This window comes from Malus sylvestris, chromosome 9, assembly GCF_916048215.2.
Source record: "Malus sylvestris chromosome 9, drMalSylv7.2, whole genome shotgun sequence".
NCBI lineage: Eukaryota > Viridiplantae > Streptophyta > Magnoliopsida > Rosales > Rosaceae > Malus > Malus sylvestris.
In genome coordinates, this window is record NC_062268.1 from 15,539,563 (window position 1) to 15,663,322 (window position 123,760).

Below are 123,760 nucleotides of genomic sequence, written 5' to 3' on the forward strand. Positions count from 1 at the left end.
ATAAAAATATTTGTTTTGTTTTTATTTTTTATTTTTTGTCAAAATAAATTAATCTTTGTTAATTTGTTGAGGATTAGAGTATTTATGATAAAATACTTAGTTGTTGACTGCAACGCCTCTTGACTTTGTATCGCATGATAAATGCTTGAGTATTTTATGAATTTACATGCCTTAATCTTTACCACGATCCATTTTTTTATTAAAATCACATGTTATCATTTATATAATTATGTTAAATTTAATCAAGTCAGTAACTTCTCTCTGCTACAAAAACTAGTGATTTCCTTGGTCTAATTTATAATCATTTCCATGGCTTACCAAAAGTTGTGGAATGCTTTCTTCTTCTACCTCTCAACCGCATCAACAATTTTCCACACCCTCTTATCTTTTTTCCTCAAAACCAACTGGGATCTAGTGTTCTTCAAACTCCTAGATACTCTTGTAGCTTTATATTTCAGGCTATGTGGTCTCTCTCCTTGTACAATCGACGTTGACGACCAAACCACCGTGCACTTCTGGACTGCCAACCACCGGCGCTTCGATAAACCCGGTCTCGTTCTGGTTCATGGCTACGGAGGCAATTCTCTGTGGCAGTTTGTGTGTCATGTGGGTGCCTTGTCCAGGAACTTCAACTTGTACGTGCCGGATTTGCTGTTCTTTGGGAAGTCTTACACGAACCGGTTGGACCGGAGCGAGGTATTCCAAGCGAAAAGTGTTGTGGACGGGTTGAAGAGATTGGGTGTGGACCGGTTCTCGGTTTACGGTCTGAGCTACGGTGGGTTTGTGGCGTATCGGATGGCTGAGATGTATCCGGAGACGGTGGAGAAGGTTGTGATTGTGAGTAGTGGGGTAGTGTGGACGGATGAACAGAAGGATGAGCTGTTGAAGGTGGAATCAGATACTTTGGAGATTCTTTTGCCAAGAAGTCCACATGATCTACGGTTGTTAATGAACCGGTCTTTGTACAAGCATGATGTTTTCAAGTGGGTTCCTGACTTTGTCCTCGGCAGACTCATCAAAGTATAGTTTTTCTATCAAACATTGTTAGAAGTGTTTTAATTTATTTACAAAACGCTTTCAGTTTTTGTTATTGGAATTAAATTTCCCAATCTTATAGAGCGTTCAACATTTTTTTAGGCTAACAATGAACACCGAAAGGAGAGAATGGAGCTACTTGAACACTTGGTGGCCAAGAAACAAGATTCAAACCTTCCTATCCTAAATCAGGTAACAAAAGTTTATATGTTTAATCTTTTTTTTTTTAATCCATGCATCCAAAAATTTAAGGTTTGAATTTTCTCAAAAGCAACTTCTGGCTTCCAAATTGTAATTAGGGTTTTATTTAATTGTGTGAAGGAAACGCTAATAATTTGGGGTGACAAAGATAAAGTCTTCCCATTGTTCTTGGCCCATCAGTTGCAAAGGTACATAATTTGATTGTTTATTATTTTATATTTTGAGGTAGGTACATAATTTATAAGTCGTTGATGTTCTAAGAAGGGGTTTAAACAAGGATTTATTTTCCTAATTATCTTGTATAATTACGGATTTATTTGCTTTAGTTTCAATATATATGGTACTTACAAAGCTTCTTTTATACATGCTTTTTCCAGGCATTTGGGTCCCAAATCAAAATTAGAAATAATCAAGGACACGGGTCATGCAGCAAACTTTGATTCACCAGACACAGTCAATGCATTGATAAAATCATTTGTTTTGGATGGTTATCCCTCCAATATTATTGGAATTCCGATGGAGGTCAAATGAAAAAATCTCATCAAAACATGGTTTATTGGTCACAGACTATTCGGTTTAGAATATTCTAAATCGAATACGGTGTTTATAAAGTTGTCATTGGATTGATTACGCCATACTCGGAGATATATTTCCGTTTCAGTATCTCAATCATCCCGCTTTGTAAAATTTCATGAATTGATTGTGTGTGGCTTGAGCTTAGGATTTGGAACAAGGCAGAAGAAGCATGAATTTGCTGTTATCCATAATTTCGGGAAAGTGTCATAAGGTTTGGTATTATAAAGTATTAAATATTAATTGTTGGAGTGAGCAATTTTCTATATAAACAATGGAATGAAATGGACATTCTACTTAACTAAATATTATATTTAAAAAAATAAAATAAAATAAAATAAAAAACTGAGTATTATCTTAATGTTGGAATATCACATAGTGGATATAAATTCAGAAGTTCAAAAAATTGAACTCATAATTTTATTAAACCCTAGAGAAGTGCAAGTGGTGTTACCACACATGGCTTTCCATTTTTTTTTCCTCTCAACATATCATATCATATATTAACAACCAGATTAATTACATTAACACTTTTTGAAGTTTATCAAGTTTTATACAAATCTCTCGTGTTTGAGACAAACACCCTCAAAGATATATGTTGACCCTAAAAACTACCAAACCTACGTGACACGCAAGCCGAGTAATTAATAAGCTAACTACATCATTCGGTTGTGTGCGGGGCATGCCAACTCGTCAACCAAGCTTGACCGGGGAGTAAAATGTGTTGTGTGGCATTGGGCGCGTTGCTGACTTCTTAATCTTGCAACTGTGGTCGATGAAGGAACACGTCTCGACCTTCAGGTTCTAGAGCCTGAAGAGAAGGCTGCTAGTTATGTGAAGTTCACAAATCGACGGCACCGAATTCGGTCACAGTGATTATATTTGTAAGAGTATAAGCACGTCGAATCAACACCAAACTATATGAGCACAAGTACTCAAAGCAAATGTACGTCTTAATCGTAAACGTAGTTCGGCCGTCAGAATGTCGAACTCTAAATCCCACTTGTGAGTATCCAATCATAAAATAACTTGGCGTTCAATGTGCCGAGCCCAGTAATCTGTAAAACCCTACTTCGCTGAGAAGGCTGATGAGATGACCTCTACCAACAAAGATTCAAAAACCCTTTGTCGATCGAGACTTGGATAAGTAATCAGTCGGCCGAGATGCAGTGCTGTTTATCCAAATTGAAGGTGTTTCATGATCGGCTGATTCTACGACAACAGTGATGTTTATCCAAACTGAAGATGCCACCGGTTGCCTTTACAGTGCTGTTTATTTAAACTGAAGATGTGTCGGTGAAAAGAAAATAAAAATCCCAAGGTTGTTGAGAGGTTTTGCGTAGAGCGAGAGTTTGCGCAAGGCAGTTTGTGTGTTGAATTGGAGAGGCTTAGAATGATGCACCTCCTTCTTATTTATAGCAACCAATCTCATCATGGCCGAACCATAACTATACTCGAATTAGGATTCTTTATCCTAATCTAACCAAGTCTCGGCCAATCCTACCTCCATTCGGATCTTGAACCAAACTCTTTATCTAACCACATTCACTTCTCAAATCTCAGCATCCTTATTCCATTAAGACTCCTTATCATACTAGGACTCGGCCCATTTGCACTTATCCAGATCAATTATTCTTGCAATAGGACTAGGCCGACCTGACTGGGCGGCTCATGACCACTGGACGACCAATAGTATTTTTAGAAGAGCTTTAGACCGAACATAAAACTACACTCGGCCCAATAGTCTTATTTTGGGCCCAAACAATATCAAAACAATAATAAAAAAATAAAAAATCCCTACCAACCAACCATCTCCAAGCACCCATCCCCTTACTGCTTTGCCATGGCTTTCGGCAAACCACATTCTAAAGCACATCCTAAAGGGGCGTATGGTATGGGTTTCTCATAAAAATTTGAAAAGTGCTTCTTTTAGGAATTAGAAAATAATTCTGCTTACAAGTGGTTCTGCTATTGACACTTTTATTCAAATCACAGCAATTACAAATAGTGTGCTTCCTAAACAAACACTGAAAAGTTCTTCTCTAAAAAGCTTTGAAAAGCGCTTTTATAACATGTAAGCACTTCTACGTAAGTCTAACAAAAATGCTTTTGATTAGTTGAGAGCTTTTTAGTCATTTCAAAGACTACGTACAAGTTTGGACATTTCAATTAGCAAGCATCAAAGTTCTAAATTAGCCTTGACATAGCATGTGACGACCCATCCCTAATTTTCTATGTAATTCTATCCCCGAGTGTGTAAGTTGACATTTATGCCCTTGTTGGCAAAGTGACGTGGACGTACTCATTTGGTTTTTAATTATTTTTATCGTTATCGTAATTAAATAGTACTCGTTGTTACGAACGCGTGAGCTCAAGTTAGACCCGAAACAGACTTGTAACGAAAAGGTTACGTTTATTTAAAGTGTGTTAACAATAGGTAGAATTGTACACACGTGTGCAAATTATCCAGTGTTTGAAACATTGTTTTAGATAGGGTCAGTCATATTTTATAGATTTCTTGTAGTTTTTTTTATTAAATGAAATATGATCCCTTATCTCTTTAAAATTGGACCCGTGACCTGTTTTCACCCACCAATCAGTCACTATCCTCAATTCTCTCACCCAATCAGATTTCTTCTTCTCTTCAGCCAATCAGAAAGTTTTCTCTCTCTATCTCGAGACCCTCTCCTCTCTGCAACACACATACACCACCACCAAACTTCACGAATCGAGCATAAAATTACCACCATCATTTTCCTCTTGTTCCCACGAACACATCCATACCAACCAGTCACAAAATGGACAAGTTTTAAGTATTCAACTCGAAGCAACTCGGAAGCTCTGACTCGGGGGTGATTTTCTCCACGATTTTCCATTCGAGTTGCACATTTTTAGAAGGTTTGGAAGCATCTAACGAGGCCACTAGCCTAGTTTTGAAGTGAAGCCAACGAGGAAAACCATGGGTTTGAAACAACAAAAGTAAGGTCGAGAGTCTCGAGTCCATTTTGATCCATTTCCCATCCATTTTTGGACTTTTGGAAGGTACAACCTTATTCTCCTCTTCCTGAGCTTCATTTCCGTATAAAGTTTGTCAAAAAAGGTTAAGAAATGAAGAAGATATGAAGGTTTGAAATTTTTCCAGAATTCGGCCAAATTCTCCAGTTTCCGACAAACTAGACAGAGGCATCAGCATAGACGGACGGGGTGACAATGGTAAAGGTCCACCGAAGAAAAATACGGAATATTCCGTCAGACTTAACAAAATATTCTGATGCCGTTAGGGTTAACGAAATATTCTGTCAAATCTGATAGAATATTCCTCTGTTAATCTGTCAAACGTGTCAGGTGTGTGGCCTGCGTGTGTGGCCATGACCTGGCGGCGCGTTACGACGTGTCCGACCACCGGCCGACGAGTGGTTGACATGTACGGGTCCACGTCATCGAGTAGAATGTTTTTGTATATTTAAACCCTCTATTTGAGTAAACTATGAGGGTTTTTCCTAACCTTTTTGTTTATGTCCTTATTAATTAATTAGTTTAGTTATTTCCCACATAGGTGAGACTTATCCCGATGATGTACGAGGACAAGCGAGGCTAAGAGGCTACGATCCATTGACGTGTCAGTGAGTGGGCATTTGTTTTTATATATATGATATATAACGTTTTATAGTATCCACAAAAGCTTTTGAATTGACTTATGCCTATTATGCCATGATTAAATAATGTTATAAGAAATGTTGTACTATTGTGAAATACTAAAATAATACTACAGGATACCTAGGTAAGTTTATTATGTTGACTAGAATTATTGAATCATTATGGCATGCTTGTATTTATGTAGTCTACTTATCATTGTTGCACCCCGGTGTTAGTGCTCACCCAAGGCCAGGGCCAGTCTTTCACGTGTATGTTCACTTCTGCACCGCATGCTCGCCTTGAATCCAAGCAGGTGCCAGTCATGTTGTACAGGTTACAATAGGCAAGTCTGACATCCTGTCGCACATGTTGCAATAGACAACTCTGACTTATATGTGACCGCGAATAGCGCCAGTTTTCACGTGATTGTAGCATTAGAGTGTATATTATGATTACACCCTGCCCTGTCGTACATGTTGCATTAGGCAACTTTGGCTTGTGTACTAGCATAGATTGATGAGCATCAGTCCAGTCGTATAGGTTGCATTAGGCAACTCCGACTTGTGTGCTAGCATAGATCAATGAGCATCTGATTTTATTATGCTATCGTTAGGATATTGTGATTGGCATATTTCTGGAATTATTGTTGATTTGCATTTGATTTTATACTTATACGTAGTATGATTTTCTGGAAAATATACATGTTTTACGGCGAGGGGTTAGTATGTTCAGAAAATAAATGGATTTTATAAACTTTTGTTTTTGCCCACTCACCCTTCTATTTTTCGCCCCTCCAGGTCCTAGTTAGCTGATTTACTCTCATGTATGAGGAATATCCGGTGGTTCTGACATATCCATAAATAATGTAGGGACTTTTCCCGGTTTTGTCTTAAGTACTTAACTAGTTTCGAATGCACTACTTTATCATCTAGGCTCTGAACATTTGTATTCTATGGGTTCTACCCATTACTGCACACTCACTTTATTAGTTTAAACAAGTTCTAGTTTCGGTTTTAATTTATTCACATTTTTACATCACTTACACTTTTGGTTATGTCACCTTCTGGTGACACCTAGCATGCCTCGACTTAGGTCGGGGTGTGTCAGTTTGGTATCAGAGCATAGGTTTTGGCAGTCTTGCATTCCTCATATGTGTCATAGGTCCTAATAATTTTTTATCTCTTATGTCTGAATCATGCCACCTCGTAGAACGCCACATGTCATTTCTAAGACTGAGTTTCCCGATTTTAGGCAACTTGGTGAGGCTATCGCCAGCGCCGTTCAGTCCACACTTCGTCCTCCCTAGATGACTACCCTAGAGACCGTATCCCATCTTCAGATAAATAATTTCTTTGGTAATGAGAGACCTGAGAAATCTTTGGTTTGGATCGACCATGTTAAGAAGACTTTCCAAGTTATGTAGCGACAGGTGAATCTTCCAAATGAGTGATGGGTCGAGACAGCAACTTGGTTTTTCCTTTGGGAGCTGGATCATGGTGGGCTCAAGAGTCACGCCCGTTGTCTGCTCAAGATGCCATAAGTTGGGATGTTTTCAGGCGTCTATTTGAGGTTAGATTCACACATTCGGAGTACAAGGATCGAAAGAGAGAAGAATTCATAGAGTTGAAGCAAGGTAAAATGTTAGTCACATAGTACCACCGAAAGTTCACTGACTTATCCCGTTGTTGTCCCGAAATCATTGGGAATCCCAGAAAAATGCTCCATTAAAAAGAGGACTCATAAATGACTGCGTTCATTGGTGACTTTTACTCCATGTTCTACCTGCCAAGAATTCTTTGAGGTTCTGCTTCGTGTTGAAGATTCTAAGAATGCTCCTAATGATGACGATGATGAGGAGGACAATAATAATGCTTAAAGAAATAATAATAATAAGGGCAGTCATCCTTTGACCGATGAAAAACTCAGAGTTTCAAGATAAGCAGTAATATTACTGGATCGTCAATCGGTGGTTCAAGTTTCAATACACCGCTAATGGGCGGCAAGTCCACAAGCAGTTCCCGCTTTCAGAATCAAATGAACTCTAATAATTCTGGTGCTTCGCTCTGTCGCAGATGCAATAATCGTCATTATGGTGAATGTAAAAGGGTAAATAGTGGGTGCTGCGGTCAGATGGGACACAGAGCTACTCAATGTCCTATGCATCAAAAACCTCAACCTCTTACTCTACCATCTACAGTTCCACTCTAGCAGATTCAATGACTTGGTACCAAACATCAGATAGGTTATGAGGTTGTTTTTCATTATCAGGGTGACATACCCCAGTACTAATGAGGAGCATATTAGTACCCGCATGAAGTTCCCTATTACCAAGGTGGCTATCCACAGTATTAGGGGGTTATACGCCGTATCAGGATGGTGGAGTACAGTGGTACACTGGAGGATAGTCCCAGAATCTTAATGTAGCCTTTAGTAGTGGCGGTTCAACCAGGTAGACAAATTAGACCAATTAGGGTCGAGACAATTAGGGACAGGACAACGAGGGAAATAGGGTTATGGAGGCCGACAACAGGCACAGACCCGTGTCAATCACATTACCTTGCAGGATGCTCAGGCTAACCCCGACTTGATTATAGGTACATTAAATGTTCTTGGCCATTTTGCTAGAATTTTAATTGATTCAGGTGCTACTCGTTCAGTCATTTCTCATACGTTTGCTCAAAAGACTCAACCTCACCCCACTCCCTTCGATTATGAGTTGGAGTTCTCGATGCCTAGAAGGTGAAGTTTGCTATGTTAGTTGGGAGTATCGAGGATGTCGTAATGCCGGCTAATCTTGTTTCCTTGAACATCGTTGATTTCGATGTTATCTTGGGCATGGATTGGTTAGATTATAATCGTGCCATGTTGAAATGTCACCAGAAGATTGTTACTTTCCATCGACCGGGCATGCCGATTGTAACTTTTATCGGTAAAGTGGTCTGAAAGATGGAGTTATCTCTGCCATGAGAGCGAAACGGATGTTGAGGAAAGGTTATCAATGCTACTTAACTCATGTAGTTATGACTGAGGAAACTCCTGCTCGTATGGAAGACGTTTGGGTAGTTAGACAATTTCCTGATGTTTTTCCCAATGACTTACTTGGCCTACCATCATATCATAAAGTGAAGTTCACCATCGACCTAATTCCAGGTACCGACCTTATTTCTTTAACTCCTTATCGTATGGCTCATACGGAGTTAAGGGAATTAAAAACCCAATTGCAAGAACTTGTTGAAAAAGGGTTTATTCAACCGAGCACTTCCCCTTGGGGAGCTCCAGTCTTGTTTATGAGGAAGAATGACGGAACGCTGAGGCTATGTATTGATTACAGATAGCTAAATTGGGTGACGATTAAAAACTGTTATCTGTTACCTCGCATCAATGATCATTTTTATCAGCTTTGTGGTGCTTATGTTTTCTCAAAAATTGATCAAAGGTCTGGCTATTATCAGTTGAAGATTAGAAGTGATGATGTTCCATAAATAGCCTTCCGAACTCAATATGTCATTATGCGTTTCTCGTGATGCCATTCGGGTTAACTAATGCTCCAACAACTTTTTGGACTTGATGAATTGGGTATTCCGTCCATACCTTAACAGGTTCGTAATTGTTTTCATCGATGCCATTATGGTGTATTCTAATAGCGAGGCTAACTATGCTAGACATCTACGTCTGGTTTTGAAGAAGTTAAGGGAGAATCAGTTGTACGCTAAATTCAATAAATGTCAGTTCTGGCTGGATCAAGTGTCATTCTTGGTACACGTGATATCAGCTCAAAGTGTTCCCGTGGATCCTCAAAAAGTAGTAGCAATGGAAAATTGGGAGCAACCTCAGATGATCACTGAAGTTCGGAGTTTTCTTGGTCTTGCAGGCTACTATCGACGCTTTGTGAAATATTTCTCAACAATAGCCTTGCCTCTGACAAGGTTGACCAGGAAATGAGTTAATTTTGAATGGAATGATGAATGTGAATGGAGTTTTCAACAGTTGAAGTATTGTCTCATTTATGCGCCTGTTTTGGTACTTCCCGATGACAGTGGGAATTTCGAGATCTATAGTGACGCCTCTCTGAATAGTCTGGGCTGCATGTTGATGCATCATGGAAAGGTGATCATGTATGCTTCACAACAATTAAAGCCTCATGAAATGAATGCCCTATTCATGATCTCGAATTGGCAGCTATTGTTTTTCGCTTTGAAATTTTGGCAGCACTATATTTATGGGAAAACATGTCAAATCTTCACTTACCATAAAAGCCTCAAGTATATCTTTACTCAAAAAGAACTTAATCTCCGACAGCGTAGATAGATGGAATTGATCAGCGATTATGACTTCACTATCGAGTATCACCCTAGTAGTGAAAATATTATAGCAGATGCTTTCAGCATGAAGTTTCACAGTCGACTCAATACTCTTTATGTATGTCGTGTTCCTCTTCTCACCGACCTAAGATTTACTAGAACCACTTTGGGAGTGGATCACCAGGGAGCTCTACTTACCAACTTTCAAGTTAGACCAGTTTTATTGGATCGTGTTCTTGAGGCTCAGATGAATGACTCAGAATCCCAGGAGTTAAAGCAAGCGATGTTAAACAGCAATAGGGGAGATCTCAGGATTTGAAGGCCCGATGGTATGCTTATGCAAGGAGATCAAATGTATGTACCGAATGTAGAAAAACTGAAGAAAGAAATACTCGATGAGGTGCATATCTCAGCTTATGCAATGCATCCGAGGAGTACTAAAATGTATCATACTATTTGACCTTTCTATTACTAGCTAGGAATGAAAAGAGAAATTGCGAAGTACATGAGTCATTGTTCGGTCTGTCAGCAGGTCAAAGCAAAAAGAAAGAAACCATTCTGGTTGCTACAGCCATTTCCCATACCCCAGTGGAAATGGGAAGATCACAATGGATTTCGTGTACACATAATGGCTACGACGTTATTTGGGTGATTGTAGATCGACTTACCAAGTCAGCGCATTTCCTACTTGTTCGTGAGAACTATCAATTAAATCGGTTGGCTGAACTTTTCATCTCTGAAATTATCAAGTATCATGGTGTTCCAGTTAGTATTATTTTTTATCGAGACCCCAGATTTACTTCGAAATTCTAGGTACCTTTTCAAGAAGCTTTAGGTTCGAAGTTACTCAACAGCATCGCCTATCACCCACAGACAAGCGCTTACATTTGATATAATTCGCCTACAACAATAGCTTTCACTCCAACATTGGTATGTCATCATTTAAGGTGCTTTATGGGAAACCATGTCGTACATCGTTGTATTGGTCTGAGGTCGGTGAAAGAGTTTTGGTTGGTCTTGAAATCATAGGTGAGACGACACAGAACATTCAAGTGATAAAAGCTAACCCGAAAGCAGCCCAAGATCGGCAAAAGAGTATAGTAAACAGACATTCGATCGACAGAGTATATAAGGTTGGAGATTGGGTATTCTTAAAGCTGTCGCCGTGGAAAGGCGTTGTATGATTCGGGAAGAAATGAAAGCTAAGGCCTCATTACATCGGGCCATACCAGATCATTAAGCGAATAGGTGAAGTTGCTTATCGACTGGATCTACCTCCAAAGTTGTCGAGAGTGCATAATGTGTTCCACGTGTCTATGCTACGGAGATATGCCTCTGATCCGTCACATGTGATTCATCTGCAGGTATTAGAGATTAATCCAGATTTGACTTATGAGGTTCCAATGATGATTCTTGATTGGAAAGTCAAAGTTCTAAGGAACAAAACCATTCGTATGAGGAAAGTTATCGTTATCGTAATTAAATAGTACTCGTTGTTACGAACTCGTGAGCGCGAGTTAAACCCGAAACGGACTTATAACGAAAAAGTTACGTTTATTTAAAGTGCGTTAACAACGGATAAAATTGTACACACGTGTGTAAATTATCTGGTGTTGGAAACACTGTTTTAGATAGGGTGAGTCAGATTTTATAGATTTCTTGTATTTTTTTAATTGCATGAAATCTAATCCTTTCCCTCTTTAAAATTGGACCTGTGACCAGTTTTCACCCACCAATCAGTCACTTTCCTTAATTCTCTCACCCAATCAAATTTTTTATTCTCCTCAATCAATCAGAAGGTTTTTTTTTTTCTCTTGCTCTATCTCTTCTTCTTCTTCTTCTTCTTCTTCTTCTTCTTCTTATTCTTCTTCTTCTTCTCTTTCTCTCTTTATCCCGAGACCCTCCCCTCTCTGCAACACACATACACCACCACCAAACTTCACAAATCTAGCATAAAATTACCACCACCGTGTTCCTCTCGTTCCCACGAACACATCCGTACCAACCGATCACGAAATGGACAAGTTTTGAGTGTTCAACTCGGAAGATCCTACTCGGGGGTGATTTTCTCCATGATTTTTTGTTCAAGTTGCACATTTTTAGAAGGTTTGGAAGCATCTAGGCAACTCCCCGAGGCCACTAGCCTAGTTTTGAAGTGAAGCCGATGAGGAAAACCATAAGTTTGAAACAACAAAAGTAAGGCCAAGATTCTCGAGTCCATTTTGATCCATGTCCCGTCCATTTTGGACTTTTGGAAGGTACAACCTTATTCTCCTCTTCTTGAGCTTCATTTCCATATAAAGTTTGTCAAAAATGGTTGAGAAATGAAGAAGATATGAAGGTTTGATTTTTTTTTTCCAGAATCCGACCAAATTCTCCAGTTTCCAATGAATCGGACGGCGACAGAGGTCCATTGGAAAAGAAGACAGAATATTCTGTCAGACTTAACAGAATATTCTGACAATGTTAGGGTTAACAAAATATTCCGTCAAATCTGACGGAATATTCCTCTGTCAGTCTATCAAATGTGTCAGGTGCATGGCTCGCGCATGTGGCCTTAACCTAGCGGTGCGTCCGGTTACCGGCCAGTGAGTGGTTGACATGTACGGGTCCGCGTCGTTAAGTAGAATGTTTTCGTATATTTAAACTCTCTGTTTGAGCAAACTATGAGGGTTTTTCCTAGCCTTTTTGTTTATGTCCTTATTAATTAATTAGTTTAGTTATTTCCCACATAGGTGATACTTATCCCGAGGACGTATAAAGACAATCGATGCTAGAAGGCTACGATCCATCGACGTATCAGTGAGTGGGCATTTGTTTTTATATATATGATATATAAAGTTGGGTCAATTACACTTTATCACCTCAAGTTTGAGGTCTATTGCAACATCATACAACGTCTTCAAAACATTTAATTTTCATACATCAAGTACTATTTTATTTCAATATAATACATCTATTACATTTTCCATCCATTGATCTGTTAAGAGCTAACATGGATGCCACATTTTTGCCACGTGGCTGCCAAATTTGTGCCACGTGGCAAATTTTTATTTAAAAAAACTAAATACCCATTTTCTTCCATTGCTTCTGCCATAGGAATCCAACAACCCCTCCCCCTCTAAACTATCCTCCGTCCACCCCACCAAATATCCCTGAAACTCCCATCTTCCTCTCAATCCAGTTCAACGAACTGGCAAGACTGTAAAGAGAAATACAACCCTGCAAACTCACGAAATTGCAGAAAGCAACCCTACTCCACCAGCGGACACCCCTTCCCAAAACCATAACCAAAATTTATAATTTGAGTTGGGGGTCCCTGAATTTGTGCAATGCCAGCCCACATCTTCTTCTCCATTTTTCTTCTCCCTAGCTTCTTCTCCAATAACTCCACAACGTTTGCAAGCTTCCCAATGCGAATTTAAAAAACTCCCGCACCAAAATAAAACCCAGATCTCAAAACCAATAAAATGACCAAATAATTACTAACAAGGAAGGGGAAAACCCTCAACCAATTCGAGCTTTGCACATGATCTTAGGTTTTCGAGCAGCTTCTCCAAATAAACAATTTGAGCTTAGCGACGGTAGGAAAGCCGGATGGCGACCAGACGAGGCTTTTTTTATCTCTCTCGCTCCATCCCTGCTCCCTCTGATTAGATGATGAAGCCGACACCAGTTCCTCATGCTTTTCGATTCTCAAAATCCACAACTCGCCTCCAACTTTGGCCTCGCCGTCGTGCACTGCGTTTCGTCGATCCCCTCTACCCATTCGTTTAAGTGGAACGAGCCGGTGTCGTGCCCAAAGGTCGGCGATGGCCACAAACCACCGTGGACGAAGACTCTAAGCCCTCAATTCCTATCCATTGATACTTCTTCTCCACCGGATTTAGTTTGGCTGCTGGGAGAAAGATCTCCACCAGATCTTCTTCTTCTTTTTTATTTTTTTATTTTATTTCTTTTTTTCCATATTAACATTTAAAATAATTATTTTTATTTTCTTATGTGGCATATTATTGACTGCCACATCATCAAAATAGAGGAACCCACTTGCCACAACATCACTTAACAGTCAAAATTAACGGTTTGACTAACGAATGTACGAAATTGAACAAAAATATAAGTTTGTGTATGAAATTGAAATGTTTTAAAGATGTTGTATCAAGTTGTAATAACATCCAAACTTGAAGGGGTAAAATGTAATTTATCCTATAAAGTTTTATAGTTTCTACAAATGCTTTTGAATTGATTTATGCCTATTATGCTACGATTAAATAATGTTATAAGAAATGTTGTATTGTTGTGAAATGCTAAAATAATATTACGGGATGCGCATGTATGTTTATTATGTTGACTAGAATTATTGAATCGTTATGGCATGCTTGTATTTATGTAGTCTGCTCATCATTGCTGCACCCTGATGTTAGTGCTCGCCTAGGGCCAGGGCCAGTCTTTCACGTGGATGTTCACATCTGCACCGCACGCTCACCTTAGATCCAAGTAGGTGCTAATCATGTCGTACAAGTTGCAATAGGCAAGTCTGACATCTTGTCGTATAGGTTGCAATAGGCAACTCCAGCTCGTATGTGACCACAAATAGCGCCAGTCTTCACATGAATGTAGCACTAAAGCGTATATTATGTTACACCTAGTCCTGTCGTACATATTGCATTAGGCAACTTCGACTTATGTGCTAGCATAGATTGATGAGCATCAGTCCAATCGTACAGGTTGTATTAGGCAACTCCGACTTATGTGCTAGCATAGATCAATGAGCATCTGATTTTATTATGCCACTGTTGGGATATTGTGATTGGCATATTTTTGGAATTATTTTTTATTTGCATTTGATTTCATACTTATACATAGTATGATTTTCTGGAAACTATACATGTTTTAAGGTGAGGGGTTAGTATGTTTAGAAAATAAATGGATTTTATAAACTTTTGTTTTTGCCCACTCACCTTTATGTTTTCCCCCCTCCAGGTCCTAGTTAGCTGATTTACTCTGTGGATTCCGAGGAATATCCGGTGATTCTAACATATCCATAAATAATGTAAGGACTTTTCCCGGTTGTGTATTAAGTACTTAATTAGTTTCAACTGCACTACTTTGTCATTTATGCTCTGAACATTTGTATTCTATGGGTTCTACCTACTATTGCGCACTTACTTTATTAGTTTAAATAAGTTCTAGTTTCGGTTTTAATTTATTCACATATTTACATCACTTACACTTTTGGTTACATCACATTCGGGTGATGCCCAGTATGCCTCGACTCTAGTCGGGGTGTGTCATAGCACTTATTTTTGTGCTTTTGGCTGAAACAATCCACTTTTAATACTTAGTTGCTGAAATTTCAGCAATAAAATGTCAAAGTTGGATCATTTTAGCTAGAATACAATTTCACCGGGTTTGTTTTTTGTTATTTTTTAAATATGGGCCTTGTTTTGACAAAAAAAAATATGGGCTTTGCTTATTGAGACGTATGGCTCCTTCAGGCCCAAAATAAAAAATAAAAATTTGCCACCTGTCCCGTAAAAGTCGTCAATGTGTGCTAAATTACTAAACGATCCACGGTCTTTGAATTAATCTACTAACCGCCAAAGTTCCAAACCACCACCCCACCACGTTCTCTTTCATCACTCACTTTCGAATGTAAAACCAAACGACAACCACCGTGATGTCGTCGCCAGTGCCAGACAATGTCTTCGTCTCCCAACTCTCCCGATTCGTCCTCTCCTGGGACGGCGCCGTTCTGGGCGTCTCCCTAGCTTGCGCTGCCGTGCACTCCGTCCTCAATTTCACCTCCACCTCCTCATCCCTAAGCAAGCTCCGTGATGCCCCCGCCGTCAAAGTCTCCGATCTCCGCTCAATCCTCCCCCTCGATCAATCCGACAAGCTCGTCGTTGTACGCGGCACCGTCGAAGCCAAGTCCGCCGTCGACGGCACGTGGACGGGCCTCCAGTCCGGCGTACTCGTCTCTAAAGAAACAAATCACAGAGCCGTCATCGTTGACAGTACCAAAACGGTACGTTTGCTTTCTTTCATGGCTCAGAAAATTCAGTTTCTGTTATTTCTTGCGGTGTGTTTGGATGAAAAATTGAATTCAGAATTGTTTTTGTGCAGTGTATAGTTCAGGAGTGGAAGGGCTTAATCGGATGGTCGTCTGATTTGAGAGCGATAATTTGGAGGTATTGGAGAGAGCACGAATCGAATTTGGTCAGAAAGGTACTCGAATGCCTTAATTTTTCTGTATTTTCTGTGAATTTTGATGGCAATTTAGTTTACTTGAATGCATGAAATTATGAAAAGAAATGGTAATTTTGATTTCATATTTGTGTAGGTTCCTTTCGTTCTTGTTGATGGTGATCAATGGCCGATTCGGGATATTGTGGTTGTGAATGTGGAACGATCAAGGCATCCTTTACCTCTTACGATAGCTTATCATCATTTGCAACCTGTACATGCTTCTCCCTATTCTTTCTTGGAAGCACTTTTTGGCACTAATTACCCTGTGAGTTTTGCAAGTTTTTGCTCTCAATGTGCTTTTTAGTATCTGAGTTATTTGCTTTGGCGTTCTTTAGCTTATCAATTTTTGTTTCCGATTTGAAGGTTGCTTTCCTCAATGTTGAGAAGATTCTTCCGGTGGGAAAGGAGATTAGTGCTGTAGGTCTCTGCAGTTTGAGAAATGGAGTCCTGGAAATCAAGTCCTGCAAGGATCTTCCCTATTTTCTGTAAGTGGGTTTATTCTTCAACATGTTCTTTTCTTTTTTCGGGGTTAATATGTGTAGGATTTGTGATGAGGATGATTGACGTCAACATTGCTACCATTCCAGTTTAATGGTTGTTGAATAATATGATATACTAGCTATGATATTAGATACTTAGATTCCGTAACTAGTCAGTGGTAACTTAATTTGAACAGTCTGGTATAATCTTCTCTCTCTCAGGAGTGTTTCCATCTTTGAAATAGCTAACGCCACTACGAAAAGCTTCTCTCTCTCTCTCAGGATCAGTTGCCACTTTTTTCACGAAGTATGACGTGCATCCTAAGATGGATTAGATTAACAATAATTATTGTTTTATTGGGTAAGTAAAGGAAGATTTTGATTCTGCCAATGTGTGAGGATGAAGAGAAGGCACAGCAAGGGGGTGATACAGAGAAGAGAAAGAAATAGAAAGAAAAGCGTAAAAGCTTCCAGTAACTTCTTGTTTATTCTATCATAATGTATCCGTTTAGCAGTGCTCTCATCCGTTATAAAATCTGGTTCCGGAACTAAGTTTCAGTCTTGTCATCTAGAGGAGAGAAATATTATAGCTTTTTATAAACTTTATTAGTTTGTTTTGAAGATTCCAGGTTTTTTTTGTTGATAATATGTGGCCGTAGGAAGGTCCATTTCGTCCGAGGGCCCTATCTTATCTATACTTCTTTTTTTTTAATTTTCAGTCAGAAGCGTATTTATACTGTATTTTATCTGATATTGTATCTTTTGAAGCTCTGAGATGTCTAAGGACGAGATGGTTGCAGATCTTGCATCACGTGCAAGAATGCTGTTCTGGGTTGGGATTGTTCTTGGTTCAATGTCAATTGGAGTCCTTGGCTATGCTGTTGTGAGGTAAATATTTTCCTTGAAATGTTAAATTCCTTTACCCTATTCTGCTTGCATCTTCCTGTTCAATCTTGATAGCTAGTAAATGTCTCTAGGGTGGTAACAAGGAGAAAATTTTGCAACGTTACTGAATTTCCTCGGGTGCCATTTAACCATGTTGACTTCTGAATGTTCAGTTTCTTTTAATATCTCTCTCGTATGTCTTGCATGGCTAGAGATATCCTTTAAATGGTGTTTAACTTAACTTTCATTGTCAAGGAGCGGTGGAGAAAGGAAATTATGTTCAGTGAAATACAGGAATGCACGACATGCATCATGAATAATTTTTTATTTTTTCTTTCAAGATTTGATATTACAACTTCAGTAATTACAAAACTGTCGCGTACTTGATGTTTGAATTTAAGAGACGAAATGGAAATGGTTAACCAATGATGATCACAGCGATCTGAAATGAGTTTCAAGAAACTGATTTACAAATTGTTTCAGGAATTGGAATAGATGGAAAGTGGAGAGGCAACAACGGCAGTTACAGCAATCAAGCCGGGATGCTGACAGCAATGCGGAAGCTCAAATTGAAGACGAGGATGCAGGAGATGTTCCAGAGGGGCAGTTTTGTGTCATATGTCTGACGAGGAGAAGGCGGTCAGCATTCATTCCTTGCGGCCATCGAGTTTGTTGCCACCCCTGCGGCATATCAATCGAACGGGACATAGCACCGAAGTGTCCTGTTTGTCGGCAGGAGATCCGCACTTCACTGCGAATATATGATTCTTAACATGTCTAGTATTTAGGAGAAACTGTGGCATGTTCGGTGTATATAAAAGTTGGAAGTAGATTCATCTCGCATGTACTTGTGAAGCCTTGTGCGAAGCGTAAGCCAATTTCGTTATTGGTAATTTCGGGCCACATAGCAAACATCATTTTCTTGAGGGTTGCAGTACTTGACACGAACGCAAATGCAACACGATTCACAAAATGTGAATAGTAATAGGTCGGGTTGGTGTCATGTCACTCGTAACTAGATTGTGAGCGGGGGAGAGTTTGACTTTGGAACATGAAGAAAACTTATCCCATCCAATCCTCTATATCAATCAACTGCGTTTGTAACCGGTTTGGTAAAAGTGAAATTTACTTACATTGGTGTTGCAAAATTAACCGCCAAATTCCAAACCACCCTACACGCATCACCCACATATCCGAGTGTAAGAAACCAAACGACAACTACCACAATGTCGTCGGACAGCAATGCCATCATCTCCCTACTCTCGCAACTCGTCCTCTCCTGGGACGGCGCCGTTTTGGGCGTCGCCCTCGCTTGCGCCGCCATGCGCTCCGTCCTCAACTTCACCGCCTCCTCCTCAGCTCTAAGAAATCTCCGTCAGGCGCCAGCCGTCAAAGTCTCCGATCTCCGCTCAATCCTCCCCCTTGATCACTCGGACAAGCTCGTCGTTGTACGCGGCACCGTCGAAGCGAAGTCCCTCGTCGACGGCACATGGACGGCCTTCAAGTCCGGCGTACTCGTCTCCAAAGATAGAAATGACAGAGCCGTCATCCTTCAGAGTACTAAGACGGTGCGTCTTTCTTTCTTGGCTCAGAAAATTCAATTTCCGTGATTTCTTGTGGTGTGTTTGGATGAAAATTTGAATTCCAAATTTGTTCTCCCAGTATATAATTCACAAGTGGAAGGGTTTTATTGGATTCTTTAATTTGAGATCGATAGTATGGAGGTATTGGAGACACTGGAAAGACTCGGAAGAACACGAATCGAATTTGGTTAGAAAGGTACTCGATTGCCTTAATTTTTCAGTATTTCTGTGAATTTTGACGATGATCAAGCTTATTTTGCGTTAAACTATGAAAAGAAATGGTAATTTTGTTTTACATTTATGTAGGTTCCTTTCGTTCTTGTTGATGGTGATCAATGGCCGATTCGGGATATGGTGGTTGTGAATGTGGATGGATCAAGCCATCCCATACCTCTTACGATAGCTTATCATCATTTACAACCTGTAAATCCTTCTCCATTTTCATTCTTGAAGGCACTTTTCGGCACTAACTACCCTGTGAGTTTTGCTAGCTTTCGCTCTCATTGTGCTATTTGCTTTGGCGTTCTTTATCTTATCGTTTTTCTTTCCGAATTTGAAGATTGGTGTCCTCACTGTTGACAAGATTCTTCCGGTGGGAAAGGAGATTAGTGCTGTGGGTCTTTGCAGTTTGAAAAATGGAGTCTCGGAAATCAAGTTCTGCAACGATCTTCCCTATTTTCTGTAAGTGGGTTTGTTCTCCATCATGTTCTCTTCAGTATTGTGGTCGGGTATGAAGAAATCATTATTTTTAATCTGCCAAACACTTTCTGGTGTTGTGTCTAGGACTCTCCTTTTTCGGGGTTATCTGTCTTGGATTTGTTAAATGGTTGATTGCTTCAATGCTGCTACCCTTCCATTTTAATGGTTGTCAAACTGTATGGTTTACTAGCAATCAATCCTAGTGTTTTCATCTTTGAAATATCTAACGCCACGCTAGCAATCCTCCTAGCACTACAAAGCTTGGTCTTAATGCTCCTATTACTGCTTTGCAATATATACGGTCAGGATCAGGGACACTTTTTACACAAAGTACGACACAGCTAGTGAGAAGTTTTTAATTTTGTTCACACTGAGAAGAGAGAAATTTTCTTTTATAATGTACCCGTGCAGTAGTACTGTCACCCTTTATAGTAGCCGGTGCTGGATTTAAGTTCAATCCTTCTCTTTTCTTTTCCTTTTCTTTCCGTGATTGATAATATGTGGCAGTAGGAAGGTCATTTTACGCTTGAGAGCCCTAAAGATTTTTTTTTTCTGTTTTTAATTTTCTGTCAGAAGCGTATTTATACTGTATATTATCTGATATTGTATCACTTGCAGCTCTGAGATGTCTAAGGATGAGATGGTTGGAGATCTTGCATCAAGCACAAGAATGCTGTTCTGGACCGCATTTGTTCTTGGTTCAATGTCAATTGGAGTCCTTAGCTATGCAGTTGTGAGGTAAAACTTTTCCGTGAGATGTTAAGTTCTTTTACCCTATTCTGCTTGCAAATCTTGATAGTTGTTAAATGTCTCTAGGCTGGTATAACAGGCAGCCTTTTATAGTGCTCTGAATTACCATGATGTGTAATATCCTATTGATCCTTCATCGGGTTGTTAACAGTTTCTTTTAACATTTCTCTCGCATGTCTTGCATGGATAAAGCTGTGCCTCCTTTGAAGGGTTTTTTTATCACAAGCAATATTCTACGCTATTCTAAACTAAGGGGAGGGGGGAAGGCCCTAACCACTAGGAATTTGATAATTTATTTTCTCCACCGGGCCTGGACAATGAAAATGGTTTTTAACTTAACTTTCATCGCCAAGGAGCGGTGGAGAAAAGTCATTAAATTCCTAAATTTCCACTCTCTTGTTTCAGGAATTGGAATAAATGGAAAGTGTGGAGGCAACAAAGGCAGTTACAGCAATCAAGCCAGGCTGCTGACAGCGACGCTGAAGCTCAAATTGAAGAAGAGGATGTTCCAGAGGGACAGTTGTGTGTCATATGTCTAATGAGGAGAAGACGATCAGCATTCATTCCTTGTGGGCATCGAGTCTGTTGCCACCCCTGTAGCATATCAATCGAACGGGACATAGCACCAAAGTGTCCTGTTTGTCGGCAGGAGATCCGCACTTCATTGCGTGTATATGATTCTTAACATGGTATCCTAGTATTAGGAGAAACGATGTGTGGGAATTTTGCTTCTGGGGTCAAGTGGTAAGAGTTGGAAGGATTATAGTTTAGGTATGTTTTGGTGTACGTAAAAGTTGAAGTAGATTCATCTTGTACGTAATTGTGAAGCTTTGTGCTACACGAATGTTTTAATTGGTACTGACTACTCTGAGTAAGAAGCTTTAACCATTGGAAGTGTATAGATAGATGACTCTCCAAGGGGTGTAAGTTTTTACCAAATTACCGTATCAACCAAATTACGACTTAGAATCGTACATTTTTAGTATGATAATTGTATAAATAATATAATTTATTTATTATATTTGTACAATTATATGTATTGTAATTACTATTAGTTAAATTGTACAGAAAAATAAACTTATAAAGATGGACGATGAATATTGATATCATGACACCTTTAGGGCTACTACAAAGTATGGGGGCTAAAGGCATAAAAATTGACAAAATATGGGTGTTACTGGGATAGCAACAATGTGATTTAAATTCGTTTTTGGTGAAAGAATCGAATTTAAGATTTCTTATTTATAAGTGAAGAGGATTACTATGAAACCGTAGTATCAAGTGGTATCGTAAATATATTATTCTGTCAAAATTTCCTAATTAATTAGGACTTCACAATGTCCTTAAATGAGCATAAATTAAAGTTGAACCGCCTCAAATGCGCACCAAAATGGTGAATCGCTAAATCACCCATGTCTCCGATTAAATCTACTAAAAGACCACCACTTCCCGAAAACTCTCACCGTCTCTCCTCCAGCCCGCCACTCCACCAGTCGCGGCGCCAAACCACCACCTTCCCTTCTCACACCGCTTCCCCTCTGATACATGTAGAACCCAAACGACAATCATCGCAATGTCGTTGCACGAGCGAGCCGTAATCAACCTAGTCTCCCAACTCGCCCTCTCCTGCGACGGCGCCGTTTTGGGCGTAGTCCTAGCGTGCGCTGCCGTGCGTACAGTCATCAAGTTCGCCTACACTTCCTCAGCCCTGCGCAAGCTCCGTAACGCTCCCTACGTCAAAGTCTCCGACCTCCGCGCAATCCTCGCCCCCGACGAATCTCAGCCCTCAGATGCAAAGCTCGTCGTCTTACGCGGCACCGTCGAAGCCAAGTCTGCCGTCGACGGCAAGTCGAATAGCCCCAAATCCGGCGTATTCGTCTCTCGGGGAACAAAGAACAGTGCCGTCGTCGTTCAGAGAACTCAAACGGTGATTTTTGATTTCTTTCGTTGCTCAGTAAATTTAATCTTCGTTTTTGTTTGGAGGAAACTGAACTGGAAATTTCAATTTTTGTAAAGTGTGTTTATAAGGATCGGAAGAACTTCATCGGATTTCCGTTTGATTTGAGAAGTTTAATTTTGAAGCCTTGGAGAGAGCAAGAGTCGAAGGATTTAAGAACGGTACTGGAATTGGTTAATTATTTTCAATATTTTCTGTGAATTTCTATGGTTATTTTAAATTTATTTGAATGCATAAAATTTAGAAATTAAAGGGTAAATTTTGATTTATATTGGTGTAGGTTCCTTTTGTTCTTGTTGAAGGTAGTCGAAGGAGGGTTTCGGAATTTGTTGTTGTGAATGTAGATGAATCAAGACATCCCTTACCTCTTACTACAGTTTATCTTAATTTTCATCCTGTTAATGCTTCTCCCTACAAATATAAACTCGTTGATGCACTCTTCCGGCATGAATACCCGGTGAGTTTTGCTAGTTTTGCCTCCCATTGTGTGCTTCTTAGGATCTCAGCTATTTGCTCCAGTGCTCCTTAGCTTCTCCTTTTTATGATGTCGTTTTTCGTTTCTGGTTTGGAAGATTGGTTTTCTCGATGAAGAGAAGATTCTTCCTTTGGGAAAGGAAATTAGCGCTGTCGGTCTCTGCAGTTTAAAAAATGGAGTGCCGGATATCAAGTCGTGCAAAGATCTTCCCTATTTTCTGTAAGTGAGCTTGTTCTTGAACATGGCCTCTTTAATCTCTATATTTCAGTATTGCCGTCGGATATGAAAAGTTTATTAATTACTCTGGAAAATGCCTTCTCTATCCTGTTAATGGTTGTCAAATAGTATGGTATATTAGCTAGGACATCAGTAACTTGTAGTTTATTCTATCATAATATACCTGTGCAGCAGTGCTCTCATCCGTTGGATTTATTTTGTGGCTAAAACCTTGAACTCGGATTTAAGTTTCAGTTCGGTCATCCAGGGGACAAATATTCTGTTGTCAAATAATATATATTGCTTTACCTTCTTTATTTTTGTGTTGAAGATTCCAATTCTCTGCTGTTCTTTTTTGTTATACGTCACTGTTTGATAGTATGTTGCTGTAAGAACGTGAGTTTATTTATTGCTCGACTTCCCTGAATGATCTTGTGTCTTTTACAGCTCTGAGATGTCTAAGGATGAGATGGTTGTGGAACTTACTTCACGCACAAGAGTGCTATTCTGGAGTGGGATTGTTCTTGTTTCAATGTCAATTGGAATCCTTGGCTATGCTGTTTCGAGGTGCACATTTCTTTCCAAATGTGACATTCTTTCACTCCATTCTACTTGCGAGTTCTTGTTCAATATCGATAGGGCTATTTGATGTTTCTAGGCCGATGTAAAGGACAACTTTTTACAGTCCACGGACATGAGTTGTAGATCTCTCATACTCACCCACTATAATTTAAGAGATGAAATTGAAATGGTTAAACACTGATGATCACATTGATCGGAAATGTGAGTTTCGTTAAACTGATTTACATGTATTATTTCAGGAATTGGGATAAATTGAAAGCGTGGAAGCAAGGAAGGCAGTCACAGCAATCAATCCCTGCTGCTGACGGCAATACTGAAACTCAAATTGAAGAAGAGGAGGAAGTAGGAGAGGTTCCAGATGGACAGTTGTGTGTTATATGTCTGATGAGGAGAAGGCGATCGGCATTCATTCCTTGCGGGCATCGTGTTTGCTGCCACCCGTGTAGCATATCAATCCAACGGAATGTAACACCATGCTGTCCTGTTTGCCGGCAGGATATCCGCGCTTCAGTGCGAATATATGATTCTTAACGTCGGTATTCTAGTATTAGGAGAAACTATGTGAGGGACTGTTCCTGTCGGGTTAGGCATGTTTTGTGTATTTAACAAAGATACTAATTTATGTATTTTGTAGTTTTGAAAAGGAAAATTACACTAATTTCTGAAAATTGCTAGTTTGTTTTTTTTCTGCTGGATTGAAGACTCTAACCATTGAAATTATGGGAGTCCCACATCCATTGAATTCTGAAAGTCTGGAGAAATGAAGAGAGAGAATAATCCTATTGGGTCTTGAATTATGTTTTGGGCTTAAATTAAGTTAAACATTTTAATCGGGCTATAAATGCACATAAATTGGGTTTCATAATTAAATGTCCAACATAAATAAATAAATATTTATTTAATTTGGTCCGGTTTGATTTCTGAACTAAGAAAACTGAAACCGAACGAGCCATTTTAGTTCGGTTTGGTTTTCTACATTTGGGTTGATTTCGGTTTTCGATTTTTTTTAACCCTTATACGTTATATTCAACTAAGTTTTTTTTGTTACATTGAATTTTTTTTTTATAAAAATTGACATTTTTGAAACTAGAGATTAAAATATAGTTATCAATGATAAATACTTGGATCAGTGTCACTCATAACTCAATTTTGACACATTAAACACGCTCAGCTAATGTGATATACATTTTTACGGGTTAGAACAATAGAATAATTATACTAAATTAATTTTATCTCAACTAAGGATATGTATAGGTGATATGCTTGAGTTTGAAAATTAAAGCAAAAATTAAACCACCTCAGAGCATTTCCAAAAGAGATGTCAAAATGTTTAAATCAGCAGTAACGATAATAAAAGATAGCAATAATGTTTTCCAACCGAAAAACCAAAATTGATGTAACATGACATGAAAAGACATCTCTCCTCGTTGCTGCCAAATTTGATAGCACCTTCAAAAGAAATTTGATTAATTTTTAAATGCTTTTTATTATTTTTTTATTGATTTAAAGCATTGCTTTTTTGTTTCTTCCCATTACCAATGCAATATTTAATACTTTAATACTTTTTAATTCATTTTCTTTTATTCTCCTCCATCCCGCCACTCCACCAGTCGCGGCGCCAAACGACCACCTTCTCTTCTCACACCGCTTCCCCCCTAATACATGTAGAACCCAAACGACAATGCAATGTCGTTGCACGAGCGAGCCGTAATAAACCTATTCTCCCAACTCGCCCTCTCCTACAACGGCGCCGCTTTGGGCGTAGTCCTAGCGTGCGCCGCCGCGCGTACCGTCATCAAGTTCGCCTACACCTCCTCAGCGCTGCTCAAGCTCCGTAACGCTCCCTACGTCAAGGTCTCCGGACTCCGCGCAATCCTCGCCCCTGACGAATCTCAGCCCTCCGATGCAAAGCTCGTCGTCTTACGCGGCACCGTCGAAGCCAAGTCCGCCGTCGTCGGCAAGTGGAATAGCCTCAAATCCGGCGTATTCGTCTCCCGGGGAAACAAAGAACAGTGCCGTCGTCGTTCAAAGAACCAAACCGCGCGTTTTGGTTTCTTTCGTTTCTCAGTAAACTGAATCGGAAATTACAATTTTTGTAAAGTGTGTTTATTAGAGGCACGTATAGTAAGCTTTGTTGGGAATCCCACATCGCTCACGCAAGGGTTCTTTGTGCTGTTTATAAAGCTTGTTGGAGAACCTACCGGTGACACCACTGGACGAGGCGATTGGGTCATATTTCTGTAAAAAGAATTAGACCCAGGAAAGTCCCCGGGCCCCCTATCTGCAGAGATGCAGGCCTGGAAACAGGTACCCTCCGTAGGCTTGGAGTCTTATCGCCCCGTGCGATGGGCTGAGACACGTGTGGAGCCTTTAGGCTTCAAGCCCGGAGTAATCTTGGCCGACTTAACAGTTATTCGCTTGGTCCATTGGACTAACTAAACGGGGCTTACGTTTCAGTGGTGTCATTTTTTTTTATATTATTTTTCGATTGAAAATGATAAAATACACATTGTTTTTTACTTATTCAACATAATAGTGAGAAAGAAAAGAATTGTGTGAGAAATTAAGAGCATATTTGGTACTTTACTTGAATCCAAATTTTTAAACTCAAAAGTAATTTTCAAGTTTTAGGCCTTAAAAACTTATTTGGTAGGACTATTTTCAAAAACTGAATTCAAGACTAACTAAAAAATATAGTCTATTCTCTAAAAACATAAAAAGTCAGTTTTTAGAGATTTTAAATTTAAACTCATTCATTTCTTTCTCCCTTCTCCCCTCTCACTCCAAATCTATCTCTCTTTTATTCTTTCTCTCCTTTTTTTTTTTTCCTATTTCGTCTCTCCTCAAATCCGTTCTCTTCATTCTTTCGGTTATTTCTCACACATCTTCCTCTCTATCTCGTCTGATCTTCTCTTCTTTCTCTTTCCTTCAATCATTTTTTACTTTCTTTCCTTCTCTCTCCTTTCTCTATCTTTCCTGCGACCCCTCTTTTTAGATCTCTTTGTCTAGTTTAAGTCGTAAGATTTAAAATTTTTAAATCACAAACCAATCAAGTTTTTTAATCTTAAAAAAAATTGTTTTCAAAAAATGTTCTTAAGAAATGTTTTGAGAAATGATAAAAATTTTCAAATAGGAAACCAAACAAGCTCTAAAATATGTGGAAATCACTTATTGATTAGTTTGGATGTGTTTTTAAAATGACAGAAAACGTTTTTGGTGAAAATGTTTTCTCTAAAAAGCACATAACTGGTGCTTCTTATAGAAAACGCTTCCAGTGTTTTTGAAACCCAAAAATATTTTTTCTAAAAAGTTTTCAATCGTTTTAAAAGCACATCCAAATAAGCTTATGTTTTATATTTTGCAATTGTTCCCGTAACGTGCAATCCGATTTTCAATCGATTGAATAGCAGGCTTGTAGTTGAATCGAGATTGGCGATTAGTACAAGATTGAAAATCTCTCTCTTAATCATGACTTTTCACCCTTGCACATGACATACATACATAGGTAAAGCTAGAGAAAATTAAACTGGAAACTTTGAGGTGGACCGAAATTGGGTATATTATGGCGAGGAATTGAAAACTATTTCATTTTTAGTTAGTTTGGTAAAGATAAAGGAAAAATATGTGGAAGAAATTAACAATGAAAAAAGATAAAGGGATGGATGAGAAAGAAATGAAGGAGATTAAACGAATTTGGAAGAAAATAGCTTCAAATTAGTTTTCGACTTCATTTTGTGTTTCACTCAACTCATTTCATCCACGTTCATTTCATATTTCTTCCACCATCCTCGTATACTACTTGAACCCAAAATAAGAATGAAAAAAAGTTCAGAATTTGTGGACCACTCCACAGATGGAGAAGTTAAAGGAGAAGGAGAAATCAAGTAGATATAAAGCTAGAACACTAAACTGCAAACCCAATCTTAAATTTGAAAAATAATAAATACACTCGTATCTAATTATGTCGGTTGTTTTCATTTAATTAAATACGATAATCAGGAATAAAAACCGTAAAGTTCAAAATAAAAATAAAAATATAACCACCTATTTTAATTGTTGCCTTCTCTCTCATGAGGCTTCCACAATGAACAAAAAGAAACAGGCTGCCCCTTCCACCACAACCCTACACACCCATCCTTCTCATCCACTTTCATCTCCCAATTACTATCATACTTCCTCAGCAAGGCTCTTCCTCCATCAATGGCATCCTCCCCAAACACCTCCCCCACAAACCCTACCCTTCTCATCCTCTCACCCCACTTCTCCTTCCCCTCATTCATCTCCCCCCGGTTCGTCAGTGCCTTCGCTGCCTCCCCTTCCATCACCCTCCTCTCCTCGCTCTCCCGCCCTTTGAACGCCGCGCTGGTCGAGTCCAAGAACCTCCACAAGTACTCCACCTGCCTCGAAAACCCCGTCGCAAAATCCCCGCAGTTGTTGCAGCTGCACTCCATGTTGTTCTCGCTTAGGATCACCCCCTTTGGCTCCATGCTCCTCAGGGACTTCAAGAACTCGGTTCTCTCATCCGGGGCGTTGTGGTTCAGTTGGTGTAGCCTGAATTGCACGCAAACGATCAGTGTTTCGTCATTGGAGGCATCGATCAGTTGAGCATTCAGAGTTTTCAATGGCTGATCGTCGAGGCGCTTAATTTGCAAATTGATGTTCATGTACTTGGCGAAACTGAGGAGTCTATTGGAGAAATTTTCACCGGGAGGACCTACTGCAAATGGGATCCCTCTGTTTTGGTTGTTTTCAGCGCCGGCAATAACTGTGATCTTGACCAATGGCGGAGGGCCGCCTGGCCGGTGAGTCAGGGCCTCGAGCAGAGTAGGCCATTGCATACCATGAGACACACCGACATCGACAATGTGAAGGGTTCGAGTTCGATCAAATTCTTCCGCAATAAGTTGGAGAATTGAAGAGTTCGCAATGTTATTTGGAAATGCAAACCATGGACTCACCTCATAGAATTTCATCAGAGATTTTTGGAAAAATCTTGGTTCTGTGGAAGTGAAAGTAACCGGCGCCGCTGAGGCAGAGCCGTTAGGGGCAGAGGAGGAGGAGGAGGACAGGTGCTGATTCAGCGCATGGAGCCCGTGAGCTGCCAAGCGGTGGTTGGCGTCGCCGGTGACTGAGGCAAGCTCGTGGAGAACGAAGAGGAGGTGCTGGACACGTGTCGAATTCCCACCTGTGATGGCTGAGGCACAAGGGTTTAGCAACTGCTCTGCCCACCTCCCTTCCTTGCTATTACCGTTATTACAGTTATTCCCCGTACCCTTGGCTGTCCCTTTTTTGTTCCCATTTGATTTCTTAACTGGCACCACTACTACCTCTTCACCTGATTGGTTCCCCGGGACGGCAGGATTGATCGGACGGCCGTGGTGGTTCTTCCGATCAATGTGTTGCTCTTCCGGGGACGCCTTTCGCTTCTTAGATGAATCGGTAGGTGACGGATGATTCAAATTGGCGGGATTTGGGGGCCCTGTGGTGGTTGTTGGGATTGAAATGCCAGTTGGGTTGTTGAGACAAGTAGGATTGGTGGTGGGATGAACAAGATCATGGCTCTCATCCCACCATTGAAGTCCTCCATCGATGTCATTTGAATGGTAAGGATCATCCCAGAAAGATGGGAAGAAAGTGACTGAATCTTCAAGCCAATCCAAGATATGATCTGAGGTGGAGTTTGGCTCTGGTTGTTCAGTGGTCATTGTGCTTGAGAATTTCAGAAAGGGAAGAGGAAGTGAAGATGATGAAGAGAGAAAAGGGGTTTCTTAAGGTAGGTGACAAATTTTTTTTTTTTGTTTTTGTCAAAAGGTGACAAAGTTTGATCATTGACCAAAATGGATGGAGGTATTTTATGGGATACCCTCCAAGTTCTGAATGATTTTCAAAGTGATTCACAAAGTTTCAATTTTTCCGTATTGCACCATAATGTTTTGAAGTAATATCAATTTATGCTTTTGATGTAATTGATTATTTGATATTTCATTAAATTGATGTTACGGTGAGAGTGGAATCACGAGTATGAGCTGATGTGACTCACATTTGTACCACATTGATAGAAGAAAAAAACACCTAAAAATCCTAAAAAACTCGACATAGAGCTGCGTCTTCTCTTAAATCGATGCTTTGTTTTTCAAAATGACAATCAATCGGATCAAATCGTGCAAGGTATGTCACATCTCATATTCGGACTCCACATATGGCGCCTTGTCAATTTAATGAAGGGTTAGATGTTCAAATAGACGAAATATTTGAATTAATACAATTTCAAAACTTCAGGGTGCAATGCAAGAAATTTAAACTTGATGACACATTTAAAAAAAAAAATTATAGGATCAAACGTTAAATGTGTTAAATGTTAAATTAATGGATTAAGGCAATGGGGGTGCATGAATGAGACAAGGGAAGGCATATTGTAATGTGGGGTGTGCTGTTAATTTGGACGATGTGATGTTTCATTAGGGATAATCAACTCTAATTAAGTAATTAACCCTTGTGTGTCTTGAAAGGTTAACTTATTCCTTGGCATGTCATGCCAATTGAGATCCACTAATTACGATTAGATATAGAGATGAAGCTGCTGTGAAAATGTGATTAGCGTTGAATTTAAATAGTCTGCAGACGGCCGATACTGGTTCAAAAGAATTAAAAATTGTAAACACTTTGTTTGCTACTGGTTTGTGTTTTTGGAAAGACTCTTAAACATGTTTGGTTTTGAAGGTGGACCTTTTCTATTTCATTTGTCAATATTTATGTTCTTCTCTTTGCCCCTTAATGTTTTAATTAAATCTAATGGTGATGTTGTGTGGTATTTCTTCTTGACACAAGAGGACCAATTAGCTAGAGAGTTTGAGTGGCTGTGCCTCCCTTTTTTGCCTACTCAAATTCAATCCTCTTTCTTGGCAGTTACCACCTCTTTTTCTGAGAAAATGTAAAATAAGGACGGAATGTGACAACTTTAAATAAAGAATGTAAGAAAGGGAACTGGATTGGATTAACTAGCCCCCCAGTTGATATGATTCTTGTTTTTAGAGTTTGATTACTAAGTTCTTCTTCATTGTATCCCTGCATCACCGTCGTCGGGCTATCTCATCGTTGGTGGCCATCTTCGACGTTGGGTAGAGTCCGCCGCCTACACTCGGGGTTCTCTCTCTCATGTTGGATTAGAAGATGTGATTTTTTTTTCATGAATATATTGAGTGGTTGTTGCCGTCTTTGATGACATATTGATTGAATATTGACGACATATCAACTGAACACACTTTCATGAATGTAAGTTGTAACTATTCGTACTAAATAACCGTGATTGTTGCCCTCTTTGATGACATATTGATTGAATATTGACGACATATTAACGCACTTTTGTATTTGTAAGTTGTAACTATTCGTACTAAATAATTTTAAACCAATTGTAAAATAAATAAATAAAATCATAATTAACAGTCCAATTTATCGGACGACCCTTAAACATTTCACATTATATTACTTAATAAGGATTTCAGTGAATGAAACTATATTACTTAAAACACATTAGTTTCAGAAACTAAAAAAAATAAAAAATACGAGAAGGATTCTAAACAACATATTATTAGCACTGCCTTTTTTTTTTGGATGAAAATACAGCAAAATTAGGCGAGATTAGCTATTTGTTAATAGTTGCGTACGAGACACCTACTCTTCCCAAAGGAAAATTGACATTGCACCTTGAAACCCTCGCCCCTCCACTCTCTACCAAATTTTTTTAATATCTAAATTATATATTAATAAAATCATGTTTGTCAACCAAAACCTCAATAAATTACCATTCTAATCCTCTCACCAGAACTCAACAAAAATAAAAAATGTGGACAATTTAGTATACGCATAACACAAATTTTATTGTTTTTTATAATAACATCACAACCATGTAAATTACCACTCTACATTCCCCATGTTCTCCTACCTTTTCTTTTCCCACTTTTTTTATTTGTCTTTTTTTATTTTTGAGTTGTCATCCATGCTCATTCAGAATAAGTCGTACTAAAATAAAAAAAAAACATATTTAGTTGCGCCCTTAGAGCGTGTGTGCCGATTGCTAGTAAGAATTATAAAAAGGTACATGTAAGGAGACTAGGCCAACACCATCAAACAGTCAACAAAAACGATGAGTAGGAAAAAAAGGCAAATTGCGTGTATGAACAGTGACTGCAAATGATAGGATAATTGACCACCAACGTCAAGCGTAAGCTGCAGCCTTATAAGAGTCTAGCAAGTAGGCGACCTGGTTGCCGTCCCGATAGATATGTGTAGGAACAAAACTCATCTGACGAAACCATGAAACTGTTGACAAAGCCTTATATAAGTAATGTTGAACCAAAGTGGAATCAGTTTTAATCCAAAGGTGTTTCCAGTCACAAACCCATGCGACACGAACTGCCTCAATAAAAGCTAAATTAAACTTTCGCTGTCACCGAACTCACAAATTCTGTCCAAGAAGCAAATAGCGCCAAGGACTTGGCCTTCACTGGTATGGAAATCGCCTCCAAAACTCGCACACTCATTAGAATAAGAGCCATATATATTCACCTTAATCCACCCCAACTGCGAAGGATGCTAGTGAACAGGGGGCCGAAGCCAAGAGCGGCGAAATACCTAGCAATGAGAAAATAGGCAAAGAAGTAGAAGGAAGGTGCCGGCTAGAAAAACATGTTGAAGACGATTCCCGAAAACAGTCCGTAAACCAATGCTTAGCATATTCCGAAGGAACCAAATGCCCCAAATAAAAGTACAAAGTAAAATGATCTAAAGCTTACGAGTTGATCTAGAGAAGCCAGCAAGGTAAGGCTATGAGAAGATAAATCTTTTAAACCTAAGTGACACTCCCTGATCCCGATATCCCACAGACATCAGGATGGTCACGTGCTGGTTGACACCCGAAGGTGACGCAAGCCATTTATGAATGCAAATGTTGAGAACATGTGAAGCATGCACTTCAATTGTAGCAAGATAATATAATGTGACTATTCATGCAGTAGTAGAGTATCATCACAATAATAATATTCAACTGCCAACAATGAATTTTTATGATAATATAGGACATGTTTAGAGCATACAACTAATACAGAGTACAAGCGGAAGGTAAGATAGAGAAGTGCTATTACAATAGATGCCAAAGCAGAGAGAATATAGCACGATGTCACTGGTAGGGGAATGCCTCGTAGTTCGTGTCGTATTCCTCGTACCTAGGTCTTGAGGGGACGCAAAACAAATATGAGTGGACCAAGTTGATATATATATATATATATATATATATATATATATATATAATACTGAAACAGTTATCAACATACTAACCACCAAAGTTTTATGAAAACTAATAGTCTAATATGTAATAGGTTTTCTGAAAACCCTAGCATACCATAGAACCTTTCATGAAATATATCTCGTATATAATGTGCTAGATAGTGGTATTAGTATCAGTATCATACAGCCGAAGCCCCCAACCTACTCCCGGTCGAAGTCAATATAAGTATCTTCCGGCCGAAGCCACCAACCTACACCCTGCCAATATAAGAGTATCATTACCCTCAGGCACCAACCTACACCCAACCCGATGGTCAATATAAGTATCAATTGCCCATAGGCTTCTACAACACCCAACCTGAAGGTCAATATAAGTATCATCACCCGCATGCTCCTACAACACCCAACTCGAAGGTCAATATAAGTATCATCGCCTATAGGTAGGTCAATATAAGTATCATTGCTTGTAGGCTCCTACAACAGTCATCCCGAAGGTCAATATAAGTATCATCGCCCGCAGGCTCCTACATCACCCAACCCGAAGGTCAATATTTGACCACTAGATACACACAAAACAATCGAATATAGTCTTTCCAAACATAGATACATATATCTCAAAACATCTTCATAGTATAAAGTCATCCATCATCTATACTATAAAAAGTGTGTAAAAGCATGTCCTAAATAGCATATAGTCATTCATCATATATGGTACAAAGAACATCAGTTCGATAAAATATGATATTCCAAAATATTCGCAGTAAGCATAATATCTCATAAAATGTAATCATTAAATCATGTTTTTCATGTATGCATTTCTACTATTAAAACATGCATTTTAAAAGAGGTCCACTCACAAATACTTCGCCGCTGAAGAGCCACGCAAACTAGTGTAAATGGAACGCCACATAAATGCACCTAAGTAAATAAAGGGTCAAATTAATAAAACTCTATTCAAATGATTGAATTTGGGAAAACGGACATCATAAACGGGTCAAGGAAGTCGAAATTAGCCTATGAGGGGTCCCAGACGAAAACTTGAAAAAAGTCAACAAGTCAGCGTTGATCGTTGACTGGTCAAAGTCAAAATCAACGAGTTGGTCAATTGGGTCAACGAGTTGGGTCAAAGGCCAGACTGGTTCAATAGGCTAGGCCAGGTTCTTGGGCTTGGATCCTAAGGCCCAAAGGCCTGGGGTCCAAGGGTTTTGGGTTAAGGGTTTCCACTGGTTGGGCTTAAGTTCCACGGGCCAAAGGCCCAAGTTCCATACGGCCCAAATGCCTAAGCCTCTAACAGTTTTGGTTTTGGTCCTAACAGGCCTTGGGCTGAAGGCCTGGCCCAACAGCCATTTGGGTTTTAGAAAATAAATTAAATAAATTTAATTAAAATAGGTGGGTTGGGCTTAACGGGCCTAAGGTCCTGGGTTCTAAACGGGCCGAAAGGCCTAGGTTCATTGGACTTGGGTCATTCGACCCGTTTCTTGTCGGGGAGGAAGGCCAGAGCTTTTCGAGCTCCGGTCACCATCATTTGGTCACCTTAACCTACGATCTACCTACGAAATTGAAGGTAGAGGTGAGAGGGAGAAGTTGGTACCTGAGGTTTGTCGTGAAACAGCCGGATATGGCCGGATTTGGGCTCACACACCCACAGCTCGCCGGACCTAGGTTTGGTGTTCTCTGGGCACCCCGGAGCTTCATGACAATGGTGGAGAGGGAGGGGAGATCCTTGCGAGCGTAATGGTTGTGGTGTCGTTGCTGGGGAGCCTTTTTGGGTGTGTGTGGGTGTAGGTTGGGTGTCGCCGGGTTTGGGAGAAGGAGAGTGAGGGAGAGAAGAGTGAGAACTGAGAGAGGGTTCATGGAAAGAGAGAGAGAGAGTGGTGAGTTTAGGGGCAGCCACATGGTAGCTGAAGAGAGGAGAGAGTATGGGAAAAGAGATCCGGATTGGATTAGGATAGGGGGCCAAAATGAAAACTTCAACAACTGTTTAGGGGAAAAGTATAAATACAAACTAAATTTGGGGAGTGGTTTTACATAAGCCCCCCAAATGTTTTGGACGACAATAAACTCTACAAGAAACAAACGAAATGCCTCGGGAATCAGGATCCCCTGACCAAAAGAAATTACAAATCCAACTGAACATGATTCAGTGAAGGCCAAGCATAAACCTGAAAGCTGTAGATAAGCAAACTGTAAATCACTGACTAGATAAGCTATTGATGACCCGCTTTATTGGCAATGTCTTGGAAGAAACTTCTTAGAGGACGACCTTGAAAAATGGGTACACCCAAATATTAAAGGGAAGACCCTAAGTCAATATCAAGAAGAGTAGTGCTATCCACACACCAATCTTTACTTCTTACTCACCCCTCTCAACTTTTGGATCAGATTGAATGAATGGAAAAAAATTAACAAGGGTATGTGGGAGATAAAAATGAGTGTGAATTATCCTACTAAGAATGCCCAAGCTGGAACACTTTATAGGTTGAGCATATTTCCCTAAGAAAGCCAACGATTTCTCTTTGTTAACTTGCCGGTTAATACAACGATCTAGTCATATTATTTCACCTCTAATTGAGAGGTTTAAAGTTCGAATCTCGTGAAAGACGAATTACACTAAACAATATTTAGAACCCCTATTATGAACCATGATGATTATTTTCTAGGTTGGGCTGCTAGAAAGTAGTACATCTTGCTGGATTAGCAAACTCCTCCTCAAGTTGCTCTGAACTTCGTGAAAGGCTTAAACCCCTTGTGCTTTTTGTTTGGACCCAAAATTAAATGGCCCGGTTTCAGGGAAACATGAGACGCCTCTAACCAGCCCTTCAGTCTGCCATTGCATGCACCAACTGGAACTCGAATGAAGCTCTGCAGCAGTGGTCAGCAGCAACATCTCACGAGGCGATGCTGCTCAGTGAAATCAAAAGTTCCTTCAGAATGATCGGGTACAGTTTTGGACTTACTACTCATTTGCCAATTGGTTATAAATATTATGATTTGTGTTACTGTTTCACAACGCACAGGAAGATGAGTAGTAAAAAATGAAAGAAGAAAACAAATAGATGAGTAGTAAACTAGATTGAAATGTAGACGTTGGCTAGGCCAGTTGAATAGGACAGTATGCCGGTCCCTGGTGCCTGGATTCGAATTACCCTCATGTAGATTATAATAGTTTAGAACTAGGAAATAAGCCCGCACGTTGCTGCGGGAACCAACTGTTTCAGGCGTAACTGCATAAAGAAGACACATTTCAAGCGTAACTGCATGAATAAGACACAAAGTCAGTAAGTAAAGCTCATATTCTTAACAGTGTTATTTTAACAACAATTTTGAGTCCTACTACATTCTATGTCCAATAGGAATTTAATTGCTTTTCTATACCATAGAGTGGTGCCGAAAGATTATTTCATGGAGTTACTGATGAAAGATCTGGAAAATACTCAGTGGTGTTTTTTGCAATAGGCGTGCAGCAGCCAAAAGTAAGGTTATATTTCTATCTATTTAAATGGCTGCCATATTGTTGTTTTTATACATGTCTACGGATTATACAACATCCTATTAAATTTTTGTTTCTTTTCACTATTTCTAGTTCCTTGATGGGTTTCGTTCCTTCCATGTTCTATATTTCCAATTGCCTTAAGCTACGGCGGGATGGATGATGATTACAACACGTTTAAGTTGATGTCTTCTCATATTCGTGTAGAAGAATCATATTTGCAACATCGTTTGTCATTCTTGAAGAAAGAGGAAAATATTAGTTTTAAAAAGGGAAAATTTCTAGTGCTCAGAGTTATATGTTGATGGGAACCACTGATCCAACAGGAACTCTAGAAAAGAATAAAGTTTGTGTTCTTCTGTATGTACAATTTCTACCATTTTTTTAATCCCTCCTGTTACACAATTAGTAGGATGAAAGTGAATGTTCAAGTACTTGTTTAAGTAGCTAACTTCCGAAGAACAAATATTAAAAGCAAAAAATATGCAAAAAGGTTGTTCTCATAAGAAACTGAAGAAACAGAAACAACATGCAGTTAACACTTTGTTTGCTCCTGCAGTTAAGATGGTTAAATATATGTGTTGCAAGCTAGCCACTTGTTTTAGCATTAAGAAAAAACATTTCCGAAGCACAAATGTTAAAAGAAAAAAATATGCAAAAGGGTTGTTCCCATAAGAAACTGAAGAAACAGAAGCAATATGTAGTTGACAGTTCGTTTGCTTCCGCAGTTAAGATGGTTAAATATATGTCTTGCAAGCTAGCCACTTGTTTTAGCACTAACAAAAAACATTAAAAAGTGTTTCGTTCTTGTTCCAGCACCTAAGGTTTTAAGCACAAATTTTCAACCCAAAAAACATGTAGCACATCTTGTAGCACTCGATGATGAAGATTGTGGGTGTTCACTTTTTCTGAGATCGGACATCTTCCACACTATAGCAAAAAAACATAAATAATAATTTAGCAGACACTGCCATCATTGATATTGTGTAGATGTGGGTGTGAAAAACAAATTATAATTTACCTATCTTTGATTTTTTTGGCCTGAGTTTTTGTCTTGAGTGCGGCTATCGGTACTTTGTCGGCCGGTTCAATTTTGGGGACAACCAGATTGTGGAATTCTCTAGCAATTCTTGCAGAATTGGTTGTGTCTGTTTGCTGGGGGCGAGGTTTTTTGCTGTTAATGAAGGTAAATTTTATAAGGTTAAAGAGAAACATGATAGTCATGGAGAAGAGTGCGAAAGAGTGGTGCAAAACGTTTTGTAGACAGTTTTTCATGATTGGCTAGATTTACACTGAAGAGAAGCAAGTATAGTTATTAAGATTGACACATGACAACATTTATTGTCAGGAAAACTTTACCTGTCAGGTTTGTCCGTTTGATCAGGGAACAATACTCTCTTTGACGTTATGGCGGGTGCAACTGATTTGGGTTGTTGATCTGGTTGTTGGGAAGGTGTCAATGGGGCGGGGGTTGCTTGACTGGTAATTTGTTTTCCTAGACTGGTAGCGGGTGTTTGTGGTATGACTGAGGCAATTGTTGGGTTGGAGAGCGGTTGGTCTTCAACCAGTCCATTAACGATGAAGTCTGTTTTTGCAAAGTCGGTGTTTTGCTTTCTAAAAGAGAGTTGAAATGTTTTTGAGTTGCCGACCAAATTGTTAAGAATTGGTGGCACCACGAAAGGGTCCTCGTGTCCGTTCTCTATCACCAAAGTGTAGCAAGAAACGCCAAGCATCTTTTCGGCTTGCCTTCCTATCATGAGGAAGTTGTGTTGGTTCGTGTTATCTTCGACAATCAGATTGATCTTGAACCTGTGCAAGAGGAGGATATTTTGTGTTAGACAATCATACATTCTAAGCGAAAGTTGGTAACCAAAATGGAGAGGTCCTACAATATCCATTTCGTCACTGAACTTATTGAATTCAACATACCAGTTAACTTTAAACTAAAGAAAGTGTGCTACAATATTTAAAAGCGGTCATATGACAATAGCTGAGAAAACAGCCATTCCTCCTAAGCGGTGTAAATTTTATTGACTTATTACATCAAAGCAGCATTCACGTATCATCATTATGGTTGTTTTGGAAACTCTTAAGTTTCTTCTTTAAAGGTGGGAAAAACACTATAGGTGTAGACTATCCTAAACACATTATAGAAGGAATATTTACGATAATGTCACTAATACACTCCCAAGGGTCAAACAGTAGTCAAAGTATAATGGAGATGGAGACCACTGTAAAGTTATTTGTATGCACGCATTTTAGATCATGAATCAAAGACCAACATATGCATGAGAGTGAATGCAAAAATATATGTTGGCTGAAGAAAGCTGTGTGCTCATCACATGTTCTACCTTCTCGTCGCATAAAATATCATAGATATAAAAGCATTATTATGTTTGAATTTGATAATCATAAGAATTTCAAAAAAGACTCAACAACTTAATATAACCGTTAGACGTAAAATAGATGCAAAAGATTATTACCATGGTTCGGGTAATTTGTTTATCAAACCATGTTCGTTGCACTGAAATGATCCAGACATCTTCTTTACAACTTTATGGCAGGATGGGCAAGAGTTGTACCACCAACCTCTGGCCAAATCGAAGTCAACAACAGTCGCTTTGCATGTGAAACTTGCATTCTGTTATTGAAACATAGGTTTTAAAATGATCATCGACATTTAATCATCACCTTGGAAACATGGTGTATAAACGAATACACACTCTGTCATACTTTTAATATCTTGGTTATTGGAAGTTATCAACAACATATTTGTGGACTGCTTGTTCACTTTGATTGTTTCTCCTATTCATGTTAGTTATTATTCTAAAGCCTATGTTTACATAAATATTAAGCGTGATAACCATAAAGAAAAGGTATCTGATAGCTTAATGAACTTTACATGTTGCATTTGACTTTTCTTTTGAGATGTCTTAGGGGTATCATATCTTCATTAATCATTTAAGCATCGCTTTGGAAACATGGAGTAAAAACGAATAGGCACTCTGTCATACTTTTAATATCCTGGGTATTGCACGTTGGCAACAGCATATTGGTGGACTGCTTGTTCAGTTTGATTGTACTTCTCATTCATGTTAGTTATTATTCTAAAGCCTATGCTTACATAAATATTAAGCATAATAACCATAAAGAAAAGGCATCTAATAGCTTAATGAATTTTACATCTTATATTTGACTTTCCTTTTGAGATATCTTAGGGATATCATATGTTCATTGATCTTGATATTAAATAATTGATTTCATTCCGGGGCATTATAATTGTTGGTGCGTTTTTTTTCTAACAGTTTGAATTTTTTGTAACAGGTTGGTAATGAGAGACTAACCTTGTGCAACGTAGGATCAAGTAAAAGCAACTCGTCTATCGTTTTTGGTTCAGAATCAGCACCAATAACATGCCTTTTATACATGTCAGTTGAGCTGGGCAAGATTCGCATAGGTGATTTTAGATGCTCAAACCTATTTTTTGCATCTTTTGGGTGAGAAAGATTAAACTAAAAAATATAAATGCAAAAGTTCTTAAAGAAGGGTTGTTTATTTACCTGCGCTTGTATTCAGAGAGTTGTGGAATGTCCGGATTGAAAACATAAACGGTTGATCCTGTGCTTCCAAGAACAGGCTTTCCTATAGATAAAAAGAGAATAATGAACAAATTGAAACTTTAAGCAGTTTAATAAAGCATGTCGGGGTATGACCTTGGTATTGTTTAACTTTGAGGCCTGTCAAAGCAACAAACACGGGTGGCAATAACGATTGTATTCCACTGTCCTCAAAATTTGTCGCAATCTCTCCCCATAAGGTGATCCTTACTGTTTCACCCCTGTAAATAATTAAGAAGGTGTCAGTCAGTTATACGTTACGTTTACGGTGTCATATGTGAAAATTGTAATCAGAGTTTAACGCATATAGAAATTACCTGATATTTTGGAGATTAAGATTTCTCTTCTTTGCAATTCTTGTGCGTTGGATGGTTACCTCTTCAATCGGCTGCACAGCCGTCAAGCAACCAAATATATCTATAGATGATGTTCATTAGCGAGAATGAGTGTGCACCAAAGCCAACAAAAAAATTAAAATGATTCTCATATTTTGGAGTGGCGCTTAAGAGTAAATTTGTTACCTGTAAGTTCAACATCCCTATCGATTTTTTCGTAAAGCTGCTCAAGCTCAATTAAATTGAACCAATGCATCGGGATTTCCTGGCTTGTTTTGTCAATAGGAACGATTGTGGTTTTGCTGTTCAATTCAATTATGGCAGCATGAGGGACAACCTTGCTTGATGTCCTGTTGTGAACAACACGAAATTTGTTGATTTCGTATGCTTCGCCAACCCTTAGATGGTTAAAAAAATATTGCATGTCTCGACTGTTCATGGTTGCATGAACCACATCCCCCTTTCAGAAGAAGAAAAATAAAATCAGACAGTATACTAAATGAGCAGGAGAACATTTAACGCAAAAGGTTATGGAACCACGTAAGAAGTAAGCGTAGCATAGTGGTTCCTACAGAGATAACATGTAAGATCATATGGAAGATAATAGAGAAGATTACTTTAAGAATGAAATTCGCAGCAATTGAAGCAACTTTGTAAATATATATTTAGTTTCATTTGTACAGGTAGGAAAAAAGAAGAAAATAAATTAAGGAAAAGAATAGTTGGTAGTTGATACTCAGCTTCGTTTGTTCAGTTAAAAAATCTTCCTCAAAAATAACAAAATATAATCTCTCTAGTGAAATATAAAGAGAGCCGAATTGTGTATGGTGCACCATGAATATTTTTGTTAATAATGCAATTTATTTTAAGCCATGCTATTATACGGAAAAAAATGGAATTTTGATTTGTTGTCCACCTGCATGAACTGGTTAAATGCAGCCTCTAAATGAATGTCGAGGGCTAACATTGAATCTAGCAAAACAATTCGCCAAATATTAATTATGCAGAAATGATGTATAATTGTGTAGAGGATTTGGTTCACGAACTTTAAGATAAGTTTGATCACAAAAGTGTGTTGTAATAATTGTGTGCACATTTTGATACACGAAAATAGTAGTGTTTGACGACAGGTTAAAAGGTGTAAGAATCTTACTTGTTTATCAACAAATACACAATCAAGACTTGTAGGTTGAGGATCATTTCCGATGCTCTTCGTGACCCATAACCTACAAACCCTGATCTGGAGTTTGTTTCCTGGTTGGTACGACGTCAGAAAACTAATTGGCATCGCATCCATTAATCTAGCAAAAGATGAAAAATTTAGAAGCAAATTAAATTCAACATTGAATAGGGTGATTTATGAAAGAAATGGTGGAGCCATGATTACAAACAAAAAAAATAACAAAGGGACAAAATGTGAACATAAACGTATACCTGTATGTAAATGTTTCAATACATCTTTATAAACAATGTTTTTTGTATAACCGTAAGGCATGTCACTATTGTGAGCAATAACAATTTTGAGACCCTTTTTTGAGGTGACCCTGGATAGCGCAACATAGAGTTGTCCATGAGAAAAAACAGTCTGCGATAGAAACAAACCAACCATTTTCAAGGATTGTCCTTGACTTTTGTTGATTGTCATTGCATAACAAATTTTTAGAGGGTATTGTCGTCTTCACACAGTAAAAGGATATTTATGCTGAGATGATTCAGTAATGATCCTGGGGATATAAACTCTTTCGCCAATGTTGCTTCCCGTCATGATTTTTGCTTGTACAACTCTGTCGTTCAATTGTGTTACAACCAATCGTGTTCCATTACACAGCCCTTGACTTTGATTTAAATTTCTGATCAACATCACTGGGGCACCAACTTTCAAAGACAACTTGTGGTGCGGCAAACCAGGTAAATCAAGTTGGTTTAGAAATTCTATTGGATAAAGCATATCTAAATTTTCAGAATTTTCTGTTGCAGAAGACACCGAATCAAAATTGAGATAAGTACGACTTTCGCCAGGTACTATACCCAACACAAAATCGTTGATTTCAGTTGCTGTATCATTTCGTGGCGTCACAATAGCTCTTTCTTTCAGATATGAGACATCTCGGAAATTTGCTTTGAAATTTGTATACACAGCTGAAACCATGGCTTTGATGGGATCGTCATCAAAATGGATAAGGAATTGGTTTGGAAATTCGACCCAAGAGCTTTCTTCATCAGCTGAAGATATAGATCTGGCAACAGTACCATTTCCAATATCTAGTATCCACTTTGCAAAATCAGCGAGTTCTTTTTTTTCCACTTCGTTCAGACCTGTTTTCGAAAGCCTCATGTTTTGCTTAAGGAAAAATATAGTTAAATAGGACCAAAGGTATGAACTCGTAAATGAAGCTTGAACGATGTCAGCAACACTTCCGCTTGGAACAACAGGAAGAATTTGCCTGAAATCACCTCCGAAAAGAATTGGTTTACCTCCAAATGGCAAATGGTCAAAGCCTGGTTTTGACCCTTTAAGAACATCACAAAGGGATCTATCTAGAGTTTCAAAACACTGTTTATGATTCATGGGGGCTTCATCCCAAACAATAAGAGTAGCGTCAGTGATTAGTTTTGCAAGATGAGTCCCTTTTTTAATTTCACAAACCGAACAATCAGTGATGTTGATAGGAATTTTAGATCTAGAGTGAGCCGTCCTTCCACCAGGAAGCAACAGGGAGGCAATTCCAGATGAAGCCACCGTTAAAACAATTTGATTTTGGGATCTAATTCTAGTTATGATGGTGGTCCACAAAAAAGTCTTACCTGTTCCACCATGACCATGCACAAAAAATAGGCCAGATCTATTGTTGTCAATCGTCTCCATGACGCTGTCATAAACTAATTTTTGCTCCTTGTTTAATTGGCCAATCAGGAGTGAGTGCCCTTGTTTTAGTGAGTTAGCATCATAATTTAACTCTTCTCTCAAACTCCTAGCTTTAAGTCTATCCATCATTAGATTATTTGGTTGTGGTAGGTGATGCTTTGATAGAGAACTATTTGAAGCTGTAAACAACTTTTCTAACTCGTACAAAAGCGAATTTCTAAGTTCATCCTGATATTTAGAAAGATCTTGTAGCCCAAAAGCGTTATGCATGTTCTTGGAAATGTCATCGCACATGGTTTTCCAATGTGCTTCAAACAAAGCTGATGGATCAGTGACATCACAAAAGAGCACCAACGTGACAAACAATTGCCTCAATTGGAAAGATGATGCAGTGATAACTGCTTCTAACATAGCGCTATTCCATTCCCTATCATCTCCCAATAAACCAGGGGACATGCATGCAGCTTGGAATGTGGGTTCAAGAACCTTTTTGACGGTTTTTAAATGGTCAAAACTAAAGATGCCTTTCTGGTAGTTTAGCAGCAACCTCAAATAGTATAATTCACCAGCAGCAGGGTGAACATACGCAACCCTACCTAAAGATCTGCCTTGTTTTCTACGGCTCCATTGTTTCTCATCATTTTTCCAAACATACTTCGTCGGAAATTCAACATAAGATAACTTACGTGCATCAGGATCTTGGACATTGGTTTCAAACCATTGCGTTAACATTGTTCTTTCGAGATTAGGGTGGTTGATAACATAGTTTAGATCATCGGTCTCTCTAAAAACAACGTTTTGGTCAGATGGAAGGTGTACAGACAATCTTTCAACCGATGGTTCCCTAAAATGAATGTGAAACTGTAACAATCTCCAAACAGCTTCGTAAGGGCATAAATATCTACAATTTAGATAAGCCACAACCTCATCAAACTTTTCATCCTCAAAAACAGCTCTAGCCCGATCAACACCTTTAGTTATGTACTTAAAAAGATACTTGATGAGTGTTGATTGGCAGCCTGATTCAACATTTATATGCGCTTGATAATTCAATAATAGCTCACGATTATAAGGGACAGCAAATGCGTTATCAAGCTTGATTCCTTTTTTTAGAACAAACAAATTTTCTATATCCCGACGCTTATATGCAACGAAACCATCATCAGAAAAAGTGGTTTCACTTGTGAAAGGTTTTGGAAATTTTTTTGAACATTTGTTTTCTTTCATGCATGGTGAAAATCGATTTGCAAGACCACATGGCCCATGGATCATGTATTGTGAAACTGCATCGTACCCAACTTTGTCAACATCTGCATCAGGAATCTCAGCCGAAATGATAGAATCAACATCGTAGGGAGAATGACATTTATAATGTTTGTTCACCCAGACCAAGATATGACAATGAGGAAGACCCCGTTTTTGGAACTCCACCGTGTAAATCACTGTTTTTAAATAGAGAATGCAAAGACATCAAAACAAAACACTCTAGATATGTAATGATTAGATAGATAAACAAAGAAAGGGAAAATTTTGGCCAAGAGCGATTAACTAACCTGATTCGACATCGCCAAAAGGTTTCCTTGATTTGATGAATTTAATCATATGGTTAAGCTTTGCTTTAAAAATTCGGGAGACTATATCAGGCCTGTCTTCAGGCCTACAACCAGGTTTATCACGTAGATCTTCAATAATTTCAGGCCATTTAGCATTGCAGGTGAAAGTGATAAATAAATCAGGATTTCCAAAGTGACGGCATATGGCCATTGCATCCTGATAATTATTTATCATATATCTAACGCTGCTAGTAAACGAAGTTGGCAAAATGACTCTCTTGCCAACACCAGAACTGCTTGTATTTCCTGCTTTGAGAGCTTCATGAATTGCTTTAAGATTTTCTGTTCTAAAAGAATCTTGATTTGTCCTAATAAAATCTAACCTATCTTCTTCAAGCGTGGCATATGCATCAACTAAATATTGTTGAAACAATCTACCACCTTTCAATAAGGTGTCATTTTGTCCTGGTCTATCCTGAATTTGATAACCTAGAAACGCTCTCAGTGATACTCCCCCAGTTTTTGGTTTTTTCCCTTTATAATCTGGATTCCAAGGAAGGCCTTTCTTATACCCATCTTCACCGTAGGGGAAAAGAAGAGGATATTGTAGTGCCATGTACTTAGGATGTAACTTTGTGATTCTTTGTAGGCCATGCGTCCTATGCTCCACAATGATATCTCTTTCAGTGTGGAATTCGCCGATATCCCCAACTATCAAGCCACCTATCTCGTCACACGCCGGCAAATTATATTGTGCATCATGGTTAGCCTGTGCATCGTATAAACGCAAACGTAAATGACTTGTGGACCCTTCATCAATCATATCTCTAGCGAGCCTAAAAAGCTTAACGACCTCATTACAGTCGTCTAGCATTTTAATGAGGCCATCAACAACATGATGGTCGAGTTTTTCAACCGTTTCTGATCCACTAAAACAACAAATACGATTACTGACTTCATTTTGAGTATCATGAATGTATAGTTGTGCAAATTTAGGATTTTCGCCCTCCAGAGGCAATAAAGAACCCATCAAATGATGCACTTGACCATTAATTTTAAAAATATAAGGACCCCGACCCTTGTTGATTGATGCATCGACTTTGGCTCCCATTGATGTTAATGCCATCATTGAATTATACGATCTAATATTTGTTTTAAATTGCAAGCTGTTTCGAGAATTTTTGGGATTCAACAAATCATCCAAATAAGGAGGGGTGGGTTTAACGCGTGGGAATTTTACTTTTTGACTCATGCAACACGTGGTGAATTGCAAGGTAGAAGATGAAGCATTCTTGGCGGACTGTTCTGTAGGCCAAAACAGAGCACCGCAATATTGACATTGACAATTTCTTAAGCCAAAATCAACATATTCTGGATCAATCCCTATAAAAACAAAGATTAACAGAAGCATTCATCAAATCGACAACCTTAAGTTAACTGATGGAGGAAACTTAACTTTTGAAATTAGTAAGAATGAGAATTGAGTTATGTTGAAAGATTGCATACTTTTTCTTTTTTTTTGATAGTTGGCTTGTCCGGTTATCAGCGGGTTCAAGCCAGAATGATTGGTTTGAGCATGAATGGCTAACAAACTGTGCTCATTGGCACGATCAGCAAGGAAAACCGGTACAGAAATCTGATGAGAACTTGTCCCAGGTTCGAAATGTGGGTTAAAAACACCACGGATAGGAATATTTTGTTTAAAAGCTGATGCAAATGTTTGGGGAGGGCTGTCTTGGTTGTTCAAAGATGTTGAAACATCATTATCTTGATCGTCGTAAGCGGTGGGAACATCTTGCAACTCTGAATTATTGAGATCACCATCCGCAACAACCGCATCCAAATAGGCACGTTGAATTTCAACGGCCCTTCTAGGTCGCCTTATTCGTTTAGACATAAAACTATACAAAGGGGAAAAAAACAGAAACAGTAGCGCACTCTTTAATAAAAGCAACACATCAACGAAAGAACCATCTAAACCAAATGAAATTAGCAGCGAGCTATAACCCATTAAAGCAAGAGGTGATTGAAAACACAAACACATTCTAAACATAACAGTAAAAACACAATCATAATGAGATGAGAGAAGAACAAAGAATAGAGAAACTTAATATGCGGTTGTCTTCTTGAACAACGTTGTTTCCCGTTGACACGGTAAAAGGTATGAATAAAGCATGCAACGATTGCTAAAAAAATAGCGATAAAGAAGACCAACATAAAGATCAAACAACAAAGCAACCATAAGGTCTCAAAAGAGCAAACAGAAATGAAGAAGGTGATGTTCCTTAAAGGTGCAGAAATCTAACCGATATAGAGACGGGATTGTAGCTGGGCACAAATCCTACTGAGCAGTAATGCAAGATTGCAACGATTAAAACAAAAGTTGTAGAACCTACAAAAAGGAAGAGAAAATATAAACGCATATATAATTGGAACGACGTATGTTTTAATACTTTAAAGAAATGACATGCATCAAAAGCCTTTAGGTTAGCAAAAGCTTTTAGGTTAGCAAAAAAAAAATGAATTGCCTGAAATAGAGACGATCAAGATTTAAAACGTTTAAATTTTGTCCTAGGTTGACTCATTAGATGCAAAAGTGAGACAGCATGAACAATTTAACACCGAGAAAGACCAACAATACTAAAGCACAATCGAGCTAATAATAAAAAAAGCATATAATGCAAAAGAATAACAACAGGGCAAAACACTTTTGGTTGATCTTACAACAGGCTAACAGGATAAGATAAATCACCAGATATTGCAACCATGACAAAGTCCGGAAGGCAAGATAATGGACTTTTGCTCTAGTTAAAAAAATATTAGCATGTGTTACAAGCAATGTAATGTTGTGATGTAGTTTCATTCTTTTTCACAAAGCTCTCAATTTGGACTCTTATGAAATGTTGAGTTTGATACAAATTATTAATGATAGAAATACTGTAGCATGTTTTGAGTTTAAGCGCATCACTTAACGATGCCAGCTCATCTATAGATTGACTAATTGTAATTAGCTTCATGACGCAGTTTTTATATACTTACACGAATAAAAACCGACAAAGCATGTAAAATCAAATTGATAGTAAAAGAATTAGGTAAATCCATTCAACAACTACTAATCAAATTGTAAAAGTAAGATATGCGTTTTTCTAGGTTTAATAAAAGCACCAAAGTAAAAGGTTTTTATATGCGTTATGAGAAAAATTCATTATGGCACCAAAAATCGTTGCTCAAAGCAAAGGCAAAAAAAGCAAGAGCCACACAATTGATGCTCTTCATCATCGTGGGGTAAAACTCTAGCTAAAGAACATGCCGCACCTACTTGGGGGATAGGCAAGGCAGGAGAAGATGCCACTCCAGCATACGAACAAATACCGCCAGAGAAGATACCGTATCTGTTTGGGGGAAAAGTGGAGAAGCCACCATTTCTGCCTGGGAGGCAAGTAAAGCAAGTGAAAATGATACATCAGCCGTGGTGATTTTGAACAATATGCTCCAGGATCAAATGATTCAGGTGTTGAATCCTCGTAAATGTTGATATGAGATCCATAGGCATTTGAATAGAACACTAATGGGGCGGGTCGTGTGGAATTATGATGTGTTTGTAGTACTATTTACAAATACAATGACACTTATAGACGCTCCGGCTATTTTTGAGTTCGTGTTGGTTTGTGTCCGTAGTGTGTAACGTATGCATTTATAGTTTAATCCATATATTTTCACATGCTGCTATATGCTCTGTTTTTAATAAAAAACTTAAATTTTAAAGATGGAGACATGCAACACGAAACCTACAATTAGATCTGGATTACAAAATGGCAACAAAAAAAATCCTAATCTAAACATCTGTATACTAAAACCCCATTTAAGTAGCCATTAACATCTGATCTAGTACTTCAGCGACTCACTAACCCGCCATACCGTCATGTCTCATCCCCTCTCCACCACTGACTAAACAAACTAAAGGTGCAATTGGATAACAAATCCACTCAATTTTAGCAACCTTGCTACATACATTGGCTTTGTTCAGCATGAGACGATATAAGCAAAGGAAAAAGTCAATGACAAGAGCGGCGAGCTCACTATGAAAACTAAAACATCAAGATAGCAATGGCTTTAAAAGTGTAGAACCAGCAAAGAAGCATCAGCTAAAAGATCCTATCAACAACAACATAAATGGCATAAAAAATAAAAGGAGAGAAAAAAATCCCAGCACGATAAGGTTATTGCTAGGAAAAATCATTTATCAGTGAGATAGAAGTCTACCAAAAAGGTGCAAAGAAGAGTGTGAACAACAGTTTATCCTTAAAAGAATATAAGGGTCAGCAAAATACATTTATCAGCAAGATAGAAGTTGACCAAAAAGGTGGAAAAACAGAGTATTAACAACAGTTTATCCTTAAAACGGTTAAAGGCTTATCTGTTTACATTATTGCCCTTATGACCGAACAAAAAAAGTTTACATTGCCCTTATCTTATCTAAAGACCCACCCCTTCTCTAGACATTTAAAACTCCAAAGGCCGTTGCGGCGGAGGCAAGCAAGAGCAACAAAACTCCAACCTTTTTCCAGCTAGTAAACCTGTGGATGCCATTGGAAAACCCCAAAAAGCGTTGTGAAAGTGTTTTATCCAGCGGAACTTTTTCTTTCGGCGGATTACTACGATTTGCAGGTGGATACATAGTATGGACCACCAATTTGTTTCGGTTTGCACCCCTACCATAAACACGCAAACCCATCCTTGTTTTTTCTATTTTCACTGAATTCTTTGTACCAGGTCCCGGGGCAGTGTCAGAATATCTCACTAATGTCCCTCGATTTCGTTCATCGTGTCGAGCCTTAACCAGTTGCCTTAAATTTTTGACAAAAACCCCTCCTAGAATCTGTTGTTCTCTTCGATTGATCTCTTGTACCATTTTATTTACCCTGAATCAAAATTTAAATATAGCGTCAATATTTCTGTTTTTTTTTTAAGTATCTTTAAGCTTGTGAGTTGAAAAATAACACCATGAAAAACTTAACAACTCACATTAATAAAGTAAAAATATAAGATTACCAAAAGTTACATATAAATTTAAAAAAAACACAATCAAAAAGCATTTTGATGGTGTTTTATATCAAACAAGCAGCTAAACCCGCGCGATGCCGCGGATTACAAAACTATGTTAAACGTGTAGAAAATTTTGAAAAAGTATGTGATAAAGAATAGTGTTTATATACATATATTACATGAGAAAATTGAGAATGCTGATTTGCCATAGCTAGGGAGTGCTATTTACAAAATGTATAGAGATTACCTTCAACCCTCTGTAACCATATAGAGGTATTGAACGATTGATAACCATGAAAATTCATATGTATTCTATAAACATAAATCTACCAAGTTAATGAATTCCATTAAAAAAATCTACCACATGAAAAATTCATTTGGTATTTACTGTAAAGCCAAACCACTAAGGAATTGGAACTTATTTTGTAAAAAAATTAACCCTTCTTCGGGTTGAACCAGCTACAACTCTTGGCGTTGGCAACCTCAAGCATTGTGGCAACTCTTCTGTTCTCGTCATAAACATCTGATTCTGCCAAATCCTTCCACCTGCATCCTAGAATTCATCCTCCCGTCACAGCGAATACATATAAACACCAAATTCCAAATTTGCAGTAAAAACCAAATTCCAAACAATGATTGTATGCATATCCGAGCCATAAGGGAACCAAATTTGAAGAATTATTTGGACATGAAAACACAAAAAATTGGAGGGAAAAATATAAATTCATCAAAATTCCCTACTCAAGGATAAGCTAAAATTGGAAAATATTCAAACCCCAGAAACTTTGGTTTCCTAAATGCCACATACATCTGCATTAGAAAACATTGGAGTAGCGTAATACTTAATTCGGTATAAAAGTGAAAAATTTAAGTCTTTTCTGTATAATGCAAGTGTTTATGTTCACATAATCATGAGACATCATTCCAATGATTTCTAATGCACAAAATTGAGGATTTCTCTAAATTACATATTATCAAAACCTGCAGTTATCTTGCTCATGAAATTTCAGAGCTAACAGTTAAAGGGATGAACTACTCTGTAAGTTTACTCTTAATTTAGATAACATGAGCACTACTGAAAATAACAACATGCAAAATTCGAAGGGTGGTGCAACTAATAAGCAATATAATTTTGACGTACAACATAAATTTCATGGTCTAGTTTACCTTCCACAAATTGGCCATCTTTCGTTTTTTGCCAACCATTCATTATTGCAACCAAGTTGAAAATGATGAGGACAGGACATGTCGTTTGACTTTTGGATTTTTTTGGTGTATTCTGCAAGAAAATATATCAACTATTAAGTATTAAAGCACCAAAAAGAACAATTGAAGAAAGATGCTAGTTTGCAACACCAATATATATTATCACCGAACAATTGATATCTTAAGCCATATTCTAGTAATGCCCATTGGTATTAACTACAGTGACATTTGCACATTTAACTTACCATCCAGATATGTAGGGCAGACGTCTTCATCTTCAGAAGATGGTTGCACATTAGTCCATATGCAAGTTTGTTGTCAAAGCCTTTTCCGAGTTCTCAGATTCGTCTTCAGCATCATCTCCATACTCCATTCCATTTCTTTCCGAAACCCAGGGATTGGGTGCCACAACTGCCTCTTCTCAGTTGTTGTGTATCTGCTTGCAAATGAATCATTGACTTCTAACACCTAAAGACCAAGCCATCACGCTGCAAACGCTAATATCTCTGATCAACATTGAAGGGGGTTGATAATGCCAAAATAGCCCCTTGAATATGTAACGAAGGTGATGTCCATCAAGCCTTTGAAAAGGTGCACTATACTGTTTATAAAAACTAAAGTCAATCAAACTCATGGATCTACCTTTATCTGAGCATCTTCAACCCAAATTTCTTTATATCAGAACCATCATAGACATTCATTGAGTAATGAGTGAGTACAAATCTGTCAATTTTAGATTAAGGCCTTTTTTGCATATAATGCACGGTAATGAACAAACAACACCTCTATTCCTATTTAGTTATCATTATGCAGCTGATGGCAAACAACCATATTGTTTGAGTCAATTCCTAATTGACAATAAGTGCAAGTAAATGCTTATGTGAGTTGTTCTTGAATAATTCATACAGTAAATCTTTAAACAATGGATTTTTTCCAATTCAGGATTTGAGAAAATAAACATACTTACTGAGGTTCTCGAACTGAATCCTTAGGCTTTTGACAGCTACTCTGCAAAAAAAGCAGGAAAATTAATACTTTCAGATTGAATTCATAGAGAAACTCACAAAAAGGACAGCATGTGGAACATCAAGTGTAAAATACTTGCAGAAATAGAAGTAACTAAAATATATGAAGTTGAGAACTTACCTGCTGCCTGGATCTGTCACATCATCATCATCCACATCAAATGGGCAAGGAAACTCAGTATCATCAAAATCATCAGGAAAAGACCTACGGGAGCTGAAGACCAAATTTCCTGTAATTCAAAAAACCCATATGAAAAAATGTAAACAGTCAGCGTTAAATCTATACCATGAGTACATGATGATGAGGTCGAGAGGTATATGCCAATGGTGAAGGCTGACATAAATTTAACAAAATAGATGAGAAACATGAGAATGTTGAGAAATTAACATCAAAATTTAACAAAATTTAACATCACTCACTCTACAAACAACCTCCCGCTTCCTCAAAAATCTAAATTAATCACAATAGTCAAATTCCAAGCAGAAGACTAACAATAATAATTTGATAATTGTTTGGTGAGATTATACAGAAAAAATCTTGCCTCGAAACCTGGTGGAGCTTCAAGCTGCTTCCATGACGATGTCGCTTTTGCCAAGAACAGGTTCCCGAAGCGAAATAGGGCTGAAAATGAAGATCGCAGTAAGAGCTAAACTGCGATAAGGGGACGAAATTCTGGAAGCAAAGAAAGAGCCCTGCTTTTCCAACCTTCTTCCCTGCTTTCCCTGCTTTTTCAATCCTTGGATCCCTAGAAAATCACCAGATTATAGATTTCTTTGGCAAAATAATTTTTTAAATTCTAAAGCAGGATAAATTGCTTACCTTCCGTAAAGAGGGTTATGGAAAATGCACGGATCGCTAAATCATGAAATTATCCAAAAACCCTATATTGTAGAAAATTGAAAATTGTAGGTAATCAAAAGCTCAAGAATTTTACACAGAAGAACTAACTTTCAAATAATTAAATATATAATCACGGGAGAAACGACACCTGTGTATGGAGGTGCTTCGATGGAGGGGGGAGAGAGAGAGAGAGAGAGAGAGAGAGAGTGGAAGAGAGAGAAGCTCCGAAATCGGGAGGAAGAAGCCGCGAGTAGGTTTTTGATTTTTAGTTGCTTCGGCGAAGGAAGAGGTGGAAGAGAAGTCGAGCTGGGTTCGTCTGCGAGAGAAAGATTTGACTGAAGTGAGTCGGTGAGCAGAGCGAGAAAGAAGCAAGTCGAAACATCGAGAAGGAAGAACACGCGTCACCATTTTATTCCCACAGCGTAGCAAACCGGCAAAGTTGGAACAACAAAAAAGAAGTAGGGGCAAAAACGGAATCACACTGTACTATGAACAGTATTTCAGTGCATTTTCTCTTTTAGTATATATATAATTTTGAAGTTTTAGCCGATAAAGAAAATACATAACCTAAGTATTTATGAGTTAATGATACTTGTAGTTTTAATGTTAATATCCATGAATTTTTCTGAACATCTTAGTTGCATTCATGAATTGTTAAAAGGTTACTCATTTTCCTAAGTATAGAAGTTGTGAATTTTTTTTTTTAAAATGTCTAGTTCGTTGAGAGAGCGCAGTTGTGAACAGCACATGTTAAAGAACTTCGGGAGGATGAGATAGTTGACTATTAGAAAACCTAACGAAAACACCAACCAACCAATAACAGAATCACAGACTGAATTGCACAAACAAAATTTAAAAAAAAACAAACAAACCATCCAACCTCTGGACAATGAGAGGATTACAAAGACAACCAAGAATGAGAGCAAAGCAGACAGCAGACAAATAACATAAAGCGATCGAACCAAACAGTTAATTAAAAAAGAATCATAAAGATAAGACGTCTGAAACGGAAAGAATGGGAAAAGACCATATTTAAGTTCAGGTGACATATGAAAGTCTTGATTCAAATGTGATTTAAATATAAGCAAAAGAATAGACGCATATCATTTGTATACACACACCACCATCTGCATAACCAACAACTTCAATGAATTTGCACAGAATTCCAAACTCTAACCCTAAACCACACCCACCTTCTAAAATCTCGAAATAATAGAATGAAAGTGGAAATTAAATTTCAAAAACCCTCATTTCCACATCACAACTAACCACTGCAACTATATATTTTGCAACCAGAAAAACGATAATAGTTTCTTATTTTATACGTGTATAAATCTCTTAGGAGAAATGGAGTTAAAATAATATAAATTAAATGAAAACTTGAACAAATATTTCAAACCAACGAAATTTTTTTTTTGACCCGCCAACACAGATTATATAGTAATGCATTAGCTAATTGTAACAATTGGGAAAAACCACTTAAACAACTCAAAAAATCAGTTTGGTCCAAAGCTATAACACAAATCCTAATTTGTTCTTTGCTGATGTTGCTAATTCTATGATCAAGATGGGGAATATTAATCCTCTTACAGGTACAACCCAAAGTATGCGACGACTGGTGAGTGTGTGTGTGTGTGTGTGTATGTGTGTGTAGTGAAGCGTTCACTTGAGATGCTTAAGATAATATTCGAGCAAACTCTGGCCTCAAGGTTTTACTTACCTCAAACCTAGCCTTGATCTTCTCTTAATTCACTGTTTATTAACATGGCTAAAATCATTTTCATTTGCAAATGCAATATCATATTAATTGTGCTGCTACGTCTACTCATATGTTCTATGTAGCATATGAATTCTACTCAATACCCTAACGTTACAGCGAAAATTAATTGATATTATAAAGAAGTTGAGACTTTACCAAAGCAGCAAGGCAGCGGTTGCAAAATTCAGAGGCTAAAGCTTTCACTTTGTTTCAATTTGCAAAATACCATAAAAGATATTTACAATCGAGGAAAGAAAACACATTTCACTAAAGAATGCACTTCAGCCATTATCAAATTGTCAACCGAGCGAAACGCATAAAACCATACACATATACACAGCCGAATTCTATTCTTTTCAGCAGTTCCTGGTAAAAAAACCAAACCCCCTACAGAAAATCAACGAAAACAAACCCTGGTCGTATGACTCTTAGGCCTAGTCAAATGATCCTATTCCATATCCAAAGGGGTTTTCTTAAAAAAACCAATCTCTCAGTTATCCTTTTCTTTTCTTCTTTCAAAAGTCAAATCAAGACCAAAGTTTCACAGATAATGTATACCCAGAAAAATAAAAAGCAAAATTAATGTATTTCAGAAATGGACATCGGGTCGATGTTGAACCTTTAAAATCTGTAAACCCAGCGAATCAAATGAGTAAAGAAAAAGAAATCGAAACCCTACTGTTCTGAATTCATTCTTCTGTTTGCTAATCTAAAGATGAAGGGAAAGTTATCATAGTTTCACTATGCAAGATTTCGCTATGCCAGATTTCATTTGCAGGCACCAAAACACGCGCAAAATTAAAGTTGGGGTCTTCATACTCTATTGGGTATCTGAAGTCATGTGAAAGCTCGGAAATAACCAAACCAACATCCAATTTAGTACACACCTAAGAAAAACTTAAGCAAGAAAATATATCCAACTGCTCAATCAATAATCAAACACAGTAATACAATCATTGAAAAATTCTCAATCATTTATCAAAATTGAATTAATAAAATTGAATGTTGGGGTCAAAATAAAAAAAAAGTAATTTAATTATAGTTAACTAATCAAGGTTAAGATTAATCAAAAAGCTTGAAAGTCTCATATCTAAAATTACACCTCAGGCTGCAAGTAGAATCAAAACCATGGAAGATCAAAACCACTAACCTTAAACACAGAGGTCTTCGTAGGCTTCAAAGAAAAGTCACCAACTCGAAAAACCCGATCTCCTGAAATCGAAAACAAAATCATATTAACCATCATCACCCAGAATCCAAAGCTCAACAGCTTGAATCAATTTCCGTACATGAGTTCATTACATGCACAAATGCAGCGTTTGGTGTGTGAGAAAAACAAAAGAAAACCCCTTTGAAAAGGTTTTCTTTCATTGAACAGAAAGATGAAAGTAACATTTCACCACGACTATGTTAATTGAATACAAATTTTTTTTTGTGATTATTAATTTAGTATGGATAAGGATTAAGGGTGGCTAGTACATGCAAACTTTCAAGCATGACTTTGTTGTCGGAGAGGTTATGTCATGGAACCAAGTTTTAGTTTTATAGATTATGCCATGCAACCAAGTTTTAGAAATACGTTAAGCACACAAAAAAAATAAAAAAAATCTAACCTGTTCTCAACCTTGGGCCTAGTGCTATATCGTTTCAACATTCAAAAAATATCGGTAAGGATCTGAGTCGGAACATAAGTGCTTACAAACTGTCTATTGGTAGTAAGTTTTTGCGACGCTGAGTTGAAGGCCTAATGAAAGATTCTGAACTATTTTTGCATATGAAAGCAATAAAACAGTTGTTGGATGATCATCATATAGGGCCATGGCTAGCTCCCCACTATATGTATATGCAGAGAACAGAAAAGGAGGCCAAGATGTTAACCTTGAAACTCACCCCTAAACCTGTTTCTTTAAATACATTCCTTTGGTTTCACTCGTACTCAAAAACCGCAAAAGATGTTTCCCCAAAAATAAAACACATCTCTCACTAAGTCTTGATCATACTGTTTCCACACACCTTTTCATATTATTCTCCCTTCAAAACCTTTATCTACCACTCTACCCTCTCCACAGCCATGAGCTTCCCTATTAGATGATAGGTTTGAGTTCGACCCTGAGGAGTGCAGTATTGAGAACGGCAAGTGGGTGTTCAAAACCAAGATTTTAAAAAGCAATCTATCAACAGATGAGCAAAACAATAACTAAAAGAGCCTTCTAACACCCTTATCACATAAATACATAAGCAACAAAGTATGGAGAAACAATCTAGTAACAGAAATACATAAGCAACCAAGATTTGCAAAAACAATCTATCAACAGAGGAGCAAAACAACAACTAAAACAGCCTTCTAACACCCTTATCACAAAAATATAGAAGCAACAAAGTATGGAGAAACAACCTAGTAACAGAGAGATATTCAAAGGATGTAAAGCAGAAAGGAACCTCAGTTTGATTTGTTGAGAAGGAAACAGGAGCAAAGCATGAAGAAACACAGAAATGAGCAGAGTGTAACTCCCAAAGTTATAAAGACACAAACCTGACTCTAACAGTGCACGAAACAGTGCACTAACCAGATTGATCTTCCTAACACCCAACTAAACGGGCTATAAAATTCCTTTACAACTTGATTGAAACTATAAAATGTTAATCACAGTTTTAACAAAGCAAATGGCAAACCAAACAATAAACAATGATTTAAAAACAGTGTTTGAGCTGTTGAATTAGAGTACAAAACCTCTAAATATCCCCGCCACTCAATCAAATCATGCTTTCTGCCCTCTCTGTCTCACTCTCCATCCTTCTTTAAAAACATTGGACAAAATCCATAAATCTCTCCCACAACCCCAGAAACTGCATGCAACCATGTCTTCCCCATTAATTGTTGCAGAAATGGCATCCAGCTGGAACCAAAATCCCGAAAGGAACCCTACCCCTAGCCCTCCCCACTCGCCTCGCCGTCTCTCTGCGCACCCTTTGCTGTCGACTCTTAAAACCAAACTCTCAGGCACCCCTACCCTTGATTCGCTCATCCTACCCCTCTCTCTCTCCTCCCGTCTTTCCTCACATCCCGTTTGAAACGCACGACTCTTCTCTCTCTCCTCTTCTCTCACCCACGACTCTTCCATCTCTACTCTACTCTCTGCCATTCTGCAAGCCACACTGGATGACTCACGGCATTCACCTCACCGCATTCCTATCCCTACCAAAACCAACCAAATAAACCCAGCAGCCACAGGCCAAACCAGCAAAAGGCCATCTGCCCAAACCCAAAAAAAATCCCCCGGGCCGAACCCAAAACTTCCACAAAGCCCACTCATTAAACCAATGGTATGGTTGTAATTAAACTGAAATTCAGGTGCATGAACAGTAAGGAACAGTGCCAAATCCAATGCTTTCTTTAGACTAAAGTAATATGGTCTTGTCGAAACATATAAACTATCGAAACTATAGTCCTGCTAGTCTCTAGGGCAAGCAATAGAAGTTGGAACTGACAACGAAGCTGCTAATTCCAGGAGTCATCAGACTTCACTATCATGAGAATCAGCTGCATACAAACTATCTAGGAGGGGCAAAACAACAGTCCGAAAATAAAGAAAATTTCAACGATTTAGTCTAATTATTATCATGAAATCAGTACACATCAATAAAGAATCAGCTGCCATATTGATCTTGTGTTGTGTCAAACCTTACAATTTACTCACACGAAAGGAAAAATAAATAAAAGACGAAATACTAAGAAAACACAAAAGATATACCTAAAGATATTTGCACGATAGATAGTACCAGAGCTGGTGCAAAGCCAATTCTGAATGTAATATGTGTACTTTGCATGCATATCAGTCAACTTCGTATTTCTGAAGGATCTTTAGATTTACCAATCCTGTTGTGATTGTTAAATTCCTGCACGATTTAATCTCTAACTCCCTAAGACTTCGCATTGCCCCTTCTTGCACATCCAATTTCTTCAGAGCATCTAGATTCCAAAGCTTTAGAACCAACAGCTGCGGAAATTCATCCACGGAGCAAACCATGTTTGTTCCTTCATAAGAACCGGAGTTCAGTTTCAGCAATTTGAGGTTTGGAAGCTTACCTAACACTGGCATTGCATCTTCTCCAATTCCTGAGGCCGATAAGGTAATATGAGTGAGGCTTGTTGGGAGGTCTCCTATGACGGATCTTGGGTTTTCAAGCCTTCCCAACAAATATAGGCTGGACAGTTTCTCAAGTTTCGACAGCAGGTTTAGTTTCAGGAGCTGAGGTGCACTCTTCTCATTTACTGATACCAACTTCAAAGACTGCAAGTTGGTCAGTTGCGTAATCCATTTTGCCAGTGCTTTTTGCTCTGGTGGTGTCAGCTGGATTGTCAACCCCAGCTTTCGAAGATTGATCAACTTGTCCCTCCGTTCTTTCACTGGATTCTTCATACCCACAAATACACCTGATAATGTCTGCAGATTGCTCATGGGAAGTGCCGTTGGTGCAGGCATTGGAATATTCCGATTCAAGTGAAGATGCCGAAGTTTCTTCAGTTTCAATACTGAATTAGGGAGAGTTTGGACATCAGTATGCTTCAAATCTAGTGTAAGGAGGTTCACCAGATTGCCTATTGATTCTGGGATCGTTAATATGTATGTCCTCCTTAACCCCAAATATGTTAGCAGCTTCAATTTTTCTATGGTCCTAGGAATTTGAGGCCTGAATACATGTTCAAGGTCAAGAATCTGTAGCTGTCCGAAGAAACCTCCAGTAATGCCACTCTGAAGAAAGTCGCCTATCTCCTCTCTGGGCTGGTTTCCTTCTTGACTTTCAAAGATGAGAATGGAATGATGCTGGATTTCATTCTGCATAACCACTGGGGCATTTGCGTTGACACCATTTATGTGGCGGAAATGAGCTTCACTGTCCTCAAAATGAAAGGCAAGTTGACCGCTTAACCTTGTAGCTTTGCTGCTGTTGCCTTCCGCTGGAAACAAGAGATCTCGCAGAGTGGCAGGCAAGCAACATGTCTTCACCTTACCATCAAGATTTCTTTGAACTACTTGAATCACATCACGGCCAATGAAGTCCGATAGATACTCGTATGCAACTTTTTCGGGAGTATCTGATGTTTTCCCACCTCCGCTTACTTGTGCCAATCCTTGTCCAACCCACGAAGCGATAATTCTCCTCGTGGGGATGTCAAAGTCCCCAGAAAAGAGTTGGAAGTAAGAAATACATTTACTCAGAATTGGGTGGAATTTCAAGTCATCTTTATTCACTTCCAGGTTCTCTAACCATGGTATCTGGTTCTGTTGTTGCTGAGTGTTCCGCTCAAGTGCCTCTAATTCCTCAGATGTCACTTTCTTCCCAGACAGCAGATACCCAAGGCGTAAGATGAACTGTGGTAGGCCTCCCCCTTGTCCTACAACTTTCTTTGCAAGAGTTTCAATTTCTGCAGGACACTGCACCAACTGGGAGAAAAGATCCCAGCTCTCTTCTTTGGTACGGAGACGAAGTTGGTGGGGAGTGCTATTTTGGTCAGCAGCTGAAGCAATGTCCTTTTTTCGTGTGGTGATCACAATCCTGCTCCCATTGTTCATGTCTGGGAATGCAGCTTTCAAAGCGTGCATGGCATTGATTGACAAGACCTCATCCAAAACTACAAGGTAGCGCTTCTCCTTCAAGAAATCATGCACTTTCTCGGCCCAATAGTCTTTTCCGTTCTCTCTCTCTTGGATCTCCAGGATCTTGTTTCCAACACTTGTGAAAAGGGCATTTAAATCATCAGAGACAAGAGTATTAGGCATAGACACCCAACGTCGCACTTCAAAATGGTTTGCAATGGTTCTGTGCTTAAAAACTCTCTTTGCCAGAGTAGTCTTACCAACGCCCTTCATCCCCACAATGGAAATGATAGAACGGCGTGGCTCAGTGTTGTTCTCAGCCAATCGCGAGACCAGTACATGTATGTCTTCTTCCAAACCAACAACTGGAAAAAATTCCGACCTTGCCTCAATGGAATATGCTTGTATGCATCTTTGAAGAGCATTGACAGCATAATTGATTCGGGTAATTTTTGACAGAAGCTTTGGCTCTGAATCTTCATTATTTTGGGTGTTTGAGGACTGCTGCTCTGCTTTGGGAACCAATTTCTTCAATTTATCCAAGCAAGCGTTTCTTAAATTTATAGAATAATCTTCAGTTTCTTTTCTTTCTTTGAGAAATGTATGCACCTGCTCCAACTGTTCGCTTAGTGCGCTGATGTGAGATACTAATTTGTCACTTGGATTTGGCAGTTGATTGAGCCAGTTGCGAATGTTGTTGACAGCAGACGACAAATCCATATCACCTGCAGTCTGAGACTCGAAGGTTCGCTGTTGAGCAAACCGGTGGGGAGATAAGTTTGAGGATTGTCGTCTGATGAATTTAAAACCATACCATTCCTTCGTTTCCAGGAGGTCAGAGATCCAGGTGCCAACTTCCCGTATGACCTTCTTAAGCTTTCGCCTTGCCCTCCAGTTACTGACATCCGAAAGCCACCAACTTCTCTGATTTTCTGTTGAACTAATTATGGTGCCAATGGCATCGTTCGCTGCATCGATGGTCTTGTTTGCTTCATCCACCCAGGACTTCTCCATTTCAGTTTCCAGTGCGAGCGGTTGCAAATCTTTCATGAAAGCATGTAGTAGCTGTAAATGCATTATGGTATTGGAAAGGACAAATTCTGGGCTTTCACTAATCAGTTTATTTATAGAGGAAATCATTTCCTCGGTTATTAAGCTAAAAGGCGGTCCAGATCTGGACGTGCCACCGGGTCCTTCCAATGTATCATCAACTAGAGATCTGTTCTGAAGCCTACTAACCCAGGACCTCGACTGCTCCAGTGATCTGTAAATGTCGCTGGCACCTATTTTCTTCTTCCTGAGGAGACTATTTTGCCGATTTATCTCAAGGTCAACGCCGAGTTTCTTTTTCCCGAGGAAATGCTTGATCCTCTTTATTCGATGGGCTAGCTGAACCATCGGAACCACATCAGGAAAGATCAAAACAAACCACTTCGGAGAGTTTCTTCTCTTTTCCAATGTTTGAACACACCACGTTGCCTCGGTGATCACTTCTCTTGCTTTGGTTATCCAGCCTTCCTCCCTTTCATTTGGTGCTCGTACAGTTACTCCGGATTGGTTGAGTTGATCAGAATCCGAAAGCTGCTCACTGGCTTTCTGCATTATTTCATTCCGTGATCTCGAGACATAATCAAAATCTTTCAAAAGAGCAGCCAACAATCTCGATTCCCTTCTCATCCACTTTAACTTGGCGTTCAAGTATCTGAAAATAATCTCAGTTGCGGCAATCGCAAGAGCGTAAATTGCAAACAGGATCCAGCCGGTGATAGATGCAACGGCCATCGGGTGATGCTCCTCCCCTTCTGGAACAATTATCCAAATGTAACAGAAAGCAACTCCAAACCAAATAGAGAGAGTTCCTCTTTTTTAGTCACAAATGAAGAAAAGCAAAGGATTAATCGACCGAAGAAAGGACGATTAGTGCAAAACTGTACTCACCAAACCCAATCAGTAATTGCAAGTGGCCTTTACCATAGTGGTACAAATGTGTTAGCCCTTGCATGATATCCTGGGTTCGAACCTCATTGATAATTAATCTAATAAAATCTATCGTTTGACAAAAAAATCTATCACTAATTAACAAAAAGAATAGCAATTAGGGGTCATATTCAAATTCAATATCATTGGGGCCACAATTTGAAATCAATAGCAATTACGGGTCATATTCAAATTCAATATCATTGGGGCCACAATTTGAAATGAATTGGTCATACAGTTCAGTATCGTACATGATGTCATAAATAAGTAGAGCCCATGAGGGGGAAAATGAGTGTGGAATTGGTTTCCCTTTTACATTAGCAATGTTCTTAGAGCATCTTCAATGGGAATTCTAATACCATATTTGAAGACTCATTTAACAACTTAAAAGGGAATATAACTTAGGCCTGGCAAACGGGTCGTGTCAGTCGTGTTCGTGTCGTTTTCGTGTAACACCTGTTATCTTAACGGGTCGTGTCGTGTCACACCCGTTATCTTAACGGGTCCTTAACAGGTCGTGTCACTTTACCCAACGGGTAAAGTGACCCGACCCGTTAAGAAAAATATATTTTTTTTCTTAAATTTGCACATACCACACATTGCCACATAAATATTACTTCAAAACATTAAAACACATTTGTCATTTAAGTACTACATCTACACTCGAAAATAAGAGCCTAATAAAAAAATAATACATACACTACTAATCTATTACAAATTTTAAATGTGCAAGGATATGCAAAATGAAACAGTTTTTGTTTTCAAGGTTGTGAAATCTTTCTCAAAAGTTTAAACCTCAATTTACAAAATCCTCGATTTACATCGATCATCATAAAATTGCATTGGAACTTTGGTTTGATCTATTGCCTTCAAGAGTTATGTTGATGATGTTTTCAGTAAGGTTTTTCACGTCATAACTATCTTCTGCATAAACTAAGCATAGAAAAACCAAACATTAAAAATCATTCAAATTATGAGAAGTTTACCAAAATAATTATGAAAAAAAATAAAACAATAGTACTATACCATACTTTTATTAAGTATAAACATAAGATTTTGTGGTATCCACTAGTGTAAATATTTTAAATTGAATATCGAATTCAATCATTGTATTCATATAAGGTCAAGGAGTGTAATTGTAAAAAATCATCAAAATCGGAGTTAAATTAACCGTTAAATCGTGATTTTTCGTTTATAACCGTCGAAAAGTTTTGTCCCGTTACGTGCTCTCTGAATGTTTGTTTTTTGCAATTTTTGGCGTATGCGATCTCGAAATATATACAAACATGTTTGACGGTTGGATCATTGAAACTAGTTTCGTAGAATGAGTATCCCATCAAAACAATATATTCACTAATACTTAAGAGTTTATTCATACTTTTATTAAGTATAACATAAGATTTTGTGGTTTCCACTAGTGTAAATATTTTAAATTGAAGATCGAATTCAATCATTGTATTCATATAGGGTCAAGGAGTGTAGTTGTAAAAAATCATCAAAATCAGAGTTAAAATGACCGTTAAATCGTGATTTTTCGTTTATAACCGTCGAAATGTTTTGTCCCGTTACTTGATCTCTGAATGTTTTTTTTTTGCAATTTTTGGCGTATGCAATCTCAAAGTACATATAAACATGTTTGACGGTTGGATCATTGAAACTAGTTTCGTAGAATGAGTATCCCATCAAAACAATAGATTCACTAATACTTAATAGTTTATTCATACTTTTATTAAGTACAATATAAGATTTTGTGGTTTCCACTAGTGTAAATATTTGAAATTGAAGATCGAATTCAATCATTGTATTCATATAAGGTCAAGGAGTGTAGCTGCAAAAAATCATCAAAATCAGAGTTAAAATGATCGTTAAATCGTTATTTTTCTTTTTATAACCGTCGAAAAGTTTTGTCCCGTTAATTGATCTCTTAATGTTTGTTTTTTGTAATTTTTGACGTATGCAATCTCGAAGTATATACAAACATGTTTGACGGTTGAATCATTGAAACTAGTTTCGTAGAATGAGTATCCCATCAAAACAATAGATTCACTAATACTTAATAGTTTATTCATACTTTTATTAAGTATAACATAAGATTTTGTGGTATCCACTAGTGTAAATATTTTAAATTGAAGATCGAATTCAATCATTGTATTCATATAAGGTCAAGGAGTGTAGTTGTAAAAAATCATCAAAATCGGAGTTAAATTAACCGTTAAATCGTGATTTTTCGTTTATAACCGTCGAAAAGTTTTGTCCCGTTACTTGCTCTCTGAATGTTTTTTTTTGCAATTTTTGGCGTATGAGATCTCGAAATATATACAAACATGTTTGACAGTTGGATCATTGAAACTAGTTTCGTAGAATGAGTATCCCATTAAAACAATAGATTCACTAATACTTAAGAGTTTATTCATGCTTTTATTAAGTATAACATAAGATTTTGTGGTATCCACTAGTGTAAATATTTTAAATTGAAGATCGAATTCAATCATTGTATTCATATAAGGTCAAGGAGTGTAGTTGTAAAAAATCATCAAAATCGGAAATAAATTAACCGTTAAATCGTGATTTTTCGTTTATAACCGTCGAAAAGTTTTGTCCCGTTACTTGCTCTCTGAATGTTTTTTTGTTGCAATTTTTGGCGTATGCGATCTCGAAATATATAAAAACATGTTTGACGGTTGGATCATTGAAACTAGTTTTGTAGAATGAGTATCCCATCAAAACAATAGATTCACTAATACTTAAGAGTTTATTCATACTTTTATTAAGTATAACATAAGATTTTGTGGTATCCACTAGTGTAAATATTTTAAATTGAAGATCGAATTCAATCATTGTATTCATATAGGGTCAAGGAGTGTGGTTGTAAAAAATCATCAAAATCGGAGTTAAAATGACCGTTAAATCGTGATTTTTCGTTTATAACCGTCGAAAAGTTTTGTCCCGTTACTTGCTCTCTGAATGTTTGTTTTTTGCAATTTTTGGCGTATGCGATCTCGAAGTATATACAAACATGTTTGACGGTTGGATCGTTGAAATTAGTTTCGTATAATTCGTATCCCATGAAGTTCAATGGTGTGTGTGTGTGTATATATATATTTATTTATTAAGTAGATTTAAATCTATTTATTTTGTATGTATAATTATTATAGTTTTTAGGGGTATAAAATTTAATATATATATATATATATATAATTATTATAGTTAATATTTTGGGTATAATTATTATAGTATATATAATTATTATAATTATTATAGTTAATTTAATATATATATATATAATTATTATTATAGTTTTTAGGGGTATAAAATTGTTAAATTAATATATATATATAATTATTATAGTATTGTTTTAGGGTTATAAATTATTAAATTAATATTCTGCTTATCGTGTATCGTGTTACCCACGTGTATACCCGAACAAACCCGTTATCTTAACAGGTGCTTATCGGGTTACCCGATAACGACCCGTTTCGTTATCGTGTCGACCCGAACACCTGTTAATTTCGTGTCGTGTCGTGTCGTGTCGGGTTATCGGGTCGTGTCAGGAATTGCCAGGCCTAATATAACTGTCCCTAAAAGAATATTAAACCTAGAAAAAGTGTCCTTATAATATAATCCTTAAATTTAGGGACTAAAAGATCAAAAAATCATTATTTATTTCAATCTTTGATCTAATTAGTAAAAAAAAAAAAAAACTCAAAAAACTATCATTACCGTTGGTTTCCCACCAATAAACCCAAAAAAAGAAACAGGACCCACCCATTGAAAGTTGCACAACATTCTGAAAGTTTTATCACGTGCTTGGGATTTCACCCAACTCAAAATTAACATAGGCCCCACCCCATTTGAAAGTCCCAATGCAATCCTTGATTGTGAGGAATTTTTTGAGGTTTCCTACTAGTCCCTCTACTATAGTGACTGGAGTTCTAGTGCATTGGAAGCCACAAAGTCCTTAAATTTAAGGTCATATGGGGGTAAGGACAAGTACATGGACAAGCATTGGAGATACTGTAACAACCCGTCCCAATATTTATTTACGGATTTTTGAAACGAGGGCATTTTGGACATTTCAATGGTGAAAGATATTTTGGGATTGGTTTTGGACTTTAAATTGTGAGCCAGGTAAGGCCCACTTCCTTTTTGGTCCCCCGATCTCTCTCTCATTCTTTCACTGCCACGTGGCACTCCCCCTAACTTTCTCTCATTCTCTCTGTTGCTCCTCGAGTCCTCTCTCTGTATGTGATCCCTCAGCTCACTCTCCTCTCTCCCTCTTGCAACTCTCTCTTTACACCCACCTCTCTTCTCCGAGCCACAAACACCCAAGCAACCATGACGACGACGACGACAACACCACCACCATCACCCTCACTCTTTACCTCTTTCCTCTCTGTTAAACACAGAGACACGGAACTTAGCACCCCCACCTCGTCGGCGAACTTTCACGTTTTTCCGACTAGGTAAGCCTCGGTATTTCCTCCCTCTGTTCCTGGTTGAGGTTGAGTTTGAATTATAAGTTGTTTACATGTTTTTGGTGAAATATTAGCTCAAATTCGACACGGGGTTTTAAACCCAATTCTTCGGTGTTGGCCTGTGACTTCACTTGGTTTTTCCGGCCATGGCTAGACCAATTAACGATATAGTCATCTTCACTTGGTTCATTGCACGACTTGTTTTGGTTTGTTTTTAAGTTCATCGGAACTTGGGAAGCTCCGGCTTTCTTCTCCATCGAGATCGGACAACCCGACCTGAAAACGGGTCAAAACTCGATCCATAACCTTTGTTTAGCCCAAATCGTTAGGCCATGGAACCGGTCCACCTGTCCAGCCGGCCTAGAAATAACCCAAAACTCGAGATCCTTTAGGTTAAGCCCAAACCTAGGCTCAGGTCCAACCTTACAACCTAGATCGTTTAAACCCAGGCCTTTGGGCTATGCAACTCGGGCCTTCGGCCCAATGAACCCCAGGCCCAAGCCTTAGGGAGCCCAATCCCATGGTCTAGCCCAGACCCAATTGGACCCCAGAACCTAGGCCACGCGTGAGTGGCGCGTAAGCCTACGCGTGGGCTCGCGTGAAAGACCACCTGTGCCAGCGCGTGGAGCACACGTGTGTCCGCTAGAGGTATTGTGCTCCGTTTCCATTTATGGTGGCGTCAACGACTTTTTCGGCGACTTAAAATGGCGAGTGGGGGTACCCAAGGTCCCCTTTTATGTTTTTTGACGTCCTAAATCCGTTTATGACATCCATTTCCCGAAATTCAATTGTTATGATAGAGTTTTATTAATTGGACCTTTTATGTGCTTAGGTGTGTTTGTTAGTGGCGTTTCCATCCACCTTTGTTAGCAGGGCTCTTCGCCAACGGTGTAAGGTGAGTGGACCCCTTCTAAAATGCATATTTTACTATTAGAAATGCATACATGAAAAGCATGATTTATTGATTATCTTTTATGAAATGTTTATGAGTAAATTAGATTTACACTTTATGAGAATATTTTGGAATACCATACCTTATTGATTTTTACGTTCTTTGTAGTATATATGATGGATTACTATATACTATGAAGATGTTTTAGATATGATGTTTGAACTACTGAGCTCCGTTGAGATATATATTTTGGAAATATTATGTTAAATGATTTTTTGCTTATCTAGTGGTCATTGTTTTGCCTATGGGCGATGATACTTATATTGTCTTCAGCCGAGTGTAGGTTGGTGGCTTCGGCCTGGAGATACTTATATTAGCTTTAGCCAGGAGATACTTATATTGGCTTCGACCGGGTGTAGGTTGGTGGCTTTGGCCGGGTGTGCGTTGGTGGCTTTGGTCGATTTTGATAACATTATTAAGCACAAGGATTTTATTATATACCTACAGGCTAAAGATGAAGAGCCTTCTGGCGATTGAAATTTTATATATATATATATATGCCTTGTGCTATACTACTACTAAGCACATTATATACGATATATGTTTTATGAAAGGTTTTATGGCTTGCTAGGGTCTTTGGAAAAACCTATTACTTCTTATGCTATACAAGTTTTCTAAATCTGGAGGGTTAGTACGTTAAAGGTTAACTGTTTTCGGATTATTTAAATATATCAACTTGGTCCACTCATGTTTTGTTTTGTGCCCCCTCAGGACTTAGGATCGAGGTGTACAATCCCGGCGTCAAGGCACTCCCTTATTGGCATCTTCGAGTCCTCTCGATGTAGAACTCATCTCCTTGTTCATTCAATTTTATATTATTCATTTTTAGTGTCTGGGATTAGTTGTATGCTCTGAACACGTTCCATATTTTGCTTAATCATTGTATTTAAATTTATAAGTATTGTTTATATTTATTATTTCTCATGCATCCTAATATGGCTTCGTCACCTTTGGGTGTTGGCCAACATGTGCCTACCCTGATGTATGGAGAATATCAGGGTCGGACGTGTCAATTTGGTATCAGAGCGTGGTTTGTTCAGAGCATACTTAGGATCATCTGTCACTGTAGTAGTGTGTCGGTCATGACATCATTTGGATGTCATGATTTTCGAGTTTGTTGTCATTCGGCACAGTGGTGTAACCTTCATTCTGAGTGAAAAGTCACATCTTATTGAAGAATAAGAAATTTTGTGTCAGGATTGTGCCTCAGCGATGACGAAATAGATTGTTGGACGACTTTCAACATCAGACTGATACTTTGCAACATGCATCCTTAGGAATTGCGAGCAAAGTTGGATCTACATATGAGTGTTTGGAAACGGTGATGCCACTCTGCAACATACATTCCTTAGGAATTGAGGGTAGAGTCGTATCTATGCAGGAATGTGATGAAACAGAAAAATCTAAGTGATTTGAATTTTGGAAAACCTGAATCGGTAATGTCACTATATGACATGCATTCCCTAGGAATGATGGGCATAGTCATATCTTTATGAAAATTATTCGAAACATTCGAAGTTCGTATGGGAGAAAGCAAGTAAACGTTAGTTGTTACGAAATTTAGTAAATGGTAGTTAGTGGGATCGAATCAATGTCCTCGGGCTCGCTTCCGCTGAGGAAATTTGTGTGGACCTTTAAAGCAATTCTCGGCAATTGTTCTATCAATAACCTTCTTACTTACTTCAACCACGAGGTCAGGTTCATTAAACATCGACAATCAGCCGTACACCAAATTCTTCGCACGTTGTTTTTGTTTAGAGTAGATACTTTTCTTGGGAGTTTCTTTGGTAGTAGACGTTAGTCTCATCAATTTCCAAAAGGGGTTACGACCATTGAAAATTGAAAATCCTCATAAGATGTTGTGAAATACGAAATGCCTTTGGTCTTGTCAAATCCTATCAGTAGTTTTTACACTTTTCGAATTCTGCAGTGGTATATTATTGAATGTTGGTTGCTTGTTAATGCAGCAGAATCGAGTCACGTGTATGCCTCTTAATGATTGGAATCGCATGATGTGAACCATCCTATCTTTGACTTAAAGCTGATAACGATCTTCCTTGCTATAAAATATAGTGACGTTTTCTCTACAGCAAGAACTGTTGCATCTTTTTTTTTTGACCAAAGAGGTTGTAGTGTGTTTCACACAGAAAAGGCTGAGTTTGAAATGGAAGTGGTGAGATAGAAGTCATCAGGCTTATCTCAATTTCTTTCTATTCCTATTTGGAGGTGGGAAGAAATTCCTGTAATTGTCCTTCTTGGGTTGTTGGAGACCCATTAAGGATATGAATGGAAATGGGTGAATGTTACCATAGATTTCCGGTACAAACCACCTTGTACACGTGGAGACTATGATGATGTTTCGGTATTTGTTGATCAACTCACTCGTCGTATTATCTACCAGTCCGCGAGGACTATACTTTTGACCACTTGGTAGAATTCTTCATCCTAGACTTTGTTTGATTGACGTCTCGATTAACATCGATTTCAATTGAAATCCCTTATTTACCTCCTGGTACTAGAAAAACATTCTAGTCAATTTTAGGTTCGTGCTTACCCTACGACACTTCGTATCTTTTCTATAGCAGAGAGACTACTCAGGAGAACCACTAAGATTCGAAATTTTTAGCCAGAACCATTAGTCATTCAATCACCCATAACATCCTATCGAGCTAATCATTACCACTGGTGATTGAATATCCCTAAGATTATCTTTCCTTGAGTTTATCGTTGTAACAAGTTGTGGTGAATTTTGGAACGGGAAAAAGTTTGAGTTCATGTCTATTAGATTACTTTAGACTACCATCGAGTCGAGTTCCCACTTAACCATCTCGACTTACCACCACAAAATCAAGCTATGTACTCGTATGAACTCAAGCATCAGAGTTGTATATTGAAATCCAGATATCTTGTTTGCTAGATTTAATGGACTTGTTTTGACCTTCAAATCCTAGAGTGTTCTTCTAGCCTTCTCGACGTGGTTTCTTGCTTAATCAGTGAGGAACTCACAACAGATCGACTTGGCGGATGTGTGCGCCCAGTTTCATATCGATGCTAGCAGGAATATTTGGAGCATAACTTTTTTGCGAGCCTACTAGCCTTATCTTGAAGAATTTCATGTGGCCTTGAGGTTTGAGCCACTTTTTAGTAAGGGATTGGGGAAGGTAGCAGTACGGGTGGTCATCGGATTGCATCACCAATCATTATCTTCACGTAGGAATGAATAACCACCTCATATTATCTTGCTACAATTCATAGGCGTCATATCGTACTCTAGTAATTATTTCCCAACGATATATATATATATATATATATGTTGATGCACAAAACCAGAGGTCTTGGAACAACGTAAATCCGACCGTGAATCTGCATGAAATGTAAATGACACAAGATGTATCGTGGTTCACCCCAAGGTTTGGGCTACGTCCACACTGATTATGTATTTATCTGAAGGAGAGAGAGCTCTGAGAGTGAGAGCATTGAGAGGGGGTGAGAGGGCCTAGAAATTGGTCTCCGAGAGTGAGAGTGAGGCCTCTCCTCATTGTGAGGGTGATGAGTCTTTTTATAGAATAAGGACTCCTCACTTATTACATATTTGCCCCTTCCTTTATTACATAATTACATTTAAGTCCCTCGAGTATTTGTACGAGATCTAAATACGAGGCCCTAAATATGGTATAAACAGTAGTCCCACAAGTCTTCAGTCAAGAGTCTTTTGGCTGGAGACTTGAAATTCAGTCAATGTGTGGGCCGAAGTAACTAGATGCTGTCTTGAACTGATGCTCGATATGAGGCAGTGCTTAATCTGAAATGACGCTCAACTAGAAGTAGCACACGTTGCGAGGCTGCTCGGCTCGTGGCTTATGTTGCCTTGGTTGGCTCGGTTTGCGGTGTTGAAGGTGAGGGAGCCCCTTTTATAAAATAAGGGCTCGCTCCTCAATACATGAATGATGGGCTAGAGTTGATGCTCGCGGCGAGGCGGTTGCTTAGTAGGTGGCGATGCTCTCTAATGGTGGTGAGGGAGTCCCTTTTATAGAATAAGGGCTCGCTCTTCAATACATGAATAATGGGTTATGAGTGATGCTCGAGGCGAGGCGGTTGCTCAGCGGGCAGCGATGCTCTCTAACGAAGGTGAAGGAGTTCCTTTTATAAAATAAGGGTTCACTCCTCAATACATGAGTGATAGGCTAAATCCCCCAAGTATTTTTCATGAGTGCTCTCTAATGAAAGTGAGGGAGTCCCTTTTATAGAATAAGGGCTCGCTCCTCAGTACATAGATAATGGGTTAAGTCCCTCAAGTATTTTCATAAGGCCCAGTTGAGGCCCAATATATGGTACATAATGTAGTCCCCTAAGTCTTCGGTCAATAGAGTCGGTTGGCTGGAGACTTCAAATTGAATCCATGTATGGGCCGAAGTGGCTGTTGTTCGGAGGCGGTGTGTGTATACCCTGCACTGAAGCTTTGTAGGTGAAGCTTTGCAAGAGAAGCTTTGAAGCTAGAGCTCTGTAAATGGCGCTTTGAAGCTAATTGACATGAGTGATGCTCATGAATGTTTATGTTGATTGACATGAGTGATGCTCATGAATGTTGTCATGAGTGATGCTCATGAATGTTTAACATGAGTGATGCTCATGAATGTTGACATGAATGATGGTCATGAATGTTTATGTATGATTGTCATGAGTGATGCTCATGAATGTTTATGTATGAATGACATGAGTAATGCTCATGTATAATTTAGAGTATTGGGCGTACTTTTGATCACCTGGTTGGTGGCATGTAGGAGAGTACGAGTTGTACATTTCATTACTTGGTTGGTGGTAATAGCGGCAGGTTGCCGAATAATTTTGGAGTACTGGACGTACTTTTGATCACCTGGTTGGTGGCATGAAGGAGAGTATGGGTTGTACATTTCGTTACTTGGTTGGTGGTAATAGCGGCAGGTTGTCGAATAATTTTGGAGTACTGAGCGTACTTTTGATCACCTGGTTGGTGGTAATAGCGGCGGGTTGCCGAATAATTGTGAAGTACTGGCCGTACTTTTGATCGTCTGGTTGGAGCTATTTTGGGCTTATGGGCCTTCCACAACATGCTAGCCCATTTATTTTGGGCTTTGCCTTTTTTTTTTTTTACTTACCCTCTGATGGGGGTTTATACATATTACCCTCTAATGGAGTTTATACAGATATTTCCGTAAGATAAAATAAATTACATCATTCTGGTGGGGTGTTTATTCCTTGCTTTTGCAATGTCTCCATGTTCATCTCTTCTTCTTTTCTCTTTTCCTTTTCTGCTTTACTTTTGCTTTTGTTTCTGTCTTCTTTTCTCTTTTGCAGATGGCAGACAAGGAATGATAAGTACATTAATCTTATCTCCCCTTTTGCACGATCCCTCATGATCACAGCCTCCACCACCTTTCCATACTTCCGTTGGTCCAGCCAATAGGGAGGTGCCTGAGTCAGCAATTGCTGAATAGCCATTAGCACAAAATCCAGATGATTCACCATCAATTAAGACATCACCCATATCAAACTGCCAATAGCCTTTCTGAGTCACGGGAACATATGTATGCTCACCCTTGAAATGACTAGAATCAACCCCACCAAAGACAATCTCACCCCCTTCTTCCCCTTCTGTATTGCGATTTAACCAAAATGAGAAAACTGGTTCTTTAACAAGACCTTGATTGACCAAATTATACCAGACAGGAACAGCATCTCCAACTGAGATATCTTGAAATCCAAGTCCAAAAATACCATCAAACTTAGCTGCCACAAACGTGACTCCAGGCTCTTTGGTTGCCTCAATAAAGTCCTGATCCTTAACAACAAGATCACCGACTTGGACATGGTCCTGGTGGAAGAAACCTGAAATTGCACCAGTTCCATACTGGATCACCGCACATTGAATCTCCTTTTTCATGCTGTTTAACTTTGTTTAGTGAAATAGCCTCTTATTTGACCGTCCCTTTTAAGCCTGCAAGGTCTGCATGTGTTGCAGCCCAACCTTTTGAAGGCGTGGTGGAGGCTGATTGCGTCGTCTAGTGATTCCATTTGCACGAGCCTGTGCAACTGACTGGCGAAGATTATTAACATCAAGACCCTTGCAGAAGGGAACAATTCCTCTTTGCTGAATAGCCGAGGGCTTTTCAAAATCGTAAGCATAGATTCCCCTCAGACAATTCTCTTGAAGACCCATAGCATCAAAACTATCATAAACTTCATCATAAGATGTAAAGAATTCCTGCCCATCAGTTGCAAGTATTTCGCTCATTTTGGTATCATACTAACAAGTGTCAAATTGCGATCTTTCAGGTGTTGCTGCCATGACTACGAGTGATGAGTGAGAGAGTTGAAGGCGAGGAGAGAGCTTGCTCTGATCGTCTAGGGTTCGAGACGAGGCCTCGGCAATGGACTTGGCTTCGACGGTGCCGCGTACAACGACGAGCCTGAGAACCGGTAGAGGTGGTCCTGTACATTTGTTGCAAAAAGGGGCATGCTTAGTACTGGTAAAGCACGACCTCCTTGGGAACAAGTGCAGCCAGAGGCGGCTCTGTCGCATAGACCTCTAGAGCGAGCGACGTGGTAACAGCGACCGATGCCAGAGTTCCGACAATGTCAATTGCCAGCTTCGGACCCGAACCTCCGAAAAACGAATCGAGCCATCTCCGCGAGCCTGAGAACCGATGGAGGTGGTCCCGTACAGATCAACCTGAAGAATACCGTAGGTGGAGAGGGCTGACGAGGCAGCCGTGCCACCGTGGGCGGTGGAGAGGGATCGGGAAAGAAATGGGAGTGAGGCGAGAGTGGAAGCCCTTCTCATGGTGGAATGACTAAAAGCAGAAAGCCGATAGATTTGCTGTCTGAGAATACTCCAGAGAAGAGGAGAAATAAAGGGTTTAAGCAGGTTCATGAACTTTGATTGTGATGCTGCCACCTGTTCCTGAGACCCATCCGAGATTGCAGAATTGGCGGCAGAGATCGGATATCAGAACCTTGGTGTCGCTCACTGCTTTACCTTCTAAGTAGGACTGCGATGTCGTATCGAGTTTCAGTCCGTTCCCTACCATTGCTGGTCTAGCTAGAGAGAGAAACTGTGATTGGTGCTGTTCCGTTTTTCTGGGTGTCTGATCTCACAGAGGCAGCGGGAGCTAGGAGCTGCGAAAAGGATCTCATCCTCTTCGTTGGGGACGTCGACAACGATCGGACGATGGAAAGATTGGGGTGCGGCGGAGGATTGGTGGGGCTGCGGAGCAAATGATGATGATGGTTGAGACGATGAAATCTCTTTCTTTTTCTTCTGGATCTTTTTTTGTTTTTGCTGAGGGATTAGATTAGAGAGAGAGACAGACAAAGTGTGTCTGTGTATCGAGAAGTGGGGTTTTTGTTTAGCTTCAATGTGTTTTCCAAAGAGAGAGATGAGTGATTTTGAGATCTGGATCTTTTTTGTTACTGGGTTTTTGCAAATTTTTGCAGATTCACGATGGAGATGAAAAAATGAAAGAGAACCGACACAACGTTTCGTATCGATTCCCATAGACGGCGCCAAATGTTGATGCACAAAACCGGAGTTCTTGGAACAACGTAAATCCAACCGTGAATCTGCATGAAATGTAAATGACACAAGATGTATCGTGGTTCACCCCAAGGTTTGGGCTATGTCTTGAATTTCAAGTCTCCAACCAAAAGACTCTCTTGATTGAAGACTTGGGGGACTACTGTTTATACCATATTTAAGTCCCCCGAGTATTTATACGAGGTCTAAATACGAGGTCCTAAATATGGTATAAACAGTAGTCCCCTAAGTCTTCAATCAAGAGAGTCTTTTTGGCTGGAAACTTGAAATTCAGTCCATGTGTGGGCCGAAGTAACTAGATGTTATCTTGAACTGATGCTCGATATGAGGCGGTGCTCAATCTGAAATGATGCTTAACTAGAAGTAGCACACGCTGCGAGGCTGCGAGGCTCATGGCTTATGTTACCTTGGTTGGCTCGGCTTGTGGCGTTTGATGGTGAGGGATTCATTTTTATAGAATAAGGGCTCGCTCCTCAATACATGAATGATGGGCTAGAGTTGATGCTCTCTAATGATGGTGAGGGAGTCCCTTTTATAATATAAGGGCTCGCTCCTCAGTACATGAATAATGGGTTAGAAGTGATACTCGTGACGAGGTGGTTGCTCAGTTGGCGGCGATACTCTCTAACCTAGGTGAGGGAGTCCCTTTTATAAAATAAGGGCTTGCTCCTCAATACATGAATGATAGGCTAGAGTCCCCCAAGTATTTTTCATGAGGCCCAGTTGGAGATGAAAAAATGAAAGAGAATCGACATAACTTTTCGTATCGATTCCCACAGACGGCGCCAAATGTTGATGCACAAAACCGGAGGTCTTGGAACAACATAAATCCGACCGTGAATCTGCATGAAATGTAAATGACATAAGATGTATCGTGGTTCACCCCAAGGTTTGGGCTACGTTCACATTGATTATGTATTTATCTGAGGGAGAGAGAGCGTTGAGAGGGGGTGAGAGGGCCTAGAAATTGGTCTCCGAGAGTGAGAGTGAGGGGTCCTTTTATAGAATAAGGACTCCTCACTTAATACATATTTGCCCCTTCCTTTATTACATAATTACATTTAAGTCCCCCGAGTATTTGTACGAGATCTAAATACAAGGCCCTAAATATGGTATAAACAATATATATATATATATGTTCATTTGCCCAAATATTTTAAGGGTATCTTCCACCCAACCTCTACATCTATTGGGATTAAATTCCATCTTGGGTTCCGAGTCTGGTAATTGTGAGCCAGTTTCTGTGAATGGTTTGGAGCGACAGTCGTTATTCGAATGAAGTAGTCTGAGTGATTGTTCTTCTAATATAGGTTTCGAACCTTGTAATTCTCGGCCAGGAGAGCGATGATCGCAGTTAGTCACGAAAGACATGTTTACGATATGTGTTCGCCTCTATGCATCTTTCGACTACTTCACTTTAAGACCTTGTTGTTCAGATGCGCGTGGATGTCGAAGCATTTTTGGCAGCTCTGGTTGGTACGCTTGGGAGTAGTTACAATGATAATTTCATTTCCAGTTTGTGTATGGCACTATTTGACTTGGTTTGATTGATTCTGTTTACAGGACTAGTTGGACAGTAGAGATCTGCGAATTGTTTTTGGATGTTTGATTTTATGATTTGAGAAACTGTGTGCTTGTATTATAGTTGACTTAGGATTGGACAAATTGTTATGTTTGCACCTGTAGAAAATTACTACATATTCGTTGGGTTCGTTGAGCAAGTGGGCAGGTAGACCCGTTTACGATAGTTGTTACTGTTTAGTTATTATTGGGGCTCGACCCAAAGACACATCTGTTCTCGGAGTACGTGATGTTTCGAATGCTTGGCCGAGACCCTTTCACATTTTGATTTTGATTTTTAGTACCAGTAAATTAAATTACCTTATTATAGTTATATATTGTATTTTTTATGTTACAAATGTTCGGTTGCGTCTTTTCCACTTTCATTTTTAAGTTCAGTACTAGTTTTCGACCTTTATGTTAGTATTTATCTATTTTGACACTATCTTACTATGTACATATTTTTTACCATACGTTATTATACAATTTTGACTTTATATCTTTACAAAGTATGTTTCCACTATTATACTGATGGGGGAAGAAAATAAGAGCTTGGAGGCATGAAAGAGGATCTGGAAAACTGCTCGTGACGGTGTGACATATTCTCTTTAATATAACCACTCTGACTTGATTTATTCTTTATACATATATTCTTTCCTATCTTCGAGTATTTATGTATAGTATGTTACTTCAAATTTTCATACAAAATTTTCTTAATGGGGGTAAATTGTAACAACCTGTCACGATGGCATTTTGGACATTTCACGGGTGAAAGATATTTTGGGATTGCTTTTGGACCTTAAATTGTGAGTCGGGTGGGGCTCACTTCCTTTTTGGTCCCCGACCTCTCTCTCTCTTTCTTTCACTGCCACATGGCATTCCCCCTAACTTTCTCTCATTCTCTCTGCTGTTCCCCAAACCCTCTATCTCTCTGGATCCCTCAGCTCACTCTCTTCTCTCTCTCCCGCAACTCTCTCTATTTACACCCACCTCTCATCTCTGAGCCACAAACACCCAAGAAACCATGACAACAATGGCAACACCACCACTATCACCCTTATTCCTTACCTATTTCCTCTCTCATTCTCTATGAAGCACAGAGACAGGGAACTTAGCACACCCACCTCGTCGGTGAACTTCCACATTTTTCTTACTAGGTAAGCCACGAGATTTCCTTTCTCTGTTCCCAGTTGAGGTTGCGTTTGAATTGTAAGTTGTTTACCTGGTTTTAGTAAAGAGTTAACTCGGAATTGACTCGGGGTTTTAAACTCAGTTCTCCGATGTTGGCTTGTGACTTCATTTGGTTTTTCCGGCCACGGCTGGACCAATTAAGGTATAGTCATCTTCCTCTCCTCTATAACTTCAATTTGGTTTATTGCACGACTTGTTTTGGTTTGTTTTTGGGTTAATCGGAGCTTGGGAAGCTCTGGCTTTCTTCTCCATTGAGATCGGCCAACCAGGCCTGAAAACGAGTCAAAACCCGATCCACAACCCTTGTTTGGCCCAAATCGTTGGGCCATGGAATCGGCCCAACTGTTCAGCCTAGCCTAGAAATAACCCAAAACCTGAGACCTTTTAGGCCAAGGCCAAACCTAGGCCCAAGCCCAACCTTACAACCTAAATCCTTTGAACCCAGACCTTTAGGCCGTGCAAATCGAGCCTTTAGCCCAATGAACCCCAAGCCCAAACCCTAGGGAGCCCAAGCCCAGGGTTCGGCTCAAACCCAATCGAACCCCAAAACCCAGCCTGCATGTGAGTAATGCATGGGCCCGCGTGAAGAACCGCCTGTACCAGAACGTGGAGCACACACACCTCCGCTGGAGGTACTATGTTCTGCCGCGGTCCACGACGGCGATCAAGGTAGCACAGACGACTTTTCCAGCGAACTTTCCGATGACTTAAAATGGCACATGGCCGCTGAGGCTGTCACCCAATGGCAGCGCGTGAAGGCATGTACGACGACGTGTAGGGGTACCCGAGGTCCCCTCTTATGTTTTTCGATGTCCTGAATCCGTTTATGACTTCCGTTTCCCGAAATTCAATTGTTATTATAGAGTTTTATTAATTGGACCTTTTATGTGCTTAGGTGCATTTGTTAGTGGCGTTTCCATCCACCATTGTTTGCATGGCTCTGTTATAATTGAAATTGGGAAGGATTTTTATTTTTCAAAAAAAGAAAATACTGATTTGATTGGTTATGTATCAATTTGTCTTTTCTTATATCATTAAGGAAACGCAATTTTTTATTCAAATTCAAGAATCATTCATTGCGCCAATGGAGTAAGGTGAATGGACCCCTTTTAAAATGCATACATGAAAAGCATGATTTATTGATTACGTTTTATGAAATGTTTATGAGTAAATTAGATTTACACTTTATGATAATATTTTGGAATACCATACCTTATTGATTTTTACGTTATTTGTAGTATATATGATGGATGACTATATACTATGAAGATATTTTAAGATATGATATTTGAGCTACTGAGCTCCGTTGAGATATATATTTTGGAAATATTATGTTAAATGATTTTTTGCTTATCTAGTGGTCATTGTTCTACCTACGGGTGATGATACTTATATTGGCCTCGGTCGGGCGTAGGTTGGTGGCTTTGGCCAAGAGATACTTATATTGGCTTCAGCCAGGAGATATTTATATTGGCTTCGGCCGGGAGTAGGTTGGTGACTTTTGCCGGGAGATATAAGATATGGCTTCGGCCGGGTGTGGGTTGGTGGCTTCAGCTGATTTTGATAGCATTATTAAGCACAAAGATTTTATTATATACCTACGGGCTGAAGATGAAAAGCCTTCGGGTGATTGAAATTATATATATGGCATGCTAGGGTTTTCAGAAAAACCTATTACTTATTATGCTATACAAGTTTTTTAAATATGGCGTATGTTAAAGTTTAACTGTTTTTGTAGTATTTATATATATCAACTTGGTCCACTCATGTTTTGTTTTCCACCCCTTCAAGACTTAGGTTCGAGGCGTACAATCCCAGTGTCAAGGCACTCCCACATCGGCATCTTCGAGTCCTCTCGGTGTAAGACCCATCTCCTTGTTCATTCAATTTTACATTATTCTTTTTTAGTGTCTAAGATTAGTTGTATGCTCTGAACACGTTCCATATTTTGCATAATCATTGTATTTAAATTTATAAGTATTGTTTATATTTATTATGACACATCCAACCCTGATATTGTCTAAACACCAAGGTAGGCACGTGCTGACCGACACTTGAAGGTGATGAGGCCATTTTAGGATGCATGAGAAATAATAAATATAAACAATACTTATAAATTTAAATACAATGATTATGCAATTATGGAACGTGTTCAGAGCATACAACTAATCCTAGACACTAAAGAGGAATATTATAAAATTGAATGAACAAAGAGATGGGTCCTACACTGAGAGGACTCGAAGATGCTGATGCAAGAGTGCCTTGACGCCGGGATTTTACGCCTCGATTCTAAGTCCTGAGGGGGCGCAAAACAAAACATGAGTGGACCAAGTTGATATATAAGTATTACCAAAATAGTTAATCCTTAACGTACTAACCCCCAGGTTTAGAAAACTTGTATAGCATAATATGTAATAGGTTTTTCCGAAAACCCTAGCATGCCATAAAACCTTTCATAAAACATATATCATATATAGTGTGCTTAGTAGTGGTATATATATAAGGCATATACATATATATAATATTTCATTTGCCCAAAGGCATATAGAACACTTCTTCATTCATCCGAAGGTTCTACATCACACACTTGTAGGCAGATCATTGGAATGTAGGCAGTATCATTCGCTCGTAAGCACTACATCTCCCGGCCGAAGCCACCAACCTACGCCCAGTCGAAGCCACCAACCTACGCTTAACCGAAGGCAATATAAATATCTTCCGCCCGTAGGCACCAACCAAACCTCGGTTGTAGCCAATATAAATATCAATCGTCCATAGGGTTCTATAGCACCCACTCGAAGGCATATAAGTATTAATCGCCCGTAGGCAGAACATACGTCCATATGCAACACCCCACCCCCTAATTTCAAAATATAGTTGAGTTTTAAGTAAAAAAAAATATTTTTGGGACTTAAATTGGTGAGCCACGTGGGGCCCACATTATAACCTTTGTCCCTCGGTCTCTCTCTATCCTCCATTTCTCTTCTTTTTCCCCTTCTCTTTCCCTGGATCTCTCTGCTTTCACTCTCGTCTCTCTCTCTCTCACTCCCCGACCTCTCACCCCTTGTCCCACACCCGAGAGAACCACACCACCCTCCTCGACGTCAACGGCGTCATCATCATCCTGCCGTCTTTCTCTCTGTCCCCCGGCATCTCACTTCCCTCATCTCTTTCTCTCTCTCTTTGTATCATCGAGAACCACCATCACCATCTCTAGTTCTTTATGCACAAAACCAAGCCACCACCACCATTTTCTACATCCTCATGCTTTAGGTATTTTATTGGTACCCTTGCAGGTGTGATTAGTGAAGTGGAAGAGGTCAAGCTCGAGAGCTCCGAGAGCTCCGCGTTCCCATTTCGAGACTCAGGTAAAGCTTATGAACTTAAACCTACAAATTTACATTCTTTACTTGTTTTCATAAGGTTTTGGACTGAATTTTGTGAGGTTTAAACATGTTTATTCGTGCTCTAAAACCCTTGTAATTTTCTGTTCTTCACCTCAGCACCTGGCAAGAAGCTCCAGCCAGGAACCCGTCGAACTTAGGGTGCCATGAGCTCGAATTAGTCTCGTTTGAAACTTAGGTAGCTTAACCCATGCTCTGCATGTTAATTTCAAGTTTAAATCGAGAAGTTTAACCTTTGCCATCCTTTGTGCTTGCATGTCCGGTTTCGGTGTGGAACTCCGGCATTCTTCCCCGACACCCAAGCCACCAGGCCTTCTCAAACACCCACGGGCCTTAGCCCTTACTTGGACCGGCCTAGTTGTCTTTTGATTATTTGGCATGCGGGCCGTGTCAGGCTTGGACTCAGTGGGCCATGTGTGTGTGTGTTGTGTGTATGTGTTGGGCTGTGCGTGTGTGGGTTGTGTGTGTATGTCCGTGTGTGTGTGTGTGTGTGTGTGTCCATGCACGTGTGTGGTGTGTTACGTGTGTGCATGTGTAAGTGTACATGTATGCTGGTGTGTATAGGTGTATGTTATGTGGGTTTGGGCTCAAGCCCAAATCACCACCTTTTTTATTCCTAAACCTATCTAAAACCAAAACCCTTTACCTTAAACCCATTAGGCTTTAACCATTCAACCCAAATCATTTATTTTATTTAGTTCAAGCCCAAATCATTTAGAAAATCCTTTTATTTATTTATTACCTTTTTGTGTTTAGGTGAAGTTGCTAGTGAAGGAATTCTTAATCCTTATCCGCACAGCTCTACTACTAAAGAGTATCTGTGAGTGAACCCCTTCTAAAATTACATGATTTTATAGTTCAATTGCATAAATGAATAGCATGCCTTACGAGTTTATGATTTGATTTTATGTTAAGCATGTTTATTGAATATGTTGATTTTTGTCTTGTGTTTTTGGTGAGGAATAAATTGTTGGCCTATATTGAGCTATATTTTAAAATATTATATTTTCTATAAAAACCATGAACTGGTAGACTATCTGATGGACAACGATAGGATGCTAGAACATGTTTTAGAAACCCATCTTTATAGTATAGACGATGGATGACTTTATACTATGAAGTGGTTATTTATGAGAGGTGTAACTATTTATGCGTACCTAGGGGACACTATGCCACTTGGGGTGAGGATCTGGTGTTGGCAGATAGGTTGGGAGAAATAATTCCTAACTACAGGCTGAGGGACACAGAGCAGGCATTGGGCCAGGAGTTGGTAATGTATGGCTACGGGCGTAAAGACCACGGTGCTGGCATAGGGCCGGGAGTTATATTTATTCAGTGATCCTACTAGCAGAATACTGCGCTTACGAGACGATCTACGAGATTATACGCGATGATTTATATGATGTTTTTCCGCGTTATACCTGTTGAGATGTTTTATGGCATGCTAGGGTTTCAGAAAACCTATCACTTATTATCTTAGTAGTTTTCATTATATATAAACCTCGGGGTTAGTATGTTCATAACTGTTTTCGTATTATGTATATATATATGAACTTGGTCCACTCACCTTTATTTTGTGCCCCCTTTCAGGAGTTAGAATCGAGGCATACGATCCCGACGTCAACAATTTCGCATTGGCATATTTGAGTCCTCTCGGTGTAGGACCTACATCCTTTTATTTATTAACTTATACTTTTAGAACTTTAGTTAGTTGTATGCTCTGAACATGTTCCTAATTTAGTAATTGATTGTATTTTAAATTCATAACTCTTATTTATTTCATATTCTTAGCTTTTGCATCAATTAATGGCTTTCGTCACCCTGGGGTGTCGGCCAACACGTATCTATCCTGGTATTCGGGGAATATCAGGGTCGGGGCTTGTCACCATAGGCAGAACATACGCCTGTAGACAGGACATACGATTTCTAATATATATATATATATATATATATCCTAATTGAAGTTCATTTGCTGCAATGTCATATCATAAAACCTATTCGTAGTATATAATCATCAATCATTTATACTACAAAGAACGTCAAAATCGATAAAGGATGGTGGTCTAAAATATTCTCAGTAAAGCATGATATCCCATAAAGTGTAGATCTAATTTACTCATAAATGTTTCATAAAACGTAACCATTAAATCATGTTTTTCATGCATGCACTTTTAATAGTAAAATATTCATTTTAGAAAGGGGTCCACTCATAGATACTTTACTGTCGAAGAGCCATGCAAACTAGCGAAGACGGAATCGCCATAAACAATTGTACCTAAGCACATAAAGGGTCCAATTAATAAAACTCTACTCAGAAGATTGAATTTGGGAAAACGGATGTCATAAATGGATTCAGGACGTCGAATTTAGTCCAGGAGGGGTCTCAAAGAAAACCCACAAAAGTCAACCTAAAAGTCAGTGTTGACGGGTCAACGGTTAATAGTCAAAGTCAACAGTCGATGTTGATCGAAGTCAACGGGTCAACGATCGGGTCGGATCAGGTCAACGCGGGTTCGGATCGGGTTAACGGTTAGTGGGTTTGCCTGTTCATTTGGGTCAAATGGGTTGGGTTGGATCCGGCTAGGGTTTTGGGTTTTTGGGTTGAGACTAATGGGTTAAGGACTTGGGCTCAGTTCTTGGGTTGGGCCCGATTTAGTAAATTGGGTCAGGTAATAGGTTAATAAACTTAGGCTGGTTTTGGATTAGGTCTGGTGAAAAGGCCCAAAGGTTTGGGCTGGTTTTAGATGGAGTTTGGGTTGGATTCGTTTTATGGGTCTAGTCGACCCGATTGGGGTCGCGGGTCACCAGACCCAAGGAAGAAGAAAACCAGAGGTTGAGGTTTTTCACCAAGAAATTTCCCCGGCTCCGATTTGGGGTTAAAACTCCACTAAAACCAACGCATAAAATATGGTTTTGAAGTTGGAGAAACAAGGAAGAGGAATATACCTATGCCATGGTCAATCGTCGTTGAAGTTGGTCGAAAAATGGCTTGAACACTGTCGAACCTCGTCGGAAATCTGAAAAACACTTTCTCGATTTGTTTCTATATTAATTCCTAATTAAAATCACACATATAACTCGGAATTCAACTCAAGACATCAAAAAGTAACAAGATCAAAGGCATCCCAAGTCTTACCATAGTCAATGTTATCGAGGGTTTGTCGGAAAAGGTAAATGTCTAATGGCAGAGCAAGGGAGAAGCTTGGGGAAGGGTTCCTTCTTCAATCGCAAGTCCGCGGTTCTCATATGGGTTTAGTGAAGGTGGAGGTGTGGTGGTCGCCGAAGTAGGTGGCTCTCGGGCGTGGGAGGGAAATGATGCAACGATGGAGAGAGAAGTTCGAGATGAGGAGATACAGGAATGGAAGAGAGAGAGAGAGAGAGAGAGGATGAGAGACCTTACAAGGAGAAAAGAGAGGAAAGAGACTTAGGAACAGAGATCAAGAGTGGCCATGTAGCTCACCAGCCAATCTCATAAAAGACAACAATAAGAAAAAAAATATCTCCCTTGAGTGTGAAATTACCAAAAAGCCTTTCCGTTCCGTAAATTCTGGGATTGGTTGTCACATATTATTTCTCATGCATCCTAATATGGCTTCGTCACTTTCGGGTGTCAATCAGCACGTGCCTACCCTGGTGTTTGGAGAATATCAGGGTCAGGCGTGTCAGATGTTCTTAGCTCGTGAAGGGTTTTTCTTTCAAATGACATAAGACATCAGGTGTGATTTCAAAACATGTACGATTTGTTACTTTTTCATTCACATCCCATGTTCTAGCTTTTAGAGTTAGTGACAAAAAGTAACTAGTGGATTCGCTCTGAACTGAACATTGGTGATTTATTATGGACGACAACATTTTTGAGAAATTCAAGATCAAACACACAAGATGTTCATATCACATAAAAAAATGAAAAAAAATCTTAGGATCCGTTTCGTATCCTACTAAAAAACTTTGATTGTTCTTATAAATATTTTTCAAATAACATCACTGAAGAACTGTTTTCTTTTAAATCTAAAATTTTCAAAAATTTGTTTGGTTGAATTTTTAAAAATAATTTTTTTTTGTTTGAATTCAAATTACCTTGAGCAGAAATTGGAGGAGAAAGAGAATTGGGAAAGAGAAAAGAGAGAGGAAATAGTTGGCTAGGAGAGAGAAAGACCGGGAGAGGGTGATGAGGTGAGAGAGAGAGCAGAAAATTACGGTGAGAAGAAAGAGAGGGTGATAAGAGAAAGAGACAAGACAAAGGTTGAAGAGAGAGAAGACATGGTGTGATGTGGGGAGAGAAGAAAAAGATGGTTGGGATAGAAAAACAGAGAAGGTTAGGCGAGAGCGAAAAAAGATGTTGAGGAGAGAGTAAACAAACTCTAAAAACTCACTTTTAGTGTTTTAAAAAAATAGTCTATATTTTCAAGTTAGTTTTGAATTCAATTTAAATATATATATATATATATCATACCAAACAAAAATTCAAAGCCTACAACTCCAAAAGTGTTTTTGAGTTAAAAAAGTTGAACTCAAGTAAGATACCAAACATGCTCTTATTGACTTATCTTTTTTTACCGCACATTCAATACAACAGCCATTTGATTGAAAGTTTGAAGTTGTATAGTTATGCCAAGATGTGCCATAAGAAGCTAGACATGAGTGAGCAAACAATATTATTTACACTAATGAGGTGGGGAAGTGGGTTAAGCCTCACAATGAGCTAGTAATAATGTGGTTCAAATTTGTCTTTGGTGAAAATCGAACATAAGACCTCTCACTTACAAATGAAGAGAAATACCACTAGACTGTAGTACTAAGTGGCAAGTCAAAATTTAAGTTAACAAGTTTAGTTTGCATTCACACATTCTGAATGTGTTGCCAAGACTTGATTAAATTAGTTTAAGCAAGGAAGGCAGCAGTGGAAACCTGCCATATGAATCTAGTTTAATGGTGGAGGCGGAAACGATACGAGCAACAATGTTGGCTTGTGTTGATAAGGGCTTTGAGGTGGTTTAGATAGAGTCGGACTCCAAATGTCTAGTGGATATGCTTAACGGGAAAACTCAACTTGATGTTGTGATTGAAGGCATCCTCTTTGATGTTCAGTGGTTGACATAGCAGTTGAGGTCAGTAGAATTTATCTTCACTCATCATGTTTGCAACAAGGTAGTGTTGACTTTGTATTTTAGGTAGGATTCCTAATTGATATCAATTCCTTGTAATCCTCCTATAATCTCGTGTAATTAGTTTTCTTCCTATTACATTAGGGTTGTACACCTTGTATAAATACCTCTTATTGAGAAGAATAAAATTATTATTCAAAGCATTCTCTTCTTGGCATCAGAGCCAGGTCTAAGAAAAAATCGTAGCTGCATAGCACTACCGCGGCTTAGCCTTGATTGATACGTTGTCCTTGATCAGCAAGTGACTATTGTTGTTGCTATCTCTTGATCAGCGAGTGACTATCGTCGTTGCTATCCCTTGATCAGTGAGCGACTGTTGTCGTTGCTACCCTCTCTAAATTTAAAACGAACAGCGAGCGAGCGTGTCATTGCTGCTAGTTTTTTGTGAGACCAGTCTCCATTAGAAACTCAGAACTTGTTACTTGCCATTGCTTAACCCCAAGGTCCACACCACTGAACCTGTAGCTTAATCTACTTTTGCAACTTGTTCTTTCGCCATCCAGCTACGCCTGACAACCTATAGCAGTACAAAACTGCTGCTGAAGAGACCACCAGAACCCAGGGACGCACCTGCACCAACCCACCACTGTAGTTGAATTGTTGCTGCCCAGATTGGTTGAAATCGTGACAAGATCGAACCCGCCGTCTGCCACTTGAACTCGCACCCACTGTAATTTTTTATTGTTTTTATTTTTTCCTCTGCATTGTTCGTACAAAGAAACATATTCAAAGCTGATTCCAGAAAAAAGGGCTTCAAAGAAGACAAAGAAGAAAAGAGAGAAAAAGAATAAAGAAAGAAAAAAGTAACTCGGTTTGTTTTTTGGGCCATTGTTTTAAGGTCTACATAGTGTTTGATTGGGCTTAACTTGTTTTGGATTTTAGGAATTGTCTTTTTCCATCCAGAACAATGGCAACGCGAGTTTGTACCCCTCCAAATCGTTCTGACCGAATTGTTCTTGATAATTGGGATAAGACTCATGATCTCTGGTGTAATAAGTCGTGTGCATTGATTGCTGAAACTAAGGTACATTCTGAACATACCGTTAACACTGGTACGGCTTTAAAAGTTTCTGCATCTATTACGAATAATACATGGATAATTGATTCTGGTGCTACTAAACATATGACTTGTGATTCTAGACAGGTACAAACCCTAAAACCATCCCCCAAAACTGTCGTGAGTGTTGCCAATGGTAATGTTGTCGTGAGTGTTGCCAATGGTAATGTTGTCCCCGTTATCAAGGAAGGTGATGTATTACTCTCTGATACCCTAAATCTTGATTATGTCCTCGTTGTTCCTTCTTTTGACTATAATTTAATATATGTTGCTCAAATAACTGTCGCCCTACATTGTCTTGTGATTTTTTGGCCTTCTTTTTGTGTTTTTAAGGACATTCAGACTTGCAAGATGATTGGTTATGGTATTAGGCATGGGAAGCTCTACTACTTGGAGCTGACATCGAACAGTTCCCGAATGTTGACTCAAGCTCTTGCAGTGGAAGGAAATTAGAGGGATAGGAATAAAGCTTCGGAGGTTTGGTTGTGGCATCGTCGACTTGGACATGCTTTTTTCAGCTATTTACGGAGGTTGTTTCCTAGCTTATTTGTTAAGCATGATGTTTCTAGCTTTAAATGTGGTGTTTGTGAACTAGCTAAAAGTCATCGTGCTTCGTTTCCATCCAGTTTGAATAAAAGTTATGTTCCATTTATGATAATTCATTCTGATGTTTAGGGTCCATCTAAAACTGCTACATTTGGTGGTGCTCATTGGTTCGTTACTTTTATTGATGACTGCACACGTATGACTTGGGTTTGTTTGATGAAATCCAAAAGTGAAGTTACTTCTTTGTTTCAACAGTTTTACAAAATGGTACAAGTACAATATAAGTTACAAATACAGGTTCTCAGGAGTGATAATGGTGGCGAATATCTTAACTTTGAACTTCATGCCTTTCTTGATCATCATGGGATTATTCATCAAACTACATGTCCATATACTCCACAACAAAATAGGGTTGCCAAATGTAAGAATCGTGAACTTCTGGAGGTCGTTCGTGCTTCTTTACTTGAGGCGCGTCTCCCGTTATCCTATTGGAGAGAAGCTATCACCTCTGTTGTATATCTCATTAATCGTGTTCTATCCCGATCAGTTGATTTTCAAACACCCCTTCAGGCACTTTCTTCACATGTTGATGCTCATGCAATCCCTAATCTTCCACCTCATGTGTTTGGTTGCGTGGCCTTCGTTCATCTTTATAAACAACAGCGAAGTAAGCTTGAACCTCGAGCCTTGCGATGTGTGTTTGTGAGGTATGCATTAAGGCATAAAGGATACCGTTGTTATCACCCACCAACGAATAAGTTGTTTATCACTATGGATGTTGCGTTTCATGAGAATGATATATACTTTGCCAATCCTGAGTATTCCCTTCAGGGGGAGAATCAGAAAGAAGTTCAAACTCTTGATTATACTGTTCCAGATATAGATAAAGTAGATGATTTGGATTTAAGTGGTGATGTCTTGGAAATAAGTAGTGATCATTCACACGAAAATAATGATGTGAATGAATTGGAACTAAGTGGTAATGTCTTGGAGACAAGTGGTGACCATTCACATGGAAACAATGTTGAAAACCTTGAAAGGGACGAGTCGACATCACCAGATAACTAACTGTCTAATAGCTTACTGCCAATTTCCTCACCACCGGACAACCCTGTGTTGCCAGCTACCTCACAGTCGATCTTGAGTCCTAATAACCATAATCAATCGTCTTCGATCCCGGATGCACCACCACCACGTCGTCTCCCTGATTGCGTCAACCGAGGTATTCCTAAACTTACTTATGAAGCCGACCCTAAATGCAAAACTAGGTATCCGGTGAGTAAGCCCAACCCTGAGTCTAATGTGTTATAACTGTTAAGTAATTATGTGTCTACCAGTCACCTGTCAAAATCAAATAAGTCATTTGTGCATCAATTATCTATTGTATCTATTCCTAACAGTGTGTATGAGGCTTTAGTTGATCCACGTTGGCAAGCAGCAATGAATGAAGAGTTGAAGTCTTTGAAAAGGAATGCTACCTGGGAGATCACAGATTTGCCAGCTGGCAAGAAACCTGTGGGATGCAAATAGGTCTATACTATGAAATACAAAGCAAATGGAACGGTGGATCGTTTCAAGGCAAGACTGGTAGCAAAAGGATACACTCAAAAATATGGAATCGACTACACAAATACATTTGCACCCATAGCCAAGATCAACATAGTTCGTGTTTTGTTGTCCTTGGCTGCAAATCTTAATTGGCCCTTACAACAGTTCGATGTGAAGAATGTCTTCTTGCATGAGGACTTGACATAAGAGATTTATATGGATCTTCCACTAGGATGTAATGCTCCAGATAGATACAAAAGAAAAGTGTGCAGGTTGAAGAAATCCTTATATGGTTTAAAGCAGTCCCCTCGGGCATGGTTTGGAAGATTCACAAAATCTATGAGAGCATTTAGCTACAACCAAAGTAACTCTTATCATACTCTGTTCCTGAAAAGAAAAAATAGGAAACTTACTGCACTTATTGTGTATGTAGATGATATGGTGGTAACATGTAATGACCCAGAAGAACGTGCAGCCTTGCAAAGATATTTGTCTACAGAATTTGAGATGAAGGACCTCAGATCCTTGAAATATTTCTTGGGGATTGAGGTATCAAGAAATAGTTCTGGAATTTTCTTATCACAAAGGAAGTATATTATTGATTTGTTGCACGAAACTGGCATGTCAGCTTGTCAACCAGTAGCTACACCATTAAAGGAAGGATTGAAGCTTAGCGTTGATCCTAATCAAGTACCAGTTGACAAAATGAGATACCAAAGGTTAGTAGGTCGTTTAATGTATTTGGCACACATAAGACCGGACCTTGCTTAGGACTTAAGTATAGTGAGTCAATACATGCATGATCCCAGAGAACAACATATGAATGCAGTGATGAGAATTTTGAGATATTTGAAAGGAAGTCCCGGCAAAGAAATTTTCTTTAAAAGGAATAATCATCTTAGAGTTGAAGGTTATACTGATGCAGATTGGGCAGGTTTGATTGACGATAGGGGCTCAACATCAGGTTACTTTACATTCGTTGAGGGTAACTTGGTTACATGGAGAAGTAAGAAACAGAATGTGGTTACCCGTTCCAGTGCAGAAGCTGAATATAGAGGTATGGCTTTGGGGATTTGTGAAATTCTATGGCTTAAGCTTCTGCTTCGTGATTTGGGTATACTACATGATCAGCCCATGAAATTATTTTGTGATAATAAAGCTGCCCGTGACATTGCACATAATCCGGTACAACATGATAGAACAAAACATGTTGAAGTTGATTGGTTCTTCATCAAAGAAAAATTAGAAGAAAAAATAATTGAGCTACCAACAATAAGAATAGAAGATCAGCTGGCAGATATCCTCACGAAAGCTGTTTCAAGTCATAAGTTTTCAAGTTTCTTACACAAACTGGGCATGAGTAACATATATGCACCAACTTGAGAGGGAGTGTTGACTTTGTATTTTAGGTATTGATATCAATTCCTTGTAATCCTCCTGTAATCTCGTGTAATTAGTTTTCTTCCTATTACATTAGGATTGTACACCTTGTATAAATACCTCTCTTTGATGTTCAGTGGTTGAAATAGCAGTTGAGGTTAGTAGATGTAAACACTTCCATTCGAATACAATAAAATTTCTTTCTTTTGAAGAAAAAAAAAAGCAAGGAAGGGCCGAGTGCTAAAGATAAATAGTAATTTAAGATTTTTAAATTAACGTTTTCCAAAAAATATATAATTAAAGAAAGACTTGGTGTGATCATATGTTAAAAGAGCTTGAAAAATTATATATATTTTGACGCGATAAGATAACACGTATGGACTTCAAATAATAAACACACACTAACCAATTATATGGTTAATATTGCTTTCAAAGAGGCTTCTTGCAATAATGACCTAATAAAAAAAAAATCTGTAATTATCACCAAACTATGATTTGGCATGAAAACATGAACGCTTCAATATTCAGTAAATTAGTGTTAACACATCTACCTAAGACCATACTTTCTGAATATAGATAATATGTTTCACATGCCAATTGCAGCAGAATGATTTTTCTGTTACCGGAAACCGTAAACCACCATGAATGTAACAGCGAAAGTTTGAAGATGAAGAGCTTGAAGATATAGAAAGCTAAGAGAGGAAGATTGATTTTTTCATTTATGTGAAGAATGAACATTACATAAAGCAAACTTATATTTACACTACTTAACCTATCTTAAGGCAACACATTAGCTCACTTAAGAGCATCTTCAAAGGAGATGTCAAATATAGTATGTCAAAATTTTATTTGATGAGTGATGTGGTAAATTGAATACAAGTGTTAAATTCTTTTCTTTTCCAATAGATGTGTCAAACATTTATTTTATTGGGCCTAGAGTTACATTAACTATTAAAAAATAATCAAAATTAGTTTTAATTTTTATTCTTGTTGGTGCACAAAATCAGTGAGGACTTTGGTACAACAAAAAGTGTTAAGTTTGTGACCTTCGCTAGATTGCTCCGGTCACTATTGTGGATAAGTATGTAAATGGATAGGGATAGGGAAGTAAACACAAGATGTACGTGGTTCACCCAGATTGGCTACGTCCACGGAGTAGAGGAGTTCTCATTAATTGAAGGGTTTACACAAGTACATAGGTTCAAGCTCTCCTTTAGTGAGTACTAGTGAATGATTTAATACAAATGACATTAGAAAATATTGTGGGGGAATGATCTCCTTTTATAGAAGAGAGTTTCTAGCTTTGTTCTGACATTGACATGTGTCGTGTTGTGATTGTCTTCCGATGGCTTCTGATGTCGACACGTGTCGTGCTGTGATTGACCTCCTAGTTGGAGGGAAACTCTTCTGGGTCATTGACGGTATAACATTGACCGGTGCTCGATAGTTTCGAGATTGGTCAAGTATGGTACAAACATTGCTCCCCTAAGTTCCCGAGTGAGGGAAGCTCCTCGGTTAGGGACTTGCAAGATCCAAGCCGCTGAGTAATCACGAAACTTTTAAGTACCAAAGTGTGGTATCGTCTTCACTTGCCTTATCTGTCTCATAGGTAGATGTGACATCTTCTCTGGAAGTACTTTTCCTCTATCCAAAGGTGGTATCTTTAACCGGTGGAGATGCACAAGGTAATGTATCAATTTGACTTGAAGTTTACTTGTAGTTTCAGGATTGGTCAAGCGTAATACAAACCATGTAGTAGGAGTCCCCCAAGTCGTTGAGCTAGGAGATTTGCCGAAAGATGTGACAGGCAAGGTAAGCAATCAGAGGTTCAAGCAATCAGTCCTAGATCAGAAGTTTGATTTCGAGTTCCGGCTGATTGTTCTCATTCTCCCTATCTTGCAGGCAGCAAGAAGGATAAAAAGAAGAAAAAGGAGAAGAGATGATATGAGATATTTTTGCTTTTGAAGAAGTAACTTTCCACAGGCTTATTCTTGAGCTGGGCTGAAGGGTTTTCTGGTTTCCTCCAGAGTATAAGGCTGACTCAAGAATTTGAGGGTCAAAACAAGTCCATCAAATCTAGAGTACGTTCGACCCTGATGATATGGGATACTTTTGATGTTGACAAAGTAGTGGATGTATCGGCACGTGTTTTGTTACGCTTGTCTCCACATGTTTCCTTGTGTCCTTCTCACTTGCCCTATCTGTTCCTCAGGCAGATGTGGTATCTTCTCTGAAAGCATAAGATGTTGAAGATAAGTACTCGAGAGCAATGCCAGGTAAGTAATCAGGCAAGGAGTTCCATGCAGTCAGTTCCTAACTGGAAGCTTGATTCCAAGTGCTGACTAATTGCTCTCTTTCTCCTTGTCTTGCAGGTAAGAACAAGGGCATAGGAAAAGACAAGGAAAAAGCATGATATGGGATACTCTTGCTTTTGACCCTGATGATATGAGATACTCTTACTCTGGTGTGGTTAGTTTGCATAGGTATTATTGGGGGGGGGAAGAAATCTGAGTATTTCGAGAGGTTTCGTTGGGAATGCCCTCTCAGATATGAGGAAAGGTTGAGCATTTTTACAGGTCTGCCTGTTCATGGAGGATGGAGGTCGACATATATAGGAGTCTCCCTAACAACAAGTAGTAATGCTATTTCTTTACCCTTCTTGGTCATAGCAATGTAGTGAGAGCTGCAAGCTCACATGTTTTAACTTTGTTAGAGCACTTTGAAAAAATGGTGTGTGGTACCTGGAAAGCTGATGTTGTGTGTGAAGATTGCAGACAAATTTTATCCAAGGAAATTTGGCTCTCGAAGTTTGGAGAGCGGTGCCTCTTCAGTTTTCTAACAAGCAATCCTATTAGGGATCTGGCCCTCGAGATTCGGAGAGCGTTACCTCTTCAATTTTTGAACAAGCAATCCTATTGGGGATCTGGCTCTCGAGATTTAGAGAGTGATGCCTCTTCGATTTTTGAGAAAGCGATCTTGGTAGAAGTCTGGCTTTCGAGATTCGGATAGCGGTGCCTCTTCGATTTTTTGAGAAAGTAATCCTGGTGGGAGTCTGGCTCTCGAGATTCGGATTGGGAGTGTTTTCTCGATGTGAGTAAAGGTTGGGTATTTTTGCCAGTCTGCCTTGCCATGGAGCACGGAGGTTGACACACATAGGGACTTTCCAGTTATCAAGTAGTGGTGCTGTTCCTTTACCTTTGTGGGTAATGGTATGGTAGCTGGACCTTCAAAATTTATGTGTCTAAACTTTGTCAGAGATCTTTGGCAAAGTTATCTGTGGTACTCGAGGAGCTGATGTTGCGTGTTGGGATTGTCGACATATTTTACTCAGGAAAATCTGCTTCTCGAAATCTGGAGAATGATGCCTCTTCGATTTTTGAACAAACGGCCATGCTGCCCTTCCTTTTATAGGGGCACCAATTGTGTACAAGAAGTACGTTTAGCGAGTTATTGTTTGTAGGAATTTTCCCCTTATTTTCGTACTTCAGAGATTTATTGGACTTCATTTCTCCTTCATCATTTCTGAAAATGTCTGGCCCATCCGACCGTCGTTTTGACTTGAACTTTGGTGAAGATGCAACCATGCCTCCTCAAGACAACATATGGCGCCCATCCTTCTTATCCACTATTGGTCCTCTTACCGTTGATGACTCTGTGATGAAGAATGATATGACCGCTGCGGTGGTGGCTAGGAGCCTTCTCACTCCCAAAGATAACAAACTACTTTCCAAACGGTCTGATGAGTTGGCTGTTAAGGATTCTCTGGCTCTCAGTGTTCAGTGTGCAGGTTCTGTGTCTAATATGGCCTAATGCCTATTTGCTCGAACTCGCCAAGTTGAATCATTGGCGGCTGAAGTGATAAGTCTCAAACATTAGATTAGAAGGCTCAAGCATGAGAATAAACAGTTGCACAAGCTCGCACATGACTATTCTACAAACATGAAGATGAAGTTTGACCAGATGCAGGAATCTGATGGTCAGATTTTACATCATCAGAGGTTTGTGGGTTTATTCCAAAGGCATTTATTGCCTTCGTCTTCTGGGTTGTACTGCGTAATGAAGCTCCAAATGATCAACCTCCGATGCCTCATCCTTCTGAGGTTTTGTCCAGTACTGAGGCTTCGAATGATCACACTCCGGTGCCTTCTCTTTCTGGGGTCTACCGACTGCTGAGACTTCTCCTGAGCAACCTTTGTAAAGGCTCCCTCTTGTTTGTTTATTTTGATTCATGTATATGTACATATTTGTAACTTATCGAAGATATCAATAAATAAGTTTCGCTTCATTTCAATGTATTGTGTTAAATACACCAAAGCCTTCTTCACTAAGTTCTTTGAATTTTTTCTTTTGTTGAAGCTTGTATGTTGAAGCTTTGTGAGTGACGCATGTATGTTGAGGTAGTGCTCCCTTAATTTCCCGAGTGAGGAAAACTTCTCGGTTGGAGACTTGAAAAATCCAAGTCACTGAGTGGTCGTGAGACTTCCGAGTATCAAGGTGCAGTAGCATATGTTAGGAGTCCTCCAAGTCTCCGGTCGAGGGAGTTGACGAATGAGGCATTTCCTTTCTAAGTGATAGCCCAAAACTCCTCCATATATATTTGTTATGAAAGTTGTTAGGTCTAAAGAAAAGGTTTTTGTTTTTTTTTTTTCGATTTGTTTTTCGATTTTTCGAATTTCCTAATTTACGAATTTCCAAAAAAAAAAAAAAAAATATATATATATATATATATATATATATATATATATATATTTAAGCTTTGTAAGTGAAGCTTTGGTGTTGAAGCTTTGTAGGTGAAGCTTTGAGGTTGAAGTTTTGTTGGGTACCATGAATTGATTTTGCTTCACACTATCTTGATCAAGAGTATGTGAAGCTTTGAGGTTGAAGTTTTGTTGGGTACCATGAATTGATTTTGCTTCACACTATCTTGATCAAGAGTATGTGAAGCTTTTGTAGGTGAAGCTTTTGTGTTGATACTTTGTAGGTGAAGCTTTTGTAGGTGAAGCTTTTGTGTTGAAGCTTTGTAGGTGAAGCTTTGTTGGGTACCATGAATTGATTTTGCTTCACACTATCTTGATCAAGATAGTGTGAAGCTTTTGAGAATTTGTAGTTGCCCTCCATTTGTTGAAGCTTTTGTTGGTGAAACTTTTGTGGTGAAGCTTTGTTGGGTACCATGAATTGATTTTGCTTCACACTATCTTGATCAAGATAGTGTGAAGCTTTTGAGAATTTGTAGTTGCCCTCCATTTGTTGAAGCTTTTGTTGGTGAAGTTTTGTAGGTGACGTTTTGAGGTTGAAGCTTTGTTTAGTACCATGAATTGATTTTGCTTCATACTATCTTGATCAAGATAGTGTGAAGCTTTTGAGAATTTGTAGTTGTCCTCCATTGATAAAGCTTTGTTGAATTTCCCAATTTCCTTTTTTTTTTTTTTTTTTTTTGGAAAACTAGAAATTTGTTGAATTTCCCAATTTTCCTTTTTTTTTTTTTGGGAAAATTAGAAATTTGAAAATGTGAGAGAGACAACATATACAAATTTTTCTTCCACACTGTTGACCAAGAGATTGTGATGCAAGCCACACCTTGTAGTAGTCGAAGGTTTGGATGAACCATATAAATTGAATTTGCTTCGAACAGTCTTGATCAAGAATGTGTGAAGCTTTCTACGAGTTGTAGTTGCCCTTTATTGATGAAGCTTTTGTTAGCACCATAAATTGGTTTTGCTTCACACTGTCTTGATCAAGAGTGTGTGAAGTTTTTGAGAATTGTGGTTGAACTCCTTTGATGAAGCTCTTGTTGGCACCATAAATTGGTTTTGCTTCACACTATCTTGATCAAGAGTGTGTGAAGATTTTGAGAATTGTGGTTGCCTTCCATTGATGAAGCTCTTGTTGGCACCATAAATTGGATTTGCTTCTCACTGTCTGGATCAAGAGTGTGTGAAGCTTTTGAGAATTGTAGTTGAACTCCTTTGATGAAGCTCTTGTTGGCACCATAAATTGGTTTTGCTTCACACTGTCTTGATCAAGAGTGTGTGAAGCTTTTGAGAATTGTGGTTGTGGTTCATCACATTTCATCACTTGGTTGGTGGCATGAAGATGAGTTCATTCTTCACCTGGTTAGTGGCATGAGTGCCAAGTTGCCAAATGATATTAGAGTACGGGCTGTACATTTCATCACCTAGTTGGTGGCATGAAGAAGAGTACAGGTTGTACATTTCATCACCTAGTTGGTGGCATGAAGATGAGTTCATTCTTCACATTTCATCACCTGGTTGGTAGAATAAGGGCAAGGTGTCGAGGCACATTGTAGCAAGTGTCGAATGACACAAAGTATGTTGAACCCTTTCGAAACACAGTTGGCTTATGTATGAATGTGTTGGAATGTATGATTGAACGAATATACTGTGAAGCTGTTCGTTTATTTGTAGAGTTTTGTTGACATATACTTAGACTTTGTTTCATGTTGAAGCTTTGAACCCAAGTGTTTCATTGCTAGGAATGTAAGAGGATTAGGACCGAGTTGTCTAAATCACCTCTTTATTGAATTCATGCCAAATAGTCTTCATTACATAGGATGCCGAACGGCTGAAGCTTAACCTTGTACAATGTGAGTTTACTTGTAATAGTACTTCAAGTGATCAGCGTTCTATGGATGGCCAAGGGTCTTGCCATCGAAGCTTCTAAGCTTGTAAGAGCCAGGGCAACTGATGCCAACAACTTCAAACGGTCAATCCCAGTTTGGACTAAGTGTTTCTTCACTTGGGACTATGTCGCAGAGTAATCTTTTCTTCAATACTAGTCCCCCACTTTGAAAGAACGAGGTTTGACCCTTGAGTCATAGTAGTTGGAGATGCGCTGCTTGTATGCGACATTCCTCAAGTGAGCCTGGTTTCTGTGTTCCTCGACTAGATCTACGTTGAGGGTAAGTTGTTTGTCATTTTCGTTTTGCACGTAGTTCTAGACTCAGAACGTTGCTTGCTCAAGCTCAACTGGGACAACTGCATCTGTACCAAAGGGAAGTGAGAATAGGGTTTCTCCTGTTTATGTCCGATACGAAGTGCGGTATGACCAAAGAACTTGGGATACAAATTCTGGCCAACAACCTTTAGCCTTGTCCAAGCTGGTTTTCAAAGTTCGGTTGATTATTTTGTTGATGGCTTCGACTTGTCCATTAGACTGGGGATGAGCTGGGGAGGCAAAACATAAGTTGATGTTGAACTTAAAGTATAACATCTTGAACTTATTATTGTCGAACTGTCGCCCGTTATTAGTGACTATCGCATTGGGAATGCCGAATCTACAAAGGATGTTCTTCCATACGAAGTCTTCTATTTTTTCCTCAGTAATGGTTGCCAAGGGTTCTACTTCAACCCACTTTGTGAAGTAGTCAACTGCAACGATTTCATAGCGGACCTTGCCCTTCCCTGCAGGCATTGGGCCGATCAAATCAAGTCCCCATTGGGCGAAGGGCCAAGGGCTGATCATATGAGTGAGCGGCTGGGGAGGGGAGTAAGGAATAGTTGCTTAGCGTTGACACTTATCACATGAGCGAGATATTCTGATGGCATCTTGGTGGAGCGTTGGCCAGTAATATCCTTGGTGAAAAGCCATGTGTGTTAGGGATCGGGATCCAGCATGATCTCCTCATACTCCTTCATGTATTTCCCGAATGACAATTTATACCTCCGCGGCCGTAAGGCATCTTAGGTATGGTAGGTTAAAACCCCGTTTGTAGAGTTGGTCATTAATGATCAAGTAACGGTTAGCCTTGTATCGAATCTGCTTAGCTTGGACTTTATCGTTTGGAAGGGTACCATGCGCAAGGAATTTATAAATCGGGGTAATCCAACTATCCCCCTGTTGTAAGTTGCACACTTCCGCGGCCATGATGCTTGGTGCTGCCAACAATTCGACCTGAATTTTTCTCCCAATTTAGTCTTCCACTGTTGAGGCGAGACGAGCCAAAGCATTTGCATGACTGTTTGCTGCTCAAGGAATTTAGGTGATCTGGTAGTGGAAGTGCTTAAGCAACAATTGTGTTTGTGCCAGATATGCTGCCATGGAGCTATCCTTAGCATCAAAGTTGTTGGTGACCTGGTTAACCACCAATTGGAAGTCACTGAAGATATCAATTCATTTAACCCCAAGGTGTTTCGCCAAACGTAAGCCTGCTATAAGGGCTTCATATTTGGCCTCATTATTCGATGACTTGAATTTGAAACAAATAGCATACTCCATTACCACTTTGTCAGGGGTCATAAGGACTAGTCCTGCTCCACAACCCTGTTGGTTGGACGAGCCATCAACATATAGACTCCATGCTGGGGCTGTTGGTTCTATTTTCTGAGCTTCCGAGGGTAATGAAACCACTTATTTAGGCATAAAGACAATGTCAACATGATATGTGAAGTCGGCAATGAAGTCTGCCACTGCTTGGCCCTTCTCAGCTGGCTTTGGTTGGTATGAAATGTCAAACTCACCCAATGTTATCGCCCATTTGATCATTTGCCACGAAGTGTCAGGACTTTGGAGTATCGGTTGAAGAGGATGATTGGTAAGCACGATGATAAAGTGTGCTTGGAAGTAAGGGCGAAGTTTTCGAGCAGATATGACCAATGTTAGAGCTAATTTCTCAATGTTGGAGTATCGTGTCTCCGCATCTTCTAAGGCCTTGCTAGCGTAGTAGACAGGTCATTCGACATTACCATCCTTTCGAATAAGAACAGAACTTACTACTGAGGCCGATACCGACAGATAAATAATGAAAGTGTCACCAACCTTAGGTTTGGAGAGCATATGGGCTTTACTCATTTAATCCTTGAGGTTCTTGAATGCCTTGGCACATTCATCAGTCCATGTAATGTACTTCTTACTTCCCTTAAGTGCTTTGAAGAAATGAGCACATCTGTCTGTGGCCTTAGAGATGAACCTAGTTAAGGCTGCCACCTTACCAGAGCCTACGTCGAAGACACATTTGTTGGGGTTCAACCTCATTCGATACCTCTTCAGAATGGTGAAAGTTTCAGATAGGTTGGTGATGTGTTAGTCAGCATGTTTGCTCTTGACTAACATATCATCAACATAAACTTCCATGCTCTTCCCAATTTGTTCGGCAAACATTGAATTGACCAGTCTCTGATAAGTCGCTCCTGCATTCTTTAGGCTGAAGGACATGACTTTATAGCAATATAATCCCCTGTTAGTAATAAAGGCTGTGTGTTCTTGGTTCGGAAGGTTCATGAGGATTTGGCTGTATCCTGAGTAAGTATTCATGAAGCTCAGGAGTTTACACCCTGTCGTAGAGTCTATAAGTTTGCCTATGAGAGGAAGAGGAACGTTATCCTTCGGGCATCTTTTGTTTAGGTCTGTGTAATCGACACACATTCTCCACAAGACCTTTTGGAGCATGAGACTTTCCTTGGTCGGATTCTTTTTAACAATGACAACATTTGCTACCCATGTTGGATAATTGACTTCGCAGACGAAGCCTATACCTTTGAGTTTTTCAACTTTTGCCTTTATTGCCTCGTACCGTTCAGCATCATAAAATCTTCGCTTCTGTCTCGTTGGCTTAGTCTTGGGGAATGACAAATGATATTGGGAGAGATGCCTGGCATGTCCTCGTATGACCAGGCTATGACCTCAGTGTTCTCTTGTAAAAAATAGATCAATGCCAACCGAATGGGTGGTGACAAGGTGGTGCCAATCTTCACCATGTGATCCGGATAATCTTTTGAGATATAGACATTCTCCAACTCTTCAGCGGGTTGTGCTTGCTGGGTGAAAGAGTCATCTCGAGGATCGTCGGGTTGACTGTTACCACCGTGAAGATCCAAGTTAGTTTCGTCCGAGCTGGTCTTTATGACTTGGTCATATATAGAAAGGGTTTCCTTGGGCACAAGCAGGTGTTGTTGCTTGACCGAAGTGTTGTAACATGACCGTGCACTAAGCTGATCTCTTCTGATGTAACCATTGCCATAGGGGGTTGGAAATTTCATCAACAACATATGTGTGGATACTATAGCCTTGAGATCATTGATGCTTGTACATCCAAAGATGACATTATATGCCGTTGGGCAATCAACCACCAGAAAGTTAGTGGTAATGGTAGCTGTGTAAGGGCATATACCAATGGTGAAAGGTAAGTGTATGCTCCCTATAGGTTGCACGATATCACCAGAGAAGCTTATCAGAAGAGAAATTGAGCGATCGAGCAAGTGTTCAGCTACATTAAGTGCCCTGAAAGCTTCAACAAACATGATATTGACCGAAGCCCCCGTGTCTACTAGGATTCGTCGTACTTCAAAGTTGGCTATGTGAGTTTCCACGATCAGTGGGTCATTGTAAGGGTAAATGATACCTCTTTCTTCCTCGGGGTAGAAACATATTGGATCCCAGTTAGGCTTTTGACACTTGCCTCACCTGATGCCTTCCACGTGAAACACTTGGTGGCCAGGCCTTAAAGCTCGTTCGCTATTTTTCATGGCCCTGTTGGAAGATTTAGATATGGGTGTGCCACCACTTATAGAATATATCACATTCACCTGGCGTTGGTTACGATTACCCCTTGGAGGGTGAAGGAGGAATTGATCAATTTTTCCTTCACGTGCCAAAGCTTCAATATGATCACGAAGGGTGATACACTTCTCACCGTCATGGCCGTTATGCTCATGGTAGCAGCAAAACGTGCTCGTGTTCTTTATGGGCTTGTAATCCGCATGCCTTGGCTTTGACTTCGGTATCAAGTGTGCTATGCTAGGGTAAATGGCCACACATGTGGCATTCAAAGGTGTGTAAGCCTCATACCTCAGGGTAGGGCCTGTCCTAACACGTGCTTGACCCACTGTGTTGACTGTCTGGGGTCGAGGATTATCGTGGCAATACCCTTGGTTATTGCGATAGTGTCCCTTACTCCTTTTACTAAAATGAGACTGGTGAAGATGGAAATCTTTCCTTTTGCCCTGAGATTGATATGTATGTTGACTTGGCAAAGTATTAAGTAAGGCAGGGGGAGGCAATGCTGCCGTTTTGAAGGTTGAGGTCTTCTTATTTGGGTGGGTCTAGCTTCCACTGCCCACTTGCTGATAGGGGATGGTTGTTGGGGGTTTCTCTTGGTATGTCCTTGCCTCGGTGGAGGCATGGTTATAAGCCTGCACCATCACCTCAGAGTAAGTCTTCCAAGTGTTGGCATTGATTATGTACTTAAAGAAACAGTCACATAGGCATGCTCGCTCCTCAACAGGAATACCCATGTCGAGGGCAAATGACCCTCCGTGTTGGGGGGCACCCAGTTGATGGTTGACTTCCACAGGGGTGATGAGCTCATGTGTTTTAGTATATCTAGCCTCGTAGAGCACCTCGAAGACCTTCTCATACTGCTCTTGGAAGATCTTATTCCTCATTGTTATCTTGTTGTTCTGAGCCTTTAGCTCATCGACTTTAGCCTGAAGAGCAAACTTCTTTTATTCGTTCTTTCATTGCTTCGCACTAAGTGCAAGATGGGTGTCATTCTGTGTGTTGTGGCTTCCTTCGCTCCTCATGTTGGAAATGGATGCCTGGTCAAAAGTGAGTATACGAATGGTGGAAACCAGCTTAACAAATCTAAAGAGAGTGGGAATACGTGTTGTTCCCACATACGGTGCCAAATGTTGATACACAAAATCAGTGAGGACTTTGGTACAACAGAAAGTGTTAAGGTTGTGACCTTCGCTAGATTGCTCCGGTCGCTAGTGTGGATAAGTATGTAAATGGATAGGGACAGGGAAGCAAACACAAGATGTACGTGGTTCACCCAAATTGGCTACGTCCACGGAGTAGAAGAGTTCTCATTAATTGTGAAGGGTTTACACAAGTACATAGGTTCAAGCTCTCCTTTAGTGAGTACTAGTGAATGATTTAGTACAAATGACATTAGGAAATATTGTGGGGGAATGATCTCCCTTTATAGAAGAGAGTTTCTAGCTTTGTTCTGACATTGACACGTGTCGTGTTGTGATTGGCTTTCGATGTTGACACATGTCGCGTTATGATTGGCTTCTGATGTCGACACGTGTCGCACTGTGATTGGCCTCCTAGTTTGAGGGAAACTCTTCTAGGTCCTTGACAGTATAAAGTTGACCGGTGCTCAGTAATTTCGAGATTGGTCAAGTATGGTACAAACAATTCTATTGGTTGTTAATGGGACATATGCATTAAAATTAAATTAAATATATTTGACTCCTTCTTTGTTTGTTGTCAAAAAAGGCAGCTAGAAAGTTAGGAGTCAAATGACTCACATGCCACATCATATATGGCATATCCATTGGAGAACACTTAAATGTCTTTTAATCTTATTTGGCATATTTGACATCTCCTTTGGAGATGATCTAAGTTGATGTGTCACTAGTGCTATCTATTAGCCTCTCTTAACCTCATGGTAGGATTCTGTAGCATGAGGTTGTTGCGTAAAAATAAGAATTGAGGGGAATAAAGCCCCTTGGTCATAATATCTGCAATTTGATTAGAACTAGAGACATGATAAATCACCAAATCTTTTTTATGAACACGTTCGCGAATGAAATGAACACCACCTCGATGTGTTTGGTACGACCATTAAAGATGGGATATGAGCTAAGACAATTGCAGAGATATTATCACACCACAACTAGGAGGTTTAGCTAGATAAAGATGAAGAGCTAGAAGATATCTTCAATGATTTGTCAATCTTGTTTGAAGGGTAGAATGACTCGTTTGCCTTTTTCTCGTAGTAGAGCTAGTGAAGCTTTTCATAAGGTCTATACTAATGTTTGGGGGCCATGTCTACATGTTTATTGAGACGTCCCGACCCCGATATTCCCCGAATACCCGGATAGGCACGTGCTGGCCGACACCAGAGGGTGACTGTGGATGCAAATTTCTTCCTCCTTGATCTTGGACAATTTTGAACCTACAAAACAATTAACACCTTAGGTTAAGGTCAAGAGCCTCACGCGCCCACGATGAATGGGGGGGCTTTGGCCGAAGAACCTCTTATGCCAAAGTTAGAATTTAGAGAGAAAGAGTGTTTAGAGAATTTTGGGATTTTTGCCAAAGTGTTGGCCTTAGTGTTTGGTGAAAATGAGAGCCTATTTATAGGGCTAGGCCGGTGCACTTCGGAGAGAAAGTGGCCGGTCATAATGTGGTTTTTTTGGTGAAACTTTTGGTTTAATTAGCCAATTTATTGGCTAATTAAACATGAAAGAAATAAATGGGGGGTTATAGGATTAATTGACTAACTTAATGTGGGTAATAAAGTGGAAAACATAAAAAAGGTGAAGAGCAAAGGGTGTGGCCGGCCTTTGACTAGTTTTAGGGTTGAATTGGATGTATTTTGTGGTTATTTGGATATAATGGATGGTTTAATTGACAATTAATGGGTTAATTAGGCAATAAACCCATTAATTAGCCAATTAACATAATTTAAGAGGAATGTGTTTGGGAATTACCTTGTAGAAAGGATTTGATGTGGTTGGATGAAATAGGTTTTGAATTGTTACCTATTTTTTGGCACTTTTTACTTGGTTGAGGGATAATTGCATGCTGCTTGGGCGTAGGAATCCTGGTATGCCCCAAGGGTAGTTTTGTCTTCTTTTGTCAAAAATCTACGTGTCGCCTTGTGAATATTTTTGGCACCACAAATGCCCCCACACCTGTTGGGCTGCTCGCAGAAAATGGCAACAGGTGTAGAGATCTTCTTGCTTTAGGAAACTTAGGACTGCTTCCTATTTTGATGTAGATTCTCTCTTTAATAGGAAATTAGATCCTTCTAGGAAAGGGAAATAAATTTCTCTCAAAGCCTATTTAAGTCCACCTTAAGTGGGTTATTAAATTAACTTTGGAGAGCGATTCATTATACCCTACAAGAGAGATATAGCTTAGAAGATATTTGTTCCCCCTCCTCTAGCAATCTTCTACATCTTGCCCATGCAAAGGACCGTTTTTCGTTGATTTCTTCGTCTTCTTCGTGCCACACCAAGGTAAGAAAAAATTAATATTCCTTGTCTTCTTCTTGGATGGTGCTACTGCGAGGTAGCCGTCGGGGTGGTGCGGCACGTTGACTGGCATAGGCCAGGAGTCGGCTCGGCATGGGTCGAGGAGGTATTGTGGCATGGAGGCTTTAAACTGCTCGACTTGGCTAAAACCAAGGGCAGCTTGTGTGGCTACAGCCGCGGATTGTGGCGCTAGGGCGCAGTGCTAGGTGAGTCACATGGCTCATGTCCTTTTAGGCTTTTGAACATGACGCGAGCTAGGCCGGTGATTGAGAGAAATGAAGAGGTTGCGGACCTCATGAGCTGCTGGAATGTTGGGTTAAACTCCCCTGCTGGGTACCACGAATGGTGTTGGCTACTTTAACTCTCTTCGTCAGGAGAAACGTGGGCTGCTCCCAAAATAAGAGGTGAATAGGATCAAGGCAGATGCATTGGCTCATCCAATCACCGTTGTGGATCCTGCTGCAAGTGAATGTGGGAAAATGGATATTCCCTGCCTGCTCAGGAGATGCCGGCTAAGAAAAACCAAAAGACTTCTTTCGCTGCTTATGCAAAAGGATGAAAAGATGATTGCTGCTTATAATCAAGTGATCCATTTCAAGAGAATCGTCGATAGGCTTGAACCCCAAGTGTTGGAACTTCAAGGTGTACTGAAGATCAACGAAAGTTTGAAGAAAAAAGTGGATGAGTTGCAGCGCGTCCATGTTGGTATTGGTGAAGTAGTTGGAGAAGTTGGTGCCCAGGCTAGAGCAGTCGGGGGTGATGCCACTGCTAAGAGCTTCGCGGCTGCTGAAGGTGTGGCGACCAAATAGTTGTGAGATGTCCAGGCTGCTAAAGTGTAGTCATCTAGGTAGCCCTTAAGATTTTCTTTGTTTTTCCTTGTAGCTCTTGTTTTGCTTGAACTCCTTTGGCCTTTGCTAATTGTTTATAAACATGTTTTCCTTAGCTTTTCTTCATTTTTGCTTCTTTTGTTCATGCCCTAACCTTTAGACTTGATAGACCAGTGGCAAGCATGCTACTTTTTTATAAGCACACAAGCCCGCGTAGCCTATGCAGCCGTAGGTGTTGGTGTAGAACTTTGCAAAGTTGTTAGCCATTGGGTTGGCAGCCGGATGCCTTACTTACAGAAGCAGACAAGTCTGCGTAACCACTAGGCTGTTAACCTTGACTTTCTTCAATTCCGTAGGTTGCGTAGCAAGTATCACAACACTTTAAGACTTGGTGTAGGTTGTTCCGCGCTTGGCAGAGGTGAAGCTTATCGACTACGTAGCATGTCGGCAGTGGATAAAACTTCGTATATGCGTGCTAGCTTGTTTAACCTTTCACAAGAATGTGCGGTTGTAAAAGTCTAGTGCGGTTTTACTGCTCGAAGGGCAAGTCGTAGGCAGTCTTCCAGAATCTGTAGGCTACCTTAGTACACTCGGTAGCAGCTTTAGGATTTCAGGGCAACCGTCCATCGGATGTACTGCGTAATGTGCCCTCTCCGTCTCTAGGGCCCGGTTCCCCACTGATTAGGCCAAGAGACCCAAAATCCTCCAGTTAGCTAAGCCTTGAAAAAGACCATTGCGGTTACTTCTAGGAATCCCGGCATAAACCATCGTGCATCTAGTTATACTAGGGCAGCCCAGCTCATCCACGTCTGGATATTCGGAGTGTAGAGTTTATCCTCCTGTTCTTGGAGAGCTGACCCATGTGGGTGTCGGGGAATTGGTTTATCCTCTCGCGTTGGAGAGCAATTAGTTTACCCTCTTGCACTGGAGAGCATGGTTGGTCCCTCGGGGGGCGCAATTCCTGCGGTAAGTCCCTAAGAATGGTGCGGTCTTCTTTTGAAGTGCAGGAGTGATCAGTTGTTGTAAGCATGCAGCCAAGCCAAGTCATGATTACTTCTGAATCCCTCATTGAAAAACGAGTTAAACGAATGAGAACTTAGATGTAAGGTAAGAACTACATAACAACTGGATAATCCTCGGCTGGTGAGGTAGTGCCCGTTGAGCTGCTTGAGTCTTCGGGCTTTGATGTAGCGAGAGGTCACACATGGTACTTCCTCAGATTGTAGGCGTTCCGCTGTTTTTCGATCTTTTTGTCGTTTTATGGTGGCGAAGGTGTAATTGTTCTTGCCACCTACTCTGCTTGATCTTGTACGGACTTTCCCAAATGTGATCCATATTTTTGGAGCCTTTTCTGCTGGCAGTGATGAAGGTTTTTCTTATGACCAGATCTCCAGGCTGGAATTGCCGGATCTTAGCCCTTTTGTTGTAGCTGGAGAGGAGCTGATGCTGCCGGATTTAAGCTTGTGGCCATCTCCTTTCAGTTGCTCGTCTTTTGGTTGTGCAATATGCCCATAGACATCCTTGGAGTTCGTCTGGCCATTTTCTTTTCTTATTGGTGAAGTAGTTGGTTGCCACGATCATCATGCATTTGCCCCTAGTAGTCTGTCTGGTGATTAGCTAGGACTCGAAATGAATTGAAAGCTTTTTCACCACCAAGTGTTTTGTCATTCGAAAGCCTGCTATTGGGGCTTCGTACTCTGCTTCGTTGCTAAATGCTTTGAAGCTTAGAGTGATCGCCTGCTTGAGCATTAAAACGTTTGGGGTGGCAAGAACCACGGCTGCTCACAAGCCTTCGTAGTTGGATGCGCTGTCGACATGTAAATGCCAGAAATCTCCACTGAGGGAGCAGGTGTGGCCAAAGTGTGCTCGGCTGCCTTCGGGGCGTCGTTGGGCCGAGTTGTTGCGTTCGTCAAAAAACTTGCATCTGCCAGGGTCTACGCCTTTATCGTCGCTGGTTTGGATTCGGCGAAATAGTGCGTCATGATGATGACTGCTTGCGTTTGAAGGTAAAACTTAAGCTTTTAGGTTACAACAATTATCGCCAAAGTTAGCTTTTGAATTTTTAATAGCATCGAGGAGAGCTTTTGAACTGTAGAATACAGGTAGTCGGGCCCCCAGCTCTTCTCGCATGATGGTAGAGCTTATTGCTACTTTAGATACCGTCAAACATGCGAATAAGTCCTCCGCTGCTTTTAGGGAGGTGATCTCGGGTACTTCTTCAAGTCCTTAAATGTGCATTGGCGAGCCTCATCCCAAAGTGCATGCTTCTCTGCCAAAGCAAAAGAGTCTGCCAGAGTTAGATCTTCTTTCATGATCAATTTTCCGAATAGCGGGTGGTCTGCTGGAAGTCCATTTTGGAAAGCTGCTCTAGCTATCGAGTCGTTGCATCAGACTATTTTTGCCTTCTCTACTTTGAACCTCCTCACATAGTCGCAAAATGACTCTTTTGGGTTCTTCTTGACGTCGAACAAATGGTCAGACTTCTTTTTGATCGAGCGATAGGATGAATATTCTTTGGTGAAAACCAAAGAAAGTTTGTAGAAATTTCGGATAGATTGTGGCGGCAGGGTGTAGAACTAATCTTGCGCCTCGCCTTGTAGAGTGGTGGCGAATACCTTGCACATGAGATCATCGTTGTTTCGATAAAGGATCATTGCGCTTCGGTAGTGCTTTAAGTGTCTCTCCGGGTCTTCATCCCCTTTAAAAGATGTGAAATGTGGCATGCTGAACTCGCGTGGAGACTCTGCCTGCTCGATCTCGTCCATGAAGGGTGACCTGCTTATGTTGGTCATGTTCCGTCGTAGTGCCTCGCCGGTGACCTCGTTGCGTTGGAAATCATGCAATCGTTTGGTCAAGAGTCTCTGTACTTCTTCCTGAATTTGCCTTTGTTGGGGTATCGGAGCTCTTGGCTGCCCCCAGCCATAACTTGCTGGTCTAGGCTGCTCTTCCATGTGTTTAGTTCGTCTATGCCGCGGATGCAGTGCATGTGGTGCGTTCCTAGTAGGCGAGCGAGTTCTTCACAGGCTGCTGGTTGAACTTGAACTGGATTGAGTGACTGTTTCTCTCCGTCCGTCGTGCTGCCTACTCTGATGTGAGGTGGATAATGCTCCTTGTGGGCTTAGCCGCGAATGGACACTTTGCCCAGAAGGTTGCTCATGTTAACTATAGGAGTATGACCCCAACCGTGAATGTATGCTCATCCGTGGGCCTAGTCGAACGTGCATGCTCATCCACGCACTAAGACGGGAATGTACACTGCCCAAACGTTCGACTCGTGGCTGGTCGAGTGGCTGCTTGCCGGGACACTGCTGGAAAGGTCCGTCTGCCCTTGTCCTACTTCGGGATACCTTGTCCGGGGCACGTTGGATCCCGATGCATTGCAAAAGTTGATTCACCAAGGTTGTCTGTTGTGCAAGGTTGCTCGTCAACTCTATGACTTGTCGAGACAAGTGTTGTTCGCCATTTGGATGGGAAGAGCTTGGAAGGAATACGCCTCCTTGGGTAGTGGAAGGGTGGTAGACTCCGGGCGTGAGATTTGAGTTGGGAAATGTCAAATCCGCGAAAAAATATGGTGAGAATGCCCCCAGCTCGATGGTAGGTCCGGATGGTTGAGATAGTCTTGGACTGACTTGGGCTGCTTGGAAAACCACGGGAGCAGGCTGGGCCACGAGAGCAGGCTGGGCCGTGAGAGTGGGCTGCTCGACTAGAGCTGGCTGGGCCACGGGAGTGGACTGCTCATCGGGAGCAAGCTGGGTCACAAGTGCAGGCTGTTCGGCAGGAGCAGGTTGGGCCGTGAGAGTGGGTTGCTCGACGGAAGCAGGCTGGACCACAGGAGTGGGCTGCTCGTCGGAAGCAGGCTAGGTCACGAGAGCAGGCTGCTTGGCAGGAGCAGGCTGGGCCGCGAGAGCAAGTTGCTTGGCGGGAGCAGGCTGCTTAGTATGTGATGCATGCGAATGCGAGGCTTGGGCCCGGGCCCGTGCAAACTTGGATGACACGACTTGGGCCATGGTGAAGGCATCATGGACCTCGCCATGGGTGGCTACCGAGGTAGCCACCGTGGTGGTTCCCATGGTGGAAACTCGTGGTGGTGGTGCTGCTCCACTTATTGTCGCATTTAGCCTCACGGAACTCCGCAATCCCATTTCTTGAACATTAGAATTTTCACTTGTGGAATTTTCTAAATTTCTAGCCATTATATTTTGCTTATACGTTTTATCAAAGAACCTTTGCAAGTAAAAAATTCTAACAATAAGAACGTATGAAAAATATTCAAATGGACTAGAAAATAAAGAAAAAAACCTTTTTGTGCGAGAGTCTTCTACGAGTATGGATTTCAACTCTCAACGAAAGCACCAATTTGTGGATGCAAATTTCTTCCTCCTTGATCTTGGACAATTTTGCACCTACAAAACAATTAACACCTTAGGTTAAGGCCAAGAGCCTCACGCGCCCACGATGAATGGGGGGGCTTTGGCCGAAGAACCTCCGATGCCAAAGTTAGAATTTAGAGAGAAAGAGTGTTTAAAGAATTTTGGGATTTTTGCCAAAGTGTTGGCCTTAGTGTTTGGTGAAAATGAGAGCCTATTTATAGGGCTAGGCCGGTGCACTTTGGAGAGAAAGTGGCCGGTCATAATGTGGTTTTTTTGGTGAAACTTTTGGTTTAATTAGCCAATTTATTGGCTAATTAAACATGAAAGAAATAAATGGGGGGTTATAGGATTAATTGACTAACTTAATTTGGGTAATAAAGTGGAAAACATAAAAAAGGTGAAGAGCAAAGGGTCTGGCCGGCCTTTGACTAGTTTTAGGGTTGAATTGGATGTATTTTGTGGTTATTTGGATATAATGGATGGTTTAATTGACAATTAATGGGTTAATTAGGCAATAAACCCATTAATTAGCCAATTAACATAATTTAAAAGGAATGTGTTTGGGAATTACCTTGTAGAAAGGATTTGATGTGGTTGGATGAAATAGGTTTTGAATTGTTACCTATTTTTTGGCACTTTTGACTTGGTTGAGGGATAATTGTCTGCTGCTTGGGTGTAGGAATCCCGGTATGCCCCAAGGGTAGTTTTGTCTTCTTTTGTCAAAAATCTACGTGTCGCCTTGTGAATATTGTTGGCTCCACAGTGACGATAGCCATTTATTGAATACAAGAGTAATGATTATGAGGAAATAAGCATGAATAATCATTAGAATCTAAAAGTAATAAACAAAGTTTAAGGAAATATCTAGAGTGCATAGAACACGATCTAATTCAAGATTCACAAAAGGAAATATCATTACAAGATATCACACAAGTGGGTGATAGATTGCTACTGGTAGGGGAATGCCTCGTAAGTCATGTCGTAGTCCTCGTTTCTAAGACCTGAATGGGGGCACAAAACAAAGGTGAGTGGACCAAGTTCATATATACAATAATAATAAAACAGTTATCAAGATACTAACCCCCACAGTTTATATAAAGAAAACTACTAGTATAATAAGTGATGGTTTTACTGAAAACCCTAGCATGCCAAAAATATCTCAAAAGACATATCATGGAACCCAAAATATCAAACGTCTCATAGATCGTTTCGTAGCGCGATGTACTACTAGTAAGATCACTGAAATAAATATAACTCCCGACCCTATGCCAGCACCGTGGTCTCTGCGCCTGTAGCCAGAGATTACCAACTCCTGGCCCAATGCCTGCTCCGTGTCCCTCAGCCCATAGCTAGGGATTATTTCTCCCGACCTATCTGCCAACACTAGATTCTCGCCCTATGCGGCATAGTGTCCACTAGATACGCATAAATAGTCACGCCTCTCATAAATAACCACTTCATAGTATAAGGTCATCAATTATCTATACTATAAAGCGGGGTTTCTAAAACATGTTATAGCATCTCATCGTCACCCATTAGATAGTCTACCAGTTCATGGTTTTTATTGAAAATACAATATATTAAAATATAGCTCAATATAGGCCAACAATTAATTCCTCACCAAAAACGAGATGATAAACCACATATTTCATAAACATGCTTAACATAAAAATCAGTTCATAAACTCGTAAGGCATGCATTTTATATATGCAATTAAACTAGGAAATTATGCAAATTTTAGAAAGGGTCCACTCACAGATACTCCGTAGTAGCAGAATTGTGCGGAAAAAAGATGAAGGAAATCCCTACTAGCAACTTCACCTAAGCACAAAAATGTACAATTTATCAAACTACCCAACTATAGAATTTCAAGAAATGAAATTGGATCTTGGATTTGTATCCGGATTAGGGTTTAGGTTTAGGTTAAATAAGGTTAAGACCTAATGGGTTTTGGTTTTGGGTAGGAATAAATGGGTGGTTTGGGCTTGAGCCCAAACCCACACACAATACATATACATACACGCCAGCACATACGCAAGCATGCACAGCACACATGCACACACATACATACACACACTTGCACCACACACACGTGCACATGCTTACACACACATACACACACCATAAACACACGCACGGACACACACACATTACACACACACACACTTGGACACACACACACACACTACACACACACGCCAGCCCAACACCACACACACACTCGCACACACGCACAACCCAACACCACACACACACGCACGGCCCATGCAGAGCACGGCCCGCAGGCCAATTAACCAAAAGGGAACTGGGCTGGTTCAATTAAGGGCTAAGGCCCGTGGGTAATCTGAGAATGCCTGATGGCCTGGTGGCTTGAGTGTTGTCAAGGAAGAACACCGGAGCTGTTTTAGCTCCGGTCGACGGTAAACATGCAAACCAATACCCAACCTAAGTACAAAAATGAAGAGGGAAGAGAATGAAGTATATTTCATACCCTAGCTTCGCCGTGAACGGCCGTGAGAACTCTGAAAAACCCTTGAAGGTCACGGGTTCGCCGGAAAATATGGGTTAGTTTCCCCCGTGCCGTTCTCGTCCTCAAAACCTTGGAAGAACAACACAATTTTTATCACACAATGCCCAACAACCACAATGGTAATTTACAAAGGTAATTGAACTTACCTAACCGGAAGAAATGGTGCCAGGAAGGTGATGAAAATGGTCTACACTAGAGTTGCATGCATGTTGCTTGGTTAGTCACGGTGCAGGGAGTGAAATGGAGAGAAGAGAGATCCCGTGAGAGAGAGAGATGTCTGATAGGGAAGTGAAAGGGAAGAGAGGGAAGAGAATAGCTGATAACCTGCCACTTGGCAATTTAGGAGCAATAAGGAATCTAGATCAAGGGTTATGATTAAAGGAGATAAAGGATTAAATTGATACATTTAAAATATGATCCAGGGGAAAATAGAAATAAAATAAAAATATGGGGGTGGTTGTAACATTTATATCTCAGAATATCAGTATTATGTTGTGTTTGTTGATGACTGTACTCATTACTGTTGCATATATCCACTTGTGAATAAATCTGAGGTTTTCTGGAGTTTTTGTTCAATTCTATGCATATATTTCCAATTATTTTTCAAAGTCTATAAAGATATTACAGAGTGATGGTGGTGGTGAGTTCATTAGTAAAGCGTTTCAAGAATTTCTTGCATCTAAAGCCATTCAACACATGAAATCATGCCCATACACTTCACAACAAAATGGGATAGCAGAGAGAAAGCATCGACACTTGGTTGAAACAACTATTACTCTTCTTTCTGCAACCTCATTGCCTCTGAAATTTTGGTTTCATGCTTGTTCTACAACAAACTATCTTATTAATCAGATGCCAACCAAAGTTCTAGATATGAGATCTCCTTTTGAGAAGCTTTTTGGCTCACTTCCTGATGTTACTACTTTTAAAGTTTTTGGTAGTGCTTGTTATACCATGATCAAAACCATAAACCACCATGAATGTAACAGAGAAAGCTTGAACATATAGAAAACTAAGAGAGGAAGACTGATTTTCTTATTTATGTGAAGAATGAACATTACAGATCTTATCCCTTCAGGATAGTATATATAGCTCATTACATAAAGCAAACTTATATTTACACTACTTAAACTATCTTAAGACAACACATCAGCTCACTTAAGCTAATGTGTCACTAGTGTTATCTATTAATCGGAACACGACTTGATACACCATGTGTTATAAATAAGTAGAGAGAATTTTTTTTTTTCTTCAAGTGTTCCGTATCACACATGGTGTACCAGTTGTTTTCCACTCACACTGAAAAATCTCTCGTTGTAGCAATTGGTCAACCTCCTATGACTTTCTTGTTTTAAATAAAGGCTGCAATTTTTAATAGCAGCTATCAATCTTTTTTTTTTTTGGGAAATAGGCAGAAATAGGACAAACAGGCCATCATAATCCTTGCACAAAATCGAAATTACTAAAATACCTACATATAAATACTAAAAATCCACATCTCATTTCATCATTTTTGTTATTTGAAAGAGAGGCATATGCCCAGAGAACTCTGTGAGTTCTGGATTTCTAGGTTGAGCTCGAAGGTTCGCTGTTGAGCAAATTGATGGGGAGATAATTTTGAGGATTGTCGTATGATAAATTTAAAGCCATACCTTTCCTTTTGTTTCCAGGAGGTCAGAGATCCAGGTGCCAACTTCCCATATAACCTTTTTTTTTTTTTTGAGTACATCGATATTTTTACATTAAAATGAGAAGGAGTTCGGCTAAGCCGCATATGAGCAACTTAATTTGGTATCGAATTCGTCATCCACGAGATTCGAACCTAAAACCCCTGAGATTCCAAGTGAAGAAGAATACTATCAAACTATAGTACTAAGTGGCTTCCATATGATCTTCTTAGACCATAAGGGTGTGTTTGTTTGCCCTCTCTAGGTTTCACTAGACTGGATTAGATTAAGTTTTTGTGTAAGCCTGTGTTTGGTTCCAGCAGGGACTAACTTTAATGGGACAAAGTGGGACTCGCATGGATTAATGGGTTCGCTAAAGGGTCTTAGCGAGACCCCCCAATTTTGGGCGGACTTCTAAGACCAATGAGCTTCGCTTCATCTCTCCCCGCTTCCCTCGTCCCATCTTCTTCTTCCTCACTTGCTAAACCATTTTCAAAACCAGATAGCGCAATCTGAAACCCAGAATTTGACCAAAAATTCGAAACAATCCAGAATTTCAAACCCATTTTCAAAAATCCAACCAAGAATTTGAAACAAAAAATAAAAACAAATTTACAAAATCGTTGTGCTTCTATCGTTCCATCAGCTGCACATTAGTTGTTCCAGTACCACCAAAATCCAAGTCGCGCCATGGGATCTGTTGATTTTGTGATTTGTTCGTTTTGCTTAGCTGTGAGAAGGGGAGTTTTTGTCGACGACGAGTGGGATGAGCATCGATACCTCTGCACTAAGAGGGAGAAAGAGGAAATGAAAATGTGAGAAAAAGTGAAGAGGGAGAGGTGTGTCGTCTGCAAAGTTGTGAGAAAGAGGAAAGGGGAAGCGGTCGTGAGGAGAAGAAAGGGGAAGCTCTTTCCAGAAAAGAGTAGGGCAAGCTGTAGAAGATATTAAAAAATAACTAATGAAGAAGATATTTTTATAAATATAATAGTTATTTTTTTTTATAATTTAAAAGTGAATTAAAAAAAAAACTGATATTACACAATGGAAAAATTTTGGGCGTTGGGCACATGTAATTGGAACTATTAAAATAAAACAAATGTAGTGCTAGTCTAAGCAAACACAAATCTGGTGAACAGTATTGTTTTCATTATCCTGCTTCTTAGTCCGACACTGCAACAAATGTTTCATTAAGCTAGTCCAGCTTAGTCTAGTCTAAGCCAGTCCAGCTTAGTCCCTACAGCTAGTCCAGTCCGAGACAGTCCGTACAACAAACGCACCCTAAGTGTACATGAAGTTTAATCAGATTATACTATAGTTGCATCCATGCATCGAGCAAGGGGTCATATTCAAATTCAATATCGTATTGGGGCCATAATTTGAAATTAATTGGTCATATTCAGTATCGTACATGATGTCATAAATAAGTAGAGCCCACGAGGGGGAAAATGAGTGTGGAATTGATTTCCCTTTTACATTGACAATGCTCTTAGAGCATTTTTAATGGGAGTTCCACCATCACATTTGAATACTCATTTAAGAACTTAAAAAGGAAAAGAGAATATATCTGTTCCTAAAAGAATATTAGCTCCAAGGAGAGTGTCTTTATAATAATAGGAACTTTAACGAAAAGCTCCGGGTACTATTTATTTTACGAAAAATTACATTTTTACACTAAAAAGTCAATTCTAATATTATTCACTTTATCCTTTATTTTATCCTTATCGCTAAAACTTCAAATTTTCAAACTATTTTCATTAGTTATCCTTATAATATAATCCTTAAATTTAAGAACTAAAAGATGAAAAAATCACTATTTATTTTGCAGTCATTGATGTATCTAGTAATAAACAAAAAACCTCAAAAAGCTATCATAACCGTTGATCTCCCACCAATAAACAAAAGAAACAAGAATGGGACCCACTCATTCAAAGTTGCACAACATTCAGAGGGTCTCATCACGTGCTTGGGATTTCACCCAACTCGAAACTAACATGGGCCCCACCCCATTTGTCTCGATTGTAAGGAATTTATAGGGGTCTCCGGCTAGGACAAGGATTGTCTGCCCTCCACTTTCAGTGTTCTTTCTGTGCTTTTCTGTTTGTGTGGTCACGGTTAAGCCACGTCAATATTCTATATTACTATTTATTTTTGTCTTATTATATCTATAAAAAAAAAAACAATATAAAATATTGATATGACTTAACCGTAACCACACAAGACAGGAGGGCACCGGAAGTGGAGGGCAGACAATCCTTGTCCCTCCGGCTAGCCCCTCTACTACAGGGACTGAGAGTTCTAGCGCATTGGAAGTCACAAACTTGTTAAATTTAAGGACATTCGGGGGTGAGGACAAATACATGGACAAGCATTGGAGATCCTCTTTGCTTGTGAAGGGTTTTTCTTTCAAAGGACAGAAGACGTCAGGCATGATTTCAAAACATGTGTGATTTGTTACTCTTTCATTCATATCCCATGTTCTAGCTTTCAGAGTTAGTGACACAAAATAACTGGTGGATTCGCTCTGAACTGAACATTAGTGATTTATTATGATGACAGCATTTTTGAGAAATTCAAGAACAAACACACGAGATGCTCAGATCACAGAAAAAATTGGAAAAAAAATCTTATTGACTTATCCTTTTTCACCGCACATTCAATACAGCGGCCATTTGATTGAAAGTTTGAAGTTGCTCAGTTATGCCAAGATGTGCCATAAGAAGCCAGACATGAGTGAGCAGCTCACCACCTCGCGCGAGTTGTCCTGCGTGATGGTTCCATCGACAGTGACTTGCGGCATAAGATAGCATTTCCACCCACACTCGACTCATCAACTCCCACTTCTCCTGGTTCTCCCAATTTTCCTTTGTTTCCAGCGATTCCAAATCTTTCGCAAGCCTGCACGCATCGAACAGCACTGACTTGCTTTCATCTCCTTTTACTTCAGCTGGAGGAATGTCGTCGCTATTCACCTCGAGCAGTTTTTTACAGGCCTGTATCTGTTCTGATGTTTTGCACTTTCTTTGTTTAAAGAATTCAGTGGCTTCGGCGCAAGTGTCGTTAAACCTGATCTGTCCGATCCCATTGGGTAGCATGAAGGGACGCTTGACTAGCAGATACATCATATACTCTGACAACAACTTGCAGGCTTCACGATTTGGATCGGGGAAAGAGTTCGGGTGTTTCTCCTGGTCAGAGTAATAACAGAGGTCTGTTGCAATATGCCAAAGAAGAATGCTGAGATCAAATTCTTCTCTGATGCTCCATCCAAGTTGATGAGTAGATTTTATATTATATATTTTACCCTAATCTTAGTATATTTTGGTTAATATATTGGAAGAATTTTGATACTTTGAATTGTATTTTCAATATAGGACTTTCGACTTCCTCTGGAGCAAAACAGGACCAAATGGACGAATTTTGGAGTAATTCCAATTGAAGGACGTTCGTGAGTCAATTAGCTTGATCGTATCAAAATTTGGGATTTTTCCACCAAGCAGTTATTTTCTGGCGATGAAATAAAGAAGCAGTGCGCAGTGCTGAAAAGTGACGTTTTTGGGCTTAAATGACGTTTTTGGAGCCCAAGATGACCTCGGATGGGTTCGTGGCCTTCTGGAAAAGTGTTCAGAATATTCCAAACATCAAATCCAGCTATATTGGGCCAGTTTTGGAGCAGCTTTTGGGCCAAAACGTGGCTGTTCAGATTTTAGACGAATTTTACTATTTTTATTTAGGGTTTTTATTAATTTTAGTTTGCTAGGGTTTGTGTGGGGGCTTAGCAGATATATTGCTTAGCCGTCTACAATTTTAGACTACGCTTTATTTTATGCAAGATTGGAGACAGAGAGAAGGGTTAGGATTTTGAAGATTTTCTACTTGAAGGTGCTTTCAATCCTTTTCTTGGATATTTTTTCTATGATTTCAATTATGAATATGCGGAACTAATTTCTTTTGCTAGGGCGAAGCCTTGAGCCTTAGCATGAATATGTGATTTTTATTTAATTGCTTATGATTGATTGCATGCATATTTTGAATTGTTAATCACCGGGATAAAAACTATCTAATTGTCTTAATGCCTGATCACCATTAGGATCTTTAGAAAAGTAATTTGATGCAATTTTGGTCGGAAGGTTCCCTGAAATTGACGCTGGCTTCTTGTGATTAATAATTGTAATTTCTCTTAAGATGAATATCACGTCTTAAGGATTGCATGGTTTTTCAAAGGATTTTCATAAAGCATAATGAGTCTTTCATGTTTAGATTTGATCCGAACGTCCGGACGGGTTGCATGTTAGATATACGTTCTATGTTGGAGGTTCCAAGTAGAATATGAATTAGGAAAATCTAACCTTCAAAGTGGCATGTGTAGATCATAAGTAATTGGTAAAAATTCATAGGATTGCTAGGTGATGGTGGAACCCTAGTGCTTTCTTAATTTGATTTTCTCAAAACTGTTTTCTTCTCTCTAATCCTAATATTGCAGTTTGTTTATTTTAATTCATTAAATTCGTTTTTATTTTAATTAGGTTATAAAATCACTCACTTAAATTTCTACTTTACAATAATTAATTGAAATCTGATTTGTTTCGGTTTAATTAATAATCCCTGTGGAGAATGACCTTGCGAGATCCATTTATACTACAATATCCTTGTAATTCTTGCAAGTAAAATAGGAGGTTTTTTATCGCATTCACATGAGCAGTAAAAATCCTATCAAGAAAATGGCGCCGTTGCCGGGGATTATTTAAAATAATCCCTACGATTCAGATTTTCAATTAGTTATTGCTGTTTACACATATAATAAAAACAAAAAAATATTTAATTTTCGCATTCATTTAATTTTTACAGATTACAAGATTACAACAGTAGTGCATTTGAGAAATCTGTGTATGGTCAGCACCCGTTCAACAGTGCAGAAATTGATTCCATTTGATCCAGAGCTTGAGCAGAATTTAAGGAGGAAGCGCAGAGAGCAAAATTTCCAGCGGGTTCGTCCACAGGAGACATTTCTGGAAACTGTATCTACTGGGGACCTGCAGAACAAAGACAAAATGGCGTTTGTAATTCCAGAGGCAGGTCTGCCCCTGGGTGATTCACTGACTGCCCATACCACAAATATACCCAGTTGCATCACATATCCGGCAGTGGAGGAAGGGACTGCATTTGAAATAAAACAGCACATGTTGAATATTCTACCTACGTTTCATGGGTTGTCATCTGATGATCCTAACATGCACATTGCAGAATTTTTAATGGGGTGCAAAAACATTTTGGTGAGGGGATTTTCAGCCGAATCTATTAAGTTGCGGTTATTTCCATACACTCTAAAAGATCAGGCAAGGAGATGGCTCCTCACACTCCCATCTGGAAGCATTACAACTTGGGCCCAACTCAGTGAAAAATTTCTAAACAAGTATTATCCAGCTTCTAAGACGCTTGACATGAGAACTCAGATTTTATCTTTTGCCCAAAAATCAAACGAAGAGTTTCATGAGGCGTGGGAGCGGTTTAAAGAGTTGATTAGAAAATGTCCGCATTCGGGTATTAACACTACTGATCAAATGCACATATTTTTCAGAGGGTTGAATATGACTACAAAAACTCTTGTCAACGCTTCATGCGGAGGTACGTACAAAGACAAAAATGCACAAGAGGCTTGTTTGTTATTTGAAAAAATGGCGGAAGATACTCAGCAGTGGGCAGTGGAGCAGCCACAATCTAGGTCAGCTTTCGAGATGTCTACTGGTTCTCCCTATGTTACAGCACAAATCGAAAAAATGGAGAAAAGGCTTGACGCGAAATTTGACATGTTATTACAGAGAATGCCAGGTTCTCAAGGTGCTGTACAGCAGCCTTTACAAGCTGCCTGCAGCATTTGCAACATGATAACTCACGATTTTATAAGCTGCCCACATAAAGAGGTTTCACCAGATTTTACAGCAGAGCAGGTTAATGCATTTAACAATTTCCAGCGTCCCCGATACGACCCATATTCTAATTTCTACAACCCAGGTTGGAGAGATCATCCTAATCTAAGGTGGGATAAGGAGCAGCACACCAGACCTCAATTTCAACAGCAGGTACAGCAACCTGCTGCACCTAAGGCTGCCTGGGAGGTAGCGATTGAAAAATTGGCAAATACTACCACTCAAGAAATTCAAAATCTGCAGGCATCAGTGAAAAACATGGAAAAACAAATGGGGCAGATTGCTTTGCAGGTTTCTGGAAGGGCTCCAGGTACATTTCCCAGTCAAACCGAACCAAATCCTAGGGGAGGTGCAGATTGCAAGGCAGTTAGAATTCTACGATCCGGAAAAAGTTTTGATAACAGGGATGAAAATTGCATTCAAAATTCGTGGGTGACTTCACAACCAAAAACAAATTCGGGGAATGTTGAAAAATTTGCCAATTCAAAAGATTCTGAACAGACAGTGAACAGTTCCGAAAATAGTGCAGTTATTGTTGAGGATCGTGTTTATGAGCCACCTATGCCTTATCCCGAACGGATGAAGCCTAAAGTTAAGGATCAACAATTGACAGATTTTATGAAGACTTTGTCTAAGGTTCAGATAAATCTGCCGTTAATTGATGCCATCAAAAACATTCCGTCTTATGCCAAGTTTTTGAAGGATGTTTGCACAAAGAAAAAGAAGCTTGTGGATTTTGAGAAAGTGATTCTAACAGAACAGTGCAGCGCTGTTCTGCTTCACAAATTGCCCCCAAAGAAACAAGATCCAGGGAGTTTTACAATTTCATGCACAATTGGAAATTCTCATTTTAAACATGCTTTAATTGACTTAGGTGCTAGTATTAATTTAATGCCTTTTTCTGTTTTTCAGAGACTAGGACAAGGAGAAATCAAGCCTACATCAGTTATTCTACAACTAGCGGACCGTTCAGTTGCTTATCCAAGGGGTATTATTTAAGACCTAATTATTAAAGTGGATAATTTCTATCTTCCTGCAGATTTTGTGATTTTGGATATGGATGAAGATATGCAAACACCGATTATTTTGGGACGTCCCTTCATGGCTACAGCCAGAACGTTAATTGATGTAGAGGCTGGGACACTTACACTTAGAGTGCAAGATCAATCTGTTGTGTTCAGTTTATTTGAAGCTACCAAAAGGCCAGGTGATGTGCATGACTGTATGCGTGTTGATGTGCTTGACAACTTATTACATGCTGAAATTATGCCACGATTGACATCCGATCCATTGTTAAAAGTGTTGCACGGGTTTGAGAATAAATATACAGAAGATGAAGAGGTTTTTGAGTATGTTTCAGCTTTGGAAAGTGTTCCTTTTCAACCTCCACGTTGGAGGCACGTTTTTGAAAGTTTGGGGGAACCCAAAAAGCTATTGCAACCTTCTAAGGTACAGCCACCTAAACTGGAGTTAAAAGTGCTTCCAGAACACTTGAAATATGCTTACTTGGGTGCAGATTCTTCGCTGCCAGTTATTATAGCTGCTGATTTATCATCAACAGAGGAAGATAAATTGTTGCGCATTTTAAGGAGTCATCAAGATGCATTTGGCTGGACTATAGCTGACATTAAAGGGATCAGCCCTACAATTTGTATGCACAAAATTTTGTTGGAGGATGGAGTAAAACCTGCCATTGACGCTCAACGTCGGTTAAATCCGATTATGAAAGAAGTGGTTCGTAATGAAGTTATGAAACTTCTAGATGCTGGGATGATCTATCCCATTTCAGATAGTAAGTTGATTAGTCCAACTCAAGTGGTGCCTAAGCGTTCTGGTATTACAGTTGTGAAAAATGATAATAATGAACTTGTGCCTACTCGCTTGACTACTGGGTGGCGTATGTGTGTTGATTATAGAAAGATCAATGCGGGAACTAGAAAAGATCATTTTCCATTGCCTTTCATTGATCAAATGTTGGAAAGGTTGGCTGGTCGTGCTTTCTACTGTTTCTTGGATGGCTATTCAGGGTATAACCAGATTCCAGTTGCCCCCGAGGATCAAGAAAAGACAACCTTCACTTGTCCTTTTGGGACTTTCGCATATAGAAGAATGCCTTTTGGTTTGTGCAATGCGCCTGCTACGTTTCAGCGTTGCATGATGAGCATATTTACCGGGTTAGTTGAACATGTAGTTGAGGTATTTATGGATGACTTTTCTGTTTTTGGGGATTCTTTTGACCAATGTTTGCAGAATTTATCTTTAGTTCTGGAAAGATGCATCAAGACCAATCTGATTTTAAATTGGGAAAAGTGTCATTTCATGGTGAAACAGGGAATTGTTCTAGGCCACTTGATTTCAAACAGGGGTATTGAAGTTGATAAGGCCAAAATTAATGCAATTGAAAAGTTGCCACCTCCGACAGCTGTTAAGAGTGTTCGATCTTTTCTTGGCCATGCCGGGTTTTATAGACGGTTCATCAAGGATTTCTCCAAGATTAGCCGACCCTTGTGTAATTTATTGGCAAAAGATGCTCCGTTTGTTTTTGATGAGGCTTGTTTGGAGGCATTCAAGAAGTTAAAGACACTCCTCACTACAGCACCCATTATTGCGGCTCCTAATTGGAGCTTACCTTTTGAACTGATGTGTGACGCATCAGATTATGCAGTGGGGGCAGTTCTTGGACAGCGGAAAGGTAGACTTCCCCAAGTTATTTATTATGCTAGTCGAACCCTCAATGATGCACAACTAAATTATGCAACAACAGAGAAGGAATTGTTGGCAGTTGTTTTTGCTTTGGAAAAATTTCGTTCGTATTTAGTTGGGGCTAAAGTGATTGTTTATACAGATCATGCCGCTTTGAAATATTTGTTTTCTAAAAAAGATGCTAAGCCTCGATTAATTCGTTGGATTCTTTTATTGCAAGAGTTTGACTCAGAAATCAAAGATAAAAAGGGCAGTGAAAATGTGGTGGCTGATCACTTGTCTAGATTGATTATTCCCACAGTTTCAGAAGAGGATTCCCTACCACTGAGGGAAAGTTTTCCAGATGAACAGTTATTTGCAGTCCATCTCCGTACACCATGGTTCGCTGATATTGTTAATTACATGGTTAAAGGTGTAGTGCATCCAGATTTAACATTTCAGCAGAAAAAGAAGTTTTTATCTGATGTGAAGCATTATTTCTGGGATGAGCCATACCTATTTAAGTATTGCTCAGACCAGATTATTCGCAGGTGTATTCCAGAAGCTGAACAGGAAAGTGTTTTAAAGTTTGCTCATCATTTTGCTTGTGGGGGACATTTTGGGCAGAAAAGAACAGCAGAAAAAATTTTGCAGAGTGGGTTATTTTGGCCTACACTTTTTAAAG

The 123,760-nt window shown here is 39.5% G+C and overlaps 10 protein-coding genes, 2 long non-coding RNA genes and 1 other non-coding gene across 14 annotated transcripts; 5 read left to right on the forward strand and 8 right to left on the reverse strand.

The window, feature by feature from the left end:
- Window positions 1-186: 186 nt before the first annotated feature.
- On the forward strand, window positions 187-2,003 carry LOC126634193 (uncharacterized). Its single transcript, XM_050304686.1, has 4 exons — window positions 187-1,020; window positions 1,138-1,227; window positions 1,357-1,424; window positions 1,614-2,003. The coding sequence occupies exons 1-4, from the start codon at window positions 310-312 to the stop codon at window positions 1,765-1,767; spliced, it is 1,023 nt and encodes a 340-aa protein (XP_050160643.1). The 5' UTR covers window positions 187-309; the 3' UTR covers window positions 1,768-2,003.
- A 13,353-nt stretch (window positions 2,004-15,356) lies between these two features.
- On the forward strand, window positions 15,357-18,252 carry LOC126582336 (E3 ubiquitin-protein ligase SPL2-like). The gene is made up of 6 exons (XM_050246459.1): window positions 15,357-15,774; window positions 15,873-15,974; window positions 16,090-16,260; window positions 16,359-16,480; window positions 17,243-17,362; window positions 17,843-18,252. Exons 1-6 carry the CDS (start codon window positions 15,427-15,429, stop codon window positions 18,129-18,131), a joined length of 1,152 nt encoding a protein of 383 aa, XP_050102416.1. The 5' UTR covers window positions 15,357-15,426; the 3' UTR covers window positions 18,132-18,252.
- A 143-nt stretch (window positions 18,253-18,395) lies between these two features.
- On the forward strand, window positions 18,396-21,330 carry LOC126582337 (E3 ubiquitin-protein ligase SPL2-like). The gene is made up of 6 exons (XM_050246460.1): window positions 18,396-18,927; window positions 19,022-19,138; window positions 19,249-19,419; window positions 19,502-19,623; window positions 20,260-20,379; window positions 20,797-21,330. The coding sequence occupies exons 1-6, from the start codon at window positions 18,586-18,588 to the stop codon at window positions 21,074-21,076; spliced, it is 1,152 nt and encodes a 383-aa protein (XP_050102417.1). The 5' UTR covers window positions 18,396-18,585; the 3' UTR covers window positions 21,077-21,330.
- A 430-nt stretch (window positions 21,331-21,760) lies between these two features.
- Window positions 21,761-24,289, forward strand: LOC126582335 (E3 ubiquitin-protein ligase SPL2-like). Its single transcript, XM_050246458.1, has 6 exons — window positions 21,761-22,318; window positions 22,408-22,509; window positions 22,629-22,805; window positions 22,921-23,042; window positions 23,487-23,606; window positions 23,861-24,289. Exons 1-6 carry the CDS (start codon window positions 21,965-21,967, stop codon window positions 24,150-24,152), a joined length of 1,167 nt encoding a protein of 388 aa, XP_050102415.1. The 5' UTR covers window positions 21,761-21,964; the 3' UTR covers window positions 24,153-24,289.
- A 3,217-nt stretch (window positions 24,290-27,506) lies between these two features.
- On the reverse strand, window positions 27,507-29,563 carry LOC126634213 (protein NODULATION SIGNALING PATHWAY 1). Its single transcript, XM_050304706.1, has one exon. The coding sequence runs from the start codon at window positions 29,324-29,326 to the stop codon at window positions 27,671-27,673; it is 1,656 nt and encodes a 551-aa protein (XP_050160663.1). The 5' UTR covers window positions 29,327-29,563; the 3' UTR covers window positions 27,507-27,670.
- A 7,675-nt stretch (window positions 29,564-37,238) lies between these two features.
- LOC126583893 (uncharacterized) lies at window positions 37,239-41,642 on the reverse strand. The gene is made up of 10 exons (XM_050248436.1): window positions 41,499-41,642; window positions 40,532-40,805; window positions 40,328-40,427; window positions 40,107-40,231; window positions 39,954-40,035; window positions 39,738-39,870; window positions 38,877-39,034; window positions 37,753-38,202; window positions 37,415-37,567; window positions 37,239-37,323 (listed from the first exon to the last, which is right to left on the reverse strand). The coding sequence occupies exons 1-10, from the start codon at window positions 41,640-41,642 to the stop codon at window positions 37,293-37,295; spliced, it is 1,650 nt and encodes a 549-aa protein (XP_050104393.1). The 3' UTR covers window positions 37,239-37,292.
- A 381-nt stretch (window positions 41,643-42,023) lies between these two features.
- On the reverse strand, window positions 42,024-43,667 carry LOC126633828 (uncharacterized). Its single transcript, XM_050304377.1, has one exon. It carries the CDS (start codon window positions 43,665-43,667, stop codon window positions 42,024-42,026), a length of 1,644 nt encoding a protein of 547 aa, XP_050160334.1.
- A 58-nt stretch (window positions 43,668-43,725) lies between these two features.
- LOC126633829 (uncharacterized) lies at window positions 43,726-46,775 on the reverse strand. Its single transcript, XM_050304378.1, has 4 exons — window positions 46,358-46,775; window positions 44,765-46,147; window positions 43,898-44,653; window positions 43,726-43,739 (listed from the first exon to the last, which is right to left on the reverse strand). Exons 1-4 carry the CDS (start codon window positions 46,773-46,775, stop codon window positions 43,726-43,728), a joined length of 2,571 nt encoding a protein of 856 aa, XP_050160335.1.
- Window positions 46,776-49,003: 2,228 nt separating this feature from the next.
- LOC126582910 (uncharacterized) lies at window positions 49,004-58,044 on the reverse strand. The gene is made up of 2 exons (XR_007609624.1): window positions 55,792-58,044; window positions 49,004-49,686 (listed from the first exon to the last, which is right to left on the reverse strand). It is a non-coding gene; the product is annotated as an uncharacterized LOC126582910 (long non-coding RNA).
- Window positions 49,933-52,277, reverse strand: LOC126582909 (uncharacterized). 2 transcript variants are annotated; one of them, XR_007609622.1, is made up of 5 exons: window positions 52,163-52,277; window positions 51,984-52,024; window positions 51,262-51,617; window positions 50,978-51,089; window positions 49,933-50,363 (listed from the first exon to the last, which is right to left on the reverse strand). It is a non-coding gene; the product is annotated as an uncharacterized LOC126582909 (long non-coding RNA). The 2 variants fall into 2 exon arrangements; XR_007609623.1 differs by having other exon boundaries at window positions 49,933-50,356; window positions 52,163-52,271.
- Window positions 58,045-58,474: 430 nt separating the features above from the next.
- LOC126633830 (probable disease resistance protein RXW24L) lies at window positions 58,475-73,565 on the reverse strand. The gene is made up of 2 exons (XM_050304379.1): window positions 73,058-73,565; window positions 58,475-62,043 (listed from the first exon to the last, which is right to left on the reverse strand). Exons 1-2 carry the CDS (start codon window positions 73,563-73,565, stop codon window positions 58,475-58,477), a joined length of 4,077 nt encoding a protein of 1,358 aa, XP_050160336.1.
- A 16,562-nt stretch (window positions 73,566-90,127) lies between these two features.
- LOC126633831 (uncharacterized mitochondrial protein AtMg00810-like) lies at window positions 90,128-91,714 on the forward strand. Its single transcript, XM_050304381.1, has 4 exons — window positions 90,128-90,408; window positions 90,499-90,746; window positions 91,207-91,226; window positions 91,673-91,714. Exons 1-4 carry the CDS (start codon window positions 90,128-90,130, stop codon window positions 91,712-91,714), a joined length of 591 nt encoding a protein of 196 aa, XP_050160338.1.
- Window positions 91,715-119,904: 28,190 nt separating this feature from the next.
- LOC126584027 (small nucleolar RNA R71) lies at window positions 119,905-120,009 on the reverse strand. Its single transcript, XR_007609944.1, has one exon. It is a non-coding gene; the product is annotated as a small nucleolar RNA R71 (small nucleolar RNA).
- Between the last annotated feature and the right edge of the window lie 3,751 nt (window positions 120,010-123,760).

Bases quoted from the DNA above. Each gene is read 5' to 3' on its own strand.
- LOC126633830 (XM_050304379.1), bottom strand. From the start codon at position 73,565: ATGAAAAAGGAGATTCAATGTGCGGTGATCCAGTATGGAACTGGTGCA. The intron at 62,044-73,057 runs GTGGTGGAGGCT...TAATTGTTCCAG, and splicing joins ACCAACGGAAGTATGGAAAG to AAGGGGAGGAGCATCACCCG.
- LOC126582337 (XM_050246460.1), top strand. From the start codon at position 18,586: ATGTCGTCGGACAGCAATGCCATCATCTCCCTACTCTCGCAACTCGTC. The intron at 18,928-19,021 runs GTGCGTCTTTCT...TTGTTCTCCCAG, and splicing joins TCCTTCAGAGTACTAAGACG to TATATAATTCACAAGTGGAA. The intron at 20,380-20,796 runs GTAAAACTTTTC...CTCTTGTTTCAG, and splicing joins CTTAGCTATGCAGTTGTGAG to GAATTGGAATAAATGGAAAG.
- LOC126633831 (XM_050304381.1), top strand. From the start codon at position 90,128: ATGGTGGTAACATGTAATGACCCAGAAGAACGTGCAGCCTTGCAAAGA. The intron at 90,409-90,498 runs GTTAGTAGGTCG...GCATGATCCCAG, and splicing joins GACAAAATGAGATACCAAAG to AGAACAACATATGAATGCAG. The intron at 90,747-91,206 runs GTATGGCTTTGG...TTTGATGTTCAG, and splicing joins TGCAGAAGCTGAATATAGAG to TGGTTGAAATAGCAGTTGAG.
- LOC126634193 (XM_050304686.1), top strand. From the start codon at position 310: ATGGCTTACCAAAAGTTGTGGAATGCTTTCTTCTTCTACCTCTCAACC. The intron at 1,228-1,356 runs GTAACAAAAGTT...AATTGTGTGAAG, and splicing joins ACCTTCCTATCCTAAATCAG to GAAACGCTAATAATTTGGGG. The intron at 1,425-1,613 runs GTACATAATTTG...TGCTTTTTCCAG, and splicing joins TTGGCCCATCAGTTGCAAAG to GCATTTGGGTCCCAAATCAA.
- LOC126634213 (XM_050304706.1), bottom strand. From the start codon at position 29,326: ATGACCACTGAACAACCAGAGCCAAACTCCACCTCAGATCATATCTTG.
- LOC126582336 (XM_050246459.1), top strand. From the start codon at position 15,427: ATGTCGTCGCCAGTGCCAGACAATGTCTTCGTCTCCCAACTCTCCCGA. The intron at 16,261-16,358 runs GTGAGTTTTGCA...TCCGATTTGAAG, and splicing joins TTTTTGGCACTAATTACCCT to GTTGCTTTCCTCAATGTTGA. The intron at 16,481-17,242 runs GTAAGTGGGTTT...TATCTTTTGAAG, and splicing joins AAGGATCTTCCCTATTTTCT to CTCTGAGATGTCTAAGGACG.
- LOC126583893 (XM_050248436.1), bottom strand. From the start codon at position 41,642: ATGGATGCGATGCCAATTAGTTTTCTGACGTCGTACCAACCAGGAAAC. The intron at 40,806-41,498 runs GTAAGATTCTTA...TTCTTCTGAAAG, and splicing joins GTGTATTTGTTGATAAACAA to GGGGATGTGGTTCATGCAAC. The intron at 37,568-37,752 runs GTAAAGTTTTCC...CTTCATTAACAG, and splicing joins CAAACGGACAAACCTGACAG to CAAAAAACCTCGCCCCCAGC.
- LOC126633829 (XM_050304378.1), bottom strand. From the start codon at position 46,775: ATGGGTTATAGCTCGCTGCTAATTTCATTTGGTTTAGATGGTTCTTTC. The intron at 46,148-46,357 runs GTTTGTTAGCCA...TTGTTTTTATAG, and splicing joins TGATCGTGCCAATGAGCACA to GGATTGATCCAGAATATGTT. The intron at 44,654-44,764 runs GTTAGTTAATCG...ATTTAAAAACAG, and splicing joins TTTTGGCGATGTCGAATCAG to TGATTTACACGGTGGAGTTC.
- LOC126633828 (XM_050304377.1), bottom strand. From the start codon at position 43,667: ATGTCCCCTGGTTTATTGGGAGATGATAGGGAATGGAATAGCGCTATG.
- LOC126582335 (XM_050246458.1), top strand. From the start codon at position 21,965: ATGTCGTTGCACGAGCGAGCCGTAATCAACCTAGTCTCCCAACTCGCC. The intron at 22,806-22,920 runs GTGAGTTTTGCT...CTGGTTTGGAAG, and splicing joins TCTTCCGGCATGAATACCCG to ATTGGTTTTCTCGATGAAGA. The intron at 23,043-23,486 runs GTAAGTGAGCTT...TGTCTTTTACAG, and splicing joins AAAGATCTTCCCTATTTTCT to CTCTGAGATGTCTAAGGATG.